Source organism: Hemiscyllium ocellatum, chromosome 19, assembly GCF_020745735.1.
Source record: "Hemiscyllium ocellatum isolate sHemOce1 chromosome 19, sHemOce1.pat.X.cur, whole genome shotgun sequence".
Taxonomy (NCBI): domain Eukaryota; kingdom Metazoa; phylum Chordata; class Chondrichthyes; order Orectolobiformes; family Hemiscylliidae; genus Hemiscyllium; species Hemiscyllium ocellatum.
The window spans coordinates 66,568,818-66,697,863 of NC_083419.1; the positions used below are offsets into that span (position 1 = coordinate 66,568,818).

Below are 129,046 nucleotides of genomic sequence, written 5' to 3' on the forward strand. Positions count from 1 at the left end.
AATGCCATTATTTTGTCATATCCCATTCCCTCGCACATCGTTTCAAAATCCATAATCATCTAATAGCCTTTCCAGGGAAACTAGAACTCAGCATAGACATTTGACCTCAGTGCTAAGTACAAACCAATCCCATTTTGGCTGTTTCATGGAAGTTCAACCACAATGTGTACTTCTAAATTGAAGGGGTGAATGTAAATGTAAATGCCTTAGAAAGCAGATAATGTCTGTAAAATTGTTGTGATGTGAAGTTATTTAAATGGTTACCTCTTTAAGCTTTGAAAAGAAAGCAGACTGCAACTGAAAATTGAACAGAGAACTCCTAATGGACTGTTTTTATTGACAGGCATAGGTTAGAAAGAAAAATACCATCTGGTCTTGAATATAGCTCTTTGTTGCCATTTCCATGAAAATTATTGCCATATCATTATGAATGCTTCGTTTAAGTTTCAAAAGCTACACTACTCAGCAGAGGTTCTGAGTTCACAGGTTGACAATTTAAAGAGTTCATTAACAGATTGGCTATGTTTGATCCGGGGTTCTGAAAGAAGTCCATTTGATTTTAAAAGAGATAGTCCACTTGAGGAGATTTAAAAGCTTTGAATGAATGGAAGTTTACTTTCACTGATGTGTGTAGGAATGAGAACTACAATAGATGATTAAAAATTTATTTTCATTTTATATGACACCTGAGGTCTGCCAATGGTAAATATTGGGTACCGGGTGAGTGGCATTTAAAGTGATATGGAGTATGGAGGCAGTGAACGGAGGCATGAGTTGACATGGAGGGCAACAGAAGCCACAGCAGGTAGATGGAGTCTGGATAGAGGCCGGTCTGGAGGGATAGAGGCCGGTCAACTTCTGAGACAACTGGAACAGTCACAGAATGACAGGGGGGTCTTCTACATTCTGCTTCCAGGGTCAGATAGCTGACTTTATCCCATACTCAACCCCCCAGAATGAAAATCTGAAGTATTTTAAACCAAAAGAGATACGGCAAATCAGGAAATCTCCCAATTTTCAGCTAACTTCCTCTTCCGCAGTGCAAATGTATATGGGAGGTACATATGGGTAAGAAGTTCATAGCAATTCATCAACTGCTTAGGAATTGCACTCTGTGGAGGAATCAACAACACACCCCCTGGAGATGCATAGAATCAATGATAGCAGCTTCTGGATTTCCTCATTATTCTGAACATGTGGACTCCAGAATTTGCTGTCATTTTCAGCAGAGTTAATAACAGTTAATCATCATTAATTAGTTTTGAACATGAAAATGTTCTCGGTAGAATGTTCCCCCAGCCATTTCTTATTCCCAAGATATTTAAACACCATTTTATTTTGACTGATTGCTAAACTGTCACACTATTTATGAAGGTGCCTGCCTGAATAAAGAGACTGAGATTTGACAACAAGGAGAAATCTCAGTGCCTGTTAGTGAATTGTGTCGAAGATAATGAGCAAGTGTTCAAAAGCTTATCCCAAAGACAATTCAATTACTGAGAATTGTTATCAAATTCGTGATTCTATTAACTCACACATTTTATCTTATTAAAAATAATTTCTATTATTATTTTGCTAGTCCAGGACTTGAATATTGCTGAAAAAAAAAGTCATGTTGCTGGAGCTTTTCATCTCATACGCATCAGGGTAAACATAAGAATTCCTAAATTGAAATAATCACAATTTATACTACTAGGCAAAGGGGTTCTGATTGTTCAGTTTTAGCTTGTGATTCTAATTGACTAGTGTATAACCATGGAGAAAGCAACCAGCTATTATAGACTGTCAACCTCCCTAATAATTCAAGAAAGGCACAAGACTCAGCCAGCAGAATCGACTTGCCAACCAATCAGTCACCTTTCCTCCTGCAAATATAAACTTGTACTTGTCAGGACAAATATAAAAGTTTCAATTAAATCACAAGACAAAAAGCTTTTAAAAAGTCTCATTTTTCAGCAATAATTTTTACCAGTCAGTATGTGGTGCTGGAAAAGCATTGCCGGTCAGGCAGCGAGGAGCAGGAGATTCTGCATTTCAAGCATAAACTCTTAATCGATTCTCCTGCATCTCAGATGCTGTCTGACTGGCTGTGCTTTTTCAGCACCACACTTTCTCCCAATAATTTTCACCAGGAGACTCTCCTGAAAATCAGCAGTATGTCAGGAGCACTTCAAAAGGGTTAAACGTGATTTTGTCAGCTGCTTGAGTAATCAGTTGGTGGATAAAGTAGATACCTGTTTCAGAGACGTGATGACACAAGTATAGTTTGTTCTCTGGGACGCACACCGAGACAAACATTAACGGGAGGACTATCAACTCAGTGAAAGACACTCTTTGGTCTGCCCAAAATTTGACAGTCTTCCAGAACAAGGAGTTGACCTCAACTGAGAATGGCACATTCCAAGGTCCAGGACAATGTGTTGTGGGATGCACTAAAGCTTGGGGTAGCTGCCGCCGAGGTGCAGTGGGAAAAGATCATCACCTAAGGTCTTTCTGCCAAAATTAAATGGAGGTCCATTAGTTATCAGTCCCTCCCAGATGCCTATGGTTTGTTTGTTTGATAGAGTCAAACTCCGATGTTTGTTTGTTTTCTTAATTTGCTACTGTACAAAACTGAACTGGTTTAGTGACTATATTTGTATATGCAGATATTTTATGAATCAAGTATATTTTTGAAACAAAAGTTATGACACAGGTAAGGACACTACCACTGCAACTCAAGACCCTGCTTTCCAAAGTTAATGGGTGAGGTAAGCTGCACTGACAGAATGGGGAGCCAGAGGTCTCAACTTCTTCAAAGTTGAGAAAGACCAAATTGAAGGCAAGAATGACTATGGGAGAAGACTGCAAAGATAGAGCAAAGGATGGAGACTGGGGAGAAGACCATAAGAAAATAACTAAGAAAATCAAATTAAAGCAAACTGTTAATCAAAGTGTAGAAAAAAGTTAAACTAAAAGTTTACCCACCTGAGAAAATATATTTCAAATCAAGAATCACAAATCTGGCAATACAAAGTGTAATAGCATCACCTAGTGCTCAGAAGACTGAAAGACAAGTATGCATACTTCAAAATCTGTGTCATTTTACTAACTAAATTTTAACTCAAATATGTTATTGATACAATAAGGTCATTCTGACTTTAATATTGTAGCACAGGAAATACACTTACTGTGTCCAAGACGTGTGATCTATTAACAACCCTTTATATATTTTAGAGAAAGACAAGATGTTCAAGTCTCCCCGATTGATAACATTTTGTGTTTACAAACATAGAATCCTGCACAATCCTTGTCCTTTCTGCATTGCACTGAATTTGAGAGTAGCCACAACAGCACATAATTCAGTTCATTCTTTCCTCGAATACATAATTGTGTTTACATAGCACCTTTGAGTTAATGAACTGCCCTAAGGCTCTTATAAGAGAATGTAAAAAAACACAAATCGGCATTGAGTCAATGAGTAGATAGTAGAACAAATGATGAAAATCTGTGTCAAAGAAGTAGCTTTTAAGCAACAAGTAAAAAAAATGCTGGAGATACTCAACAGATTTTGCAGCATCTCTGGACAGAGAAACAGAGTTAACATTTCGAGTCCAATATGACGCTTCTTCAGAACTGAAGAAATTAAATAATGCAGTGTTCCAAGCACATTAACTTCAAACATTTATTTTCCTTTAAGAAGCTCAACTGAAAAGAAAGTAAGTTGAATCAAAAGCCTGGTCAGTCAATAAACAATCAAGGAAAAGCTCTAGATCAGAATTTTTTAAGTCCAAGCTGCAAGCTGTGACTGTTTAACAAGAAATAGAAGAACTCAGACAAATCAAAGAATCAAAAAGTTCCTACAGTGTAGAAGCAGGCTATTTGGTCCATAGAGTCCACACTGGCCCTTCGAAGAGCATCCCTCTCAGATCCACCCCTAACCTATCCTTGTAACCCTGCATTCCCCATGGCTAACCCACCTAGTCTGCACAACTACGGGGCAACTTAACATGCCAATCCACCTAACCAGCACATCTTTGGGCAAATACTTAAAAATCCCAGATATTTATCTCAGTTCCAATGGGATTGTTTAACATAGACAAATTACTATAGTATTAAGCATAATTAATATTAGTTAGAATGGACATTGTAATGACTATAATTAGTTATTATAATGGATAATTCTTGTCCCTTCTGCACTATCCACAGCTGCATCCCTCCTCTGCTCCATCGTTCCCTCCTCCCTGTTCAAACTCACTCAACTCTCACCATCCCCATTCTGCTCTTTACCCATGCTGCATCAATTGGTTCCCTGACTACTCCCCTTCACTCCAGGTTCCCTCTGCTCTCTCATTACCTACTGCACACTGCTGTCCTCCTTGCTACCCTCTGCAAGGTAACTGCGCTCTTTTCTGCACCACTTCAATTTCTTCCATCCTTAACTCGCCTCTAACCCTTACACTTCCGACTACATCTCCTGCTCTCCTCTTCATCCTTGCTCCATTCTAAGCAATATTGTCTCTACAATTCTCCACTCCCCTCTAATCTCCAGTCTCCTCAAATGCTCCTGCACCTTTCTACATACCTTCTGACAATCTGCTCACCTATATTATCCTGCTCCCCTTAACCTCCCACTTCCCTTTAACCCATTGTTGCCCTCTACCACCTCACACTGCTCTAACCCCCTATGCCTGTGTGGCAGGGTGAAATGTGAGGAGGATGTTATGAGAATACAGGATGACTTGGACAGGCTAGGTGAGTGGATGGGTGGATGGCAAATGCAATTGAATGTGGATAAATGTGTGATTATCCACTTTGGTGGCAAGAACAGGAAGGCGGATTATATCTAAGTGGAGTCAAGTTAGGTAAAGGGGAAGTACAACGAGATCTAGGTGTTCTTGTACATCAGTCAATGAAAGCAAGCATACAGGTACAGCAGGCAATGAAGAAAGCTAATGGCATGCTGGTCTTCATAACAAGAGGAATTGAGTATTGGAGCAAAGAAATCCTTCTGTGGCTGTACAGGGCCCTTGTGAGACTGTATCTGGAGTATTGTGTGCAGTTTTGGTCTCCAAATTTGAGGAAGTGCAGTAGGTTCACGAGGTCAATTCCCGGAATGGCGGGACTGTCATATTTTGAAGATTGGAGCACTAGGCTTGTATACACTTAAGTCTAGAAGGATGAGAGAGGATCTGTTTGAGACATATAAGATTATTGAAGGATTGGACATTCTGAAGGCAGGAAGCATGATTCCGCTGATGGGTGAGTCCAGAACCAGAGGACACAGTTTAAAATTAAGGGGTAGGCCATTTAGAACAGAGTTGAGGAGAAACTTCTTCACCCAGAGAGTGGTGGATCGATGGAATGCTCGGCCCCAGAAGGCAGTGAAGGCTAAGTCTCTGCATACTTTCAAGAAAGAGATGGTAGAACTCTTAAAGATAGTGGAATCAAGGGTTATGGGGATAAGGCAGGAACATGATACTGTTTGTGGATGATCAGTCATGATCATAATGAATGGTGGAGCTGGCTCGAAGGGCCGAATGGCCTACTCCTGCACCCATTCTGCAGCCACTTCCTTCATCCTTCCACTGTCCTTCACATCCCCCTCTCTCTTCTCCACACCATGTGCTCTCTGCTCCCCTCCATATCTCCCACTGCCCTGAACCTCCCACTCTCCTCTGTAACCAAGCTATCTTCCTGAGACCTCTCTACTGGTCTGTATCCCTCGATGATTCCCGCTCCCCTCTCACCCATGCACCTGCTACACCCCAGCACAATTCTTCATTCCCCACTCCAATGTCTTCACTCCCACCTATGCCACAATGGAAGGCTCAATTGTTTTCTGGGAGTGTTAGTTTGTCAGTTCAAATTTCCCATAGGGTTAAGGAGAATCCAAAGGTTTTTTTTTACAAATACTTTAAGAACAAAAGGGAAACTAGGGAGAGAATAGGGCCCCTCAAAGATCAACAAGACAGCCTTTGTGTGGAGCTGCAGAAAATGGGGGAGATACTAAATGAATATTTTGCACCAGTATTAACTGTGGCAAAGGATATGGAAGACACAAAACGTAGGGAAATAGATGGTGACATTTTGAAAAATGTCCGTATTATAGGGAAGGAAGTGCTGGATGTCTTGAAATGCATGAAGGTGGATAAATCCCCAGAACCTGATCAGGTATACCCTAGAACTCTGTAAGAGGCTAGGGAAGTGATTGCTGGGCCTCTTATTGAAATATTTGTATCATCGATAGTCACAGGTGAGGTGCCAGAAAACTGGAGGTTGGAGAAAACTGGAGGTTGGCTAACGTGGTGTCACTGTGGTAAGGACAAGCCAGGGAACTATAGACCAGTGAGCCTGACGGCAGTGGTGGGCAAGTTGTTGGAGGGAATCCTGAGGGACAGAATGTACGTGTATTTAGAAAGGCAAGGACTGGTTAGGGATAGTCAACATAGCTTTGTGCATGGGAAATCATGTCTCACAAACTTGATTGAGTTTTTTGAGGAAGTAACAAAGAGGATTGATGAGGGCAGAGCGGTAGATGTGATCTATTAGGACTTCAGTAAGGCGTTTGACAAGGCTCCCCATGGGAGACTGGTTAGCAAGGTTAGATCACATGGAATACAGGGAGAACTAGCCATTTGAATACAGAACTGGCTCGAAGATAGAAGACAGAAGGTGGTGGTGGAGGATTGCTTTTCAGACTGGAGGCCTGTGACCAGATGAGTGCCACAAGGATTGGTGCTGGATCCTCTACTTTTTGTCATTTACATAAATGATTTGGATGTGAGCATAAGAGGTACAGTTAGTAAGTTTGCAGATGAAACCAAAATTGGAGGTGTGTGGACAGCGAAGAAGGTTAGCTCAGATTACAACAGGATCTTGATCAGATGGACCAATGGGCTGAGAAGTGGCAGATGGAGTTTAATTCAGATAAATGTGAGGTGCTACATTTTGGGAAAGCAAATCTTAGCAGGACTTATACACTTAATGGTCAGGTCCGAGGGAGTGTTGCTGAACAAAGAGAACTTGGAGTGCAAGTTCATAGCTTCTTGAAAGTGGAGTCACAGGTAGATAGGATAGTGAAGAAGGCGTTTGGTATGCTTTCCTTTATTGGTTCGAGTATTGAATTCAGGAGTTGGGAGATCATGTTGCGGCTATACAGGACATTGGTTAGGCTACTGCTGAAATATTGCATGCAATTCTGATCTCCTTCCTATCAGAAAGATGTTGTGAAACTTAAAAGGGTTCAGAAAAGATTTACAAGGATGTTGCCAGGGTAGGAGGATCTGAGCTACCAGGAATACGCTGACCAGGCTGGAGCTGTTTTCCCTGGAGCGTCGGAGGTTTACAAAATCATGAGGAGCATGGATAGGATAAATAGACAAAGTCTTTTTCCTGGGGTGGGGGAGTCCAGAACAAGAGGGCATAGGTTTAGGGTGAGAGGAGAAAGATATAAAAGAGACCTAAGGGGCAACTTTTTCACACAGAGGGTGTACAAGCATGGAATGAGCTGCCAGAGGAAGTGGTGGAGGCTAGTACAATTGTAACATTTAAAAGGCATTTGGATGGGTATTTGAATAGGAAGGGTTTGGAGGGATATGGGCTGGGTGCTGGCAGGGGGGATTAAATTGGGTTGAGATATCTGGTCGGCATGGACGGGTTGGACCGAAGGGTCTGTTTCTGTGCTGTACATCTCCATGACTCTATTTCCTTGCTGAAATGTCATAAATGTTACTATAACTTTTCATGCAGTATGCACAAAAGTTGCCTTCTGCTTGGCTTGCACATATGCATTCCCCTTTCTAATGTGCATTCATGCATATCTGCAAGCCTCATCTTCCGTCTCCAACCACCAAGGTGAGTGGGAAGAGGAGGAAATCATATAAACCAGAAAGGTGAAGTAACTCAACCTGATTGGCTGAAATCGTTACCAATGGGTGAAACACCTTGGGAAATTCCCAGTGTCCGATTGGCTAAGATGGGCATCAATGAAGTGCTTCCAGTCAGAGTCAGGACAATGGAGAGAGACAGATAAGCACAGGAGCCACAAGAAATACTAAGTGATGATAACCAAACAGGGGTAGGGAGACAGACAGTTCTGGAGTTTAATAGAATGATAGGTGATCTCACTGAAACATATAAGGTTCAGAAGGGGCCTGACAGGGGAGACATTGAATGAATGTTTCTACTAGCTAGAAAACCTAGAGCACAGGCCAGAGTCTCAGGATACAACATCAATAATTTAGGAATGGGATAAAGCAATAATGCTTATTCCTCTAAATAACCCCAAAGCACACACTCAAACACTCATGCAAGCACACTTCAGGAGAAAAGATCTTCCTGCAAAGCTTGACCTTCTGAAAAAAGAAACATTGGTTAATGGGTTATTCTGGAAGGTAAAAGGATAAAGCATGGAATATTCTGACAGTCTTTTGTCTTGGTGCTCCAGTGAGTGTGGTCAATGCATTATTGTCTCTTAAGTCTTGAGACACAGCTTACTGAAGCAAAACAATCTGGAAATTCCTCTGTCAAAAAGACAAATATCCTTGAGTTCACCTTGAACTCAAGAAGAGTTCTTTTCAGAAATTGAAGATGTCAGGTGGGCAGCTTGCTCTTTGCAAGCTTTCCTTCAAGTGAACCAAATTAAACAAGTGCATCTCCAAGCAAATCACTGTTCAAAACAATTTCAGCAGTAAAGCACGAATCATGGGTAGCATAGTAGCTCAGTGGTTAGCACTACTCCCTCACAGCACCAGGGGTTCAGGCTCAATTCGGCCCTTGGGCAACTGTCTGTGACCAGTTTGCACATTCTGCCAATTTTTGCGTGGGTTTCCTCCGGGTTCTCCTGTTTCCTCCCACAGCCCAACAATGGGCAGGTTAGGTGGATTAGTTGTGCTAAATTGTCCACAGAATCCAATGATGTGTAGGTTATGTGGATTAGCCATGGAAAATGCAAGGTTACAGGGATAGGGTGGCAGGGGGTGGGTAAAACCATAAGACAAAGGAACAGAAGTTAGGCCATTCAGCCAAACGAGTCTGCTCTGCCATTCAATCATGGCGAATAAGGTTTTCAACCCTATTCTCCCGCTTTCTCCCCATAACCCTTGATCCCCTTGACAAACAAGAACCTATATATCTCAGTCTTAAATACACTCAATGACCTGGCCTCCACAGCCTTCTGTGGCAGTGAATTCCACGATTCCTCACTCTCTGGCTGAAGTAGTTTCTCCTTATCTCCATTCTAAAAGGTCTTCCTTTTACTCTGAGGCTGTGCTCTTGGGTCCTAATCTCTCTTACCAATGGAAACATCTTCCCAACATCTATTCTGTCCAGGCCATTCAGTATTCTGTAGTCTGAGTGGGATACTTTTGGAGGGCCAATGTGGACTCAATGGGCCGAATGGCTGCTTCCACACTATATGGATTGTACGATCTCCGGTAAAGCAAGCATTTATCATTAGCCATTTGATTTATAGGAGGCCTTGTTTGATTCAAAAAAATAGATTTGGCAAGCTTGTCTTCATTGACCACAACATTGAGTATAGAAGTTGGGAGGTCATGTTATGGCTATACAGGCCATCAAACCTACATATTCCTGCACACTATGGGCAATTTAGTAATCCACCTAGTTTGCACATCTTTGGACTGTGGGAGGAAACTAGAGCATCCAGAGGAAACACACGTAAACATGGGGAAAACGTGCAAATGAGAGTGGATTCCAGGTCCTTGGCATTGTGAGACAGCAGTGCTAGCCATTGTGCCACCCAGGATATTTTCTGTCTTGTAACGAATGCTGGGTAACACTATTGCATTGACTGATTGTTGTTTTTAAAAAGTAATTCATGAGAAATGAAGGTGGGGAAATCTAATGTATGTGCCGATGTCAATGTGCATGGGATGTGGTGACATCAGCAATGAATTTGCAGCTGTATCCTCCTTCCTGTTGCAGTCAGTCCCATATGCAGATGTGCTGGCGGCTGTATTAACACTCAGAGTAATCACTCGTATTAGAAAATCTCCAATTTTTGCAAAATGCTTTCAGTTACCTCTTTTAAAGAAAGCTCAGATTCACACTATGCGTGTGGATAATTCTGCACATGTACTCTTTGACAGTAAAAAACATAGCACGGCTGAAATAAGCACAATAAATATGAGCAAACTGAATGGAATAATATTGCTGGTAGTTCAGGCAAGTTTACTGCACACTCACGTTTCATACATGTGTACTCAGAGCGTTTTGGGGTGTTAGATTTAACAAAATCACTCCAAGTTTTTTCCACTATATTTGAAAGAAATCCATTTTCCACACTCCTGTTGTGGAACAGATCACCCCCCACCCCCCCACCTCAAATATATGAAGAACATAGCCTAGACCCTAGCTTTTATCTTATTTAAAGGCAAATGTAAGGCTTTGTGTTCCAGATGTAATTCAATAGGTTATACTACTTGGCTTTAAGCAAAACACACTTCATTCTTACCCTATACAGTTAAAATATAAACAAAAGAAAGAGGAATTAGTATAACTTTCTTTTATTGGAAAATGTAACATAATAATAGATTATTTAACTACTAAACAGCATCTGTTCCAAAAGTAACAGCTCATAAACACACCCTTGACAAAGGCAAATTCAATAAAACAAATTGTCTCACATGTAGTTTTTTTTTCCCCAGTACATGAAGAAAGAACACAAAAGAAAATTCTGGTCGACAGAGAGGTATGGCAGCTTCCACAACCAACTTTCAAAACCCACCAACTACTAAAACTCTGGTTCTGTGGGAGCCTGACTCCACCCATTCATACTGCTTCTATGGTTCTAACTTTTTAAATAAACCCAAGGTTTCACAAGCTGATTGTCTTACTGGCTTGGAACAGACCACTCAACACTTCTGTCTCAACCTCTCTTCATAACAAAAAAGGACAAAATATGCCTCTTAAAGCCAAAATATGATCACACCTCTCCTCTTTGAAAATAATAAACCATCAGTATACAAAGATGGCTTCATTTTTAAAAACCTTTAGTGTTACTCCATTAGTATACTACAATACATATACATTGCATTGACTCTAAACATGCAAGTATTCAATACTGCATTCCATTTCAAATCATTTCTTCCACCACCAAACACTTTAATCTTCCTTCATCAAAGTTTTGACAACACGTTGGCAATTACATTCTCTCGCTCTGCCATGTGTATATTTTTCAAATTAAATGGCTGTAACAATAAACTCCATTTAAACAGACTGGAATTTTATCTTTAGATTGTTCCAAAAACATTAAGGGGTTATGATCAGTATATGCGATTGTTTCAGACACATTACTGGCTCTCTTCCACAAAAGGGGGTCATGCAGGTCAGGACGGATCTTTTCCTGAACCTTCATGGGTTGCCACACAGTCTCCCACCGTGGATCTTGCTGCAAGTTTTCATTCTGGAGGTAGCTTTTGGGTTTTTGTTTTTATCATTCTCTGCTTGGAACTTCCTGAATGTTCTGCAGCCTTTGGCCAATGAGGCCATTAGCAGGGTTCGAAGCATCCAATATCCTTCACTGTTGCCATAACGTGAATGTCCTCAGGCATTGGCTAGAATTCAAGATGCCAGAAAGTTTGATTGACATTTCTCTAATTCATAACCCTTGGGATGGTTGTAACTGGTTGCCCCTGAATGTTTGTGACCTCTCTGGCCTTGGTTTCCACTGTTCTCTGAAGCCAAAAGCAGCTGGCTGCTGTTTAACTTAATTTGGCCAACTTTCTGTCAGGCCCAATTTTTCCAGTTGTGGGTCAATTTAGAATGTCCAACTTTGGGCCCATGGTTACTTGACCATAGTCCTTCCTGTTGATCCCTTGAAGCGTCTACCAACAATGGGATCACAGACTTAGACCACACTCTCATGCAGCCATGTAACAAGTTTCAGATGGATAGTCTAACTGCATGAATAACTGCGTTCCTGTTGTACATGGACAATAATTCCCTGTCCACTAACTCCCACCCTCATGCACATCAGTCAGATGTATACAGTACTTAACAGTACTATATACATAACTTGAGAATTAGCCACTATTTTCATCCACTGGCTAACCCTCAAGCCTCTTTGGTGATTAGCAGCACTTAAGAGAGTAAATTCAAACAACCAACAACAGTCCTTTCACACCATAATCTGGGTTAATTAATTTCTTGGCTCCTACTTTAAGAACATAGAGTCTATAGATAGTTTCTGGTTCAGTTCATGGATCCAGTAGACACATTCAACCGTGATGGCAGTGAGATAGATTAAAGTAAACAGGATGAACAACACAGCCAGGGGTGATAGGAGACAGACCCATGAGTTATTGGCACTTTTGAGGCCCAGTCCCAGAAATCACTCCACAAATGAGTCACTCTGATTGTCCTGATACCCTTTTGATTTTGCTCTGTCTGCTGAATAACAGTGTCAAAGACATGAAGTGCATTTGCCAGTTGCTTCATTTTTCTGGTAGGAGTTCAATGCCAGTGTTGTACTTCTTCCAATAAAGTTTTTCTGAGTTTGTCACTGATGTTGACAAAGATCTCATTTCTCTTGCGGATGTCTGAGAGTTTGATTAGACCAATCTTGCCTGGTATGTGCACCTTAGTACAAAAGACGTTGGATGTTCCATATAAAGATCCCGCACCGATGGTGTTTTAGAGAAGTTGTGATGCAGTATTCTCCTTGCCATTTATATGCTACCTGATATCTGTGTTTAGGCTCTGGATCACTACAGTACAACTTAGAATGGCATTTGTCAGAAAATAACACGTCATATTCAATGTACGGGGTAGGGGGACACAATTACCTCTTTAGTGCAATGACATTTATTCAGAGTGGCACCTACAAACCTTCCCTCTTTCTCAACAGCATACAGAAGGGTGCCATCGGATTTACCTCAGGTACCCCTCTTAGATAATGCTGACATTTTCCACTTGTAACCCATTTTGTTTTGATCAGGATCTGCAGTACCATCCTTCTGGTCTTTTCCGGGGTCCTTAATTGTTGTTAAATCAGACTTTGGTTAGTTGCCATAATTTACAGTTTAAAATATTGGATCATCTCTTCCCATGGAACGAGTGCTCATCGCTAATCCAAGGTTCTCCCTCAACTGTTGAATCATGCACTGGCCATAGGTGCTGCACAGGGTCTATTCTGCTGCCTACTGTCATCATCTATCTTTCCCTAGATAATTCTCCTTATAGTCCTGGCTTGTCCTCCCAGCACTGTTACCAGACTCTTGATTTTTTTTTCATTGCCCTCTGTACATCTTGCCGAATGTCCAGATTAATTTTATCCAAGGTATGTTTAACTTGCTTTGTTAAAAGTCTGTAGTTATTATCCAAACGAGCCAAATTGTGAGTAATGATTGTGGACATTCCTGCTCCGAACGCTGTTTCAAATCATTCAACACATCCTTTTACTACAACCCACTGGAGTGGATCTGGCCTCCCATGTCAATCACTGTTCTCCATTCCAATAGTCAAACAGTTAAATACAACTGTAATTCCTAAATTCTTGTATCCACTTCCCCCATGTCCCCCAGAAGCACCTAAAGTTTTTGGCTGTTGCCTTGGGGTCTATAAACCTTTAACTGATTAGCATGGTACTACATTGAATGGGGACCTGAACACCAGGGGCTAGGATGTTCCCGGTATTCAAATTTGCCACATCATCGCTGCCCTACCTTTACCCAGTTCACCTTCCCATCTGGTTTCTCCTTTTGGCCTTTCTTATGGCCACTGCTTTGTGTGCAGTCTCTACGTTTTCAAATACAATTTTCTCATGCCAGAGGGCTTTGATCTCTGGCTCTGTCAAGTTTAATTCTAATAAGGATCCAGTACATCTCATGGGGTGTCCAGTCATTAGAATGCGAGGGCTAAGTTCTGCTGAATTGGAGGGTAAGTTCCTTATGAGTATGAAGAGTTTGCCAAGATTGTGCACAATGACCGGAGTATACTTATTCGCATTTTTGATTTGATTTGATTTAGTATTGTCACATGAACCCAAGTACAGGGAAAAGTTTTGTTTTGCATGCATTACAGCACATCATAACATACAAAGACACAAAAATCATTGGGTGATTAAACAGAGCGATGAATACAAAGTTATGGCTGCAAATTAGGTGTGCGAAAAACAAAATCAACATTAGATTTGGAATTTGAGAGGTCTGTTCAGAAGTCTAATAATAACAGAGAAGAAGTTGTTCTTGAACCTGTTGGTGTGTGGTTTTAAACTTTTGTATCCTTTGCTGACGGAAGAGGTTGGAAGGTGGGTGGGGTCTTTGATGATGTTGGCTGCCTTTCTGCAGCTACAAGAAGTATAGATGGAGTCAATGGATGGAAGGTTGGTTTGTGCGATGGACTGGGCTGCGTTCACTGTCCTGGGCAGAAAAGTTGCCATATCAAGTCATGATGTATTCAGAGGTGGGATCAAAATTCTTGCAGGCTTTCCTTGCTTCTCAATGGCGTTTGAGACAAGCTGTTCAGCAATGTCAGCGCAGACCCATCTAGTTACCAAAAACCCATGTGAACTGTTTCTACAAGGTGCCTGGCAAAAGTAGTTGGGTGCTCCCCGCTTCGCTGCCCACACTTATTTAATTCCTCCACTTCTGCATTCAGGATTCCATTCCTATGACTTACAACTCCTCTCCTCCCACATTCAGAGGATTGGGAAAAGCAGAATGGAATGCAGGCTCAGGCATATTAACATTACTTTTATCCCCTTGACATTGTTCAGCCAATGGAGAACGCATTGTTGATGGGTGCTGTTGAAAATAAAAGGGGGGCAGCTTTGGCTCAAATATAGGGATCTATTTTGATATCTCCGCCAGTTGTGAGAGTGCAAATGTGGTTGTATAAGTAGTTGGATTTCTGTTCTGGCCATTCTGATGGGTTGTGGTCAGTGGCAGGATAAGGTTCTAGCGGCGCTGAAGGAACTACTCTATCTGGAAAGGGAGTGGCAGTCCCCAGTCTTCAATGTTCTCGGCATATCTTTGGACTTGTTCTTCTATTTCCTCTGTCTATTTCTTAACCATCTAATTCTATTGTCCCAAATACATATATTATTCCCTGGTGCATGGAAAATTGAGACTTTAAGTTTTCATTTTTGAACTGGCATTTCAAATGGTCCACAGAATAGGCTCTGTTTTCTTAGCCTGCCAAGTGCAGGATTCTGAGCACAGCCCATACATTTTCACATTTCTCATTCAGTTTGTACACAGCTTTGGATACATTCTAATCACTGACTGTACATGGATATGAGGTTTAAAGGTGTATTCCTTCAGCGTTCCATGCCACTTCCCAGCATTTCTGTTCCAATATTTGTTCACTGCAAGAGTCAACCCAGCTTGGCCACTTCTTATTTAGGCATTTTCTCAGTACCTCCTCCTACTCTGGGCAGTGCCATTTCTGCTGTTGTTCCCTTATATTGTTTCTCTGTCTTGAGTCCTTGACCTGAAATTAGCTGCTTTTCACTTCCCTGGTTATTTCTTACTTCATTGGTCCCCAACTCTACACATGCTTCTACATATCCTCATGGTCCCTGATGTCAATACTTGGCTTCTCCTAACTTTGTGGTTCTCCAGTGTATTTAGTTTCCTTGCCTCTGTTTTCTGCATGTCCACAATCTTGTACCAGCCAACGCTGTATTTTCTTTTCTGTGGATTCCCAATGCTGTACTAACTGAAGCTCACTCTGCCCTCTCAAAAGAGTTCATCCCAGGGCACAGGAGTTGAATAGGGACAAGGTCTGGCTCTCACTAAATTCCTGCCTGAATACACCTAAAGCCTGAACTATTCTAGCTCTGACTGTTAGTCTTCCCCACATTACAACTATATGGTTAATGGTTAATTCACCCTCTTTCACCCACTTGAATCTGTGGGGTAGCGATCCTATTAATTCAGACTCAGGCTGGATGTCCAAGAGTTCAAGGTTTGGTGGGTTTTAACTTCAGAGGTTATACAAACACTTCTAATCAAAGCCCACCAAAGGGACATCAATATTGTCAAGACTGCTTTGTAGACTTTGACCAGTTACCAAAGCACTCTTGTCATTGAGGCTGACAAAGGGACACAGAATTCAATTGGGGTTTCAATTTAGTTTTATTTACAATTTAAAAACACCATATCGCCAACTCCCAAATTCTCAAAATATTTACTATCTAGCTTTATCCATCCAAGAAAGGATTTTCTCTGCAACAATCCATGTTTTTGAACTGGGCCATTGGAATATCCTTCCTCTCTGATTTAGGGCTGGCTTGCTTCCACATAGGGAGGGGGGGAGCAGATCTTCTCAATTCGCTGTACAGTCTTCCAACACAAGTCTTTGCTGTGCAGGTGGTTTTCAGGTGTTTGTTTTTATCCACCTCAGCCTGGACTTTCCTGAATGTTCTGTGGCCTTTGGCCAATGCATAACCTAGTCAATTTATGTAAGATTCTGTAAAGCTGACTTTATAAATTGAACCAGTCTGACTCAAAATGGGACACAGGCAGACTTTAACCTCACACCTTGTCTAACCCAAGCTGACACATTTTGTTAGAAAACCTGAAGCTATCTTGAGAATGTGACTTAAAAGGAGTTCTGGGATTTACATATTAATAAACCAAAACTAGCAAAGCCATTCTAAAAGAAGAAAGTTAATACTGTTGGCTTACTATATTTCAGTTGCATGACACTGTAACCTTTGGCTATAAATTCTGTGTCTTATGGCCCTGCTCCGCAACCACCTGATGAAGGAGCATCACTCCGAAAGCTAGGGCTTCCAAATAAACCTGTTGGGCTATAACCTGGTGTTGTGTGATTTTTAAACTTCATACTCTAATAAAGCAGAGTCAACATGGCACCATGAAAGGGAAATCACATTTGTCTAATTGATTGAAGCTTTTTAAGCAAGTCACAACCAGGGTAGATAGAGGCGAAAAAACAATGACTGCAGATGCTGGAAACCAGATTCTGGATTAGTGGTGCTGGAAGAGCACGGCAGTTCAGGCAGCATCCAAGGGGAACCAACAGACGGGTGTATTCAGACTTCCAGGAGGCATCCAACAAGGAACCTCATCAAAGGATAACACATAACAGCATACAGTGTTGGAGTTTGTATATTGGTGTGGACAGTGATTAGGCAGGAAACAGTGAATGGGGATAAACCATTCTTTTTCAGGTTGGTGAACTCTAAAGGTTTCACAGCCACAGAAGTTTTATGCTGCAGGACGCCGTTCGGCCCATCATACCTGTTCTATTTCACCATATGAGCACAATAACTTTAGACTTTGATTGCCTTTCTCCAGCGTTTTTCACCACCAGCTTGTTTGTACATCCGAAGTAAAGGCTTCCCCCCTTCAACTCACCGACCAAATTGTTTCGCTTTTATCGGATAAATCGACGAAAATTCCTGACGGGACTTCCCCCACTAAAAAGCGCACCCGCGTCTTCCCACGGTGCGGTTAAAACACCCTCTCCCCCCACTGCGCAAGCGCCAGCTGGACTTCCAGTTTCCAACCGTCGGGGGGGAGAGAAGGGGCGGGGCAGAGGCTGTTAGAGGTGGGACTGCGAGTCATGCGGCGAGGCTAATGGGGGTGGTGCTAAGGTGGAGGAGGCGGAGCTGAGATTGAGGGGGCGCGGCCGAGGTTGAGAGGGCAGGGCTGTGATTGAGAGGGCGGAGCTGAGGCGGCGGGGGAGGTGGTACCATCTCGCGGCAGAAAGGCGAAGTGGCTCAAACTGATTGGTTTAAATCAGTGCCAACAGGAGGCGGCACCTTGCGACGATCCGATCCCCGACAGGCGAAGATCCCTGTCAATCAATGTCCTTGACACAGCCTCTACTTCCGGCTGGCGTTGTGTTGGAGGAGAGAGTGATCAACGACGGTGTTGTCTCGGAGGGGAGTTGTGACAGTGACAGCCTGTTTGTTGTTGGTACCCGAGCGGCGGCGATGGAAGTGTTGGATGCTGATGGTGCCGACCCCCTCGAGTGGGACAGTAAGCTCAGTGAACTCAACCTGTCGGCAGGACTGCAGTGCGAGGCCCTCTACCCGACGGTAGGATCGCTCACCGGAGCCTGGGGCTCTCACAACCTCCATCCCCGCAACCTGTTAATGCGCCCCCAGTTAAAGGCTGCACATCGGGGAATTACCTGACCTCACCCATCCCTCCATTCTCGCCCCCCCCAAGTGTCCTCCTATTCCCCCCCCAAGTGTCCTCCTATTCCCCCCCCAAGTGTCCTCCTATTCCCCCCCCAAGTGTCCTCCTATTCCCCCCCCAAGTGTCCTCCTATTCCCCCCCCCAAGTGTCCTCCTATTCCCCCCCCAAGTGTCCTCCTATTCCCCCCCCAAGTGTCCTCCTATTCCCCCCCCAAGTGTCCTCCTATTCCCCCCCCAAGTGTCCTCCTATTCCCCCCCCAAGTGTCCTCCTATTCCCCCCCCAAGTGTCCTCCTATTCCCCCCCCAAGTGTCCTCCTATTCCCCCCCCAAGTGTCCTCCTATTCCCCCCCCAAGTGTCCTCCTATTCCCCCCCCAAGTGTCCTCCTATTCCCCCCCCAAGTGTCCTCCTATTCCCCCCCCAAGTGTCCTCCTATTCCCCCCCCAAGTGTCCTCCTATTCCCCCCCCAAGTGTCCTCCTATTCCCCCCCCAAGTGTCCTCCTATTCCCCCCCCAAGTGTCCTCCTATTCCCCCCCCAAGTGTCCTCCTATTCCCCCCCCAAGTGTCCTCCTATTCCCCCCCCAAGTGTCCTCCTATTCCCCCCCCAAGTGTCCTCCTATTCCCCCCCCAAGTGTCCTCCTATTCCCCCCCCAAGTGTCCTCCTATTCCCCCCCCAAGTGTCCTCCTATTCCCCCCCCAAGTGTCCTCCTATTCCCCCCCCAAGTGTCCTCCTATTCCCCCCCCAAGTGTCCTCCTATTCCCCCCCCCAAGTGTCCTCCTATTCCCCCCCCAAGTGTCCTCCTATTCCCCCACCCCCAGTCTCCTCCAACCCCAGTCCCCTTGTACTTCCCTCCGCCCCCCAGTCTCCTCCAACCCCAGTCCCCTTGTACTTCCCTCCGCCCCCCAGTCTCCTCCAACCCCAGTCCCCTTGTACTTCCCTCCGCCCCCCAGTCTCCTCTTATGCCCACTCCTTACTCTTCTCCAACCGTTCTGCACTCCCACTGCGGTCTTTCCTGGTCTCCTTTACTCCCTCTTCTAGGAGAAAGTATAGTGCTGGAAAAGTGCAGGTCAGTCAGCATCCGAGGAACAGGAAAATCGACGGTTCGGGCATAAGCTGTTCTTCAAGAAGAAGGGCTTATGCCCGAAATGTCGATTTTCCTGCTCCTTGGATGCTGACTGACCTGCTGTGCTTTTCCAGCACCACACTTTTCAACTCTTTACTCCCTTTTCCACTGCCTCAGTCTCCTCCACATACCTCTGGGTGGCATGGTGGCTCAGTGGTTAGCCTGCTGCCCCACAGCGCCAGGGACCTGGTTTGATTTCACAGTCCGGTGACTGTCTTTGTGGAGTTTGCACATTCTCCCCTTACCTGTGTGGGCTTCTGCCAGGTGCTCTGGTTTCGTCCCACAGGCCAAAAATGTGTAAGTTAGGTGGTTTGGCCATGCTAAATTGCCCAGAAGTGCCCAGGAATGTGTAGGCAAGGTGGATTGGGAAATGCAGGGTTACAGCGATGCAGGTCTGTGTGGGATGCTGTACTGTGTGGACTTGTTGAGCTGAATGGCTGTTTCCACACTGTAGGGATTCTAAAATTCACATTCACGTTCCACCCTCTTTCCCACTCCCCACCCCCCCACCCCCACTCCCACTCTCCCCTCTTTCCTCCCACCACCTTACACCCTCCTCAGAAGAAGTTTGGAGTATGGATTGTACCACGTCCAGAAGTGGCACTGACCTGTGTGGAAGCATTTCTTAGCTCTCTGAAATACATTCCAAAGCTTCCTTGTTTCCTTTCCCCTCCCCTTCCTTGAATTTCTCTGTCAGTTTAAATGTGATCCAGAGGGGCACAGGCTCTCCTATAACATTAAAGCGCTGCCCCTTGGCATCTAGCAGCAGTGTGTCATGCCATTGGCATTGTTCCTGGCAGGCTTTAAGTCAGCTTTCATTGCTGGGATCTCTGCCAAATTCAAATCCGCAATGAGCCAAGATGCTTCCTTCATATCATGCAGGCTTGGTTCATCTCTGAGGTGTCACATCCACATCTCTTGTTGATCTTCACAACTTTCTTCCTGTACCCCATGTTACCAAAAGAAACTGATTAAATGATCGTAATGAACCAAAACACTGCAAATGCTGGAATTCTAAAACAAACAGAATGCCTGAAAAGCTCAGCAGGTCTGACAGCATCTTTGGAGAGAAAAACAGCGTTAATGTTTTGAGTTCAATATGACTTCTGTTCAGAAGTTTGAGAAAGGATCATACTGAACTCAATGTTAACTCTGTTTCCCTTTCCACAAATACTGCCAGACCTTCTGAGAATAACTGGCAGCTTTGTCCACCATTTTGGTTTCTGCATGCATGAGTTAATTGTAGATGGAGTATAGTTGGATTGCTAAGAGGAAGTGACTGCAGATGCTGGAGATCAGAGTAGAGAGTGTGGTGCTGGAAAAGCACAGCAAGTCAGGCAGCATCCGAGGAGCAGGAGAACTGACGTTTTGGGCATGAGCCCTTCATCCTGCTCCTCGGATGCTGCCTGACCTGCTGTGCTTTCCCAGCACCACAATCTTGACTATAGTTGGATTGCTGTTAACTGATGTAAGCTTGTTACAATAGCAGTTGCTCCTTTGGGGTTTGGATCTTCCATACGGGATGATGTTTTCCCATCAATAATACATGTGCAGACTCGACTGTTGGTTATTTTAAGAGTGTGTGAACAAAGTAAACAAATGTTTATTTTGACAGGGTAGTTACAATGAAAAATGTCAAATAATGCAATATAATTCCTTGCATGCATTCTGAAAATTGATGTTTGGAGTTTGAATATTTTTGTTTTTATATGCATGAAGGAGGAATGCTTATCAAGGGAGCGACAATCATCTAGACTATTCAAAATCCTTCTTAACTCAGAGAATGGTTGGAATGTCGAATTCTCTTCCATGTTGAGTTATTGAGACAAATAGCATACTACCTATAAGGGGAAGCTAGATTTTGAAACAGAAGGAACTGCTGATTAGAGGATTTGTTAGAGCATAAACATTGACTACTTGGGCCAAATTGGCTGTTTTCTGCTGTAAATGCAATGCAAGCCCAATTTCCTAATTGTCAGCCTGCTGCTGCATCTAAGTCTGAAGGAAGGCTAGCATAAACTTGTTCTCCATCATAAGTCAATGAGTAGTTATGATTTGGTTGTTTGCTGTGGTTTTATATTTTGACTCTTTGTGGTGATAGATGTCTGGATTATAATCTTGCTGAAATAGTTTCTGGATCCATCCTAGCCGAGTTATCGTCATAGAGATGTACAGCATGGAAACAGACCTTTCGGTCAAACCCGTCCATGCCAACCAGATATCCCAACCCAATCTAGACCCACCTGCCAGCATCTGGCCCATATACCCATCCAAATGCCTCTTTAATGTTGCGATTGTACCAGCCTCCACTACTTCCTCTGGCAGCTCATTCCATACACGTACCACCCTCTGTGTGAAAAAGTTGCCCCTTAGGTCTCTTTTATATCTTTCCCCTCTCATCCTAAACCTATGCTCTCTAGTTCTGGGCTCCCTGACCCCAGGGAAAAGACTTTGCCTATACCCTATCCATGCCCCTCATAATTTTATAAACCTCTATGAGGTCACCCCTCAGCCTCCGACACTCCAAGGAAAACAGCCACAGCCTGTTCAGCCTCTCCCTATAGCTCAATTCCTCCAACTCTGGCAACATCCTTGTAAATCTTTTCTGAACCCTTTCAAGTTTCACAACATTATTCCAATAGGAATGAGACCAGAATTGCACGCAATATTCTGAACCAATGTCCGTATAGCCATGCTAACCAATGTCCTGTATTCAATACTCTGACCAATAAAGAAAAGCATACCAAATGCCTTCTTCACTATCAACTGTGACTCCACCTTCAAAGAGGTATGAACCTGCACTCCAAGGTCTCTTGAGTTACCAGGAATCTGTATGTATTGGGGCTGCTTTTGTTGCTTGCATGATTTGAGAACCTCCATTTAAGTTTGGAGGAAATCTACTTGCAATTAATTCAACCACTCAAGCTGTAAGGAAGTAATGTTCACAAATGTAATGGGCATAGAAAGGAATAAGGAATTAGTACAATAAATGTATAACTTTTTTTTAAATGGCTAAAGATAAATGATTGGTGATTGCAGTGAATCAATGAATAATTAAATGGACAAAAAAAACAATGTAGGTTTGAAAAGTATGGAATTGGTGAGGCCTAGAATTCCATGATTCTATAGAAGCAAATGTATTTGCTTTGCTCAAGTGGACAAACATGACAACCATTAAGCCCACAAACAGCAATGAGATATTCAAGAAATTAATCTGGTTTTTCCAAAATGGGATAGTACAGTGGCTTGGTAGTTACTGTGCCAGGGACTGAGTTCGATTCCAACCTCGAGCGACTGTCTACGTGCAGATTGCATGTTCTCCCTGCGTCTGTGAGAGTTTTCTCTGGGTGCTCTTTTTCCTCCCACAATCCAAATATGTGCAGGTTTATGTGGATTAGCCATGCTAAAATGCCCATAAGTGTCCAGGTTAGGTGGATTAGTCATTGGAAGTGCAGTGTTACAGTGAGGTGGATTTGGATGGGACGCTGTTTGGAAGGTCGGTGCGGACTCAATGGGTCAAATGGCCTGCTTCCACGTGATAGTAGTGTGCTTCACCCTCGTACTCTATGCAGTCTCAGTGGGACCCAACCTCTGGAGTTTTGCCTGTAGTTGTGGTGGTCCTAATCCACGGAAGGCTATCTGTACCTGAAAGAGATGCAATGCAAGGTTCTCTCAAACCTAATTCTCTGCATATGTGGATTACTTTAAGGAGAAAGACTGAGCAGGTTCAAACCCGCCTTCCCTGGAGTTTAAAAGAATGAAAAGGAATCTTATTAAGACACAAAGTTCTTAAGAGGTCAATGTTGAGAAAATGTTTCCTTTGGCTACAGAATTTGGTACACTGGTCATAGTCTTTGGATTAGAGAGTGGAGAATGCTTGGCATTCAAATGCATTCAGAACGGTTATTTTGGATGCTAAAACTTCTGTTGTTATGAGAATTGTCTGTAGGTGGAATTGAAGTAGAAAATGAGCTGAAATAAATGACTGAGAACAATGGATGGCTGCTATTTTTATGTATTCTGTTGACATTCCTGAAGAAGGACTTACGCCCGAAAAGTCGATTCTCCTGTTCCCTTGATGCTGCCTGACCTGCTGCACTTTTCCAGCAACACGTTTTTAAGCTCTGATGTCCGTCAGCACCGAGAAAGGCTGATTTTTTTTTAAGCCCAAGAAAAAGCTAGAGTGATTTTAGACTTGCCAGCCCACACCGTTCTACTATTCACTTCCGCCACTTGACACCATGAGCTATGTTGTAATCGACATTCCAAAGATGAGGATTAGAGTGGAATACTTGAACCAGTTTTACTGTGCACTTTGTTCCTTTGGTTAAAATCGTGAAGCACCGTGGGTGTACCTGCTCATCACCTGGAGGGCAATTAGCGATGGGTGATAAATACTGGCCTAGCAAGGGACACCCACATCCCGTGAAAGAATTTTAAAAAGTTCTTAATTGTGCAAAGTTCCACGTTGGTTAGTACCAGCAAATTGGCCAAACATGAATCCTTTATTGGTGTCAATTGAATTGTTTGCATTGATTTGTTAAAGGTGATTCTTTGGTAGGTACTTCTCAAATCTGGCAATCTCACTGCCATCCTCTTCTGTAACATGGTGTTGGGAATGGGATGGATGATGATTTTATTTGGGAACCATTTTGTCTTGAGATGTCAGCTCAGGCCCGTGGTTCTCTCAGAAGAAAAGCAAGGGTGCATCTTTATGGTGACCACCAGATTTTCTTGAGGTGGGAAGGATGGACAAGAAGAGAATCAGAGTCTTGGAACCTCCACTGTTTGCTATTGCTTCAATTTCCTTCTCCATGACCCAGATCCCCTCGGACAAAATGGCTATGTTGATTAGAGACTTGGTGGTGGTTGTTGTTAGACATAAGGAAAAGGCTGTTCAACCCTTTGAGCATGCTCCACTATTTAATACAATCATGGCTGATTCATGTTATCCACTTTCCTTCCCTTTCCCCATAACCTTTCATTCCCCTACTGATCAAGGATCTATCTCTGCCTTCAATATATACAAGTCTCTTCCACCACAGGTCTGTGACAAGGAGTTTCAAAGACTCTCAACCTCTGAGAGAAGAATTCCTTCTCATCTCAGTCTTAAATTGGCACCTGTTTATTTTGAGACTGTGCCTTCTGGTTGTAGAATCTCAAATAAGGGAAAACATTCAGCATTTACCCTGTCAAGCCCCTTAAGAATCTTTTATGTTTCAATGGCATCACCTGTCATGCTTCTGACCTCCAGTGAGCAGACTTCCAACCAGTTTAACCTTTGCTCCTAAGACGGTCCCAGGGATCATTCTTGTAAATATTCTCTGAACTGTTTCCAATGAAATATGTTTCTTAAAATAAGGGAACCAAAACTGCTCACGGTACTACAGATGTGGTCTTATCAGCATTTATACAGTTACAGTAAGATTTCCCTATTCTTATACTCCAAGGATAAGAATCAGCATTCCATTAGGCCTTGCTGGTTGCCTGCTATGACTGTGTGCTACCTTTGTGTTTCATGCACAAGTACCTCCAAGTCCCCTTATGTTGCAGCTTGCTTCCGTTTTTCTCCATTTAAGTAATATTCTGTTCTTTTGTTTCACGATTCCAAAATGAAGAACTTTTACTCTGTTTTCCAACTTTTTGCCCACTTAATTAAGGTATCAATATTTCTGTGTAAACTGATTTGGAGGTGCCGGTGTTGGACCAGGGTGTACAAAGTTAAAAATCACACAACACCAGGTTATAGTCCAACAGGTTTATTTGTAAGCACTAGCTTTCGGAGCACTGCTCCTTCATCAGGTGGTTGTATGATGAAGGAGCAGCGCTCTGAAAGCTAGTACTTACAGATATACCTGTTGGACTATAACCTGGTTTTGTGTGATTTTTAACTCTCTGTAAACTGTTTGTATTCTGGTTGCATGTGTCGTTCATTTAGGTTAGATTGGATTAGATTAGATTACTTACAGTGTGGAAACAGGCCCTTCGGCCCAACAAGTCCACACCGACCCGCCAAAGCGCAACCCACCCATACCCCTACATTTACTCCGTCACCTAACACTACGGGCAACTTTAGCATAGCCAATTCACCTGACCTGCACATCTTTGGACTGTGGGAGGAAACTGGAGCACCTGGAGGAAACCCACTCAGACACTGGGAGAATGTGCAAACTTCACACAGTCAGTCGCCTTAGGTGGGAACTGAACCTCGGTATCTGGTGCTGTGAGGCAGCAGTGCTAACCACCATGCCACCCACCGTGTCATATCTGTGGTGGTGGGTAACTACTTCCCCCAGTGAAACATTGTTATTCACATGACCAAGGAGCTCCTCCAACACTGCTGTTAGTGGGTTAATGGATTGGAATTTGATTTTGTTTCTCAGGTCTTTTATTTGTGATGAGTAACTTAGCTTTCGTATCACTCTAGATAAACACAGCGATTTTATGAAAACGCTGGCTGCAGTTCTGCCACCAGTGTGAACAAGGTGCAAAGTGTTGAAATGATGTTCAGTGCCTCCCATTTAAGGGATATCAGAGACTGTGTACAGGGCAGAAGTCAAAAGTATTAGTAGCAATCACCATGAGCTCAAGGTGACTAAGCCGGGTACGGTTTTAATTCCCTGGTACTCTGCAAGTTTCAACATATATTGGATATCAAATTCTCTCATTACTATTTTTATTGCTTACTTTTTATTGTTGCATTTGTCTAAACAATAAATCGATGACCTGTTTTATTTCCCTTTAAGTAATCGATGTTAAATAAGGCAAGCTGCCCAATTGCTTGTTTACAGGATTACAATGACTGTCTTTACTCTTAGGAATTGAATTTCAAAGATTCTGATGCTTGTATGGAGAAGTTGACAGCTGTTGTTCTAGTCAGTGAAAATCAGTTATCTTATTCCGTGTCTTTGGCGTTTTTAAGAAAGGAACAGCAAATCCTGGACCTAATACCAGTTTAACTGCTATAAGGCATTAGTTTTCTGACTTTGATAGGTTAGTCCTTGACCCTCAGTGGTATTACATTATTTTCTATATGGGAGATCCAGAAAAATCAGTTGAATGATGAGTTTGAGGTAACACATTCTGTCTGCTTCAGTATTCCAGTCTCTGTGTAAGCATGGGGCTGTTTGCCCTGGAGCGTCAGAGGCTGAGGGGTGACCTTATAGAGATTTACAAAATTATGAGGGACATGGATAGGATAAATAGGCAAAGTCTTTTCCTTGGGGTCGGGGAGTCCAGAACTAGAGGGCATAAGTTTAGGGTGAGAGGGGAAAGATATAAAAGAGACCTAAGGGACAACTTTTTCACACAGGGTGGTGTGTGTATGGAATGAGCTGCTAGAGGATGTGGTGGAGGCTGGTACAATTGCAACATATAAGAGGCATTTGGATGGGTATATGAATAGGAAGGGTTTGGGGGGATATGGGCTGGGTACTGGCAGGTGGGACTAGATTGAGATGGGAAAGCTGATTGGCATGGACAGGTTGGACAGAAGGGTCTGTTTCCATGCTGTATATCGCTATGACTCTATAACTGTAGATGATGTAAGACAGAAACAAAAACAGAAATTCCTGGAAAAACTCAGCAGGTTTGGCAGAAAAACAGGTTCTAAAGTTGCTGCTAGACCTGCTATGGAGAGAAAGCAGAATTAATGTCCTGAAGAAGGGTCGCTAGACCTGGAACATTAACTCTGCTTTTTCTCCACAGATGCTGCCAGACCTGCTGGTCTTTCCCAGCAATTTCTGTCTCTGTATAAGCATGTTGGCTTCTCTGACATGTTGTGTACCCTTAACTCTTCAATATTTATTTTCATTGCTCCCTAATCTCAGGAATTCTAACTGAATCTTGGTTGTTTGTACTGTGTGCTACAATATTTCAAAGTGTAATTGCCTTTGCAGAAGGCATACAGGGAAGCGTCTTTATTGAGATAAGCCTGAACTGAAAATGAACCAAGTAGTTTATAACATCTTATGTCCGCTTTCAATCGAACTGCCCCAAGTTTATTTCTGAGATTTTGTTGCGGCTGCTTGAATACATTGTGTCCAAGAAAATTAGATTTTTAACTTTGGTTTTGGAGGTTGCAGCTGTGCCCTATGGATCGCCTATTGGATGCCCCACCTGTTTGTGAATGGAATAGAGAATCAGGTTGTATCACTAACAGCAGTTGAGAAATTGCTCATTCACCACCTTACTGAAACATTAAATAAAGTATCCGAGTATATTTATTACTGAAAGTTTGACTGATGAAATTGGCCTGCAGTGATCTCAATCACTTTGCTTTGCAAGTTTGAATTATGTGGGAGTGTTGCCAGTGTCAATGAGTCAGATTGACTGCTTCACAACATTTGAATTAGGAATTGCCAGTGGGAATTTGGGGCTTAACGTTTGAACTCACCACCCTTGGCATTTTTCTATTGTTTTAATAAGTACTGAAATGATGATGAACGAACTATCTTGATACTGGAATTTTTGGTGTTATGTAAGGGCCATCCATTTCAATAGTATGAAGCCAAGAATGGAGGCCTTGTGGTGCAGTGTTCACACCTCTATCTCTGAGCCAGAAACCCTAACTTCAAACCTCACCAGGGGCCATTATTTTAATCAAAAACCTGTTCGACCATGTTATGACACACTTCTGGGACAGGTGGGATGTGAACCTGTACCTTCCAGCCCAGCGGTAGGGGCACTACCACCACTCCACAAGACCTTTAATTATTCTTAATCATCCTGTTCAGGCATCATATGACATACCTCTAGGACAGGGAGCACGGGTTTTTCTCATTAGAGCAAAGATGGATGAGAGGTGACTTGATAGAGGTGTACAAGATGTTGAGAGGCATAGACAGAGTGGATAGCCAGAGAGTTTTTCACAGAGCGGAAATGTCTATCACCAATAGGCATCATTGTAAGACGATTGGAGGAAGGTTTGGGGAGATGTCAGAGGTAGGTTTTTCATGTGAAAAGTGGTGGGTGTGTGGAATGTACTGCCAGCAGTGGTAGTAGAATCAGATACATAAGGTACTCTTAGAAAGGCACATGGAAGATAACACAATGAGGGTCTGATCTTAGAGTAGGATAAAAGATCAGCACAACATTGAGGACCAAAGGGCCTGTACTGTGCTGTACTATTTTGTGTGACAGGTGGGACTTGAATCTAAACACTCAGGCCTAGATGTAGGGATAGTGCCAGTAGAGCTGACAATGAAGATGGTGATATGAGCATGGCCAATTATCAATCTGTACATTTTTCTGCTATTCCCAAGGCAGGCTGGAGGTGTGGGAGAGTTTCCTGATCAGCCAGAACAGTGTGGTTTTTGCAGCACAATAGCCACCCACATTAAAAGATTCCATGTGCAGTTTCTTGCTGTGAGCGAGTGGTCTTCAGTCTGAGAGTGTAATGCCTAATGACACCTCCCCCCAATCCAGCTGCTTCTTAGTCATAAAGCCATAAGGAGGTTTATGTAATTGATTTTAATTGCTGATTACAGGTTTTTATTTGAAGCTGAATTTGATTTCTAAAATGAACTGCCATAAATTTTGAGCCCTGTGTTGGTTCCAATACTTGGAACTGAGAATGGATTCAAGGAATTCTGATGCAATTCCTTGTCACAAATTACTGCAGCTACAATCCATGCTGTGCCAGATGTCCCTTGTGCTGACTAATGGAAAACCCAGCACAATTTAATCATGTCAATCTGATTCTCCTCTGGATTTCTTCAGAATATGTTCCGTTTCTGATGAGAGCTGGATCTTCTTTGTTTAGTTGGGTTTTGTTTTGTTTTGTTGCGTTAACACTGCTGGCTTCCGAAGTGTAGAGCCTAATGCAGTCTGCAGCTGCTGTGAACTCGTTTGATTTGCTGCAGCTGGGAATTAGTTATTTTCCAAAAAAACCCTCAGAATTTTACTGGCTTCTGGCCTTGAACAACTGGCACATTTATATTGGCATTGATGTTGGGTGCTTAAGACTTGTGTGTAGAAGCTAGGGGCACACACTAGTTCATTTATTAAAAATAACATTTTTCTTTGTTTCCTTTCACAGTAGGAGTTTGTACTCATACGAGGGCATGAAACCATAGTAATAATGAGCAATTCAGTAGTCGCTCTACTTAAGGAATATCGCCAAATTACCATTAATATTCACCCTGATTTGAAAATAGTGTTATGTTATATCACTCGAATCTATGCCCATCTGCAGTAGCAGAACTATACCATAAGAATAAACTATAGCATTTTTCATATTATTTTTGTGTTCAAAGCCCAGAAGTACAATTGCCATCACATGCAAGTTACCTGCACCATTTAGTTCAGTATTCATGCTTTGAGAATTGATGTCACATTGTAGCATCAGCACAAAAATGCCTGTATGCATACATTTGTTAGAACAACATATCTGCTAACTCTAGTTACACCAAAAAGACCCAGTTACATTTATATTTTCCTTGCCACCAGTCTTAACATAACAGTTGGAATAGTTTTGCTGTTGGCTGTGGTTTGCTGTCTAAATTCTTTTATAATTGCGCATCCAATGTTTTTTTTTGAGTTAACATCTGTCCCTTTAAATCTGATTTGATTTTGGAATCTCAGTTTCTGGCTCATGGAGGAAAGTGGTGTTTGACCTTCAACTTTTGTACTACCACATGCATAATTCTGAAGATTGTCTTCTGTGTCAGCTTGTACTTTACAGAAAATGGTGACGTTGATCAGGAAGCTAGCTACTTATTGTCTTAATCTTTTGAAAACATGTTGGACTGGATTAGGGCAACTTTTTCTGCACCTTCAGCTCAGTTCTTTTGTCGCAATAAGTTTCTGGAAATGTGGGTCTGACTGTAACGTAACATTTCGAGAGCTACAGCACAGCTAGGGCCTGAGTGTACTTTGGGACCAGCAGTGTATACATTTAACAGACACAAGGAAGCATCAGCAGAAGCGTGAGGGTGGGGAGGTGGAAAAAGTGGGTGAATTGGAATCATGTTGAGTACAGAATGAGAATTCAAGTGAGGAAAAGTCATTGAAATAAAGAAGAAAAGCAAAAATAACGATTTAAGTGATTCTGATTTTTTTTTAAAAATCTGACAGCACTTAAATTTTGCTTTTTCCTGTCAGTTGGGGTTGTTTGCAATTGCGTTAGTAACTATGTGTCACTCTTGGCAAGTTTCATTGGCAAGTAATCCAGCAATTTCTGAAGCAGGGAAAGAGGTGGAACAAAGTGAATTGGGCAGCAAGTTCTAGAGATTTGCATTGCAGTGATGGTGCTACTCGTTAACACAGCGTTATTTACCAGCAAGATCTGACTACTTATTTACAAGCGGTTTAATTTTTTAAGCTCCATGCTTGATAATGTCCATGAAATATCGGCAAATGAAGCCCTTAAAAGTTTGACTTGGTTAGGGATCATTCATAAATATCTAATGTTACTTATTTTGTATGTGTAAGATGTATGGTGAAACTTTTTATATTATAAATGCAGATCTTTGACGTTCTCATCCTTGTATCCCTTCTATTCCCCTGATATCAGTTGATGCAGGGCCATAACCACCTTCTGGAGTTAAGTATGCAAATCTGCTGCTAGTTAAATTGATGCTTGTTCAGCTAGGTTTTCAAACTTTTTTTTAAGAATTAGAATCCATACAGTATGGAAACCATTTGGCCCAACAAGTCCACACCGACTCTCCAAAGAGCCACCCACCCAGACCCCTACCATACATCTCCCATGACTAATTTACTTAGCCTCTACATCCCTGAACACAATGGGCAATTTAGCACAGCCAATTCACCTGACCTGCACATTTTTGGGCTGAGAGGAAACTGGAGCACTTGGGGGAAACCCACACAGACACTGGGAGAACATGTAGACTTCACACAGACAGTGGCCAGAGTTTGGAATCGAACCTGGATCCCTGGTGCTGTGAGACAGCAGAGTTAGCCACTGAGCCACCGTGCCACCATAGCAGTTTGCTGGTAATCTTGCGCTTCGGGTTGAAGGGTTATGAAGTGAACAATATAAAGACCGAGAAGGATGTGTAAATTAGAGCTAGTCAACTCAATGTAAAAATCAGTGAAGAAAGAGAGGGAGAGAAAAAAGAAACTTTAAAGAAGAAACAAAGTCTTTTAATAAAATATGCAAGGAGGGATGAGACTTCTCACTTGTTTCAGTGTAATAGATGTTGATTGGCAGTAATTGTCACTTGCCACCTTGTTTAAAGGTTACTTGGATTGAAATGGATAAAATTAACTTTGTGGTGAATTTACTTTGCATTTAGTATCTCAGTATGCTGTAATCTCTGCAGTTCAGAAGCTATTATTTGACAGCACTGGTTATCAAAAAAAAAGCAAACCCTCATTGACATTATTTTTGTACAGTATTTTGGGAGCACCAACATAAAGAATGCATTTATATCAATAAAGCAAATTTTATTACTGTTTTGTGTTTCAAATAAATATTTGTCAGCAGTGTTTTCCAGTTCACAAATTTGCATTCAGGCAATATAATGTCATTTCATAATCCTTAAAATTCCAAAATCCAAAAAGGACTTGCTTCCGAGTATGCCAGACTAAAGAGGTTATATGTATAGCAAATTTGTGCAATTCAGCGATGAAGCAGAAAGTGAGATACTGTTTCTGTAAAACTACCTCAGTTATGTATTTCAATTGGTAGTTCTTTAGTATTTTCTTGCTTAAGGGTGCATCTGTCCTCTGCCGAAGTTGTTGTAGCATTTATGTGTGTATAATGGGAAGTACTGTAAATTTTCCCATTATTTTGCCAGTAAATTGTGGACTTTTGCCTCCTTATACCTTGCCTTCCCTCCCCTCACTACTACTATTAGCTTTTCCAGCTGTTACACATCTTTCCACCATATGTTTTTTTTCCTCCTTCCATTCTAAAGCTTTCTATATCTGCTATTCTTCAGCACTCCGAACGCCTTAATGTACACTCAGGACTGTTAACAATATCGCTATATAATTGCCTTGGCTACATCTTTTTGATGTAGCTTTGAATTAAACCTCTTGAATTCTCGGAAGCAAGTGAGACCTCTTTTAGCCTCTTTCATTAGTCAAAGACAGCATTCTGATTAGTGCTTCTGAAGGAAGAGGATTTGCATTGCATGGTGACTTTGGACATTGTTGTCAAATAGGATCATAGCGTTGTAAAGAAATAGACTCTGCAGTCCAACTTATCCATGCCAACTGGATATCCTAACCTACTCTAGTCCAATTTGACAATATTTGGCCCATATCCCTTTAAACCTTCCTATTCATGTACCCATCCAGATGCCTTTTAAATCTTGTAAGTGTACTCCCCTCCAGCATTTCCTCAGGTCGGTCATTCCATTAATGCACCACTCTCTGCGTGAAAAAGTTGCCTTTTGAATCTTTCCCCTCTCACCTTAAGCCTAGACCCTCTAGTCTTGGTCACCCCCTCAGCTGCAACGCTCCAGGTAAAATAGCCCCAACCTATTCAGCCTCTCTTTATAACTTAACCTCTCCAAGCCCAGCAACATCCTTCCAAGTCATTTATGAACCCTTTCAAGTCTAGCATCTTTTCGATAGCAGGGAGGCCAGAATTAAACAGTGTTCCAAAAGTGACCTCACCAATGTCCTGTACAGCCGCAACATCTCGTACTTTCACAATCGCTCAACTGTGAACTATCACTGCTTGGTTTATAAAAACTTTTCTGTTGCATTCTAGAGCCACTCTCCGATCTCCGACATTGTCTCTCCCTTTCTTTCTCCCCATTTAAAGTATTGTTGTTTTTGATTTTTTTTCAAGTTCTAAAAACAAAGCAAGGACTTTAAAAATAGTAATTACTGATCCAAAAAAAAAATCAAGCAGATCAGCTCAACACTGAAAGAAACCTCAAAAAATGCAGCAGCTTTTCTGTTATGATTCTCTCTCATCCACCATTTTTAAAATATGCAAATTAAAAGAAAAGTAGTTTCAAGCACTACATTCCGCAAAGTTCTTTTTGTAATGATTGTTATGTTTGAAAGGAGGAAGCCATTTGGTACCAGCAATAACCAACAAACTGCAATGAGATGAATGGCATTGATTTGTTTGTGTTGGTTGTACAGTATTGAGGAAAGTACATTGCCTGGATTTTGGTTAAAAGTCCCTGCTGTTTGAATAATTTAATGCTGTACTTGAGCATCCACCAAAAAAAAGGAGAAAGTGAGGACTGCAGATGCTGGAGATCAGAATCAATCGAGGAGCAGGAGAATTGACGTTTCAACCAAGACCCTTGATCAGAAATGATGAAGAGCTCTTGCCTGAAACGTGGGATCCACCATAAAAGCAGACTAGGCCTCATTTTAAATGCACCCCAATGCTACAATACTCCTAAAGTAAATTTAGCATGTGCCTTTTCTCACCCTAGTTTAGGTGAGCTGGTTTAGATCAGAAATTGATTATTTTTTTCTCTCCCTTCCTTCCACTTATGCTGTCTTATAATGGTGAATGCTGCACTGTTTTCGTACATATTTCAGAATGTAGCACAGAGCATGTAAATCACTTCTGGGCTGTAAATGTAATGTAAGTTCTCTACTGCAAATTCAACTTAGAATTTGGACACTGTGTAATTGTGGGGGAGGAATAGTGACTGGCTGTTTGCTGAGTTTAACAGGTAAATGAAAGGCTTGCCTATGCACATAAGGGTGTGAGTAAGCTCAGAATTTTGTTAATAAAGGCCCTTTGAGGCAAAAAAAAACACTGTATGCACAGATGGCATCCAGATGTGTGACTATCCTTTTTATTCAAGTCAATACCCAGGAGACACATAGGCAGACTGATGTCTCAAATGAATGAATATGAATTAGTTTTAAGCATGCTAGACTGTACAATTCCCATTAGTGTGTTTCACCGTCATTAAGTGAAAGTTAGATTATTGAATTGTGAACAGATCGTAAAGCTCCATTGCAACATTTTCTCATTGGGATTCTGAAACAGTAACATCAGTAATTCTTCACCTTTTTGTTAATTTAATGAAGATACTTCAATGCAAAATCCTGTGAGCATATTGTTTGTTCTTATTGCAGTTAATTACCTGACTGTTCATTGAAGTGAGCAACCTTTCTTTCACACACATGAAAATGGACTGTGTCAGTAGGGGAACTCCCATTCACAATCTATGCTTTAGTGGTAGAGGCTGATGAACTGTTGCTAACAACACTTGCTAGGTAAAGTAAGGTTATTGTACATCAAGAAATGCACCTAAGTGTCTAACCTCTAGAAATGGTGGAGAACTGCACTGAATGGCAATTCTCTGGCAGGTTTTCATTTGATCCGACCTTGAACATGAATGTGAGATAATGTCTGTCTCCCATTGATACTTATGCCCAAAACATTGATTTTCCTGCTCCTCTGATGCTGCCTGACCTACTGTGCTTTTCCAGCACCACACTCTGAACTCTGAAGGTTGTACAGTAGTGGTATGAGCCACCCCGCTATATTTCACTTGCCCTCTTTTCTCGTTTCCCTCGCCCCCTTCATTTTCGAAATGCTGCCAAAGGAGGCAACATGCAAACACTGTTGCCACAGTATCATTGTTAAAACTGGTGGGTATTATAATGATTAATTGAACTGTTTTGCCTGAAGGAGGATGATGATGAAGAAGAACTTTGAGTGTTCTTGGATCTTTGTTTGTCCAGGCAAATGTAAAGTATTCTATCACACTCATGAACTTGTGCCTTGTGAAGACTTTGGGGAGTCAGTAGGCAGTATCCCTAGCCTCTGACCTTCTCTTGTAGCCACAAGGTTAATATTGCGAGTTCAGTTCTATTTCCGGTCAATAGTAACTCTCAGGATGCTGGTGGGAGCGATAATGCCATTGAATATCTGAAGATATTAAATTGGAGATGGTAATTACATGGCCATTATTTAGTGCGAATGTTACTTGCCAATATTAGATTAGATTAGATTACTTACAGTGTGGAAACAGGCCCTTCGGCCCAACAAGTCCACACCGACCCGCCGAAGCGCAACCCACCCAGACCCATTCCCTTACATTTACCCCTTCACCTACGGGAAATTTAGCACGGCCAATTCACCTGACCTGCACGTTTTTGGACTGTGGGAGGAAACTGGAGCACCAGAGGAAACCCACGCAGATACGGGGAGAATGTGTAAACTCCACATGGTCAGTTGCCTGAGGCGGGAATTGAACCCGGATCTCTGGCGCTGTGAGGCAGCAGCGCTAATCACTGTGCCGCCCCAAATTTCAGGTGTTGCTTCACATTGACATGGACTTCTTTGTTAGCTGGGTAGCCGCAGTTGACACTGATAATTATCAGCCAACATCCCCGCTTTTGACCTAATACAGGAAGAAAGGTGATTTAAAGATGGTTAGGAACTAATGCCCTTAACAGGCTTTGCATGTAAGTTGATTAATTGGAAGCATGGGTGATTTTAATGATGTTTCATCAGAGATGAGAAGTACTATGGGTGATTTGATGGTGGGAAGAAAGCCGTTCGGTTACCTATAATAACCCTTGCTGATTTTCTTTTTAAAAACCTGAGGAACTAAGGGGCTCTTGTGGCACAGTGTACGTGCCTCTGAACCAGGAGGCCTGGGTTCAAGTCCTGTCTACTTCTGAAGATGTAATGACACGGAGGTGAACCCCTCTGTTAATTAAACCAAACACCAAGAAAAGCTCATCTCGTAATCTGTTAAAATATGACTGACTGACAACTCTCAAATTTCACTAAAGAAAATAACTTTTTTTTGTTAACAAAAAAAAGTGAACATTAACAACTATTCACAATTCTAAGCCCCCTTTCTCTTAATTTGTTTATTATCTGCCTCCAACTCTATAAAAATACGCTGTTCAAATAAGTCACATTAAAATTACATCAACTTAGTTTCAAAACCACACAACTGCTGTCATCATCTGTGACTTCGTTCTTCTGGCTACTGAATTCCCTGAGCCGACTTCTTTCTTTTTACTGCAAGTGTGTTTCATGTGAAAAGGTACCTTAGATTGAGCGTTTCCTAATTTCTTGGAGAGCAAGCTGTTAGATCTTCAGGAGTTTCTGTCTCAGTGGCAGTTGCTGTCTCTCCAATTTTCAAAATTTCAGCTTTTTTATACCCCAAACATCAAATTGTCTCATTGAACCAATGTTGGCAAAACAATAAATTCAAACATTGGCATCCTGGGGCATAATTTAAACTGGTTAAATTTGAATTGTTGTCAAAACAGCAACCGAAACTCAGGTATCCCTTTCACAGCCAAATGTTGCATATTTTCAATTTTCCAGTTCACTCTGGGGCTGCTGTCTAGCCATATATACAGGTGCTTCAAAGCTCTCAGTTAGAACAGCATGCTCTCTAAGGTACAGTACATGCCTTCAATTTCATAACACATCTCTGAATTGGTTAATTGAGAAATACCTCCTTGTTTATCCTTTATAAGAGGGCTCTTGTGGTGCATTGGATCTGGGTTCAAGTGCTATCTGCTGAAGATGTGCTTCATAACATCCCTTTATTTTTCATACTTGTACCAAAATCATTTAAGAGTCAGTTCTGCAGAAGGATCACTGGACTAGAAAGGTTGACTCTATCTTTCTTCACAGATGCTGTCCAAGTTTTCCCAGTAATTTGTTTTTGATTTAGAATCGTTTTAGATTGCAGGGCAACACCAGCAAATTGCAAAATGGAATGACAATTGATACATTCTTTATACATCAGAGAGGCAAATATGCTTCTATGAAGAATTTAGGAAACCATTGTATACTAAGTTTTGAACAAAACTTTCCTCAGGATTGTCCTGATCAATCAGCACAAATTTGGCAGGAAATTTACAGACTTATTGCTGAACTTCAATCAACACTGATCAAAAGACCCTCTGGAAATCCTTGATTATAACTTTGAAAACATGCTGTTCATTTTCCAATCCTCCACATATCTAGCAGCCTGATATGATGGGTATATAATGATACTCTTCCAAAAGGATTAGGCCCTCAGTGGAAAATGAATTTGAGCTAATGACTGATGTGCTATTGCCCATGCTGTGCTCCTGGCCAGGTTGAATTTGATTTTGTCTTTGACAGTCTTGTTTGTTTTGTTTTTGAGGGCCCTGCCCGATTGAACTTCACCTAATCATTAATATTTGGAAGTCTCTCCTTTTTAGCACGTAGTTTTGAGGGAATTAGTGATTGTAGGATCTTTAGTATCTTTGAATCAGAAAACAATGTATTGTCTGCTGGAGTTTTTTTTATTGTTGCAATTAACAATCTGAACAACTCAATAATGTGACAGTGATTATTCTACCAGATGTTTGTTTGCTTGAGAGAACTCTTGCCATTTTCCAGTACTGTAAATTTGGGTAACACTACAATATTGGAGCGAGAGCGAAGACCTGCTTATGGATTCGTCTTGATGTCGAACGCAAAAGTTTCGAGTGACACTCGAGCATAACAGACATTACGTGTTCTGAGACAGATGTTTCAAATTCCTACAACAGTGCTAATCGTATGGAATTGTTTAGGCGAGTAGGCCTGTTTAGAACTTGTCTGCAGAGTGGTAATGAATATTCTTAATTTGAACCATGGCCAAGTTAGATTGTTGGCCAGTCAAACTGACTGGTTGTTGGTCTCAGTGAAACTGTAAGTGGAAATGAATGTGTCATTGCGTGAATGAATTGGTGATTTGGATGCGTTTCATTACAATCTCAAAGTTTCTAGCCAGGGAACCATTTGCTTTGATTTAGAATATTAAAGATGAGAAAAAGTGTTTTATCAAATTTAACATAATAGATTAAATACCTCTGTATTTTTGCTACTGTATTTTCTATTTTAGCATGATTTTAAATAGGAATAGGTGTGCTGCACTTCCCAGTAACATTCATGATTGTTGCCACTTTGTCATGAACTAGAAAAAATGAACTCCCTTTAAAACCAAAGCATTTTCTCAAGCCAATGAAGGCTGAGGTATTTCCAGCTGAAATCAGGTTGTATTTTTGAAACAGCTATTTAGGCTAACAGCTAATGGAGATATCCATTTTAGATAAAGCCATGCATATGAATCAAATGTAAGCCTATTTTGGTATCTGTTGGATTAAAATCTAATTCTAATTTAGTAGTATCTGCCTGCATGGTTTTGAGAATATTTCCACTGTTTGCGGATTGGCCAATAATTCAGAAACTTTTAGGATACTTTTCCCCACGGTTCAGTTCAGCTTTCCATCAAATCTAAAGGTTCTTATTTTATTGAGCTGAATATTTCGTAAACTTGGAGTTTAGTTTGTGAAGTTGTAGGGTGATAGATATTAATGAGGGAATGGGTCTGTGGCATGTTGGAATTGTTCCTCTTGTTTCTTTTTGGGAACGTCAGGTTAATTATGTAAACAAAATTCCATAAGTGACTAACGGAAGGAGAGTGCTGAAAGGCTACCTGCTATCATGCTGCCAGTGTTCCCAGATTAATCATTGGAGTTTGGACAGTGATCTGCTCGAGTTTCTACCACACTGCTTGCATTTTCTTCCTTTTGTTGAGCCATTGTTAGATTCACTCAGTTGGCAGATTTTGTTTCAGTGCTGATTTTGTTGAGGGTAGGAGGTGGTGAGCATACTTGCTGCTTTTACTTCATTGAGAATTTGTGACTACCTAGCCCAGATCATGGCCTAAACCTCAAATTTAAAAAAAAACTCTTTCCCATGTGATTAAAAATTGAACCAAAAATGCAAATTATTTTCTGTATAAAAGTTAGCTAAATTAATATGAAAAAATTACATTGCTTGTCCTTACATGATATCTCCGTGCTTGGAAATTAAATTTTCTGAAATTTAGATTTCAAATGTTTATTGCATTATACTGTATCGCAATAGCACATAAAAGTGAGGTACATTCTAGCGCAAATAAAGCTGAATTTTAAGTAATCCTTAATAGTTCCTTTTATTTTTTAAAGTTAACTTTGTAAGAACCATCTCCAAGCAGTTCACCTAGGGGTCTATAGCACAGCAAGCAGTTATCATCAGTCTCATGATTTCAAGGAAGCTTCTTCGAAGAAAAATTCAAGTCCAGTGAACTTTCAATGACGTCTCTTTTAAAGTAACCACTACAGGTGTTTTCACAAAACTTGCAATAAAATACATTTTGTTTTTCCAACTCCGCAAGACACAAGTCCTCTAGGCAGTATTAAATATAGGGGGTTTTTTTTAGCACAAGTTAAAACTAAGCTAATGTAGAATGCAGTTTTTTTTCCACATGATAGGTCTTTCCTCGAGATTAATGATGCCAGGTGTTTGAGGTTTTTAAGTAATGTAGGCTTGTGCTGTTGGAACTTGCAGTTTTAGTCTTGGCCGGCTTTGTAGTACTGCTCCATAATTAAAGTATAGAAATGGATCTCATTTGTCAACTGAGAAACTGCCATCAAACTGGCCCATCAATGTGCTGCAATGATTAAAATAAAGGCAATGACAATATTAGGTTAACTGGTTAATGCACTTCAATTACTTGACCATAACTAAACTAAAACTAATTATTAAACATACGTTTCCTGATAATTTAGCTATAAGGAACACGTGATGGCCATGATGGAATGTTTGTACTTGCCCAGATGAGTGCTGCTTCAATGGTAATTAGGTTTGACTTCATCCAAGGCAGAGTCGTTCCCAACTACCACCTTAGTCATTTGCTCATCAACAATGTACCCTGGCTGAAATGTCTACCATCTACAAGATGCACTGCAACCACTACCAAGGTTACTTGAATAGCACTTTCTAAACCGTCAATATTTATGTCAAGAGCAGCAGATGCTTAAGAATGCTAATATCTATGCACTTCCTTTTAAATGATGCACTTTCCTACTGAGAAGTCTGTTTAGATTCCTTGTTGTTGGATTGAAATCCTGCAATTCCTTTCCTAACAGCACCATGGATATGTATTTACAACATGTGAACACAGTGGTTGAAGAAATCTATATGTTATCACCTTTACAAGGGCAGTTAAGGTTGGGCATAGTGTTTGATTGGATGGGAAAAGTGAAGTTATATTGTCACAGAAAATATAACCTCTGAGTTGCCCTTTTAGGTCTTATGTTTCTTGTCAATGACGAACACTAGATTGTTTGCAGTGATGGTACTGTCATTAATCTGAATGCACTTGGTCTCTCCAGAGCTGGTCATTGCCTTCGAATTGCGTGATTCAAATGCTATATTGTATGTTGCCTCTCTTTTACATATTTCTATACAGTGGGGTGAACTCCTAGCAATGCTCAAGCACCTGAAAGTTATCTGCAGTACCAACTCGAACATTTCATACTACTGATATTGAGATTTTTCATGGAACCTGTACAATGTCTAGCTTGCAAATGAGCAAACTTTTCCTAAGTGTTTGATACGTGGGATTTTTGGTTCATTTCTTCTCACCAGTGTTGACCTGCTTCCCCCTTTGTGTGGCATTGCTATAAATATTCTGTTGAGATTATACATATTGGAAACTATTAAAGTGCAAACATATTCTCCCACGCAGCAACACCTCTGCTGGAGGAATTTGTAGAGCACGAAGAACCATGCTATTGTGCTATTGTACTATTGTATTTTAGCTAGTTCAGGTTTAACAAACAAATACAAACTGCCTGCTGCTTCTGTTTCATTGCTATCTATTGGATCCATTGAAAGAGTATCAAACTTAATCAGTACCTTTTAAGCAGTATCAAACAAACACAGAATACTGGAGAAACTGAGGTCTGGTAGCATCTGTGGAGAGAGAAACAAAGTTAATGCTTTGAGTCCAGTATGATTTCTTTTGCTCCCAGACTTTCTCTGTTTGTTTGTTTGTTTGTTTCAGACTTCCAACCTTAGGCTCCATGTGTTACTTATTCCTTGTTTTCCTTGTGAAGATGTTTCTTTTCTTTTGTATGAGGGGGTGAAGTAAATTGAGTAGCATATTTATAATTCCAAATCATTAAGGATTTCTTCATTCCAACCACATTGAGTGCTTCTGAGTGTCACTGACTGCTGCATAGCAGCCCATCAGCTCTGGTAACGCTACTGGCAGATTCAATGCTCACCAAGATTGTCAATCACTTTGTTTCATGCAAACCAAAGCCATGCAGCTATTCCTTCCATTTTAACTCATGCCTTCACCAGTGTGTCAATAAAACAACTGACATTTTTCTTAGCAAGCAACACACTCCCCCTTGTCCCATAGCTTCTTTATAATGTTTGTTCAGGAAAGCTGAAACAGTGGTATGTTGCCATTGCATGCAATTATCTATCAGAAAAAAGCAGTGCACTTGAATGCATTTCCCATTACAACCACTAATGTTAGAAAGAACAATTGTCCCTAATCTGGTTTCTACAAATTTCCATGACTTTTCACTAATTTTCCATGGCTATTTTATTCTTGAAAATGTTACCAATGCCAAGTTCTAGCCTGAGTTATCGTGCATAATTATTCTTCTCTTGCATGTTTCAGCACTTCACTGAAATGTTGGATGAGCTTTCCAAGGATATGCTGCATCACCTTTTCAATGATCCTTTCCTTTCGGACAAAAGTGAGCTGATGGATGCAGAACTGTCGCCTGCTCCACACATTCAAGCTGAGCACAGCTACTCCCTGGCAGGCGACTCCCGCCCGCAATCCCCACTCACACAGATCTCGACTGAAGAGGATTTCAGTGAAGGTATTAATGTGACATCTTCGTTCAAAGTTTGTAGCTCGGGTTGTTGTTGTTGTCGTCGTCATCTTCGTCTTCACCGAGCTGGGAATTTGTGTTGCAGACTTTTCGTCCCCTGTCTAGGTGACATTCTCAGTGCTTGGGAGCCTCCGTGAAGCGCTTCTGTGATCTTCCCTCCGGCATTTGTAGTGGTTTGAATCTGCCGCTTCCGGTTGTCAGTTCCAGCTGTCCGCTGCAGTGGTCGGTATATTGGGTCCAGGTCGATGTGCTTATTGATTGAATCTGTGGATGAGTGCCATGCCTCTAGGAATTCCCTGGCTGTTCTCTGTTTGGCTTGTCCTATAATAGTAGCGTTGTCCCAGTCGAATTCATGTTGCTTGTCATCTGTGTGCGTGACAACACTACTATTATAGGACAAGCCAAACACAGAACAGCCAGGGAATTCCTAAGAGGCATGGCACTCACCCACAGATTCAATCAATAAGCACATTGACCTGGACCCAATATACCGACCACTGCAACGGACAGTTGGAACTGACAACCAGAAGCGGCAGATTCAAACCACTACAAATGCCGGAGGAAAGATCACAGGAGGCTCCCAAGCACTGAGGATGTCACCTCGACAGGGGACGAAACGTCTGCAATACAAATTCCCAGCTCGGCAAACAGAACCACAACAGTGACATCTTCGATTCCGAGTTCGGTTTCAACTTCAAAGTCTAAATCCATTTTTTGGGGAAAAAAACAGCTTTTGTCATGCCTCACAACCCTGATTGAATTCTTTGAGGAAGTGATGGTGAAGGTAGAGCAGTGGATTGTGTACATGGATTTTAGCAAGACATTTGATAAGGTTCCCCATGGTAGGCTCCTTCAGAAAGTAAAGAGGCATGGGATACAGGGAAATCTGTCTGTCTGGATTTAGATGACAGAGTGGTGGTAGATGGAAAGTATTCAGCCTGGACCCTGACCAGTGGTGTTCTGCAGGGACTTCTAGGAGGTCCTGGGATCTCTGTTCTTGGTGATTTTTAAAATGACTTGGGATAAGAAGTGGAAGGGTGGGTTAGTAAGTTTGCCAATGACATGAAGGTTGGTGGAGTCGTGGATAGTGTGGAGGGCCGTTGTAGGTTACAATGGGACATTGATAGGATGCAGAACTGGGCTGATAAATGGCAGATGGAGTTAAACCTGGAAAAGTCTGAAGTCATTCACTTTGGAAGGTTGAATTTGAATGCAGAGTACAGGGTTAAAGTCAGGACTCATGGCAAGGTGGAGAAACAGAGATTGTGGGGTCTATGTCTTAGATCCCTTGAAGTTGCCACCCATATTAATAGGATTATTAAGAAGGCGTATGGTGTGTTGACTTTCATTAGGAGGAGAATTGAGTTTAAGAATAGTGAAGTTATGTTGCAGCTCTCCTGGTTAGACCACATTTGGAATATTGTGTTCAGTTCAGGTCGCCTCAGTGTAGGAAGAATGTGGATACTTTAGAGGGGGTGCAGAGGAGATTTACCAAGTGCTGCCTGGACTGGAGGGTATGTCTTGTGAAGAAAGATGGAGGAAGCAAGGGTTTTCTCATTGGAGCGAAGAAGGGGGAGAGGTGACTTGGTAGAGGTGGACACGATATTGATAGGCAGAGATAGAGTGGATCGCCAGAGACTTTTTCCCAGGGCGGAAATGTCTATCATGAGGGGGCATAATTTTAAGGTGATTGGAGAAAGGTTTAGGGGAGGTGTCAAACGTAGATTCTTTACTCAGAGTGGTGGAAAGCACTGCCAGTAGTGGTAGTCGAGTCAGATACATTTAGGGATATTTAAGTGACCTTTGGATAGGCACATTGGAACTTAGTACAATGAAGGGTATGCAGGTTAGTTTGATCTTTAGAGTAGGATAGAAGGCCAGCACAACATTGAGCCAAAGGGCCTATATTATATTGTACTGTTCCATGTTCCATTTTCCATGTTTTAATTTGTGCTGGAAGTTGCTTTGTTTACAAATTGGAACTATTTTGAATAATCTAATTCTGCAGTATAAAACATTGTGTGGGAGCTGTACTGGTAGAATTGGGATCTATTCAAAATAAGCCTGGGGTCTCCAATAGTAGAGTCCTGCATCTGCATGAGAGTGCTTAGTTGGTATTTTGATGTTACCCTAGATTCTATTTTAGAGAAAGTCAAATACATTTACTTGTCGAATGCTAAGTGTCCATCCAGGAGGCCTACAGAATGAGCTACAACAGGTATGACCTTGGGGCTTTGCCAAGTTTTCTGAGCTCAGTTGACCTCCAGGTAAGGGTGATGTTTTGACCTCCAGGGTCTGGTTTAACAAGTAAAAAATTGAGCAGTTCCTTTTTCTGATACTGCCCAGTGACCCGTGCTTCCAAGGACAGAGCTGAGCTATAACGGTCCATTTGCTTGAATAACCAGATAACTTATTGTCTAGGCTTAAACTTGGAGATGGTGTTATTCCATTTTGGCCTTATACAGAGAATAGATGGGGAAGATTTTGTCAGCAGTCTGATATTTTACAGTTGTAGATCTTTTCCAGTTTGGGAGAGAAAAATCACAAGACAGATCTTGTTTCATCGGTCACCAGCATAACCACATAAGGAAATTAATTTAATTTTCTTTTTTATTCCCATACTCCTCTACAGCAAGAGGTAAAGCAATATATCTAGTGTGCTTGAGGTTGAGGTCTTATCCAACTTTAACAAGTTGTTGGCTGGTGTGTATTACCAACTGTTTTGTTGAATGTAGTACTTGCACTCTATCATAACCAGGAATGAATATTTCTGTTCTGTGGCTTAGCAGAAGAATGTTGAGCTGCAGAACATCTGATTGGAACAATTACATGTTACGAGTCAATGAGTATTCCTGGAATTCTGGGATAATCACTTACCTGTGGCGAGCTCCCAATGGACTGCTGTTGGGAACTTCCAAACCGAGCTTGGAGTTTTGAAGCATTGAAATAGTCATTTAAAAGGCTCCAATTTGAAATAAACAGAAGGACAGGAATTAAGTATGTACAGTATGGGGACAATGTGATGGTTGGCAGCCATTATGCTGAAGGTGTTTGGGTGATAGATTATCCTGGATTCCGTTTGATCCCTAATTGCCCCAGAGAAAGTGGTAGTGGAGCTCCCGCCTTGAGCCATTGCAGGCTATTTAGTGCAGGTACATCCACCGAATTGTTAGGAAGGGGTTTCCAGGATTTTGTCCCACCAACATTGAACTAATGGTGATATATCTCCAGGTCAGGATGGTGAGTGCCTTTGGTGGGTAGTATTCCCCTGAATCTGCTGCCTTTGTCCTTCTAGATGGTTTTGGTCAAGGGCTTGAACGTGCTCCCAAGAAGCCTGAATTAACTTCAGCCATGTATCTTGCACCTGGTGCTAGTGAGTATCAGTGGTGAAGGAATGAATGTTTGTGGATGTGGTGGCAGTCAAGCAGGATGCTTTATCCTGGATGGTGACAAGCCTAGCATGTTGGGATTGCACTTATCCAAGCAAATGGAGACTGTTCCATCACACTCTTGATCAGCGTTCCCTCTAAGCTGCTATGATATTCTACACACAGTAATCAGTGTGTCAACATTAATTTCTAATTCTGGAAATCACAGCTGTACACTGACCTCAGGATTGTGCAGAAGGAAAAACAGGAATGCTGCTCTTGTGCTTTATAGATGGTGGACAGATGTCAGGAGGAAGTTATGGAGACAGGAAGATGTGTAGGAGCTGGAGCAGCTTACAAAAATAGGGAGGTGTGTCGAGTCTGGAGGAATGAACATCGCTAGCGAGGTGTGTAGCAGATAGAGGAGGTTGGAGATAGGGAAGGTTGTAGGGGCTGGAGGCAGTTGCAGAGATTGGGAGGAGTGTAGTGGCTGGTGGAGGTGACTGATGGGGAGAAGTATAGAGGCTGAAGGAGGTTACAGAGATAGGGAGGTATACAGTGGCTGGAGAAGTTTACACAGTTGGGAGGTTTCTAGGGGCTGCAGGAGGTTACAAAAAAAAGGAAGGGTGTACAGTTGTAGGGTGAGATAACAGTGATAGGATATCAAGTGGGGACTGGGACAGGTTACAAAAATAAGGATAATTCCATGATTCCCAACCTCTGGCCTGCTTTTGTAACCACTGTATTTATATGGCTAGGCTAGTCCAGTTCAGTTTCTGCGCAATGGCAATCCCCAGGTTGTTAGTATCGGATTGAATCGAAGTGATGGTTAGATTGTCTGCAGTTGAAAATGGTCATTGTCTGTCATTTGTGTGGTGCAAATGTTAGTTGTTGTTTATCTGCCTAATTTTGGATTTTTGTCCAGTTCTTATTGCAAATGGATACAGACAACTTCTGTATCTGAAGTGGTGTGAGTAATGGTGAATGCTGTGCAATCATCAACTAATGTTCCCAGTTTTGACCTTATAATGGAGGTCATTGAAACCACTGAAAATTGTTGAGCCTAGGATACTGTCCTGAGGAACTCTTGGGGCCGAGGTGACTGACCGCCAACGACCACAAACTTGTTTTGTGTCAGATTTGACTTCAACCAATGGAGAATTTTCTCTTTGATTCCCATAGATCCCAGTTTAGTCAGAGTTCTTTGATCCACATCTCTCAGATGCTGCCTTGATGTTGAAGGCAGTCACTGACTCTTCACTTCTGGAGTTCAGCCCTTTTCTCATCCTTGAACTTTGGCTATAGTTAGGTCAGGAACTGTGTGGGCCTGGCAGAACCCAAATGAAGGCCAGTGAGCTGTGTCTTTTTTTTTGAGTAAATTTGCTTGACGGCTTCCATCAATTTGCTGGTGATCGAAGTGGTAAAAAATATAAATCAGTTTCATATTTGAAAGGACTTTATTTATAGCATTGGGAACAATTTCCATGTAATCATTCAGACAGTGTGTAAAACCTTCTATGCTATTTACTTCGGTTCATCAAGTCATAACGCAAATTCTTCAGATTTACTGTCTACATCTGGAACAGATCTATCAGCACAAGAGTATACATCCAAGAAGCACTGTGAACCCTCAGGAGAACTTATTCAACTACAATCTGTAATTTCAGATTGGTATTTGTGGCTGGAATGGATTTGTCCTGCTTTTTGTGTACAGAACATACCCAGGAAATTTTTCACATCGTTGGCTTGATCCCAATGTTGTATCTGAACTGGAACAGGTCGGCTTGGGATGCAGCTAGTTCTGGAGCATAAGTCTTCATTGTTGTTACTGGAATATTGTCGGGTGCCATTTACAATATCCAGTGGCTTCAGCTATTTCTTGATTTATCATTTGGCTGAAGGCAGGCATCTATGATACTGGAACCCTCAGAAGGAGACTGATGTAAGTCATCCAATCAACAACACCACTGGCTGAAGATAGCTGCAAATTCTTCAGCGTTGTCTTTTGAACAGTTGGGCTGGGCTCTCCCGTTATTGATGATGGCAATATTTGTTCCAGTGAGTTTAAATGCCAACTATCATTCACAATTTGCTGTGGCATGACTGCAGAACTTGCAGATCCAATTGGCTGGTTCTAACATTGTTTAGCTCTACATAATCATATGCTGCTTCTGCTGTTTGGCATACACACAGTCCTCTATTATCAGATTAACTCCACATATTTAGGTATACCTGGTGCTGCTTCTAGAATGCATTCATCATTGAAACAAGGGCTTGAAGGTAATTGTAGAGTGAGGAACATGTTGGACAGTGAAATTACAGATTGTAGTTGAATAAGTTCTCCTGAGGGTTCACAGTGCTTCTTGGATGTATACTCTTGTGCTGATAGATCTGTTCCAGATGTAGACAGTAAATCTGAAGAATTTGTGTTATGACTTGATGAACCGAAGTAAATAGCATAGAAGGTTTTACACACTGTCTGAATGATTACATGGAAATTGTTCCCAATGCTATAAATAAAGTCCTTTCAAATATGATACTGATTTATATTTTTTAACAGCTGTCAAACTTTGTAAAATCTGTGAAATTTTTTTTCATATTTTTCTCTGCAGATATGGAGTGTGAATCCTGGTCAGTGGGCTCTGATCTAAAGCCAATCACATTGAAGCATGAAGCTCTCCTTTGTGATAGTAACTGTCTTGCTCCTTCTGTTACCTTAACAACCGCAACCACTTCTGTGGGTGATGTCGTACTTGAGACATACAAGATGGACACAGCCTCTGTGACTGAATCAGGTCTTGATGCAATCCCAGATGGTGAGGTGAGAGCTACCATTTGTGTTTCAGTTTGTATTTCTGGGGTTGTCTCTGAATCTTAGGCTACCCTGAGTTTGCTGATTATAAGTGGACAATTGATTGTGCTGGAATGCTAATGCTATTTCAGCGAAATGATTCCTACTGGTAATGGTAGAATTTGCTTAGGTGTGATGCTTTCCCTTTTTACTCCTTATTATCCTTGCTAACTGTCCTGAGCCATGGTAATTGGCTTATGAGATTTGGTAACACAAGTATTAGATTTCATAGTTCCCAGTAAAGAGTCTGGATTGTGGGATGGTGTCAGGTAACTTTTATTGCAACTTTACTTTTTAGTACAGCTTCGTTTCTCAAAGCAGTAAGGCACACAAAAAGCTTCCAAATGTCTTAACTTATACAGTTTAAACTTAGAGCACGCACATCTCCCCTTTGATTATGATTGGTCAGTAGCAATAAGTTATCCCTTTGAAATTTGCTGTCTGGTACAGCATTTTATACAGTTCAAGCTTGTCTCAGCAATTTTAATGTATTTCTAATTAAGCTAATTATATCACTGAATGATAAGGAGATGGACAGGCTTGTGGTCCACCACTTGTCCTCCATGATGTTTCCCAAATTCTCTTATCTCTCTTCTTGAGGCTTTTCACAATGGATACTCTATTCAAGTAACATTGGCCAGCTACACCATGTTCACTGCCAATTAATTGGATAATCACCTATTACTTCAGGACCTTTTAAATTCTTCATCACAGGAAATACAAAAGAATATTGATTTTAAATCAGTTTCAACAAAGTTGTGTGGTTACACCTAATGTTTTTAATGTATTCATTCAATCCACATTTCAATGTCTGCTAATTTGTGTACCTACGATTCATTTCTCCCTGTAATGATATGGGGGGCTACTTTTACTGTCTGAAATTGGTTGAACCTTTTCCTCTAATACTTTTGGTGACTTTTCTTGTATATAAATGATTCTATAACTTCTTCAAACCTGTATCTATGATTATCTGAAGAGTCTTAATTAAAACCTACTCTTAATATTGATTAAATAATTCAAGAGCACTAATGTGTGTGAAATATTCTTATCTATGTCTTATGCATAAGCAACTGCAGCTGCACATTCTATCTCAGTCCAGTAACCTTGGGTCAACAGAGCTATTCTACTTGTGTGGACTACATTAAGCAAATATTTTCCCAAGCCCTGTAACTACAGTCAGCCATGTTCTGCTGCATTAGTAAAAGGCAGCCGTCAGCCATTTTGTGTTGCTCAGTCATGGGCATCCCAACACAAATTAACCTTCTGGAATATAAGGACAATGGCCTACTCCAGCTCTTTTGTTTTTGCGTTGTTCTTTCATGGGATGTGGGCATTCCTGGCTAGGCCAACCTTTATTGCTCTTTTGTAATTGTTTGGAATAAATGACATTGCTATGGGTCTAAAGTCACACATAGGCCAGATCAGTTAAGGCAGGGAGGTATCTTTTCCTAAAGGTCACTCATGAACCAGATGGGTTTTATGAAAATAGATAGCAGTTACATGGTTTGCCTCTTTATTCCAGATTTTTATTGAATTAAGATCCCACTACCTACCATGATGGAATTCAAACCCATATACCCATTACATTAGCCTGGAGTTCTGACTTAGTAGTCCAGACTAGTCTTAGTCTGGTTTAAATTAATACTACATTAGAATGATCACTCTTGAAGAATAACCAGCTAAATCCCATTGAGGAGTAAAGCATGAATAAGGTCCACTAATATCATTGAGCTGGAATAATGCAAATCAACTGCAAATTGCTTTGATATTTCAAAGCTTCTATACAAAATTAAAAAGAATTATCAAGCTCTCTGTGTTTGTGCCCTGACCATTACAGCTGCTATGCATCAATCCGAAAGTAGGCATGTTTGCTGCATTCTTAACACAAAAAAGGATATGCACACAAACTAAGTACACTTGAAAAATACAAACCTATCCTGCTTTTCCCCCACAGTATATCTCAAATCTTTCTATTGCCAGAAATGCATCCAATGTTTCCTGAACTGGCAGGGACTGTCTGCTTCCAACTCCTCTCTGCTATCGCAAGGTTTGTAGCTCAGGTTGAGGTTTAGGTTGTAGGTTTGCTCGCTGATTTGTAGGTTTGATATCCAGACGTTTCATTACCTGGCTAGGTAACATCATCAGTGGCGACCTCCAAGTGAAGTAGGAGACAACAGCTTCGCTTCACTTGGAGGTCGCCACTGATGATGTTACCTAGCCAGGTAATGAGACGTCTGGATATCAAACCTACAGCTCAGCGAGCAAACCTACACCCTAAATCCTCTCTGCTAATCTACTGCACAGCTCTTCAGTGCTTTAATCAAACATGTTCTACTTGAGCTTTCCTAATTTGAAACTACTGTTTTAGTATTTGAACCCATTGCTATATCTGATTTGCCTGGTTCAAGCTTGTCAGTTCCCTTCAATATTTTGGGAACATCGGTTATATGATCTTGATGCCTGCTCCAAGGAAATTATCTTTTCTAAAAATAAGAATCCTCTTAAATTCTTGATTCTGAACATTGGAAATTTTGTGGCAAATTTAGATGCTAGAAACCTGAGGTATATGGGAAAACCTACTGGAAATACTCAGGTCAGGAAACATCCGAGGTAAGAGAAACAGTTAACGTTTTGTCAGAATGCTCCTCAATCTGCAATTCCTATTTTACTAATGTATTGGGTTGAAATCTTTTTTTAATCAGAAATGTGCGATTAGAAGAATGATTGATTTAGGAAAAATGATCCTGTCTCAGCCCTGAAAAGATGAATAAGGACATTGAGGTTCTATTTAAGAACAAAAACAAATCCTATACAGAGGAACGTTAATTATCCACAGGACACGGGCAGGCAGTATTTCATTTGGTTAATTGAGTTCCAGATAGTCAAATGCCGGATAACATAGTTTAGCCGAGCATTGGGACCTTGTGATCTTGCTAGACAATCCAATATTCGGATAATCGAATGCCGGATAATCGAAGTTCCTCTGTATTAGATATAAATAACTGGGTTCAAATGAATCTGTTGAACAGTGTAAGGAATGCAGGGGTATTCTTAAGGTGGAGATCAGGAAAGCAAAGAGGGGATAGTTTGATAAGAAACAGTCAACATGGGGCAGGTCATACCTCATAAGCCTTATTGAAATCTTTGAGGATTTGACAAAACACCAGTGTTGAAGGTAGAGCAGTGGATGTGGTGTACGTGGATTTTAGTAAGGCATTTGAGAAGGTTCCCCATGGTAGGTTCATTCAGAAAGTAAGGAGGCATGGGATACAGGGAAATATGGCTTTCTAGATACAGAATTGGCTGGCCCATAGTAGACAGAGGGTGGTGGTACATAGAAAGTATTCATTCTGGAGTTCGGTAACCAGTGGTGTTCCACAGGGATTGGTTCTAGGACCACTGCTTTTTCTGATTTTTATAAATGATTTAGATGATGAAGTGGAAGGGTGGGTTAGTAAGTTTGTCGATGATCCACGAAGGTTGGTGGAGTTATGAATAGTGTAGAGGGCTGTTGCAGGTTGCAACAGGACATTGACAAGATGCAAAACTAGGCTGATAAGTGGCAGATGGAGTTCAACCTGGAAATGTGTGAAGTAATTTGGAAGGTCAAATTTTAATGCAGATTAGAGTTAAAGACAGGATTCTTGGCAGTGTCGCAGGACAGAGGGATCTTGACTCTATGTCCATGGATCCCTCAAAGTTGCCACCCAGGTTGATAGGGTTGTTGAGACGGCATATGGTGCGTTGGCTTTCATTAGCAGGGGGATTGAGTTTAAAAGCCACAAGGTTATGCTGCAGCTCTGTCGAGCCCTGGTTAGACTACACTTGGAATATAGTGTTCTGTTCTGGTCACCTCATGATCGGAAGACATGCCAGTTGTAGAGAGGGTGCAGAGAAGATTTTCCAGGATGCTGCCTGGACTGGAGGGCATGTCTTATGAAGTAAGGTGGAGGGAGCTAGGGCTTTTCTCATTGGAGCGAAGGAGGATGAGCGGTGACTTGATAGAGGTGTACAAGATGATATGAGGCATAGATAGAGTGGATAATTAGAGACATCTTCGCAGGGCGGAAACGGCTTTCTCAAGGGAGCGTAGTATTAAGGTGATTGGAGGAAGGTTTAGGGGAGATGTCAGAGGTAGGTTCTTTACTCCGAGAGTGGTGGGTGCGTGGAATGCACAGCCAGCAGTGATGGTAGTGTCAGATATATTAGTGATGTTTAAGTGACGTTTGGATGGGCACGTTGATGATAATGTAATATATGGTATGTAGGTTAGTTTGATCTTAGAGTAGGATAAAAGGTCAGCAAACACCGATGGCCAAATGGCCTGTACTGTGCTGTACCATTTTTTAAAAAAAATTTATTTTTATTGAAAAATAGATTTTTTAATATTGATTAGATTACATACAGTATGGAAACAGGCCCTTCGGCCCAACAAGTCCACACTGACCCTCCGAAGAGCAACCCACCCAGACCCATTCCCCTACATTTACCCCTTCACCTAACATTATGGGCAATTTAGCATGGCTAGTATTAATAATACAACTCAGCAAAACAAAACACTAACTCTTGAATATTGAGAGCATTAATTTTCACGTATTCATGCATTCGCAATTCCCCCTCTCTGGATATTGGACTCATAAAACACAATCGTTATGGCTATATAAAAGTCCTTATTAGTGTGGCGGACAAATCTGTGTCCAGGCATTCCAAAAAGGGCCACCTTTTTTTATAGAAATTCTCAGTTTTGTGGTGTACCATACTTGTAAGAAAATTCAAGGGGATATGCTCTATAATAATGTTTTCGCCAACCCAACAGGCCTGGGAGATTTTCAGACACCTAACCAAACAAGATATTCTTGGATAGAAAGTGAGGATGTTGAAAAGTTTTTTTTCTTATGTGCATCTACAGGGAACACACTGGGCAGGCCAAGAAGGAGAGAGATAAGACCATAAGACACAGGAGTGGAAGTGAGGCCATTCGGCCCATCGAGTCCACTCCGCCATTCAATCATGGCTGATTGGCATTTCAACTCCACTTACCCACATTCTCCCCGTGGCCCTTAGATTCTTGTTGTCTCGAGGAATTATCAATCTCGGCCTTGAAGACATTTAGCGTCCCGGCCTCCACTGCACTCCGTGGCAATGAATTCCACAGGCCCACCACCCTCTGGCTGAAGAAATGTCTCTGCGTTTCTGTTCTGAATTGACCCCCTCTAATTCTAAGGCTGTGTCCACGGGTCCTAGTCTCCTCACCTAACGGAAACAATTTCCTAGCGTCCACCTTTTCCAAGCCATGTATTATCTTGTACGTCTCTATTAAGTCTCCCCTCAATCTTCTAAACTCCAACGAATACAATCCCAGTATCCTCAGCCGTTCCTCATATGTTAGACCTGCCATTCCAGGGATCATCCGCGTGAATCTCCGCTGGACACGTTCCAGTGCCAGTATGTCCTTCCTGAGGTGTGGGGACCAAAACTGGACACAGTACTCCAAATGGGGCCTAACCAGAGCTTTATAGAGTCTCAGTAGCACATCTCTGCTTTTATATTCCAACCCTCTTGAGATACGAGACAACATTGCATTTGCTTTTTTAATCACGGACTCAACTTGCATGTTTACCTTTAGAGAATCCTCGACTAGCACTCCCAGATCCCTTTGTGCTTTGGCTTTACTAATTTTCTCACCGTTTAGAAAGTAGTCTATGCTTGTATTCTTTTTCCAAAGTGCAAGACCTCGCACTTGCTCACGTTAAATTCCATCAGCCATTTCCCAGACCACTCTCCCAACCTGTCTAGATCCTTCTGGAGCCTCCCCACTTCCTCAGTACTACCTGCCTGTCCACCTAACTTCGTATCATCGGCAAACTTCGCTAGAATGCCCCCAGTCCCCTCATCCAAATCATTAATATATAATGCGAATAGCTGTGGCCCCAACACCGAACCCTGTGGGACACCGCTCGTCACCGGCTGCCATTCTGAAAAAGAACCTTTTATTCCAACTCTCTGCCTTCTGTTAGACAGCCAATCCTCAATCCATCCCAGCAGCTCACCTCGAACACCATGGGCCCTCATCTTGCTCAGCAGCCTCCCGTGTGGCACCTTATCAAAGGCCTTTTGAAAGTCTAGATAGACCACATCCACTGGGTTTCCCTGGTCTAACCTACTTGTTACCTCTTCAAAAAATTCCAACAGGTTTGTCAGGCATGACCTCCCCTTACTAAATCCATGTTGACTTGTTCTAATCAGACTCTGCTCTTCCAAGAATTTAGAAACCTCATCCTTAATGATGGATTCTAGAATTTTACCAACAACCGAGGTTAAACTGATTGGCCTATAATTTTCCATCTTTTGCCTTGATCCTTTCTTGAACAAGGGGGTTACAACAGCCATCTTCCAATCATCCGGGACCTTTCCTGACTCCAGTGACTTTTGAAAGATCTCAACCAATGCCTCTGCTATTTCCTCAGCCATCTCTCTCAGAACTCTAGGGTGTATCCCATCGGGGCCAGGAGATTTATCAATTTTAAGACTTTTTAACTTTTCTAGCACTATCTCTTTCGTAATGGCAACCATACTCAACTCATCCCCGTGACTCCCTTTAATTTTTGGGATATTACGCATGTCTTCCACTGTAAAAACTGACGCAAAGTACTTGTTGAGTTCTCCTGCTATTTCCTTATCTCCCATCACTAGGCTTCCTGCATCAGTTTGAAGTGGCCCAATGTCTACTTTTGCCTGTCGTTTGTTTCTTATGTACTGAAAGAAACTTTTACTATCATTTCTAATATTACTGGCTAGCCTACCTTCATATTTGATCCTCTCATTTCTTATTACACTCTTTGTTATCCTCTGTTTGCTTTTGTATCTTCCCAATCTTCCGATTTCCCACTGTTCTTAGCCACTTTATAGGATCTCTCTTTTTCTTTAATACATTTCCTGATCAGGTCCTTCTCCACCCTTACACCCTAAATCCCCTCCATTGCACCTGCCACAGCATTCCAGTATGTTCGAAGCCTGCCACAGGACCAGAGACAATGGGTAAGAGTGCCCATACTAACTTTACACTTGGGTCATGTTGAAGATACCCCTGGTTTAAATTTTGACAAACGATCCAGAGCCAAGTGTACCCTGTGGAGAATCTTCCAATGTAAACCATGGGTCCCATTGCAAGTTGATATCTAGCTTGCATTTTCCCAAATATCTTCCCATGCCTCTGAGGAGGCCTCAACGCCTAGCTCTCTCTCTCCCAAACAATGCAAAGCCAATCAAACTCATCTGAGGGGGCACTCCCCAATTGATGATATAAAGTTCTGACAGAAAGCGTACTCTCAGCACTGAGCACCCTCCTCTCTATCAGATTTGTAGGGATCAGTCAAAAGTGTCGTTTTTTTTTTAATAAAATCCCTAACTTGAAAAAAAACGAAAGAAGTCCCTGTTAGATAGCCCATATTTCTGTGCTAACTGATCAAAGGACATCATTGTACCTCCCTCAAACAAATCACCCCTAGCTGCCCAATGTTTGAATCATGAATCATCATCCCTGGTTGAAAACCCGGCATACCCAGCACAGGTATAAGAAAAGATGTTATGCCAATATTGCCTTCCCCCTGCTGAATTGCCCTCCATGCTTTAACAGGATTGATAACTATTGGGTTATGACAATATTCCTTTTAACTGTCCTCATTTTGTCCAAAAATAGCAAGCTAGTAAGGGGGCACATTGCCTGAGAGATTTCGATATCTAGATAAAAACAAGGACTGCAGATGCTGGAAACCAGAGTCTAGATTAGAATGGTGCTGGAAAAGCACAGCAGGTCAGGCAGCATCCAAGGAGCAGGAAAATCGATGTTTCTGGCTAGACTCTGGCTTCCAGCATCTGCAGTCCTTGTTTTTACCTCATTGATTTTAACCCTACTGTGAGTCGCTCTCTCGCTCTCTCTCCAACCCCAAGGTCATCTCCACTGCCCTGAAACTACTCTTTGCTAACACACCCCCCCCCCATCCTCCTCTCTGACCTATAACCTCCGTCCCCACCCCAATTCACCTGTTGTACTTTATACTACTTTCTCCCCACTCCCACCCCCTCTCATTTATCTCCCCACTTCGCAGGCACTCTGCCTCTATTACTGATGAAGGGCTTTTGCCGAAATGTCGATTTTCCTGTCCTTGGATGCTGCCTGACCTGCTGTGCTTTTCCAGCACCACTCTAATCTAGGTTTCAATATCTAACCATATTGAAAGAGAGTCCCCACAAGCCCAGTCACTCACTCGAGATAAAAGTGAGCTTAGTTGATAGTTTTTACTGTCTGGAAGATCCACTCCCACCAGTCTGAGGCAGTTGCAGTTCAGCCAGTTTAATAAGGGGCCATGTATGATGCCAAATAAGAGATGAATCAGCCGTTCAGTCTCCTGAACATTCACTTATAAAAAATCAAGGGGAGCATCTGTGTAGGGTACAATAAACAGGGGAGAACATTCATCTTAATAAGCGCTTTCCAACCTAACCATGAGACTGGAAACACCTCTCATCTTTTGTTTCATTTTGTCAAATAATTGAACAAAATTAGCTTTAAACAACCGATCAAGAACTGTAGTGACGAATGTGCCCTAATACTCCCCCGTGACTACTTAAATGGGAATCGAGATTCGCCCTCAAGACCTAGCCCCTTCTTAAGATCACCCAAAGGTATAGCCGCTGATTTAGCAAAATTAATCTTGTACCCCGAAAAGGTGCCAAACGCACTGATGCATTGTATCAGGCGAGGCACCAAAACTGCTGGATTTGACAAAAAAAATGAGGACATCATCCATGTACAATGAAATCTTATGTAATTTTGACCCCACTTCGGGAGCCGATATATTGGGATCCCTATGAATCGTCTCCGCCAATACTTCAATCACCAATATAAAAAAACAATGGCGAAAGGGGCTGCCCCTAAAATTGCTTGATCATACCCCATTGGTGATGACCGCAGTGAGAGGGTCACTGTAGAGAACCTTTACCCATCTTATAAAGGCTTTGCCCAAGCCAAACTGCTCTCGAGTATAAAAAAGGTATGGCCACTCAACTCCGTCAAATGCCTTCTCTGCATCTAGAGGTATCACCAATCCCTGTACTGACTGGTGTTGACACGCTTGAATTACATTAAGCAGCTTCCTAACATTATTGTAGGATCTGCAGCCCTTAATGAATCTCGTCTGATCCTCTTTAACAATAGAAGGTGACACAGTTTCCAGCCTTAACACAAGAATCTTAGAGAGGATTTTAAAGTCAACATTTAAGAGGGAAATGAGCCTGTAATAAGGTCCGGGACCTTCCTTTTTTAACAGTAAGCAAATTATTGGCCTCTCTTAGATGACTGTACGAGTCTTTGAACATGTTGAGCATCGGGCCTGACAATATGCTTGTAAATTCCTCATAGAATTCGCTGGGAAGCCCATCAGGAGCGGGCGCATTCCCACTCTAATGTCGCTTCATAGCCTCCTGCACCTCTTGTTACTGTGGAGAAAGAAATAGAGGCTAGAGGACTCGAGGAAATAAATATTGATGTTTGAAAACAGTTCAGATTGAGGTCTTCGAAAATGTAGACGTAGATAAATCTCCGGGACTTGATCGCAGGAGTTTGTGGGAAGTTAGGGAGGAAATTGCACGGCTCCTTGCAGAAATATTTAGTTCTGCTATAACAAGATTCTTCAACATGAATTGGCGTTAACACAGTTGAAAAATTTAGGTCGTTATTTGGAGAAAGCAAACTTTCCTTACCTGTATTGGCTATAACAATTCCGACCTCATCAGTTTAAATAGCACAGCTATTGCGTAGTTTTTTTCTAATGTGAGATTGCACGAGAACAGATTTAATGCGCTATGTCAGAACTGACTGTATTTATATCATCTATAAATATGGGGGAAGGTGCCAAATGACTGGAAAGCATTGTGCCTTTGCTTAAGGAGGGATGTAAGGAGAAACCTGGGAACTATAGACCTGAGAGTCTGACATCAGTAGTGGATAAGTTGTTGGAAGTGATTCAGAAAGATAGGATTTATATGCATTTGGAGAGGCAAGGAATGATTAGAGATAGTCAGCATGGTTTTGTGTGAGGGAAATAGTGCCTCATAAATTTGATTGAACGGAAGTAACCAATAAGATTGAAGAGCAGTAAACATTGCTTACTTGGACCACTTCAGTGGAGCCTTTGACAGAGTTTTGCTATTAGACTGATTAATCAATTAAGATCACATGGGATTCAAGGTAAGCTTGCCAATTGGTTACAAAATTGGCTTAATGAAAGGGAGACAGAGTGATAGTAAACGGTTGTTTTTCAAACTGGAGGCTGATGACCAGTGGGTTCCATGGGGATTGGTGCCGGGTCCACTTTTGTCATTTGTATTAATGATTTAGATGGGAATATAGAAAGCATGGTTAGTAGGTTTGTGGATGACACCAGGATTGTTGGTATCGTGGATAGTGAAAAAGGTTATCTAAGATTACGAAGAGGTCTTAGTCAATTCAGTCAATGGACTGATGAGTGACAGATGGAGTTTAATTTTGATAAGTGAGAGGTATTGCATTTCGGTAAAAATAGTGCCTTTGGTAGTGTTTTAGAACCAGGAGACCTGGGGGTTCAGGTACATAATTCTTTAAAGTTTGCAATACACATGGGGTGGTTAAGAAGGTGTTAAGCATGCTTGTCTTCATTGCTCAGACCTTTAGGTATTAGAGTTGGGACATTATGTTGAGGTTGCACAGAACATTGGTAAGGCCTGTTCTTGAGTATTGTGTCCAGTTGTGGTCTCGTTTTTGTAAGAATGAAATTATTAAGCTAGAGAGGTTTCAGAAGTGATTTACTATGATGTTAAATAAAAACCGAAAGAACTTGCTTGCTGTAAATCAGAGACAAAAAGAGAAGTTGGGGAAAGGCAGAGCAGGTCTGGCAGCATGTATAAAGAGAAATCAGAGTTATAGTTCCCAGAGCTGTTCTGAGGAAGGGCCACCGGACGCAAAAAGTTAACTCTGATTTCTCAGGTGGTGCCAGACCTGCTGAGCTTTTCCAGCAACTTCTGTTTTTGTTTACCAGAATGTTGCTGGTAATGGAGAGTTTGAGTTATAAGGAGAGGCTGGATTGACTGGGACTTTTTTCACTGGTGTGTAGGAGGTTAAGAGATAACCTTAGAGAGGTTTGTAAAATCATGAAGGGTATAGATAATGTGAATAGGGTGGGGGATATCAAGACTAGGGGCCATATTTTAAGGCAGGAGAAAAAATACATATGGGGCAATTGTTTTACTTTAATAGTGATTCATGTGTGGAATGAACTTCCAGAGGAAGTGGTGGATGTGGGTATAGTTAAAACATTTAAAAGACATTTGGATAAGTTCGTGAATAAGAGCTGTTTGGAGGGATATGGGCCAGGAGCAGGTAGGTGGGGCTAGTTTAGTTTGGGATTATGATTGGCACAGACCGGTTGGATCTGTTTCAGTGCTACATGATGATACCCTTAGTTAAATAGGTGACCAGAATTTAGGGAAGGTTAGAATGTTGAAAACATAAGTATTTAGCATGATTAAAATAAATGGATAAAAGCAAATTACTGCGGCTACTGGAATCTGAAACCAAAGAGAAAATGCTGGAAAATCTCAGCAAGTCTGGCAGCATCTGTAAGGAGAGAAAAGAGCTGACGTTTCAAGTCTAACTGACCCTTTGTCAAAGCTGGTCAGCTGAGCTTTGACAAAGGGTCAGTTAGACTCAAAGTCAGCTGTTTTCTCTCCTTACAGATGCTGCCAGACTTGCTGAGATTTTCCAGCATTTTCTCTTTTTTTGGTTTAAAATAAATGGATATGTTTGAAGGCAGCTTTCCCAAAGACATGTAAGATAAAGATACCTCATTTAAGGCACAGGAGCTTGTGACCATAATGATGTTAATAGATCAAGAAAACTAAATAAAAAAAGCATCAAGAACGAGGCAATCATTATCGGTTCAGGTCATTTCCATTATTTGAATATGAAGTATGCTTCTAATCTGAGGCTTCATGGGAGTGTGTGTGGAGGGGGGAATGTATTAATATTTAATCAAGTTTGATGATTAATTCGCACAGTGAAATAAATTTAACCTGTAATAAATATGCAAGGCTTTAGAAGGTGGGTCTTTGAATAATAATTCAGTGAATGACATCTTAGATTGACCCATACTAAGGTTGAAAACAACATATTATCCATCACATTACCTATTCAGTCCATCACATTTTGCCAGTGTGTGAAGAATGTTCCATATAGGTAAGTCTTATTTATCTTGTTTTGTTCTTGGTACTCAGGATGTACTGCTAGGAAACTATAGGCAATGAGGATATGTGGTTTGAAAGAAGTGTTGAATCGTCAGCCACTGAAAGTATGGATCAGGGTATTGTTCTGAGACAACAAAGTTATTTTCAACATACAGGTATTTGAAGACAAAGATGAGTTGAGGGCTTAAATGAACTCAGATTTATTGAAGACTGTAACATTCCTGTTCAATTCTAGCAGCCCAAATCTAGATTCACTAAAAATGCTGCAGTTTAATTAGCTATTCAGCCAACAAGGAACAATAACAATTTTAGTTCATATGTCTGCCAAAATGCCTGACCATTGTTCAAACATTGAGTGAAGTAATTAAACACTCCTCAACAGTGTTTTAGCTTTCCAAGTGGGAAGTTTCCACTGCAGATAAAAACACGTGTGGAAATGAAAAACAGAGGCTCTACCAGACCTTATGAAGTAATTATTTCTTTTACATTTGTCAATTGATGGGCTTCAGTTGATGTTTTAAGAATATATGGAGTTTTAAATACTACATCTAATGAAGCATGAATGAAAGTAAAACCATAAAAGCAGCTTTATAGCTGCTGATGGTTTACCCTGGAGGTGGGTGCAGGGTAATATTGCTGAGATTTCATCCTATGTTGGGTAGTTGCAATGCTTTTGAAGTGCAAATCCATCACTTAGAGCAAGAGACAGCTTTTAAAACTTCTATGTGTTTTACCCAGTTAAAAGTAAAGAGCCTCTTGTTGATGATAAGCCTAAAAAAAGTACAAAAATATATGTCCTGGTTAAAGGTGAATGTCAGCTCATACTGCTAGGGTACCTCTAAGCTCTCAGAACTCTACCATTTCTAATTTATGTTCGTGTCTTTGGTTCAGAAGACATCTGCCCCAGAACTAATCACATGCCTAGCCAAGCTATTCTTGTACGGTTACAACATTAGCATCTACATAACCCAAGCAGTTTTCTATTTGTCATGTCCTTTGCACAAAAGTAGGACAAATCCAACCTGGCCAATTAATTCCCCCTCGGTCCACTCTTATCCATCAGCAGATGAAGGGCTCATCAACAGTGCAGTCAGGCAAAATGTGCAAAGGAATAATGTGCTTTCTGATAGTCAGTTTGGATTCTACTGCAACATTACAGCTTTGTTCAAACATGGGCAAAGGAGCTAAACGCCAGTTGACAGGATAAATGCTGGGAGGAGCCATACCTAACAAAGAATAAGATGTTTGTGTTTGTTGGATGTCAGTTATCTCATGCTCAGCACAAGTTTGCAGCAGAACCTCAAGGTCAATGTCCAACCATCTTTTTGGTGAAATAAACAATGATTAGATTACTTACAGTGTGGAAACAGGCCCTTTGGCCCAACAAGTCCACACCGACCCGCTGAAGCGCAACCCACCCAGACCCATTCCCCTACATTTACCCCTTCACCTAACACTACAGGCAATTTAGCATGGCCAATTCACCTAACCTGCACATCTTTGGACTGTGGGAGGGAACCAGAGCACCCGGAGGAAACCCACACAGACACGGGGAGAATGTGCAAACTCCACACAGACAGTCGCCTGAGGTGGGAATTGAACCCATGTCTCTGGCACTGTGAGGCAACAGTGCCACAGTGCCGCCCACCTACCTTTTGATTACACAATGTTCAGTTTCAAGTGCGGTTTCTCAGATACTGAAAGAGCTTGTGTTTGTATGCAGCAAGACCAAGATGACAACAAGGTTTAGATTGATGTGTGGCATAAATGTCGCTTATCACTTTAGTGCCAGCCAATGCCCATCTCCAACAAGGAAGAATCTGACCATCACCGATGTTCAAATTACATTACCATCAATGAATCTCCATAAATCAGGAGTGTGATGGAATACTCATAATAGGGTCAAGTTGACAAATTGATGAGGATTTTAGGAAGACAGGACTGTAGCCATTAATTTCTTATACACAATGGAGAAAAAAATTAAGTGTAACAGCCGCTCTAATGAGTTACAAAATACTTTCAAACTTTGTACAGATTACAGCATGCAGATTGCAATTCCCATATCGTCATATTATTTTTGTTTCCTACAGTCTTTCATAGGCATTGTCTGTTCTTCACCCAAGGCCTCAGATAGTGTGGCCTTTTACACAAGTAGCCTTGATTGTCTGAATGTCTTGTTTGTTCTTCATTTCTCTGTACATCTGTGGTTCCCATATGCTTTTCATATTACTGTCTAGACAGCTAACGCTTAATCCTTACCTCCTTTAACTCCCCACTTGCCTGGATGAATGCAGTTCCATCAGCACTGAAGAGGCTTGACATCAGCCAGGACAAAGCAGCCCCCTTCAGAATGGATAAATTGTGATAGGCTGAATGGGCTTTCTAACCTGTATGGTTTCATGTTCTCGGGAGTAGATTCCTTTTGCCATTTTAATTTCAGTCTCTGACCACTAGGTGGTGATGCATCATATTTTCCCTCCAAGTTCACTTTAAAATGCAGCTGAAAGATGTAACATTAACACAACATTACCATCTTCCTGCTTGAACACTCTTGGATCATGAGAATTGAAGCATTAAAGTAACATAAAAAAATTAAAACAAAATACACTGCAACAATGCATCAAGGCTCCTTCCAAATCTGTGACTTCTCCCAACTAGATGGAAAAGGGCAGCGCACACATGGGAACATAACCACCTACAAATTCCCCTCCAAGTCTCAACCTCTTGACTTGGAAATGTATCACTCTTCCTTTACTATCGCTGGGTTAAAGTCATGGGACTCTTCCTGACAGGACTGTAGGCATTCCTACAGCCCAAGGACTATGATGGCTTAAAAAGTAATCACACCACTATCATCTCTAGGGTAACTAGGGATGCACAATAAATTATGCCCCACGTGCCAGGAACAATGTTTTGTTTATAAATTGTATACATTTGCCAAACTCTGGCACTAGATTTAATAATAGGAGCTTACAAATTACAAATGAAACTAAGTACAATATGTAAGTGAGCCAAAGAATAAAAGAGAACTTTTATTGCGGGTACTTTGAACTAAGAATGAAGAAAAGGAGGAAAATGTTATATGGAATAAGGGTGCTGTCACTGATCCTCTTTTGCCTATACTTTGTCTTGAGCCTGACATTATTAAAGGTAAAGAATACACTATTTTCAAGAAGTGCTTGTCTTGCTTAACAAGGTGGTTTATTGCATGGTACTGATATGTATGAATACATTACTAGTCTAACATGGTTACTAGGACACTCAGAATTTGTGTAGAATATGTCACAGGGGCAGGATGATGGCTCAGTGGTTAGCACTGCTACAGGGACCCCGGTTCGATTCCACTGTCGGCTGACTTCTATGTGGAATTTGCACGTTCTCCCTGTGTCTACATGAGTTTCCTTTGGGTGGTCTAGTTTCCTCCCATGGTCCAAACGATGCATTGGTTAGATGGATTGGCCATGCTAAATTGCCTATTGTGTACTGGGATGTGCAGGCTAGGTGGATTAACCATGGGAAATGCAGGGTTACAGGGATAGTTTGTGGAGGAGGGGCGGGGTTTTTTGGAAGATACTCTTCGGAAGATTAACTCCTTCAGAACCATTACCTTATGTGAAACATGAAAGGCTGTACAGAGAAAGATTAAATTTAGTGACAGGGATCTGAATTATGGACAAAACTGGGACTAGACTTTTCCCCCCGAGCAGAATGCATCTCATAGTAGCCTCAGTGTGCAGTACAGATTGTGGGAGGCAGAGAATGTTATGAAATGTTACCTTAGACCATTCCATAACATTATGTAGTCAATAGAATAAAGACAGACCAATTCAAAAAGTAAATAACCTTGGGACCGACATGAAGAACTTCCTGCAGACAATGATCAGCAAATGGACATCCAGACAGATGCCAAAAGAGTTTTATGTTGTTACTGGGAACTATTCAGAATGGATAAATTGTGCTAAGCTAAATGGGCGTTCTAACTGAAATAACTCCACAGCGGCCGGTATCCTGTGACGAAGTCACCCTTTATTTACATGTGGAGAGTCCTTGACACTGACCCAGCTCCCAATAGGGGAGCTCATCTTCTATGAAGTCCACCTACCTGACCTCATTACAGCCACTACACTAATCTGTCAGGATTTTGTGGTCAAGGGAGTAGACTGCTTTTGCCATTTAATTTCAGTTGCTGACCACTAGGTGGTGATGCATCATATTTTCCCTGCATGATAATTTGAAATGCTTTCTAAAAATATGTTTGTCTCTGTAAATTTCTAATATTTAAAAGGAAGATATCAACATTTTTTTAAAATTTGAAAATCATACACAATCATAGATGTATCTAACACATTTTTAGTACCTTTGTTTAACTTTTAATTGAAGGTTTTGGTATGAACTAGAGGCTTTTTTTGTCCAAGGCTATGACAGTTTGGGCATATGTTCATTCTCCCAAGGTGCCTCAATACGATTTAAGTTCACCAGTTTTATTTTCAGACTAACAAATTATTTTTGATTTTCAAAACACTTTAAGTAAATATTTTTAAAAAAATCATTGTTTTGCTTCAGAGTCATAGAGATGTACAGCATGGAAACAGACCCTTCGGTCCAACCCATCCATGCTGACCAGATATCCCAACCCAATCTAGTCCCACCTGCCAACACCCGGCCCATGTCCCTCCAAACCCTTCCTATTTATATACCCATCCAAATGACTATTAAATGTTGCAATTGTACCAGCCTCCACCACATCCTCTGGCAGCTCATTCCATACACGTACCAAGCTCTGCGTGAAAAAGTTGCCCCTTAGGTCTCTTTTATATTTTTCCCTTCTCATCCTATACCTATGCCCTCGAGTTCTGGACTCCCCGAACCCAGAGAAAAGACTTTGTCTATTTATCCTATCTATGCCCCTCATAATTTTGTAAACCTCTATAAGGTCATCCCTTAGCCTCCGATGCTCCAGGGAAAACAGCCCCAGCCTGTTCAGCCTCTCCCTGTAGCTCAGATCCTCCAACCCTGGCAACATCCTTGTAAATCTTTTCCGAACCCTTTCAAGTTTCACAACATCTTTCCGACAGGAAGGAGACCAGAATTGCACGCAATATTCCAACAGTGGCCTAAGCAATATCCTGTACAGTCGCAACATAACCTCCCAACTCCTGTACTCAATACTCTGACCAATAAAGGAAAGCATACCAAACGCCGCCTTCACTATCCTATCTACCTGCGACTCCACTTTCAAGGAGCTATGAACCTGCACTCCAAGGTCTCTTTGTTCAGCAACACTCCCTTGGACCTTACCATTAAGTATATAAGTCCTGCTAAGATTTGCTTTCCCAACATGCAGCACCTCGCATTTATAAACTCCATCTGCCACTTCTCAGCCCATTGGCCCATCTGGTCCAGATCCTGTTATAATCTGAGATAACCCTCTTTGCTATCCACTACACCTCCAATTTTGGTGTCATCTGCAAACTTACTAACTGTATCTCTTATGCTCGCATCTAAATCATTTATGTAAATGACAAAAAGTAGAGGCCCCAGCACCGATCCTTGTGACATTCCACTGGTCACAGGCCTCCAGTCTGAAAACAACCCTCCACCACCACCATCTGTCTTCTACCTTTGAGCCAGTTCTGTATCCAAATGGCTAGTTCTCCCTGTATTCCATGAGATGTAGCCTTGCTAACCAGTCTCCCATGGGGAACCTTGTCGAACACCTTACTGAAGTCCATATAGATCACATCTACTGCTCTGCTCTCATCAATCTTCTTTGTTACTTCTTCAAAAAACTCAATCAAGTTTGTGAGACATGATTTCCCACACACAAAGCCATGTTGACTATCCTGAATCAGTCCTTGCCTTTCCAAATACATGTACATCCTGTCCTTCAGGATTCCCTCCGACAACATGCCCACCACCGAGGTCAGGCTCACTGGTCTATAGTTCCTTGGCTCGTCTTTACCAGCCTTCTTAAACAGTGGCACCACGTTTGCCAATCTCCAGTCTTCCAGCACCTCACCTGTTAGTATCGATGATACAAATATCTCAACAAGAGGCCCAGCAACCACTCCTCTAGCTTCCTGCAGAGTTCTCGGGTACACCTGATCAGGTCCTGGGGATTTATCCACCTTTAACCATTTCAAGGCATCCAGCACTTCGTCCTCTGTAATCTGGACATTTTGCAAGATGTCACCATCTATTTCCCTACAGTCTATATCTTCTATATCCTTTTCCACAGTAAATACTGATGTAAAATATTCATTTAGTATCTCCCCCATGAGCATCACTTTCTGGGACAGTATTTATTGTCCGTCCCTAGTTGCCCTTCAGAAGCTGGTGGTGAGCTGCTTTGTTGAACTCTAAGTGCTATTGGTTGACAACGGTGTCCTGTAGGAAAAAATTCCAGGATTTTGAGTCAATGGCATCAGGATGATGAGTGGCTTGGAAGGGAACTTGAAGTAGTGATGTTCCCATGAATTTTTCTGGATGGAGTGGTCACAGGTTTGGAAGGTGCTCTCTGAGGATGTTTCAGATTTTTCAGCTGGCAGTGCATAAAATTGATTAACAGAATATTTACACTGTTTAATTATTTAAAGATTCTGTGAGACCATCACATTTAATTTTACCAAGGCTCTCTGCATGAGAGATGCAGCTAGAATAGTAACTGTTGATTGCTCATCTATTATCAGTTGTGTTTTGACCAGAAGACGTAGAAGCAGCAGTAGGCTATTCACCCCACTGAGTCTGTTTTGCCATTCAATGAGATCATCAATGATTTGACAACCCCTTGCTCTATTTGCTTGCCTTTTCGCTGTAACCCTTGATTTCAATTACTGATTAAAGATCTGTTTGTCTCAGTCTTGAATATACTTAGCAATTAACCTTCTATAACCCTCTGAATTTCACAGGTTTCTGTGCGAGAAGAAATTTCTCATATGTCTTAACTGAGCAACCCTTACTTGGAGTTTAAGTTGTCTGGTCTGAGAAACTCCCACAAGGGGAAACAGTTTATGTGCATCTTCAGTATCAAATCCTCTTAGAATCTTGTATGTATCGGTAACCTCTCCTCACTCTTCTAAACTTCAGTGAATACAAATTCAACGTCTCGTCATAAGATTGTTCCTCTTCCCTCCCCCCCACTGTCTCGCAGACGTTCACGCACATACACTTTGTTGCACTCTCTCTCGTGCTGTCACTCTCTCTCATAATTTTAGATGAACTGCACTTGAGGGTTGAAATCTTTGTAACAAATGTTATGTTCTTTAGGAGATACTCCCTCACATGTAGTGTAGTTGGTGACTCCTGGTTGTCGTATTTCCGCCCCCCACCACCACCAAAGACTGGAGAGCACATTACTGTTCAGTACCCATTTATAATATGGTTCTGGAATCATTAAAAAATTTTTCTCAATGTTGTCAAAATTTGAGACCAGGCACAAGACATTTTTAAAGTTACGATATTTTTTGACCAAACACTAATGTTTATCATTGAGCACAGCCGTGAAAGGGTAACCGAACTTGGTGTAAGCAAGGGCATAAACAGCTCTGTTTAAGGTGTTGATGAGTTTAAACCGAATAGAATGTGAAAGATCAACCAGGAATGTGTTGGACTAGTCAAACCAAGAGAAATAAATGGGGAAGCAGGAGACAACAGCTTTGCTGCACTTTGAGATCGCCACTGATGATGTTACCTAGCCAGGTAATGAAACCTCTGGATATTAAACCTACACCCTAGACATAAATGAGGCTTCAACAGTGAAATTGGCTGGTGTGCTGGATGTTGGGTTTCTTACCTAGCTGAAAATAAGCAGTTACAGAGATGGCATATAAAGAAGGAACCTTTATATTGTTCTAGAAACAGTTATTCCTTTCTTGCCTTTCCTATTTTATCAGGTAGGATATAAATAGTTGAAATCCCTGTCATTTCAAGGTCTTTTTCGGGGCTTTCTTGTCTACAGAAATATCTTTATGTCCTCTCCAGCTGTCTAGTAAATCTATTAAAATCAATAATTATCCTCTTTTCATTTAACTAGCCTTGACCTCAAGGTACAATCTATGCTGCAAAGCACTTATATTAATTTCTATTAGTGTAATGCTCTCTCTTACATTGCTGCTCCAACTAGTTTCCTGTGTTTTTTTTCCCTTCTATAAGTAAATTCTGATGGTTTGATCTGTCAAAGTCCTGATTTAGCCATCTATTTTCCATTCCTGTTGTATTACGTTTATCCTTCAGGATTATATTTCCCATTCTACACACTTGCTTTATATATAACTATAGATTTATATCTTATCCTCTATCTTATTGGTCGATCGGTCACCACATTTTAACTCTATACTCCAACAAAGGGATCATCCACCCAAAATATTCTCCTCTGAAGCTACTTCACTTTGTCAAAGGCTTGAAATCAGGGAGGAGCTGTGATAGAATTGAACAAATTGGCAGAGAGAGAAAGGAGATATTAGTAGTTTTAGAAGGTTTAAAAGTGGATAAATTCCAAGGCCCAAAAGAGGTCTATCCCAGGCTGCTCTTGGAGTCAAGGGTGGAGATTGTAGGGCTCTGACATTAATTTTAAAATCCTGTTCGGCCAGAGAAGGGGTGTCACAGAACTGGAAGATATCTAATATGCCATTTATTACTCAAGAAGTGTGGTCGGGATAAATTAGAAAACTGTAGGCCAATGAATCCAACATGGGGAAAAAAATTCCGAAGGACAGAATATCTCTAATTGGAGAGGCAAAGACTAACCACGAATAGTCAGCATGGCTTTCTAAAGAGGAGATCATTTCTAACAAATTCGATTGTTCTTTTTTGAGGAGGTGCCTAGTGTACATATGAGGGTGATACAGTTGATGTCGTCTATGTGAACTTCGGTCAAGCTTTCTTCCAAGTTTCGAATGGCAAACTTGTTAACAAGCTCAGACCCCATGGAATCCAGGGCAGTTTGGTAAATTTGAATCCACACTCGGCGTTGTGGCAGGAAGCAGAGGGTGGTGGCCAAAGGCTACTTTTTTTTGACTGTAGGCCTGTGACCGGTGACCTACCACAGGGTTCAGTGCTGGGTCCCTTTGTTCTTTTTTGTGTACATAAGTGAGCTAGACATGAACATAGGACATATAATTAGTACATTTGCAGATGACACAAATATTGTGTGGTCATTTGCAGGAGAAAAGAATTTATGCTACAAGATAGAATTTGGTTGGTCAGATGGGCTGAACAGCGACAAATGGAATTTAATCCTGAAAAGTGAGATGTTACATGTTATGGACATTGACAGGGCAACGACATGCACATTGTATTTTGTACGGTTCTCCATTCAGAGGATCAAAGGGGCCTTGTTCTGCTTGTCCATAGATCCTTGAAATATGGGTGTCACTGGCTAGTCCAGCATTTATTGCCCGTCCCTAATTGCCCAGAAAGTAGTTAAGCATCAACCGTGTTGTTGCAGGCCTGGAGTCACTTTAATGCCAGACTGGGTAAGGATGATAGATTTTCTTCGCTAGATAACATTAGTGAATCAGATTTTGTTTTGCAATAATTGATAATTTACAGTGCTTCTTTTTAAGCTTAGCCTTTTTATTGATTTGGAAGATTTCCAATAAAGGAAGATGGAGAATGTGGGGAAATAAATAGCGACATCTTGAAAAAATGACCATGTTATAAAGGAGCTGTTGCTGGACATCTTAAAATGCATGAAGTTGAATAAACTCCCAGGACCTGAATCAGGTGTATCCTAGCTCTGTGGGAAGCTAGTGAAGTGATTGCTGGGCCCCTTGCTGAGATATTTATATCATCGATAGCCACAGATGAAGTGTCGGAAGACTGGAGGCTGCCTAGCATGCTGCCACTATCTAAGAAAGTTGGTAAGGAAAAGCCAGGGAACTATAGACCGGTGAGCCTGACATTAGTGGTAGGCAAATTGTTGGAAGGAATCCTGAGGAACAGGATTTACATGTATTTGGAAAGGCAAGGACTGAGTAAAGGATAGTCAACATGGCTTGGTGCGTGGGGAATCATGTCTTCCTAACTTGATTGAGTTTTTTGAAGAAGTAACAAAGGATTGATGAGGTTAGAGTGGTGGACATGATCTATACACACATCGGTAAGATGTTTGACAAGGTTCCGCATGGAAGACTGGTTAGCAAGGTTAGATCATATGGAAGACAGGGAGAACTAACCATTTGGATACAGAACTGGCTCAAAGCTGGAAGACAGAGGGTGGTGGTGGAGGTTTGCTTTTCAGACTGGAGGCCTGTGACCAGTGGAGTGCCCCAAGGATCGGTGCTACATCCACTGCTTTTCATCATTTATATAAATGACTTGGATCTGAACATCGGAGGTATAGTTTGCAGATTACACCAAAATTGGAGATGTAGTGTACAGCAAAGAGGGTTACCTCAGAGTACAGCAGGATCTTGATCAGGAGACAGTAAGGACAACGTTTCCTGGAAGGCAGTCAATTGATGTGAAGCTGGAAAAGTACACAATTCAGGCATCATTCGAGGAGCAGAAAAGTCAACACTTAAGGCCAAAACCCTTCTTCAGGACTAGGGAGGGAAGTCCAGACATAAATAGAGGGGGGGGGGGTGCTGGGGATAGAGTAGTTGGGATGGTGATAGGTAGATGCAGGTGGGGGGGTTATTGTGATTGGTCAGTGGGGAAGGTTGAAGCAGATAGGTGAGTAGGAAGATGGACAGGACAGGGAGACAAGGAACGAGGGTGGGGCTAGACATGAGATAAGGCTAGGGATGGAGGGATTTTGAAGCTGGTTAAGTCAATATTGGGGCCATTGGGTTGTGAGCTCCTGAAGTTAAACATCAGGTGGTGTTCCTCCAGTTTACGTTTGGCCTCACTCTGGCAGTGGGAGGGGCCAAGGATGGGTATGTCATCAAGGAGTGGGAGGTGGAGTGGATGGCAACCAGAAGATCATGCAGAGCACAGATGCTGTGCAAACTGTTCCCTGAGTCTCTCCGATATAGAGGGGATCACATCAGGAGCAATGGATACAGTAGGTCAGTTTGGACAAAGTGCAGGTGAATCTCTACTGGATCTGGAAGGATTGCGTGGGGCCTTGGAGGGAGGTGTCAGGGCAGGTGTTGCATGTCTAGTGGTTGCAGGGAAAGATACTGGGTGTGGTGGAGACATTAGCGGGGAGCATAGAGTTGGCAAGGGAGTCGTGGAGTGAACGGTCCCTGCGGAAAGCGGACGAGTTAGGGAAGGAAATAAAGTTTTGGTGGTGGGGTCTGATTATAGGCAGTGTAAATGTCAGAGAATGATGTGTTGGTTTCAAAGGTTGGTGGGGTGGTACGTGATGACTAAGAGGACTCTGTCCTTATTGTTGTTGGGGGGAGGGGGTTTGAGGGTAGAAGTGCGGGAAATGGGGCAGATGCGGTTGAGGGCATCCTTAATTACTGAGGAGAAGAAACTATAAAATAGGAGGATATCTGGGATGTCCTGGAGTAGAATGCCTCATCCTGGAAGCAGATGTGGCAGAGGCGGAGTAATTGAGAGTATGGGATAGCATCTTTGCAGGAAGATGAGTGAGAGCAGGTGTAATCGAGGTAGTTGTGCGAGTCAGTGGGTTTGAAATAGATGTGACTGGTGAATCGGTTTCCAGAGATTGAGACGGAGAGATAAGTGTTGAAAATGGTCCAGGCGAGTAGGCCACTTTTGATCAGATGGGCCAATGGGCCAGGAGTGGCAGACAGAGTTTAATTTGGATAAATGTGGGGTGCTGCATTTTGGAAAGACAAATCAGGGCAGGACTTATACACTTATTGGTCAGGTCCTGGGGAATATTGCAGAGCAAGGTTCACAGTTACTTAAAAGTGGAGTCTCTGGTAGGATAGTGAAGAAGATGAGTGCATTGAACCCATGTCCCCAAGACATTAGCCTCTGGTTCAGGATTGATCCAGTGACTTTACAACTGGGGCAATACTCCATCTCGGGATAAGAAGGCATGTGGGATACATGTCTTTGTTAGGCAAGGCACTGAGGTTGCAATGGAACTGTATATAAGAGTAGTTAGGTCACAGCTGGAGTAGTGTGTACAGTTCTGTTTGGTTCCAGAGGAAGGATGTCATGTACTAGAAAACATTCACCAGAATGTGGCCTGGACTGGAGTGATTTGACTATGAAATAGATAGTCTGTGGTTGTTTTCCTTTGCACATCTTGATCAGATCCACCCCTCAGCCTTTTCTACTCAAAGTTCTGAGGGGCATAGATAGGCTAAATGGGGATAACTTTTCTCCACATGGTAGAGAAGTCAGTAACCACGTATAGTTTGAAGGTAAGGAGCGGGACTTTTGATGTGGGAACCCTCAAAGCATTTAAGAAGTACAACACTAATGAACACATGAAATGCTATAGACATAAGGACATGGACATTAGACTGGATGGAAGTTTGATGACTGCTGCAGACACAGTGGGATCAGAGCTCCTTTCCCTGCTGTAAAGAAAACTCATGTTTGATCTTCTAATGTTATCAACATTCAGAGTACCTGAAATTTTCTCCAGTTAAGCTGATTACCACTCTCAGCTTTCTCTTGGAATTGAAATGCAACTTTAAATCCCCTGCTAGGCTACACTTCTACAAATAACATGTTTCCCCTATTTTGAGAGTCACTGAACCATGGTTAATACTGTGATTTTACTACTGACTAGAGTGAGGAGGCAGGTATGGAACCCGTACTGTCTGTTATTCTGAACCACACATAGTCATCTAGCCAACCAAGCTAACTGCCTATTTACTCTCTCCATACTATTCGGAGTTTTGAACACCTCGATTATATCGACCTTAACCTTCTCTACTTTTCAGTATGACAAGCCCAGCTTCTCCCCTCTCTCCACAGAATTGAAACCCTTCTCTCAGGTACTATTCTAGTAAATCTTCTCCTTATCGGTGCCAGCATTTATGTGCAAGTACTGCTTGGTTTCTAAGTTCTAACTTCCTTAAATGTTTGTGTGAAAACGGAGTACTTTTCAGGCCAAATGTCAGGGAGCTGACTTTTCCATGGGTCATATTTTTGAAGCATTGACAGTCTGATTTGGGCCTAAAAAATTACTCAATTCAATAAAATAAAAGCAAAATCACAAAAAAATACACCTGATAAATATATTATGGTAATATGACTGAAATGTACATACGGTTTCAGGGAGAGACGTGTGGGTCCAAGACTACTATTTTGATGAGTTTTGAGGAAGATTGTACCTCAGGTTCTGAATGTAGGTTTGTTCACTGAGCTGGAAGGTTCATTTTCAAACATTTTGTCACCATACTAGTTAGCATCTTTGGTGAGCCTCTGGACAAAGCACTGCTGATGATTCCTGCTTTCTATTTGTATGTTTGGGTTTCCTTGGGTTGGTGATGTCATTTCCTATGGTGATGGCATTTCCTGTTCTTTTTCTCAGGGAGTGTTAGATGGGGTTTAACTCAATGTGTTTGTTGATAGAGTTCCGGTTGGAATGCCATGCTTTAGGAATTCTTTTGCGCGTCTCTGTTTGGCTTATCTTAGGATGGATGTGTTGTCCCAGTCGAAGTGGTATCCTTCCTCATCTGTATGTAAGGATACTAGTGAGAGAGGGTACTGTTGTTTTGTGGCTAGTTGATGTTGATGTTCATGTATCCTGGTGGCTAGTTTTCTGCCTGTTTGTCCAATGACTGTCAGACTACTCAGACCCCTTGGCATCATGGTAGCCCACAAACCCACTAAAACAGCAGTTAATGAACATGAAAGATCCTATATAGAAAACGAGCAAAATTGAAGTCATTTACAAAATATCATTCAAGGACTGTAACAAATACTACTATAACATCAGTGCTTCACTGGAAGCTCACTGATGATGTTACCGACTATGGTGATGAAACATCTGAAAACTAATCTTCCAGCTCAGCGAGCTAACTTGCATCCAGCATTCAAAGCAGTTCGGTGAGGGTTTATTTGGTTTATCTGGAATGAGTGGATTGCTTTCTGCAGAAAGGCTAGACCAGTATCCTGTGAAGTTTAGAGTCTGAGGTGACTTCATTGAAACATGTAAGATCCTGAGGGTACTTGACTGGGTAGATATAAAAAGGAGATTTCCTGTGGTGGGAGAATAAAGAACTACAGGTCAGATTTAAAAATAGGGAGATGCTCATTTAAAACAAATGATTTTTTTTCTTTCAGACAGTTCAGTGCCTTTGGAATTTGCTTCCTCCAAAAAAGGAAGTGGCTACAGATTCTTGATTACCAAAGGGATGAAAAATTATCAGAGATATGCAGAAAAATAGAATTAAGGTTAAAATGCAATTAGCTATGATCTTGTTGAATGGCAGAGGCTTGAAGGGCCGAGTGGCCTATACTTGTTCCTTGTTCGTGTGTTCCCAATAAAATATAAATATCATAACTTAGGCATCACCATTCTACACCATCCTTAATTCTAACAAACACATATTTGATATTTCACGTTATAACAGCGATCCTTTAACAATATTGGGATCTAGTTCAATCCATGTACCTGTGGCCTTGGTGATGTCATTTCCTATGGTGATGGCATTTCCTGTTCTTTTTCTCAGGGAGTGTTAGATGGGGTTTAACTCAATGTGTTTGTTGATAGAGTTCCGGTTGGAATGCCATGCTTTAGGAATTCTTTTGCGCGTCTCTGTTTGGCTTATCTTAGGATGGATGTGTTGTCCCAGTCGAAGTGGTATCCTTCCTCATCTGTATGTAAGGATACTAGTGAGAGAGGGTACTGTTGTTTTGTGGCTAGTTGATGTTGATGTTCATGTATCCTGGTGGCTAGTTTTCTAGACAATCAATCCAGAGGCCCGGGGAATTTGCTGGGAACCCCGATTCCAACCCTGCCATTATCAAATTTGAATTCAATAGAAATGGGGGGTGTAGTGTCTAATGATGACAATTGTTGTTTTTGAATCTAGGTTGTTAATGTCCTTTGGGAAGGAAACTGCCAGCCTTACCTGGTCTGACTTATATGGGACTCCAAGTCCACAACAATGTGGTTGACTCTTAATTGCATTCTGGGGCAATTAAGGATGGGCAGTGATGCCCATGACCAATGAATGAATCTCTTTTCTTAAAAAAAAGACACTTGATGTTAGTGACGGTGCTCTCCCATTTCCATCTTTAGTGAATGTTTTCTTGCCTTCCAATATCCAGTGTTTCCACATCCTTTTAGATACTGCCTTTTATACACCTTTTATATACACAGAGTCAATGAAGGGTGCTGCCGGAAAAAGCACAGCAGGTCACACAGCATCAGAGGAGCAGGGGAGTCGACATTTCAAGTTGGAACCTTTCACCCGACCTGAAACATTGACTCCCCTACTCCTCTGACACTGCTTGACCTGCTGTGCTTTTTCCAGCTCCACATGTTATCGACTCTGAGTTTCCAGCATTGTAGTCCTAACTATCTCCTATTTATATATACTGTCAAGAGGCTGAATAATATTTGAGACTGCCAGGGATTACTGTCACTTTGTTTGTTGACCTTGCACCACAGACTGCACAATTGACAAGGTGGGATTTGTACATACCCCATATGAGCAAACCTTTTTCTTCATTCGTGGTCTTTAGTCCATTTCTCATGATCATCTTCATCCATTCATCTTTCACAGGATCATGACTGGCAGCACCTTTTCTGACATTTTCTTCGGGATCTTTTCTGTTTGACTATCACTGACAGGTTTAGTTTTGTACCAACTGTCATACAAGAAGGAATGATTGTGAACTGTTTTCTCATAGACTATCATGTTTGCACCAGCATTGGTAACAGCCTTGTTTGCTGAGTCATTGATGTTTCATCCTTCAGCCAATCAATTCACATTGTTTTCTAAGCTTTGTATGACTGAACAGTGGAATTTATCAATGAGATCAGGTCGCAGATGCTGTGACTTTCAGTCTTCTGATTACATCTTTTTGAGTATCTTTTGCTGGTTCTGACCTGAAGCTGAGCTAGAATTCCGAAAGACCATCTTTATTCCCACTTCTCTGAGGACACAGTCTGATGCGTATGACACTCGTTAAGCAATTCTGCCAATTAATTCTCCAATTTAAGTTGTGCTGCATACAAGTTCTTTCTCAAAGGCATTTGGTACCTATAGTCTTGTTGATTGACTGGGAGATTGTCACTGGAATTGGCAGGGGGAAATCTAAAGGTTCCTGCAAGTTGCGTTAAAATTAATGAACAATGTTAATTACCAGTGTTTTGGACCAGACCAGACTCCCTCAAAATATTTTAAGAAGGTAGCCTAGACCCTAAACCTTTGTTTATTTTAAAGGAAACTGTCAAGTGTTATGTTCCAAATACAGTTTGATTGTTCAAAACTACTTGACGTTAAGCAAAATATAGTTTATTCAAACACTATAGTTAAAACACAACAAAAGAGAGCGGAACTGGAATAACTTAACTCTATGGAAAAACTTAACACAGCAATAGCTACAGTAGCTATTATTAATCAACTGTTCCAACATACTAACATCCCATAAACACACATTTGGCAAAAGGCAAATTCAGAACCGATTGTCACCCATACAACTCCTGTAGAAGTCAGAGAACCCTAAGCTTGTGGCTGTACCCGATAGAGGGAAAGAATTGCTTCAACCTCTTCAAGACTCCAACAGCAAATGCTGAAAGGTATACTAAAGATCCTGGTTCTATGGGCTGGAGCTTGACCACACTCATTCAGGCTGCTTATATTGTTCTAAATTGTTTGAAAAAACACCCTAGGCGACACAAGTTATTTATCTTATAGATTGTTTGGCATCCATCCCCCAATCTCTCTCTGAAAGAAATAGGCATAAAACACACCTCTTAAAGCTACAGTGTAGTCACACCAGTAAGTAATTAATAATTACAATGCAGATTGATCCCTGAAAATCTAAGGTTGACTTTTACATGAGCAACACAAAAAAAATGTATATTTCTGTACGCTAAAAACTGATTTTCTTGTCCCTGAATCTATAGCATTATATGGTATTTGCAGGTTTCTCAACTGAGATCACCTCTTCACTCTGTCAGAGAGTCATTAAGTCATAGTGATGTACAGCATGGAAACAGACCCTTCGGTCCCTCCCGTCCATGCTGACCAGATATCCCAATCCAATCTAGACCCACCTGCCAGTACCCGGCCCATATCCCTCCAAACCCTTCCTATTCATAAACCATCCAGGTGCATTTTAAATGTTGCAATTGCACGAGCCTCCACCACTTCCTCTGGCAGCTCATTCCATACACCCACTACCCTCTGAGTGAAAAAATTGCCCTTGGGTCTCTTTTTTATATCTTTCCCCTCTCTCCTAAACCTATGCCCTCTTGTTCTGGATTCTCCCACCCCAAGGAAAAGATTTTGTCTATTTATTCTATCCATGCCCCTCATGAGTTTATAAACCTCTATAAGGTCATCCCTCAGCCTCCGAAACTCCAGGGAAAACAGCTCTAGCCTATTCAAATCCTCCTCCCCTGGCAACATCCTTGTAAATCATTTCTTAATCCTTTCAAGTTTCACAACATCTTTCCGATAGGAAAGAGACCAGAATGGCACGCAATGTTCCAACAGTGGCTTAACCCATGTCCTGTACAGCCGCAACATGACCTCCCAACTCCTGTACTCAATACTCTGACCAATGAAAGAAACCATACTAAATCATGCCTTCTTCACGATTTCATGCATATTTTCCAGTAGCTTTAACAATGTCTGAATTTCTGTTCACTGGAGACTGAAAGTTTCTTTTATACTGTGCTTTTTGTGATCAATATTTCACGCTGTTCTTTCAGACTAAAACGTGCACATCGAAGGTTGTTCCAAAGATCAAACTGGAACCTCATGAGGTGGATCAATTCCTCAATCTGGCTCCAAAAGAAGGTGAGATGCATAATTAATAAACTGAGGCATTGTTCCATGCCTTTTGAACTGTAGCAAATACTCAAGTTGTGCTGAGTGGTTAGTCAATTAATTCTTCATGGGAAATCATTCGGACAGTGGAATTTAAAGTTAAATTTGATCAAGTGTAATCTGAAATACTGCACATTGACTGAAGAAAGTACAATACAAAGAATCTTAATGCTACATATTCAAGGTGTATTATAATGATGTGCAGGGACACGAAGCTGTTGCACCAGGGTTTTGCAAAATAAAAATTGGAGGAATGCAAGCCAATCAATTTAGTTTCCCCCATTCACAATGTGTAAAATGTGTCTTAGTCTCTGTGGATGTCATTTTTCTCCAAATGAAGATAACTTCAGCAAACCAAGAAGAATAAAGTCTGTTAAACAAATCCCTGACAAGTGAGATAATCTCAGAATCTAAATATAAATTTGCAGATTTGGATCAGTTGCATTGCAAGCTACTGCTCTCTGTGGACATCACAGAGTCATACAGTTACGCAACATGGAAACAGACCCTCCCGTCGAACTCGTCCATTTTGACCAGATATCCTAACCTAATCTAGTCCCATTTGTCAGCACTTTGACCATATCCCTCTAACCCCTTCCTATTCATATGCCCATCCAGATGCCTTTTAAATGTTTTAATTTTACCAGCCTCCACCACTTCCTCGGGCAGCTCATTCCATACAGCCACTGCCCTTAGTGTGAGAAAGTTGCCCCTTAGGTCCCTTGTAAATTTTTCCCCTCTCACCCAAAAACTATTGCCTCTAATTCTGAGCTCCCCTGCCCAGGGAAAAGGCTTTGTCTATTTACCCTATCCATGCTCCTCATCATTTTATAAACCTGTATAAGGTCACCCCTCAGCCTCCGACGTCCAGTGAAATAGCCACAGACTATTCAACCTCTCCCTATAGCTCAAATCCTCCAATCCTGGCAGCATCCTTGTAAATCTTTTCTAAACCCTTTCAAGTTTCGCAACCTCCTTCCAATGGGAGGGAGACTAGAATTACAGACAATATTCCAAAAGTGGCCTAACTAGTATCCTGTACAACTGCAACATGACCTCCAAATTCCTATACTCGATGCTCTGTCGAATAAAGGAAAGCGTACCAAATGTCGCCTTCATTATCCTACCTAATTGCAACTCCACTTTCAAGGAACTGTGAACCTGCACTCCACCTTACCATTAAGCGTATAAGTCCTGCTCTGATTTGCCTTTCCAAAATGCAGCGCCTCACATTTACCTAAATTAAACTCCACCCACCTTTCCTCAGTCCGTTGAGCCATCTGATCACATGAAGACAAATTCAGGCTTGTTTGTGATAGCTACATGTGAAAGCAGTCGGGCCACATTCATGGATAAGGATCACAAATGCATGATGATCAATCAGCCAAGGTGTAAGAGAGTGATGGATGCTTACTGACTTAGACTATAGTTGCTTGAGCCTTGAGGAAGGGAACAGAACAAAAAATAGATATTTAAACAAGATCAGGAAACCAAAATGAACAGAGATCTCCTGTGCTCATTGTATATTAACTATCTTTATTTGTAGTTGGTGGGGTTTTGGAAAAGTTGACTCCCCAGAGCCTGTCCACCATGTTAAGTCAATGAGTGTGGTGGAATCCTTTCCACTTGCTTAGATGAGTGCAGCTTTAATGACGGTCAGTAAGTTCAATACTGTCCAGAACATTGCAGCCTAATTGATTGGCACTCGATCCATCACCTTAAACATTCACTCCCTCCACCGTGAATGCAGTGGTAGCATTGCAACAACTCACTCAGGTTCCTTCATACCACGTAGAAAAACCAGACCAGCAGATGAGTGGAAAGACCACAATCTACATGTTTTCCTCAAAGCCAGGTGCAATTCTGACTTGGAGATATATCACTGTTCCCTCACTGACACTGGGTCAAAATCCTGGATGTCCCTTCCTCACAGCACTGTGGGTGGACCAATATCTGGCTGAAACTGTTCAAGAACACAGCTCAATGCTACTACCTCAGTGACAATGATGGAGGGACAGTAATTATTAGTCTAGCCACCGACACCCACATTCCATTTTTTTAATATTAGTTCATACGACAGTCTCCATGAATGTTTGCTGGAAATCTTCAAGGTAATATACATTTTAAGTACAGGTTATCTGACATTCCTAACTCCCCCTCACATTACTATTGGGCATGTGGTGGATTATTTTAGGTGTGTACCTAAAATATTATGCAAAAAATTCACTCAGTTGACTTACGACATTTTGATGACCTCTCTGCATTTATTGGGAATGGAAAACTTGTTTCTTTTAGTTTTTTACAAGCCACGTTTCCAGTTTTATATGACGGTTGGCCATGATGGCTGCACTTTCAGTTCTCCTTCATGACTTTATATCCTTCATTTCATCATCAACCATGTTTTCCAGCAGAGTACATGCATCTTATAATGTTCTGTGCAAGAATTATTTTACTCCGTCGTGAAACTCTGTACCTGTGCTCTTATATTTGTAAGGTTTGTTGTTCACTTCTCCTGCACATCTGAAGAGCGTACGAGAGAGAACTTGATTTTTTTAAAACTTGGGATTGCATGACTGTGTGAATTTTTGATTCTGCCCCTCACTGTTTCTAATATCTTCGATAGGACTTTATACTGTGGGGTTCTGCTTTTCACTAAGGCATCTCAATAAATAGGAAAAGCAAGACCTTCCAATCATTTTCTTGTTCATCCCTCTCTCTCTCGCCCCCCCACCCTCTCTCTCGCCCCCCCACCCTCTCTCTCGCCCCCCCACCCTCTCTCTCGCCCCCCCACCCTCTCTCTCTCGCCCCCCCACCCTCTCTCTCGCCCCCCCACCCTCTCTCTCGCCCCCCCACCGCCCCTCTCTTCCCCCCCACCCCCTCTCTTCCCCCCCCACCCTCTCTCTCTCCCTCTCTCTCTCACCCCCACCCCCTCTCTCTCTCACCCCCACCCCCTCTCTCTCGCACCCCCACCCTCCCTCTCTGTCTCCCTCTCTGTCTCCCCCTCTCCCTCTCCCTCTCTCCCTCTCCCTCCCTCTCTCCCCCCACCCCCTCTCTCTCTCTGTCTCTCTCTCTCTCCCCCCCCCACCCTCCCTCCTCTCTCTCTCTCTCCCCCCCCACCCTCCCTCCCCTCTCTCTCTCTCTCCCCCCCACCCTCCCTCCCCCCTCTCTCTCCCCCCCACCCTCCCTCCCCCTCTCTCTCTCTCCCCCCCACCCTCCCTCCTCTCTCTCTCTCTCTCTCTCTCTTCCTCTCTCTCTCTCTCTCTCTCTCTTCCTCTCTCTCTCTCTCTTCCTCTCTCTCTCTCTCTTCCTCTCTCTCTCTCTCTCTCTCTCTCTCTCTCTTCCCCTCTCTCTCTCTCTCTCTCTCTCTCACCCCCACCCCCTCTCTCTCTCACCCCCACCCCCTCTCTCTCTCACCCCCACCCCCTCTCTCTCTCTCTCTCTCTCTCTCTCTCTCTCACCCCCACCCCCTCTCTCTCTCTCTGTCTCTCTCTCTCCCCCCCCACCCTCCCTCCCCTCTCTCTCTCTCCCCCACCCTCCCTCCTCTCTCTCTCTCTCTCTCTCTCTCTCTCTCTCTCTCTCTTCCTCTCTCTCTCTCTCTCTCTCTCTCTCACCCCCACCCCCTCTCTCTCTCTCTGTCTCTCTCTCTCCCCCCCCACCCTCCCTCCCCTCTCTCCCTCTCTCTCTCTCTCTCCCCCCCCACCCTCCCTCCCCTCTCTCCCTCTCTCTCTCTCTCTCTCTCTCTCTCACCCCCACCCCCTCTCTCTCTCACCCCCACCCCCTCTCTCTCTCACCCCCACCCCCTCTCTCTCTCACCCCCACCCCCTCTCTCTCTCTCTCTCTCTCTCTCTCTCTCTCTCTCTCTCTCACCCCCACCCCCTCTCTCTCTCTCTGTCTCTCTCTCTCCCCCCCACCCTCCCTCCCCTCTCTCTCTCTCCCCCCCACCCTCCCTCCCCTCTCTCTCTCTCTCTCCCCCACCCTCCCTCCTCTCTCTCTCTCTCTCTCTCTCTCTCTCTCTCTCTCTCTCTCTCTCTCTCTTCCTCTCTTTCTTTCTCTCTCTCTCTCTCTCTCTCTCTCTCTCTCTCTCTTCCCCCCACCCCCTCTCTCTCTCCCCCCACCCTTCTCTCTCTCTCTCTCTCTCTCTCTCTCTCTCTCTCTCTCTCTCTTCCCCCCCCACTCTCGTTCTTTCTCTCTCTCTCTCCCTCCCTCCCCCCCGCACACACACTCTTCCCTCTTCCACCCCCCCCACACACACGCTCTCCCCTCTGTCCCCCCCAAACTCTCTCTCCCTCTTCTCCCCCCCCCACTGTCTCTCTTCCCCACCCAACTTACACCCTCTCCTCCCCCCCACTCTCTCTTCACTTCACCCCCATTCCCCTCTCTCTCCTTCCCCCCCCCGCCCCTCTCCTTCCTCCCCTCTAACCCTCCCTCTCATGATATTGTATGTGAATTGTGTCGCTGTTGAAATACTGTAAATAGAGTTCAACTCTCTTGCACCTGTCAGGTGGCTCCCTCTGTCCTGGAAACAGCTTATAGTGACTGTGATTTTTTTTTTTCCCTTTGCAGCAGAAACCGAGATTCTCCAGTTGCCACCAACGCCACCGAGCAGCCATGGCAGTGATTGTGAGGGTGGACAAAGCCCAACACGTTCTGTCCAATCACCGGATCCTGTCCAACCACAGCCCACGGCAAAATGCATAGCTCGTGCACCATCCGCTCTGTCCAGCTCTCCTCTTCTCACTGCACCACATGTAAGATACGCACTAAGTAATACACACACCCACATCCCTATCGTTTTTGCCACTGTGAGAAGAAAGCTAGGTGCTGTCAGTCTTACCTGTAACTTGAATATAAAACTGAATCATGGATAACTTTTGAAATGAGTCAGCCTCAAGCCTACCCCGCTTTAATACCAGAAATTCTCATGTTTGTTTTTAAATGAAGCTGTAAAGAGTTGGAATGTTTTTTTTTCTGTCTTCACAAGATGACTATGATCCATTTCTGGCCTGGTCCTTTGCTTTCAGCCTCACCTTCACGCCTCAGAATCTAATTTTACGTGTGTTCAAATATGAAATAACTCAATCATGTGATTCCTGATATTCCACAAGAATAATTGGGATTGAGTGAAAGCCCTTAAATGAGATAACTGAACTGTTCTCCAATGCAGAAGCTACAAGGCTCGTCAGGACCTCTCATACTGACAGAGGAAGAGAAACGGACTCTGATTGCTGAAGGGTACCCGGTCCCTGTCAAACTACCACTGACAAAGGCAGAAGAGAAGGCACTCAAGAAGATACGCAGAAAAATTAAGAACAAGGTAACAGGAGATAAATGTCTTTTGCTGAAAAGAAGATGCATTATGTCAAAGTTTTTGCATCTTGCACTTAAGAAATACTGCAAGAAATGTCTTGTAAATTGCAAGTAAAATGCTATATAAGAAGAGATTAATCAGAATCCCCCTGCCTGGTTTAAAATCGAAAAAGCTGAGCAGTTCACTGTTAATCATCCTTCATTGGCGCACATAACAGCATCTTTAGCAGAGTCCACTTGCCAAACTATCAGCACTCTCCCCTCAAGCTGGATAAATGTTTTCTCTTTGCTTTAGTATTCATTATGAATTGTCCTAATGGGTGCAAGACAAAAGATTTCAATAAACTGTTTCTTTATTTCAACTGTACTCAATTTCTGTACTAACAAACACCTATTCAAAAATAAACATTTTGAAATACTGCTTGTGTTCTCATGGCCCCATGTAGTGTTTTGCTGAAAATGCAAGAGCATGTGTTTTGCAAGCGGAAAACATCTAATTACAATTATCTCTCTAGGTGACCGAGTATCACCTAGAAATGTGTTGAACATGACACAGTACTAAAATGTTGCTGAAATCCATGTGTCTTAACCAGAATGGATCAATAACTGCAATTGGTGAAGAATTTAAAAGCTGAAAATGCAGCCCATGGAAGTTAACTTAAAAATGTGTTTGGATCAAGGAATTAGTTGCTGGTTTCTGAACATAAAAGCTCATACCTAAATTTTTAGCTTGTGCTTAACATGGTACATATAAGTGAGTATGAGAGTCATACAGATGTACAGCACGGAAACAGACCCTTCAGTCCAACTCGTCCATGCCGACCAGATATCCCAACCCAATCTAGTCCCACCTGCCAGCACCCGGCCCATATCCCTCCAAACCCTTCCTATTCATATACCCATCCAGATGCCTCTTAAATGTTGCAATTGTACCAGCCTCCTCCACTTCCTCTGGCAGCTCATTCCATACACATACAACCCTCTGTTGAAAAGGTTGGCCCATAGATCTCCTTTATATCTTTCCCCTCTCATCCTAAGCCCTCTAGTTCTGGGCTCCTCGACCCCAGGGAAAAGACTTTGCCTATTTACCCTATCCATGTCCCTCATAATTTTGTAAACCTCTATAAGGTTACCCCTCGGCCTCCGACGCTCCAGGGAAAATCAACCTCTGTCTATTATGCCTCCCCCTATAGCTCAAATCCTCCAATCCTGGCAACATCCTTGTGGGCAGCACGGCAGCACAGTGGGCGGCACGGTGGCACAGTGGTTAGCACTGCTGCCTCACAGCGCCAGAGACCTGGGTTCAATTCCCGTCTTAGGCGACTGTCTATGTGGAGTTTGCACATTCTCCCCGTGTCTGCGTTTGTTTTCTCCGGGTGCTCCAGTTTCCTCCCACAATCCAAAAATGAGCAGGTTAGGTGAATTAGCCATGCTAAACTGCCTGTAGTGTTAGGTAAAGGGATAAATGTAAGGGAATGGGACTGGGACTGGGTGGGTTGCACTTCAGCAGGTCGGTGTGGACCTGTCGGGCCGAAGGGCCTGTTTCCACCCTAAATAAGTAAGTAAGTTAAAAAACGTAATCTAAATCTTCTCTGAACCCTTTCAAGTTTCACAACATCTTTCTGATAGGAAGAAGACCAGAATTGCATGCAATATTCCAACAGTGGCCTAACCAATGTCCTGTACAGCTGCAACATGACCTCCCAACTCCTGCACTCAATACTCTGACCAGTAAAGGAAAGCATACCAAACACCACCTTCACTATCCTATCTACCTGCGACTCCACTTTCAAGGAGCTATGAACCTGCACTCCAAGGTCTCTTTGTTCAGCAACACTCCCTGGGACCTGACCATTAAGCGGATAAGTCTTGCTAAGATTTGCTTTCCCAAAATGCAGCACCTCGCATTTATCTGAATTAAACTCCATCTGCCACTTCTCAGCCGATTGGCCCATCTGATCAAGATCCCATTGTAATCTGAGGTAACCTTCTTTGCTGTCCACTACACCTCCAATTTTGGTGTCATCTGCAAACTTACTAACTGTACCTCTTATGCTCACATTGAAACCATTTATAAAAATGACAAAAGGTAGTGGACCCAGCACCAATCCTTGTGGCACTCCACTGGTCACAGGCCTCCAGTCTGAATTACAACTCTCCACCACTACCCTCTGTCTTCTACCTTTGAGCCAGTTCTGTATCCAAATGGCTAGTTCTCCCTGTATTCCATGAGATCTAACCTTGCTAACCAGTCTCCCATCGGGAACCTTGTCGAATGCTTTACTGAAATCCATACAGATCTCATCTACCCATCTGCCCTCATCAATTCTCTTTGTTACTCTTTCAAAAAGCTCAATCAAGTTTGTGAGACATGATTTCGTATGCACAAAGCCATGTTGACTATCCCTAATCAGTTCTTGCTTTTCCAAATAATGTATATCCTGTCCCTCAGGATTCCCTTCAACAACTTGCCCACCACCGAGGTCAGGCTCACTGGTCTATAGTTCCCTGGCTTGTCCTTACCGCCCTTCTTAAACAGTGGCACCACATTAGACAACCTCCAGTCTTCCGGCACATCGCCTGTGACTAACAATGATACAAATATCTCAGTAAGAGGCCCAGCTATCACTTCTCTAACTTCCCACAAAGTTCTAGGGTATACCTGATCAGGTCCTGGGGATTTATCCACTTTTATGCGTTTGAAGACATCTAGCACTTCCTCCCCTGTAATATGGACATTTTGCAAGATGTCACCATCTATTTCCTTACAATCTATATCTTCCATATCCTTTTCCATAGTAAATACTGATGCAAAATATTCATTTAGTATCTCTCCCATTTTCTGCAGTTCCCCACAAAGGCAGCCTTGCTGATCTTTGAGGGGCCTTATTCCCTCCCTAGTTACCCTTTTGTCCTTAATGTATTTGTAAAATGATTATAAATCATGAATGTCTATTATCAGTTCTCATGATCATATTTTCTCAGATCGCAAACCAGCTGTGATAATTTTGTTTTGTAGATCTCTGCCCAAGAAAGCAGGCGAAAGAAAAAAGAATACATGGACACGCTGGAAAAGAAGTAAGCCTGTAATTATGCAAAGTCCATGGTATTGCTGGTAACGTTGCTGCTAATGAACTCTTCTATAGTTTTGTATTGAATAATTTTTCAACTCGACTCAGCTACATGTAAATTGCCTGTACATTTTTCTAAATATCAAAGAAAGTGGTTTATTGGCCAGTTTGGATGTCACAATGATGAAGAGGATTCTATCTGTCACCTGTGTTGAGGTGGCATTGTAAATGATTATCCATGATAGTGAGATTGATTAATAAGTGGGTTTAAAGATGGTGCCACTTCTCACTGAACTAATTGTGTACACATTTCATCTTCCCATTTTAACTGAATTGCCTGGCTAAGCATGGTAGCTGTAAGGAGGCACAAAGCCAAGGCAATGTAGAATTGGAAGGTTGCTTGGAGTAGAACTGAAACTATTCCAAGAGCAATATTGGTTAGTTGTCTGGGAAGAAGAACAATTCATTTGAGAAAGATAAATTGTGAAGTACGTCAATCCCTCTTTAACAGCAGATTTGACGGACTGCATCCATTTTCTCTTGAAATACTCAACTGATAAATTATTATCTACCCATTTCCCCCCTCAATAGCAGGCTAAGTTCAATAAAACAGTTGATCCCTTTCCTAAATATTAACATTGATAACATTATTGTTTTTTGATATCCCATCTTTCTCCTTCCCAGGGTAGAATCTTGTTCAAATGAAAATAGCGAACTCCGTAGAAAGGTGGAAAATTTGGAAAAAGCAAACAGGTGAGAATGCCTCCGTGTATTTAAACATTACTATAAAAGGACACAGTCAAAGATTCTCATCAGGACTCGAATGCAAGAAGCCAAACTTTGAAGGAGAACACCAATTTATACAACATGAAAAGTGGGTATTGATCAGTTGGTTGGGCCAGTGTAGTTGATTAACTCTCAGACCTAATAAGTGAGTTAAAATCAACAGTTAAAGGCAGTTGCTACATCTCCATGCCAGCCATGATTTAACGAACCAAGCCTATGTATAAATTGGTGTTCCATTACAAAGGCTTCCGTCCCAGTCCTGATGACTGTAAGATGAAAGGTTTCAACTTTGAGTCCCCTTTTTAACAGTTTTTAAGTTATGCAGTACCAAGCAATTACTTCTATGTATTTGTGTGTTGCTTGACATCTGTTTGCTCCCTTATTGCAGTCCAACTATAGTATGAACCAGTGCTGGATGACATCTCTAAACATAGTCCTAGTATAAGCTGTTTGTGTTTTGTTGGAGCAGCACTCATCTCGGCAGGTGACAAACCTTGTAAATTGTGAACAGAATTCCCAGCCTCTGAACTGCCTCTTGCAGCCACAGTAGTTATATGTTTTTATTAATTCATTAATGTAGTTGTCATTGGCTGAGCCATCAGTTATTACCCATCCCTAGTTGCCCTAAGGTGATGGTGATCTACTTCCTTGAACTGCTGCAATCCATGAGTTGTAGGTAGATCCACAATGCAATTAGGGAGGGAGTTCCAGGATTTGACCCAGCAACACCAAAGGAATGGTGACATATTTCCATAATATGGAGATTCTGCTGTTGGACTGGGATGGACAAAGTCAGAAGTCACATGACACCAGGTTATAGTTCAACAGGTTTATTTAAAACCACAAGCTTTTGAAGCGCTGTTCCTTCAGCAACGCTCTGAAAGCTTGTGATTTTAAATAAATCAATTAGACTATAACCTGGTGACTTCTGATATATTAACAATTCAGAATGGTGAGTGGCTTGGAGGAGAACTTGCAGATGGTGGTGTTCCCATTATATCTTTGCCCTTATCCTTCTAAAGGAAAGTAATCATTAGTTTGGAAGGTGCTGTGTGAGGAGCCCTGTTGAATTTCTGCTGTGCATGTTTGTAGATGGTACATATTGCTGCTACTTCGCTTTCGTTTGATTTGATTTATTATTGTCACATGCATCTAAATACAGTGACTTGTTTTGCATGCAGTACAGGCAGATCATAGCATACAAATGTCATTCATTGGGTGATTGAACACAGCGAAGATAGCAAAGAAGGTATGCAAAAAACAAGATCAACATTAGATTTAAAATTTGAAAGGTCTGTTCAGAAGTCAAACAATAGCTAATGGTATGGAGAGAGTGAATTGCACCACATCCACAAATACTCAAGAGGGCTGCTTGTTTTCCTGGTTGGTGTCAAATTTCTTTCATGTTATTGGAGCTGCTTCAATCCAGGCCAGTGGGGAGTATGCCATTGCAACATTTAAAAGGCATCTAGATGGTTATACGAATAGGAAGGGTTTAGAGTGATATGGGTCAAGGGCTGGCATGGATATCTGGTCGGCATGGACGAGTTGGACCGAAGGGTCTGTTTCCATGCTGTGCATCTCTCTCTATGACTCTATGACACACTCCTGATTTGTGCCTTGTAGATGGTGGACAGGCTTTGGGGAATCAGGAAGACACATACTGCAGGATTCCTGTATTTATATGGTTATTCTAATTCAGTTTCAGGTGAATGGTAACTCCTAGATGGCTGGCATAGTGATAAAGTGATAGATGTCAGTATTGCAGCTGATTGCACCTCTAAGCCAAGCTAACCCAGTTAGTTTTAGAGCACAAGTCTTCAGCACTATAATCTGGATGTTATTGGGCTCAGGGCCTTTGCTGTGTCCATACCTTTAGCTGTTTCTTAATATCATGTGAATTGAATCCCATTAACACAAAAACAGAAATTGCTGGTGAAACTCCGGTCTGGCAGCATCTGAGGGTGGGGTAGGATGGCAGGCAGGCAGGGTTAACATTTCAAGTCCAGTGACTCTTCATCAGAAGATAGCGCTCGGATGAAGAGTCACCAAATTCGAAATGTTAACTCTGCTTTCTCCCCACAGATGCTGCCAGACCTGATGAGTATTTCCAGCAATTTTTGTCTTCGTTTCAGATCTCAAGCATCCGCGGTTCTTTGTTTTATTTTACATTTTAAATTGACATCTGTGATGCTGAGATGAATTTAGATTACTGACTTGGCAGTTCTGCCAGAGGATTCTTACAAACACTTCAGCTTTGTCCTTTGCACTGGTATGGTGGGAATGTTGTGGAGCCACCTTCACTCATTTAGTTATTTATTTGTCCCCCACCCCCACTCCATCGATCTTGTGTCTTGTTTAGCTCTGACCTTATTGAGGCTTATAATATCATGAGGGGTATGGATTGGGTGAATAGCCATGGTCTCCTTCGCAGAGTAGCAGAGTCCAAAACTATACGGCTTAGGTTTCAGGTGAGACAAGAAAGATTGAAAACTGACCTAAAAGGCAAGTTTTTCTTTTACAGAGGGTGGTGCATGTGTGGAATGAGCTGCCAGAGGAAGTGGTGGAGAGGGTACAATTGTAACATTTAAAAGGCATCTGGATAGGTACATGACAAGGAAGGGATCAGAGGGACATGGGCCAAATGCTGGCAAATGGGACGAAATTAATTTAGGATATCTGGTCAGTGCAGACGAGATGGACCAATCGGTCTGTTTTTGTGCTGTATAACTGTGACTCTACGCTTATCATTCGATGATGTAGCCTCATCAGGTTGGCACCTCCATTTTTGAAGTATCTACAATGACTCAAGGTTGGTCCCTCAGCTTGTGATGGTGGTAGTAGCTTTTTATTTGTCATTTCTACCATATACAACAGATACAGTAAAAACCAGACTGTTCCTCCAGACCGAGGGTGCTATATGGACAGCACCGACTACACACTCTTACACGGCATAAAGTGCATGAGGAGTGCAAAACATGCAAGTTTCAGTGTAATAGAAGAATGATAAACAATAGACATTTTCCTAGCAGCAATTCGAAGTCATGCAAAGAATTTCAGATGGGAAAGAGTCCGATCATACTGTGCTAAGGAGCCTGATGGCTTGGGAGAAGAAACTGTTGCACAGAGTGAGGGATATCCAGCTTACATGTTGTGGTGGAACACTATTCTTGTGCTGTTGACTATCCTTGGTGACTCATTGATACCAGTTTTAAATGCTATTTCTGATCTGAATTAATCCCATTTAACATCGTGGTAATTACCACATGTTTGTTCCCTATTTTTATGTTATAATCTGGACAAGTAGCATTTTTGTTTTTAAAGCAGACCAAGTGTGAGATCCAGAAAACTTATTAAGCTAACAATAAAGCCACAAGATCCTCTGGGTTTAAGCAACTGCAATAACATTTACTGTACAACATTAAATCAGTAATACAATCTACAGTACGTGCATAACTTGTTTCTATCACTCAAAATTAACAGTAGTCAATATGGTTGATTGACTGTGACCACATACCCCTCAAAGCCCCACATCAAACAGAAAAAAGGATCAAGAAAGATATTGCAGATTACTCACCAATCTCTCCCCCACCCCCAAAAGAAAACATTCATGATGTGCTGGGTCATTCGCAAGGGATCCCAATTCTTCACTTCTGCCAATCCAGCATTGAAACACCCTTACGGTCTGCTCCAGCTCTGATTGAGTCACATCTCCCCTAGACTCTGAAATCATTCTCCCTGTCAGGCACAACTCCAGCATTTCATGAACAGCCAGTTACACTAAGCCAGTACCTCTCTTGTGGTTTTTCCATGCTCTAATCTTGCACAGTTACGTCCAGGAAACGTTGCTTGAGGGCTTTTACAATCGCAACTCTTGCTATACTAAATAATGCACGTGGCTTGCCATGAGCTCTTGGGGGTCACTGACTCTTTGCTACATAGTTTTTCAGCTTCTGCAGGTTTTCCCTCATTCCTCGCTCTACAAAACCCATGCAGCTGAATTGCCTTCTCAGCAACCCAGCTAAAAGCATTGCTCCTAATGTGTCTAATCTGTCCACCCCTCACCACTCACTGCTTGTAACTCATAAACTCCTCTTCAGCAGCCCCCAAATATCCTGAATGACCAACAGAAAACCTTGCAACAACTCGCTTCCCTAATGATGGGCAAAATTCAGTGTGTCATAGAATCCCTAGAGTGTGGAAATAGGCCATTGGCCCAACAAGTCCACACCGACCCTCTGAAGAATAACCTACCCAGACCCATTCCCTTATCCTATTACTCTGCATTTCCTATGATTAATACACTAACCTATACACCCCTGAACACTATGGGCAATTTAGCATGGCCAATTCACCTAACCAGTACAACTTTGGACTGCGGGAAGAAATCCATGCAGAAACAGGGAGAATGTGCAAATTCCACATAAACAGTTGCCTGAGGCTGGAATTGAACCCAGGTCCCTGGCACTGTGAGGCAACAGCACTAACCACTGGGCCATTATGGCACACAAAGTATCCTTCATATGAAGAGGAGACTGTGTCCACAGACTGATTTGGCCCATGCTACTAATATTGTCAAGGATCAGTGCATCGACAGCAGGTAGATTGGTGAGGACAAGGTCCTTTTTGTTAGTTCTCTCACTTCTTGGCAGATTTGACTTCACTGTGGTAAATAATGGTATTATCCATCCATTCATAATGATCCATAATGTACAGTGGGTGGGAACTTTTTTTAAAAAATCATTCATGGGATGTAGACATCATTGGCTAGGCCAGCATTTATTGCCTATTCCTAATAGGCCAGAGGGGAGTTAAGAGTCAGCTACATTGCTGTGGGTCTGGAGTTGCAAGTCAGCCAGACCAGGTAAGGATGGCAGGTCAGCATGGACGGGTTGGACTGAAGGGTCTATTTCCATGCTGTACATCTCTATGACTCTATGACATGAGTGAACATATTTGCGACAATTGACAATGGTTTCATGGACATAATTAGACTCTTAATTCCGCAGTTTTTTTAGCTCAAATTTCACCATCTGCAGTGTTGGGATTCAAATCAGGTCACCAGGATGCTACCTGGGTCTCAGTATTATCGCTAGATTATTAATTAATTTAGTGCCTCCCCATAGTTTGTTTGATAAATAATCTACCTGTCAAAATATTCGTCCATTCTTCTAATACATGCTGAGATCTATTTCTGGCTTTCAATTTTGGATCATTGCCATTGGAGAGTCCTAATGCACTTGTGTTTCTTGACTTGGTATCTAGATAATAGGCAATGTTACTTTTGCATATTTGAAGGCAATTTCAACCTGTAAAAAAACACAGTATTTGAACTTCAAAGTCACCAGCAGTTGTCTTTCCTGTGAGTAATAGAATCAATGAAACTTGCAGCATAAAAGTCTGTTTGAATGACACTGGTACTGCAGTGATGGTGACCCCCATCTCCAGGCAAGATTCAAGTCCATTTGGTACTGAGGAGTATCATAACATGTCAGAGCAAGTTGATTCAGAAAAACTTTAAAAGGCTATTTCCCACTGCAACTCCCAGGTCATTTCCTCTGCCCTGAAGCTCTTACTTGTCCTACCTGCCTATCTTCTTTTCCACCTATCCACTCCACCCTCCTCCCTGAGCTATCACCTTCATCCCCTCCCCCACTCACCTATTGTACTCTATGCTACTTTCTCCCCACCTCCACCCGCCTCTCATTTATCTCTCCACCCTTCAGGCACTCTGCCTGTATTCCTGATGAAGGGCTTTTGCCCGAAACGTCAATTTTCCTGCTCCTCAGATGCTGGCTGAACTGCTGTGCTTTTCCAGCACCACTAATCCAGAATCTGATTTCCAGCATCTGCAGTCATTGTTTTTACCCAATCCATTTAAAAAGAGTTTTTTTTTTACTCTATATGCTTTGTCTCTCCCATAAGCCGGCAAATAAATCTCCCCTTAAATTCCCTCAATTTGCCCTTCTCTGAGAGCAATCCTAGCCTTCTAGTCTGTCCACATAACTGAAATCCCTCATCCGCTATATAAATTCAATCCTTTTTTCTTAAAACTTGCGCATTCTTAATCTGACACAGTTGCTCTTATCCTATAGTATCGTCATCTGCCAGCTTTTAACAATAAAACGGTGTCGATCAGTGTTGTCTAGCATGAAACTGACACAGTTTCCCGAAGAGAGCACTATCTATCTGGTATTGACTTCTCTCATGTGGATGTTTTTCTGTGTTCTCAGAAAATTAACCTTGAAGGCGGAATCTGATTTGGGAAAATATCTATTTAGCCATAAAACCCTTCACTGTCATTGACTAATAGTGTGATAAACATTTTGTTTCTCAGATCCTTGCTCCAGCAGCTACAAGGACTCCAGGTCCTAGTGGCAGGAAAGGTGCCCAGACCTTGCAAGATGGCCAGCACACAAACCAGCACATGCTTAATGGTAAAAGCAAGCATTACTCTGCTATTAATATATTGAAATGAAACAAAATGTTGGAAATTCTTCTTGGTTCTGACCCTCCACAGGAGAGCAAGCCTCGGTCACCAGAGGGAATGCACCTTTTTAAGAGATTTCAAGCATTAAAATGTCAGCAACGCCTTCTGTCTCTGTTTAAAATAAATGTGAGACCTGAGAATTACTGGAATTCTTTTGATCCCACCTGCTGGCTGAGAATCTGATCTTTTCTGTGTGGGATTTCTGCAAATGATCTCCCTTTCATTTTATGTTTAAAATGGGAAACAAGATGTTATCTAGTTCTCTGCCAATTGATAAGTGTCAGGGAGCTTTCTCTGTCCTTGATGCGCAGTGCTGGCATCTGTCCTGGCTGTTTCAGAAGCACGAAATGGCTACCCATGCCATTTAACATTTTCTGCACTTAATGTTTGTGGAGTCATTCCCTAAAGTAAGAATCCACGCTGAAACAACATTTTATCACTCAAGATAGTTCTAAGGGTTCAGTATTTAATTTTGCATCCTCCTATATTGCAGTGCTATTTTCTGTAATATTAGAAATCTGACTCTTCCAGCTCTTTAAGTCAGCACAGTCTTGAGTAGGAGACCCTTTGCTGAGCATTCTTCGCACAAGATTATTTTGACTTCTTTCAGGACTACTTGGTCAGTCTTGCTGCACTTTTTAACAACTTTGTCTTTACAGTGGCTCTTTTATATTTGCGAATACAAGCTTGAGATATCTGGTCAGTTTTGGTGAATAATTTGAAAATTAAATGAACTTGAATGATTGCCAGTAAAGACAGCAATGTGGTACTCTGAATAGATTTTGAGCCATGCTTTGTACAATACATTCTTTCTAACTTTGAACAGTATCTGTGTTAACGTAACTTAATTTATATGCCCATTTTGGATAAGTACAGCTTTCAGAATCGTAGAGTACAGAAGGAAGTGGTGTGTCAAGCTAATGCCAGCTTTTTGAAAGAGCCGCACAATTCCACTATTGCTTTCTGTCCTCAGCAAGTTATTACTTTTCAAGTACAGAGGAACCTTGGTTATCCGAATGAAATGGGCGGGCACTATTTGGTTCCGATAACTAATTATTCGGTTAATTGATTCAATGCCTCTCCTTTGGGGCTCGGAGTTTTAAAGCTTTCTTTCTCCTCGCTCTGCCTGCCTTGCTCCCTCTCTCTGTCTCAGGGTTTGTTTCTGAGCAGAGACACAATTGTGTGTAAGAGAGCTATGCCCCAATCAGTTCAAAGGGATTGACACAGCTAAAGTCTCCTCACCGCTCAGGAGACTTGGCAACAGCATACCACCCCCGTCCACCCACAACCCTATTCAACCCCCCCCCAACCCCGTCCACCCGCAACCCCATCCAACACCATCCTCGACTGCCTGATGCCGTCCAATCCCACCCACCGACCGCGCCCCCAACCCCCATCTAATTCGGCCACCCCACAACCCCATCCCCTCTCCGGGGCAACTAGACTGGACAACAACAGTAAGACTGCTGCTGCTTTTGTGGGCGGGGAGGGGGATAGTGGGGGGTAGGAGATTCCAAATCGCTTGCACATGCGCACGCACGCACGCAGACACACACATACATACATACATATATATATAATATATAGGTTCAGGGTAAATCCTTTGTACTGAATTCCAGGGAAACTGTGGTACGCTTCCATCAATGTTCTCGGCAGCATTTCAGTGAGTTGGGTTCACTTTTAATCACTGTAAACAAAAGACGCAAACAGTGTTGAAACACCTTTTTGATGTAATGTTTCTATCGGGACCTTGAGATCTTCAGATAATCCAATATTCAGATAATCCAGGTTTCTCTGTATTTACAGAGAATTTACTTAACTTCCTCTTGAGATTGAAGGGGCTATTTTTTAAGACGTTGCCCGTGTACCCCTTGGGGTTTAGAAGAATCAGAAGTGATCCAATCTTACAACCCCTGCCACCTAGACACCATAATGCATTGGAACATTGCAACCTGCAGTTTGTCTCCCAAGCTATATACCATCCTGACTGAGGCTGGTTATAATCCTGAAACTCCATTCCCACTAGCAAAGTGTTTACACACCAGATCCTACCATCATATCTAATCGTGTGGAAAACCTGAAGGGCCGTATGGCCTGCTCTGCTCCTAAGTCCTGTTTTAATTTCATTTTGAAAGATCCTACTCAATCTGCTTTTGTCATTCCCTACATTTAGTGTTTTCCAGAACAATTTCCAACATAAAGTTCTCAACTCTTAAGGACAACAATCCCAGTTTCTCAAGCCTTTCCACTTATTTGAAATCCTTCATACCTGGTGCCATTTTAGCAGAATATTGAACATTTCCATCATTGGAGAAAGCAGTCCATGCTCGATTATATCTGAGTTTTTTTTTGTCAATATTTCTAATGAGAACATGCTATGTTAACATGGCCAATCATGCTGTAGGTGTCAGACTAGTAAGCAGTGCTGCACCATGTTAGCTAGGCCCACCCATCATTTTGCTTTTTGCTTATATTTTTAAAATCCTATGCAGTTTTGATAAATAAACCAGACCCCCCCCCCCCCCATGCTTGCCAATAACCTTGTTAATCATCAGCTGTATTTCAGCATTTAATAATGTAATTACAGACTTACCTTAATAAGGGGCAGCATGGTGGCTCAGTGGTTAGCACTGCTGCCTGACAGTGCCAGGGACCCAGACTCGGGTGACTGACTGTGTGAAGTTTGTACATTCTCCCCCTTGTCTGTGTGGGTTTCCTCTGGGTGTTCCAATTTCCTCCCACAGTCCAAAGATGTGCAGGTCAGGTGAATTGCCCATAGTGTTAGGTGCATTAGTCAGAGGGAAATGGGCCTGGGTAGATTACTCTTCAGAGGGTCGGTCTGGACTTGTTGGACTGAAGGGCTTGTTTCCACACTGTAGGGAATCTAATCTAATTTTAAAAAAATTCTTTGAAGCCATTTTTATGCTGAGGTATCTAGCAGGTTGAATCAACCAATATTAACCTCAATGTAAACTCAATTACCAAGAAGTGTTGAATCATGTAGTTTGAGTGACTTTGAGTTAAGAATATATAGAATGCAAAGTACCATATCTAAGACAGCAATTTAAACCTTTTCTAGATTTTTATTAAACATATAAATTCGCTGTTACACGATCAAGAGTAATACATCTTTTCCCTGATTATTCTAATCCTCTCATTTGTTTATTGTTGCAGATTGTGGTGCTGTGTTTTGCCATTGCACTGGGGAGTTTCAGTAACAGATTTGATCCATTCTCCTCTTCAGTGACAAAATCAGTGCTCCCTGTCCAGGATTCGACACAAGAGTCATATGCAGCCACTGGTAAGCTGGAGCCAGCCTCTGACATTTGCGGTTTTATTTTTGGTAGAGTTCAATTTTCTTAATCTCCAAAGTAGAATTTGGTAATGGCCTCTCAGCAGCTTTCCTTTTAAAGGTTAAAGGTTGGTATTTATGAGCTGATTGGTGCTTCTAGTTCCTAGCTGCTACAGACTTGAAACTGATCAGGGATCAGTGCTAACTTGCTCAACTCTCTTAGTTTAAATAAACTATCAGGGAATTGTTTTTTCCCTGGGGTGGGGAAGCCCAGAACTAGAGGGCATAGGTTTAGGGTGAGAGGGGAAAGATATAAAAGAGACCTAAGGGGCAATTTTTCACGCAGAGGGTGGTACGTGTATGGAATGAGCTGCCAGAGGAAGTGGCAAAGGCTGGTACAATTGCAACATTTAAAAGGCATTTGGATGGGAATATGAATAGGAAGGGTTTAGAGGGCTAAGGGCCAGGTGCTGGCAGGTGGGACTAGATTGGGTTGGGATATCTGGTCGGCATGGATGAGTTCGAGCGAAGGGTCTGTTTCTATGCTGTACATCTCTATGACTCTAATACTCACTTAATATGTACCATGTTAAGCACAAGCTAAAAATTTAGGTATGAGCTTTTATATTCAGAAACCAGCAACTAATTCCTTGGTCCAAACACATTTTTAAGTTAACTTCCATGGGCTGCATTCTGACTTAGGTATAGGCTGAGCAGGCCCAACACTTGCTGATCAGACCTCCCTTTCAGAACTTCCTCTGAATTGTTTCTCATTAAATCCTTAAGAAAGGAGACCGAGATGTACCTTCTGCTCCAGATATAATGTAATCCTGCTGCAATTTGTGATTGCACATTTGTTGATATGGTCAGGTGGTGATATAAATAAACAGCATTTAGGGTGAGGACAAGGATGTTGCCAGGACTCAAGGGTCTGAGTTATAGGGAGATGTTGGACAAACTAGAACTTCTTTCTTTAGAGCATAGTAGACTGAGGGGGGAACATTATAGAGGTGTGTAAGAATATGAGAGAGATGGATAGGGTGAATGCACTCAGTCTTTTTCCAGCATTGGGGAATCGAGGATTGGAGGGCATCAGTTTAAGGTGAGAGGGTTAAGAATTAAAAGGAACCTGAGGGGCAACTGTTTTCCACAGATGGTGGTATGCATGTGGAATGAGCTGCCAGCAGAAGTGATTGAGGTAGGTACATGAACAACATTTAAAAGGCATTTGGACAAATATATAGATGGATCGGAAAGGTTTAGAAAAATTTGGGCTAGGTGCTGGGAAATGGGGTTAGAGTGGTTGTACATTTTGGTTAGCTTGGACCAGTTTGGGCCAAAGGGCCTATCTCCATGCTGTAGGACTCTATGACTGAATACACCAGAGAATTACTTAATATAATGTGATAATCCAAAGTAGTGAGGAAACAGTAAATGTACATTTTGAGCTGTTGCATCAACAAAGGTAGAAAAGGGAAAGATTGGAGATAACGCTAGATTTTTGTTTGCTGGAAATTTCCCCAGTGTATAGCTCCATAAACTTTGTTGCACCTCAAGGGCATTTGATTGTATGTTGAAGACAATAAGGTGGTCAAATACTCTGAAGCGTTTTAATGACCTTTGGAATACAGGCAGCTTTTGCCAATGATCTGTATGATTCAATCAGCCAAAATCTGATTCCAATTGTAATGATCCTCATTCTGGTCTCAAATGAGATTTTCTTTCAGTTCTGTGATTAGCTAGCTGGAAGAGAATGCAATAATGCAATGCATTGTAATAGAAATTTGTGCTTGGTCAGTTTGAATGTACTATCAGAAGTAGCAATCCTGCACAATTGCAGATTGGATTCTGCTTTACAGTTGCTGAGGAATTGATGGTATATTTGTGATTGATGTTGAAATCAATATTTCTATAAGCAGAAAATTGTTCTAACTTCTAACTTGTATAATTCTTGTGAAAGTTAATGGTGATCATCAGTTCCTGTATCTGAGTTGCATGCTATAGAACAATACAATGTGGCAGCAGTCCACATAGTGCAACTCACTTCTAACAATATTTGAATCAGATTCAATAACACGGGAATTTAGATGATTAAAAGTGACTTCAGCATCCACCCATTGTAGTAGCTGATGCAAGTTAAATTCACCAAGCAGTTTTACATTAAAGAGTTATCAAGTATATTCATTAAGTGATTGTACTTTGTACTTTGTACAGTGCATTCCTCTGCAACCTTGCACAATAGAAAACAGCACTATGAAAAACCGCTGTGGAAAATCATACTATTGAAGATCACTATAGAAAATTACAATACCCCTTTAGTAGAAAGTTTGCGTTATGAGGATGGTGCCTGGTATGGAGGCCATGTCTTATGAGGAAAGGCTGAGGGACTTGAAGCTGTTTTCGTTAGAGAGAAGATTGTTGACGGGTGACTTAATTGAGATATATAAGATAATTAGAGGGTTAGATCATGTGGACAGAGAGCCATTTTCTTAGGATGGTGATGGCTAGCATGGGGGGACGTAGCTTTAAATTGAGGCGTGATAGACATAGAACAGATGTCAGAGGTAGTTTCTTTATGCACTACCTGCGACAGTAGTAGACTCACCAACTTTAAGGACAGTTAAATGGTCATTAGATAGGCATATGGACAAAAATAGAAAAGTGTAGGTGAGCTGGGCTTCAGATTGGTTCCATGTGTTCGGTGCAACCTCGAGGGCCGAAGGGGCTGGACGGCACTGTAATGTTCTATGTCATCCAAACAGCATCCACAATTCATCAGTCGCGTGTAGCCAATACGCATTGATGAAACACGTTCTAGCAGAATGGCCTGTACTTTATATTTTAATTGTATCTGGTTCTTCATCCTGTCTAAGAAATCCAAGCCTTTCCATGATTATCATTAACACGTTCTTTTATTTCTATCATCTCCCTGAATTGGTTCTACAATCACATCCTCTTCTACTAAATTTACTGTTCTGACAACTGTTGCCCACTAGAGCTGCTATGCCCCAAGGACAAGAACAACATTGTTTCTAAGAACATTTGAGTTATAGAAAGTATTAATTATGTTTTCAGCTTCTTCCTCTTTGTCACCTTCGCCTTACATCCCAGCCCCGTGAATTCTTTGTCATCTGCCACCCTCCATAAACTTCTATCCAGCCTCCTCTATTGCACCAAGCCCCACTCATTGTGCTCATATTTCTGATCCCCCAATGTTTTCAATTTAAAATTCTCCACATCATTTTTGAGCCCCACCAGCCTACAACCCCACAGCTCTGTTTTTCTGACTTTGAACTATGTGCATTCCCAACTTTTTGACTCACTGTTAACTAGCCATATCTTCACCAGCAAGTTTGCACATTCTGGAATTTTCTCCTAAACTCCAATGGATCTCCACCTCTCTTGCTACCTTTAAGGTTCTCCTTTACAATCTGCCTGGAAACAGACCCTTTGGACCAAATAGTGCATGCCAAGCATAATCCCAAACTAAACTAATCCCACTTGCTGGCACTTGGCCTATATCCCTCCAGACATTTCTTATTTATATACTTACCTAAATGTTTTTAAATGTTGTAACTGTACCCACATCCACCATTTCCTCTGGAAGTTCATTCCACACACGAACTGCTTGTCTTCTTTAAACCTTTCTTCACTCACCTTAAAAATATGCCCCCAGCCATTCAGCTTATCTGTATCCCTCATGATTTTATAAACCTCTAAAGTCACCCCTCAACCCCCTAATCTCCAGTGAAGAAAGTACCAGCCTACTCGGTCTCTCCTTATAACCCAAACCCTCCGTTCCTGGCAACATCCTCGTAAGTCTCTTCTGAACTCTCTCCAGCTTAATAATATCCTTCCTGTAACAGGGAGACCAGAACTGGACACAGAAGAGGCCTCGCTAACGTCCTGTACAACCTCCACACAACGTCCCAACTCCTTTCCTCAGAGATCTGAGCAATGAAGGCAAGTGTGCTAAACACTGCCTTAACCACCCTATCTATATGTGATGTTAACTTCAAAGAATTATGTACCCGAGTTCCTAGGTTTCTGTTCTATCCAGTGCTTAACATTTAATTGGAGAAGTCTGCCTTTGTTTGTTTTATCAAAATGCAATATCTTTCATTTACTCAGATTAAACTCCACCTGCCACTCTTCAGCCTGTTGATCCAACTGAATTGTAAACTTTGATATGTGTCTTCACTGTACACTATATCACCAATTTGATGTCATCCACAAACTTACTAACCATGTCTTCTATATTCTCCTCTAAATCAACAAAACTGGACCCAGCACTGATCCCTGTGAATGAATTTGGTTCAATCTGTTTTTGCCTTGTATTGCAGAAATTGCATAATGTCCCTACCACATGAAGGAACACTCCAACATCATGACCCTGAGGAAGTCCTGACATGCCCAAGTCCACAGTACATATGCAGGAAGTTTAAACCATGGAGACATGTGCCATATACTCGATATTTAACCCAGCTTTTAACGCAGATTTATTTGGAGTTAATTCATAGCATGTATAAAACCCGCTGAACAGTGTAACTCCTAAGTCAGCTAGAATGTTAAAGCACTGCAGCTCTTGGTAATGGGGGTGGGAAGGTTGAGCATTTTTGAGAGGTGTGAATACCTTGGGGATAGAGGAAGGTAGGTGAATTCCATTGGTGAATGAAGAAAGACTGTCGCTGCTGTCATGGGGGAGTGAATGTTATTAGGGGGTAAGAGGAGATTAAATGTATTTGGAGAGTGAAAGGGATGAATTCTGTCAGGTTGAAAGGAAGGGGGTCAGACCTGGGGTTTGGGGGCGGTTGTGGTGGTGAGTGCTGTTGGTGGAGGGGAGGGGGAGGAGGAGTGAGGTTGAGGCGGGGAGTGAGTTGAGGGGGTTGTGGAGGTGAGTGCTGTTGGTGGGGGGAGTAGAAGTGAGGTTGGGGGTTCGTAGTGACGAGTGCAGTTGGTGGGGGCCGGGGGATGAGGAGGTTGTGGAGGTGTGTGCTGTTGGTGGAGGTGAGGAATGAGGTTAAAGGTGCTGAATCTAACCAGGGTGAGGGAAAGGTAGTGGAGTTTGATGCAATCAGTGAGTGGAGGTTGTGCAGTGCTGCGGTTGTCAGCTCTATTTATTAATATTAATATTCAAATAAATACTGCAGTGGAAGACGACGACCATGCATGTCTTCAGTTTAAGACATGACAAAGAGGCATGGCTGCACTGGAATCAATCTCTCTACTTGACTACAGTCTGTGTTTGTTTCTTCATCGCTGCTGGGGTCAGCACTGGAAGGTGGAAAGGATAAAATATCAGTGGGAAGATTCTATCGCAAAGTTAGACATATCCTCTGCGATACTGACCACACAATCTGGGCTGATGTTTCCATTGTCCATTTTATACTGAACATAATTTCCTCCTTTTTATAGTTCCTTGACATTAATATTAAACAGTATTTATTTGTCTGTATCTTAATTCTAATCTTGACACAAGTACCAAATCTGATTTCCATAACAAAGAGAATTTGCATTTCTAGATTAACATTTTCTTGTTCTGAACCAACACGTATTTATCGTCGGGTGTTAGCATGCAAATATTTTCTTCCTTTACCAGTTCCACCTGCGACAAAAATTCTAGTTAAGAAAAATAACTTCCTCCTTTGAACATCGTTTTGTTCATCATTTATTTCAAGGCAGTTATTTTTATTCTTGAAGGAGAATGAGGGAAAAATTGAGAAAAGAGAGCAAGCAAATCAACAAACACCTGATACACCATCATCTTTGCATCTTTCATTTCAGACATACTTGTATTATGGCCATGTCCAGCATGTATCAGTACATACATCTTAACAATGTCTCAGGCATTGCTGTGTCAATGGTGTTTACAAGTAATTGTCTAGTAAGTCTTCATCATCTAATCAATGAGCAGTAAATTTGTGATTCACTTGGGCTTTTTTTTTTGAATTGGCAATTTATCTTTGTCAGAGCTGAGATTTTTATCTCAGCAGAAGGTCACAGTTTACAAGAAAACACCATCATCACAGAGTATTGTTTTTTTTCAGTGTATAGGACTCCCTGCAAATAATGGATGAATCCCAGGGGTGACCTGCAAATATTAACAAGCTTCTGTTTCTCAACATCCAATAGTTCATGTCAACTACTAAAAGAAAAATTTTTTTTTCACAAATCAGGAATGGTTTTGATGTGCAAAAGCGTGTATAGTAAACCTACATGCAGCAAAAATCTAGATGTTGCAATTTGGAATGTCACTTAGCATGCTTGAGCCCACATAAACTGAAATCTGATTGTTTTACTGTCTCCTGTGTGAAAACCTTTGATTTCTTGTTTGCTGTACTCCACATCTGGAATTTTACTAGTGTGTAGAAAGCTGTCCTATTTGACAATCTGAGTTATTTGATAAGAAAATGTGTTGGCAGGCTTAGTGGTGAAGGACATATTTGTAGCTTTAAATTGTCACCATTTTTCTTCCCACAGTTCGTTCAAGGCATTTATTATTTTATGAAGAACATCCAGGTTTCGAGGACGAAATCAGTTCTGTCATGTCAACAGATGCCTGGGAAAAATTAGCAGAGTCTGTTCGGGAGCGAGCACGACTGGCACAGTTTCTCACTGCCAGGGGTTCAGCACAGAAGCAGCAAGTACAGGAAGCAGTCACACACTCAGAGGAGCCAGCAGAGGAATATATAATATCAAATGAAACAAGAACAGAGAATTCAGTCCTGATAGAGCTCCAGTCACAACGGTATGACTTGTGTTCCTGATTTTACTTTTTTTAAATCATCCAATTCCTTTCAATATAATAAATGTTGGGAGAGGAGGAGTAAAGAAATCAGTCATGTATTTTTTTAAATGAAAGGTTTATTATGCAAGGCAGTGAAACCTGAAGCACTGATGGGTAGGTCTGACACCTACAGAAATAGCAAAAATCTGGAGACATCCATTATGTAATTTGCTGCATGCAGTATTTCACTGTTCTTCCCCTGCTAGTAGTGTATATCTTGACTGGGTAGGAAACTAAAATTATTTATTTGGCAATTTACCACATTTCTCAGGCACCTCCATTTTCTACAAGATGCTTTCCTTGAAGTGGAGTGACTGTCATGTCAGCAAATGTATAGCCATTTTGTATGCAGTAATATCCGAATGCTGCCAAGAGGTGATCTACATGCTAATCTTGTTGCTACTCCAGGTGAAGAGTTTAGATAACTCTCTGCTCTTCAAATAGTCCCATTGGATTTACACTTAAATGAGCAGAACAGTGTAACATTTCATTTGATGGTTGGCACTTCTGAAAATACAATCCTCACTACTGCAGTGGAGTGTGAACCTAAATCATGTGCTCAAGTCCTACAAATGCACTCAAAGCTCTAACTTCCTGATTCTGGCAATGGTGCCTCCTGAAGCAAGCTAATATTCTACTGACTATAGCTGTAAGCTGGTTTTCTCAAATCTGTCCAGTGGAATCCCAACTTGTCAAAGTGTATTATCTGCACTACATGTTCAGTTCTCGTGAATTGAATTGCATTGTGTTGTGCATGCTGCTACTTCCCTATTTCATTGTTCAAAACACTATTTTTGTTTCCCACTTATCTGAAGGAGGCTCAGTTTATTACTTACAATTTGCATTCATACCAGTTTCCTGAACAGCGCAATCCCAGTTCTAGTTGATCCCAGCAGCAGACTGGCACAATGGTGTCACCAAGTTGTTTTTCTATTGTAGTGAATTTTCTGAGCGCTTTCTGCCTGTCCATCTGTTCCCAACTGCACTTCTGTGCTACTTACTCATTGGCAACATGGTAACTATTTATTTATTCCAGTTAAAGTTTTGGGTTTTTTAAAACATGCAAATGTATGTGTTAATTTCTATCTTTTGCATCTTGCTTTCCCTTCAGGAGCCTCCCAAGCGTAGGGATGAATGGAACCACTGTGGAAATTGACAGAAGAGTCAACACAACATCCTAAAGAACCATAAAGTGGTGTTTATGCAATGAATGCAGTCCCTTTGTATACAATCCCACCCGGTCTGATCATCAACAGCCAGCTTAGAAGGAGATCAGATAACTTTGTGTTTTTCCCTGTACTACTTTATTACAAACCTGCTTACTGAATATTAATTTATATAAATTAATAAGTATAAATGTGTTGAGAACTTGAGTTATATAACACAAGTCTTCATTCCTGCATTGATTCCTTGTTTAAAATTAAAATAGCTAGATAGCCAGACAGTTTAAGTATATGTAAGGGATGAATCTCAGTCTGGGCTCAAGTTCTAGGTTTCAGAACCAGCAGAAAAGATTAACCTGAACTTCATGTTGTTGGTCAAAATAGGGTGTCAATTCAACTCATTTGTTCTACTCATTCTTAAAAGGTTGTAAAACAACTGAGCAGAATCGCTGGTCGTTGGTCCTTTAACAGATTCACACCAAGGGAGGATGGTTCACCCTCCTTTTCCTCTTCATAACCTCAGTCCCTCAGATGCCTTCCTTTCTCAAATACTGGGTAGTAGGGGTAACCAGCTGTCTTCTACAGCTGACTGTTTTGAGGAGGTTTCAGTTTTGTTACGAGTAGATTTAGTGTCTTAGTTCTTGGGTCATAGTAAATAATTTTTTATCAAGTTTTTGCATTTGTCTTTTAGTAAAAATACAAAATAAATCTGCACTGCATTCAAATATAGTTGTTTCCAATTTTAACCTTCTGCTGACAGATCCAACCAGAATTTTATCGTAAATGTTTACTGTGGCTTTAATGTTTGGATGCCTTGTTGGTTCTTTAAAGATTAGTCTTGCTTCTACTGGGCAAAGATTTAAATTTTGTTTCAGCAAAGCAAAAGGAGGTTAATGGCACCCATGAACAGCTTTTTTTTTATTGAAGGATCAGTGTTTTTCAGATAACATTCCCCCCCCCCACACCCCCCATTGGATGACCACAGTGTGTATTTTATCATTAATTTGATGAAGAGCCAGAACTTGTCACAATGAGTTACATGTGCTCTAAAGTTCTTTGTTGCCATAGTGCTATTAGATGGTACTAGTGTTTACACACTGTTCAAGCAAGATCAGTTGTGTTTTTCATGTCTGCACTACAACAGAAATAAACTCTAAAATGTGCCAGCTAATCATTACTGAAACCAGGTTAACTCTGTTTCCTCGTGTTATGCAAGTCTGCAACTTTGTTGTTGAGTGAGTCAGTGAATTTATTAACAAAAAATGGTGACCAGAGATTGAGAAACAGAATTTAGTGTTACAGCCTCAAGATGTCCAATTAAAGAGAAATGGCTATAAAATAGGGTCAGTTGCTATACTACTAGAATTACATTAGGCCATGGGAGCAGGCTGGTAGATGAAGAGGGTCCATAAAATTCTTGGAGAAGTAAGGTGACCAGTACAGAAACCCAACATACGATGGCCCTAAGAGACCCTTGACCCATCTGCTGCTGTACATAGGCACACGCTTATGTGATAATAAAGCTAATGCGAAGATTGTTATTGCTGGCACTTGTCAATAGACAATAGGTGCAGAAGTAGGCCAATCTGCTCTTCGAGCCTTTCAATATGATCATGGCTGATCAGCCTTAATCAGTATCCTGTTCCTGCCTTATCTCCATAACCCTTGATTCCACAATCCTTGAGAGCTCTATCCAACTCTTTCTTAAATGAATCCAGAGACTGGGCCTCCACTGCCCTCTGGGGCAGAGCATTCCACACAGCCACCACTCTCTGGGTGAAGAAGTTTCTCCTTATCTCTGTCCTAAATGGTCTACCCTGTATTTTTAAGCTGTGTCCTCTGGTTGTCAACCTGGAAATGATCTTCAATGACCAATATTGGTATGAATCAGTGAATCTACTAGGAGCAGTTTGACAGCACCATCATAGAATGCAGGACTGGCCCAATAGGATCTTTTTGTTGTGGATACAGTTTCCCGACTTGGAAATTGAGGGAGTGAACTAACCCTGATAGGATGACCCATTGCTGCTGCCCATCCCTTCTGACTTGGCACAATTCATTATTGTACATCATTCCTTAGTTGGTGAGTGCCACAGAATGAACAGGCCTCTCCTCCCTGACCTGCATGCTGTTGCACACCTGGGAAGCAGTAGCCACAGCAAGGGACCTTTTGAAGTACAGGGACAAAAGGTCATCTTGTGTTGGAACAGTTCAGACTCTGGTACAAAAGCAGACCTCTGAGCAATTGCATTGGCTGTAAAGCGTTCAGAGACACCTGATTGTCATGACTAGTGCCATGTAAATGTGAGTCTGTTTACCTCCGTCTATGGAGAGACTAGAGATGCAGATCAAAGACAAATTGGAGACAAATTAAAGAGGACTATTAAAGGGCTTCATTCCACCGAGACTGACATTCCACAAGTAGGATGGGGTGAGAGGTAGCTGAATAGAAGCTGGTAGTCTCCTTGGGAGGACTAGGCTTCCTGATTAGGGCTAAAGGAGGCACCTCCCAGCAGCAAGTGCCACCCACTCATGCTTTAAACTCCTCCCCCACCTCAAACCCTTTCCCGTTAATTAGTTGATAGATATAGACTCAGGTTTGGTTCACTGCTTTTTGGTAGGCACAGTCACGATACATCTTCTAAATGTCTGAAGGGGAAACTGCAAGAATGATAGGAGAGTGGTTGTGTATGAGTGGCTCCTTAATTGGGTCAGCACAGCCATGATGGGTTGAGCAGCCTTTTTCTGTGCTGCAGTGATTCTGTGAATCAAGTTCGGGCTCTCAGAAGTGGTTGTTATAGGGCTGCACCTGGGTTTTGGGCCTCTGCCCACTGCCTATGTAATGATCCTCAGGACCCTTCAGTCGAAATTACCTTAGTCTAGAAATGGGAACTTAAGCGAGGCAATTTCAATTGTTCAAATCGCCATTTGCATTAATGTCTAGCTGATGTTATCAAGACAAAAATTGCTGGTGACCTGACTTTTATTTCCAATCTAATTCACTGGTTTCATGCCTGATCTATTCTCCATCTCCCACCATTGAATACTGAGCCTCCTGCAAACATAGAAAATACTTGACCTGAAGAAATATATTTCCACAATAGTCTAATAAGAGATACATGAAAAACCCACATGCTTAGAGATACTTGAATTATAACAGCCAATGCTGGAAATACTCAGTAGATCTGGCCACCTCCGTGGAGAGAGAAGCTGAATTAACCTTTCTAATGAGTCACTGAACTGAAACATTGGATCCGATTTCAATAATTAAGTGAATGACTTTTGAATATATTTATTTAAAATCAGGCCTATTAACTCAAGTTTCCTCTCCACAGATGCTGTCAGACCGACTGTGTATTTCCAGATGTTCTGTTTTTTTCTTCAGACTCCCAGGAACTACTGTACTTTGCTCTTGCCTTACTTAAGGCTCCTGTCAGTCTGATATGGAGTGACGGTCCACCCCCTTAAAGTCTAGTAACCTGAGTTGTATCTTAGCAAGAATTGAGGCTTACGCTATTTTTGGGGAGCCTACGTGCAAAGAAAGTTGGTAGTCTTCACTCTCTGAGCTTGTAATGTTGCTAGGATTTAGGATTCTCCAAAGTTAAGTATGAAGAAATTTAATTCTTAGAGAGAACTGTACTCTAGAATCTATTTGTAAATCAGGGTAGCTAGTTGTTCAGAAGTGTTTTGAAGTGCTGCAGACCTACTCAGCCAATATGTTACAGATGGGTGACTTAATTTTGACCTTCTGTTGTTGATATTGTCACCTTGCTAACACCTGCTTAATAGTGGTGCATAGTTATTAACAGTTATTGGATGAAATTTCAGTTGATGCACTTGACATTTTTAGCAATGTATCTGACCTGAAGGGTCAGGGAAATCTTGGTTTGATTATTGAGACTGTCAGTATTTGATATTTTAATAAGACAGTGCTTGGATTTATTTACTGAGTTCTATGGACAGATTCAGGAGATAGTGAAAAATCTATATCAGAGCTGGCTCTTAAAGCACCTTACTCATGCTCTGACAGCATACAAGAGAAAAACATAGTCTTGTTTCTAGTTGTATTTTTTTGTTTCTTATTTTCCTGTTTTACTAGTGTGTGTGGTCCTTACTGCTATGAAATTTTCTTTTGTTCCTTATAAGCTGCAACTACAACAGTCCCTTTCCCCACCTTTTAGCTTTACTGTGTAGAATTTATTGGTGCTGAACTCTCACTCCTAATGTTTAAAATAGCCAATGCCTGTGTGACTTTTCCTTCTGCCCCTTAATGTTGTTGTTTACAATTGGCACATATTTGTAAAATGGAACCACTTAATTCTCATCCAAGGAATTACATAGTAAAATAATTTTGAATTAAGCTTCACATTTGTGGTGATAGTGTCCAAAAACAAGTTGGTTAACACTTGACCTCCATTAAATTTATAGTGGAAAGTTAATTCAAACTGTTTGAAATGATTAATGGAACAAATGTTAACAGTAAAAGTTTAGAGCAATATTTCTTTTAAATGTGTAAGGGAAGTTATAGTTGGATAAAGAGCTCATTCAAATACGTTATTAGGACTGAACAGAGATTGATGCCACAGTATATTGTAATTTACTTAAAAATGTTTGAATTATACAATTTGTATCTAAACTGTAAGCTACTGTTAGTATGTGTATTTAGAACTTAAAAGTGTACTGCTTTACAAAATAATTTTAAAAATTATTCTAAATGCAATGATGAAATGTTAAAATAATGAGGCTTTGAAGCAGACCTCCAAGGAAGGTAAGGTTTCAGGGAATATAAGAACCTAAAAGGCTAAACGAGCCTGCATTAACACTTCATGGTTGATATTCGGCCTCAACTCCAATTACCTACAACTCCCCATAAGTCTTGTTTACCCAAGAAACCGAAAAATCAAAACCCTTTCGGTGAAGCAGTCTTTCTGTATCTCAGTCCTAAAGTGATCATTGCTTTATTTTGAAACTACTCCCTCATGGTCAAGGCTCTCCAGCCAGTGGGAACAACAACTCAGTATGTATCCTGTTCAACTCCTATAGAAACTTGAATGTTTCAAGGAGATCACCTTTCATTTTACCAAGCTCCAGAGAATGTCAACCCAGTTTACTTGAGACAGCCCCTGTGTCACAGGACAATCATTCCAGAAACCAGTCCTGAAGGATCTTCAGAGGGTAGATGTGCAGAGGATGTTTCCTCTTATGGAAAATCTGGTACTAGGGGTAACACACTTAATACTGAAATTAGGCAATTTTTGTTTTATTGGGTTGAGTACCTTTGGAACAGTCCCTGAAAAGTATTGGAAGCAGACTCCTTGAATATGTTTAAGACAGAGGTAGATTTGTTTGTTAAGCAAAGGAGTGAAGGGTTTCTCTGGTCTGTAGGAATATAGATTTGACATTACAGTCAAGTTAGCCTTGATCAGTACATCAGTCTAGAGGAGCTGTATAGTCTATTGCTGCTCCTAAATCCTATGTTTGTAATCTAATGACTACTGCCTCCAAAGTAAGTATATGTTTATCTCCTGCCCGTACCCCCACCTGAGTCTATAATGAATTATTTTAAAAACTGACTAAAAGTGTCAATAGCATACGAGCTCTGGTTGCTATGCTTAGCCACATTGTAAAGATGTTTGTGTAGATTTGCTGTTTCCAGTGCCTTAATCTTTGAGAACAGTTATGAATTTACTCAAACAATGAGCTCAGAAAACCTTCAGAAACTCACTTGCAATGTCTCTGTCTTGATAACTTTATCCCCAAATGCATTAGTGAGCAACAAGTACCAGGCATATATTTTATAGATTAGTCAGCAAATGAATGACTGGCTTATTGTATTATTTCATTATTTTCTGTTTTTGTTTCCCAGCATTTTTAAACACTTTTATCTCATCAGTAATTGTGCTGCATGCTGCAGTCATGATCATATGATGCCCTCTTTCTCCCAAGAACCATTTGATTTATTTTGCAGTAAATGAAGGCCATAAAATGTTTAAACATTGTCATGTACCAAAGTTATAAGCAATGTTTTTTTTAAATAAGGAGCTTGTTATGAGCATGCAAAATCGTTCAATCCAAAGAAGTGAGTGCACTACAATGTACAAAATTACATTGAGTGAGTTAAAATGAGAATGATTGGTTTGTTTACTTCAATCATCTCACTATATCCAGTACAGACTGCTGGCCTGTTTACACCTTGACCCTTTTTGTGCATTTTCCAGGTGTCCTGAGAGATGTAATACTAAAAGATTTTGAAGTACTTGTCAATACGTTTCAAAGAGTGCAATTTGATCACAGCTGATTGTAAATAAATTTTCAAGTTACTTACATGCAACAACATTTCAACATCAGATATCCGCCTCCAAAGTTCTCATTGTCATTCCCATTCATTTTTGTTCCATGCAAAAATTTTGTCAACTATGATCCTGATCCAAGTACTAGCTCATATTTAAACTGCTATTCCTCTCTTTATTTGAATTAGTCCTTAGTAAATCAGATCACTTGTATTTTCATTCTGGTTCTGATGATTGAAAACATCAGAGCAATATTTGTGGCCGTCTTAACAGTGGACCAATGTTGTATTTCCCCACACTGTCTAACTGGCTGAAGAAGTGCGCGATTTTACTAGCTGAAAATGTGTTGCTGGAAAAGCGCAGCAGGTCAGGCAGCATCCAAGGAGCAGGAGAGTCGACGTTTCGGGCATGAGTCCTTCTTCAGGAAGGGCTCATGCCCGAAATCCCTCTACCGCGATTTCACTAGCCCGTTTTTGTATGTCACAACATGATATATGTGGAATGGTTAACTGAATGCATCAGCATTAATCTTGTCTTTCTGGAGTAGAAAAGTTTATATTTTATTCTATATGGAAACATTTTTCTTTTATAATAACTGTCTTTATACATATAAATTGTATGTTATGCTTCTTTCCATCACAAATAAATATTTTCCTTAGTAAAATACATTGAGACAATGCTTAGATTCATTTGTTCAACTTTTGTTGTTGCACATCAGGAAAGCATTCACCACTGGGAGGGGAAGAATTGAGCTCAGCACTGTCACCTTGGCAGAAAGAGAAGGCAAAGGGAGAAACAAAACAATTGAGAGCAAAAAGTAAATGCATGGAGAAAACAGACAATAAAAGGCAAAAGTGAAAGCAGCATATGAGGCAAACATTAGGACATGAGGAAGGAAACAGCCATGGTAGCACACTGGGAAATAAATGGAAAAAATGGCATTACGTCATAGCAAATGGAAAATACTAGGTTAATAGCAGACTTAACCTTAAGACATTTTACACCAGAGTCTTAAACTCTAGTCTTTACTGTACGGCTGTGCCTTCGAATCTCCTACCAATGTAAATATTTTCCCAACGTTTACTCTGTCCAGGCCATTCAGTATTCTGTATGTTTCAATTAGATCACCCCCCCCCCCCCCCCAAACTCCATGGAGTATATACCCAGAGTCCTCATATGTTAAGCTTTTTATTCCTGCGACCATTCCTGTGAACTTCCACTGAACACGCTCCAGGGCCAGTACAACCTTCCTAAAATATAGGGCATAAAACTGCACAATACTCCAAATGTAGTCTGACCTGAGCCTTAGAACTACATCCCTGCTTTTATATTCAAGTCCTCAAAATAAATGCCATCATTGTATTTGCCTTCCTAACTACTGACTCAACCTGCAAGTTTACCTTGAGAGAATCCTGGACTAGAACTCCCAAGTCTCCTTGTACTACAGAATTCTGAATTTTCTACCCATTTAGAAAATAGTCTATGCCTCTATTCTTCCTACCAAAGTGCATGATCTCACACTTGCCCACGTTGTACTCTATCTGCCACTTCTTTGCTCACTCTCCTAACCTGTCCAAATCTCTCCGCAGCTTCCCCGCCTCTTCAATGCTGCCTGTCCCTCTACCATCTGCAAACTTAAAGGATCTGTGGAGAGAAAGTAGTCAATGTTTCAAGTTTAGTGCCCCTTCTTCAGAACTAAAAAACTCAGTTTTGAAGAAGGGCCTCTGGACTCAAAACATTGGCTTTGCTTCCTCTCCACAAATGCTGCCAGATCTGCTGAGTTCTGATTTTGTTTCAGACTTTCAGCATCCACAGTTTATTGTTTGGGAGTTAAAGGATGATTGATTTTAAAAATAGCTTTAAAAGGGCACTGTATAAATAGACTTGAGAAATAAATTAATTCATGTCTGAAGAGAGCAGGGATTAAGAGTTGTCATAATGGGTATGTTGGTTTTAATGGCTCTGCCTGCTACTAAAAATTGTCATGTCCTCCTAAATCTCCAGGAACTAAGCATGCTAGTTAGGCCCAAAGGAAGCTTGAACTATTTCCATAAAAATAGATAGGATTCAATTTATTTCAATAAAATTAGGCCAAAAGAAAATTGCCAGTGAATTGATTTAATTAATCAGACTGTGTGGTAAGATCTAAATTTCTCAAATTTAAAGTGTCTTCTACTTCTGAGATCTACCTGACTATCTATTCTTTATCCTTGGCATTTCGGTGAATGCTGCCAAATTGGATAACCTTTCACAGTCAAATTACAATGATAGTTTTTTTTATATGAAGTGCTGTTATATGGCTGCTGTACAATACACACTGACCTTGTGAAAATGACTGTCAAGTAGGCTGAAAGTGTTTCTACCCGCCAACCAATAACAAAGAAAGATGCCTCCTATCTTTCATGACTTAAGCAGCTGGAAAAGCAGACTTAGTCTAGGTGAGATCTATTGAGAAAATAAATGTTTTGTATAACAGCACTGTTCAATATCAGGAGAGTAAAACTGCAGGTGAAAAGATGCATTCATTTTTTCTGCAAATGAAGTTGAGAAATACCTTGCCACATTTAGCATCCACTACAATCACCTGGACCTGGCTGACAGCTGGTCCTTGTTTCCATAACACTCCGGCTGCCTGTGTAAAGGCCTCTCCAATGTGTATCAGCTGGAAAGTGACTGCTTATTTCAAAAGTCCCTAAGATATTTTTGCAAAACTTCATAGGGATCCCATTCGGGGTTGTGAACTCTGAAGCAACAATAGCTGCTGGGTACTCAATGCAGGAGTGCAACTATTATACCTCTGACAAAAAGGTCTCTACTCTCAGCACGCACCCACCCCCTTACCCTCCAATCTCACTGAGGAGTCATGACAACGTTCAAGCCTGAAAATGGAATCACAACAGGGAAAAATATTTGGGAAGCGCTGCCCCAAGATGCCAAACAATGTGTGTGCAAACCCATAGTGCTGTATTGGATATGGTGCTGGGGTCTGCTTTTTGCTGTTGGCACTCTTATCTACTTCTTGTTAATGGAGTTGGTGATCACTTTTGTTCAGAGACTGCTGGCTTAGGTCTCATTTGGTCAAATCACTGAAGGTCTCCAAGAAATCTTAATTTTTTTTTACATTTTTACCTATATGCTGTTCACAGGGAGTTTCCTACTTTCACCTGCATATCCAAGAACAGTTGTTGGTTGCTGACCCTACACAGGAGGTTGACTCTGCATCTCTCCATGATGTAAAAATTGCATTCTAAACACTGAAACACAAAGTGTGGATTGAGATTTAAGAAAACACTAAACTTGGCCCTAACCACCTGCTCCTTGCATAGAGCTATGCATTCTATTTTAAAACATGAATAATACATAGTTCAGATATTTCTTCCTAATCCCTGAAAGGTAATGCAGCAAGACCATAGATCATTACAGAGCAATACTGGCTCTTTGGTTCTCGATGTTGCGCTGACCTTTAAATCAATCTGAAGCCTATCTATCCTACACAATTCCATTATCATCCACACGTCTATCTAATGACCGTTTAAATGCCCTGAAAGTTGGCAAATCTACTATTGTTGCAGACGGGGCATTCCACGCCCCTAATCTGACTACCTCTGACATCTGTCCCATATCTATCACCCCTCAATTTAACTATATGTCCTCTTAAGCTGGTCATCACCATCTGAGGAAAAAGGCTCTCACTGTCCATCCTATCTAACCCTCTGTTTATCTTGTATGTCTCAAGTCACCTTTCAACCTTCTTCTCGCTAACAAAAACAGCCTTAAGTCCCTCAGCCTTTCCTCGTAAGACCTTCCCTCCATATCAGGCAACATCCTAGTAAATCTCCTCTGAACACTTCCCAAAGCTTTCACATTCTTCATATAATGCAGTGACCAGAACTGTACGCCATATTCCAAGTGCGGCCACACCAGAGCTTTGTACAGCTGTAACATGACCTCATGGCTCCGAAATTCAATCCCTCTACTAATAAAAGCTAATACATTGTATGCCTTCTTAACAGCCCTATAAACTTGGGTCACACTTTCAGGGATCTATGTACATGGACATTGAGATCTTGATGCTCATCAACATGACCAAGAATCTTACCATTAGTCCAGTAGTCCTTATTCCTGTTGCTTCTTCCAAAGTGAATCACCTCACACCTTTCCACATTAAACTCCATTTTCCACCTCTCATCCCAGCTCTGCAGCTTATCTATGTCCCTATGAAACCTGCAACATCCTTCAGCACTATTGACAACTCCACCGACCTTAGTGTCATCTACAAATTTATTCAACCATCTTTCTACAACCTCATCTAGTCATTATAAAAGAATGACAAACAGCAATGGCCCCAAAACAGATCCTTGTAGTGCACAATTAATAATGGAACTCTAGGATGAACATTTCCCACCAACCACCACTCTCTGTATCTTTCAGCTAGTCAATTTCTGATCCAAACCACTAAGTCAACCTCAATCCTGTGCATCCGTATTTTCTGCAGTAGCCTACTATGGGGAATCTTATCAAGTGCTTTACTGAAATCCATATACACCACATCAACCCCTTTACCTTCATCCACCTGTTTGGTCAGCTTCTCAAAGAACTCAATAAGGTACATGAGGCATGACCTATCCTTTAAGTCTTAAATTATGTCTTCACTCTTATATTGTTTCAGGTGTTGTTACTGTTCTGCTTGCACAAGCATTACAGTTCTAAAAGAACTGTAGCTCTCAAGGAACAGAAAAAGACTTGTATTCATATAGCACCATTGAGGACATCTGAAAATGTTTCACAGTTTTGATGTAAAACCACATCTAGATGCTGTAAGACAGGATTTGAGGAGCATTAGTTGGGAGCATAGGCTGTCAGGGAAGGATGTGGTGGAAATGTGGAACTTTTTCAAGGAGCAGATACGACGTGTCCTTGATATGTATGTACCTATCAGGCAGGAAAGAAATGGTCATGTGAGGGAGCCTTGGTTGACGAGGGAGGTTGAATGTCTAGCAAAGAGGAAGAAGGAGGCTTACATAAGGTTGAGGAAACAGGGTTCGGACAGGGCAGTGGAGGGATACAGGATAGCCAGAAGGGACCTGAAGAAAGGGATTAGGAGAGCTGAGAGAGGGCATGAAAAATCCTTGGCGGATAGGATCAAGGATAACCCCAAGGCATTTTATGCGTATGTGAGAAATATGAGAATGACGAGAACGAGGGTAGGTCCGATCAAGGACAGTAGTGGGAGATTGTGTATTGAGTCGGAAGAGATAGGAGAGGTCTTGAATGAGTACTTTTCTTCAGTATTTACGAACGAGAGGGACCATATTGTTGAAGAGGAGAGTGTGAAATGGACTGGTAAGCTAGAAGAGATACTTGTTAGGAAGGAAGATGTGTTGGACATTTTGAGCAACTTGAGGATAGACAAGTCCCCCGGGCCTGACGGGATATATCCTAGGATTATGTGGGAAGCAAGAGAGGAAATTGCAGTACCGTTGGCAATGATCTTTTCGTCTTCACTGTCAACGGGGGTGGTACCAGGGGACTGGAGAGTAGCGAATGTTGTGCCCCTGTTCAAAAAAGGGAATAGGGATAACCCCGGGAATTACAGGCCAGTTAGTCTTACTTCTGTGGTAGGCAAAGTAATGGAAAGGGTACTGAGGGATAGGATTTATGAGTATCTGGAAAGACACTGCTTGATTAGGGACAGCCAGCATAGATTTGTGAAGGGTAGGTCTTGCCTTACAAGTCTTATTGAATTCTTTGAGGAGGTGACCAAGCATGTGGATGAGGGTAGAGCAGTTGGATGTAGTGTACATGGATTTTAGTAAGGCATTTGATAAGGTTCCCCATGGTAGGCTTATGCGGAAAGTCAGGAGGCATGGGATAGAGGGAAATTTGCCCAATTGGATAGAAAACTGGCTAACCGGTCGAAGTCAGAGAATGGTGGTAGATGGTAAATATTCAGCCTGGAGCCCAGTTACAAGTGGAGTTCCGCAGGGATCAGTTCTGGGTCCTCTGCTGTTTGTAATTTTTATTAATGACTTGGATGAGGGAGTCGAAGGGTGGGTCAGTAAATTTGCAGATGATACGAAGATTGGTGGAGTTGTGGACAGTGAGGAGGGCTGTTGTCGGCTGCAAAGGGACTTAGATATGATGCAGAGCTGGGCTGAGGAGTGGCAGATGGAGTTCAACCCTGCCAAGTGTGAGGTTGTCCATTTGGGAAGAACAAATAAGAATGTGGAATACAGGGTTAACGGTAGGGTTCTTAGTCAGGCAGAGGAACAGAGGGATCTTGGGGTCTATGTACATAGATCTTTGAAAGTTGCCACTCAGGTGGATAGAGCTTGTAAGAAGGCCTATGGTGTATTAGCGTTCATTAGCAGAGGGATTGAATTCAAGAGTCGTGAGGTGATGTTGCAGCTGTACAGGACTTTGGTTAGGCCACATTTGGAGTACTGTGTGCAGTTCTGGTCGCCTCACTTTAGGAAAGATGTGGAAGCTTTGGAGAGGGTGCAGAGAAGATTTACCAGGATGTTGCCTGGAATGGAGAATAGGTCGTACGAGGATAGGTTGAGAGTTCTCAGCCTTTTCTCGTTGGAACGGCGAAGGATGAGGGGTGACTTGATAGAGGTTTATAAGATGATCAGAGGAATAGATAGAGTAGACAGTCAGAAACTTTTTCCCCGGGTACAACAGAGTGTTACAAGGGGACATAAATTTAAGGTGAAGGGTGGAAGGTATAGGGGAGATGTCAGGGTTGGGTTCTTTACCCAGAGAGTGGTGGGGGCATGGAATGCGCTGCCCGTGGGAGTGGTAGAGTCAGAATCATTGGCGACCTTTAAGCGGCAATTGGATAGGTACATGGATGGGTGCTTAATCTAGGATTGATGTTCGGCACAACATCGTGGGCCGAAGGGCCTGTTCTGTGCTGTATTGTTCTATGTTCTATGTAGTCTGTTTACACACTGTTAGCTTGCTCAGGTCTCCCTCCTGTTATCCCAGACACTGGTTCAGCAGAGACCAGACTCAGCTAGTTCTGATCTGTCCTGTGAACATGTTGATACTTATATTTTTATAACAGACTTGTACTACAGTAGGTGCAGTGGTGCCTCCAGACATTGCTATTGCTAGAGGCGGGGGATGTCCCACCTATTGCATAACATCAGTGGTTCTGGACACTGTTAGCATTGGATGTGGTGCTGGGATCTACGTTTTGCAGCTGGCACCCTTAATATCTACTATTGGATAATAACAACTGAGCTTACTGTTGCTGGGGTGTTGCTATTCCTGTTGGGATGCTGGCTGTTGTTGCTGAGTGCAAGGCTTATGTAGCCTGCTGATGATTGCAGTGGATGTTGCTATGGTTCCTATTGCTCGATTGTGTGGGATTCTTGCTGGGTGCTGGGCAAGCTCATTGCTATTAATAACAAAGTGTCTATGGTTCTAGCATTTCTTTTCCCTGAAGCTGGTGGGATGGTCCTGATGGAAAGCACCTTGTAACTTCATCTTCACCTTAGTCCAGACACTGCCTCTGTTCTTTGCTACCTGTCCCTGTCTCTGCCTCCTGGCTCCCTGACTGTCTTCCTGTCCCCCTGTCTTTGCTCCCTGTTCCCATTCTCTGCCCGATTTCTCTCTCTCTCTCTGTTCCTATCTACCTGATTCTGCCCTATCTCCCTGTCTCTACCCCCTATTTCTCTCTCTGTCCCATCTTCCTTTCTCTAGCCCCATCTCCTTGTCTCTACCCCATCTCTCTTTCTCTCTCAACCCTCTATTCCCTTTCTCTAACCCCTATCTCACTGTCCCTGCCCCCATCTCTCTCTCTCTCTACCTCACTATCTCTGCCGCCTATCTCTTTCTCTCTACTGCCTATCTCCCTCTCTCTGACCCCATCTCCCTTTCTCTACCCTCAGTCTCCCGGTCTGTGCCCCCCCCCCCCCCCCATCTCCCTATATCTGCTCCTATCTCTGCCCCCTGTCTCACTGCCTGTGGTCCGTGTTGCCGGAGGAGGAGCAGGGATTCTCCCACAATCCTGTGCCATTAGCTGATGGAAGCTGCGCTTGCAGCGGCCGCTCTGCCCGTTGCCTCGACTCAGTCTCTTGCCGTGGAGCCAGGGCAGTGGCCGGCCGGGATGGAGCGGGGCAGCGGGGCGACTTCACCGGCGGCCAGCGGGCTGGGGCTGGGGGCCAGCCAGCGGGAGCAAGCTGCAGCGGCCGCCGGCTGGGAGACACCGGAGCCCGGCCACAGCCCTCTCCAGCAGTCGCTGAGCGGGTCCCAGAGTCTGGAGCAGCGGCTGAGTGAAATGGGAATTAGGAAGCAGACATCGTACAGGTGGGTCCGGGGGATGAGAGCTGCTGTCTGAGCTCGGAGTGTTGGAGACTCGGGCTATAACCTTGGCTGGAAAATTAACCAAAACCTGGGCTGAATGCAGCGTTGCAAACCGAGGGCTTGTGGATCCTATCATTGTTTTGTTTTGCAATGAAACAGAATAGTCTATTCATGCAGCAAAAATAAAAGCTGGATATTTGTGACAGCTTGAGGAACAACATTATGCAGGCAATGTTATAGGGTTAGGGAGTTCGCCTTTTAAAACATCCATGTCCTGACTCAGGTTCTCTCTGGCCAATTTTTTAAAAATTTAAATTGCATGTTTGTGTGGTGGGTAACACTATAAACTTTACTATCCATCCATATCTTCAGCTAAATAACAAATAATTGCCAAAGAGATGATCGTGCTGTTGCACCACCACAGGGTGCTATGCTGCAAGGGCCCTGAAAGAATGAGCTTGGCATTTTGTCTTATTATTTGCCATACATGTCAATTCACCTCAACCTCCAAGCTGTTTGACAACAATTGAGCATTAAATAGGAGCTCACAGTTGAAGGTCCTCTATCAAGTCTCACCATTGCTGTTTACGTGGCAATGCAGTTCAGGGTACATCTACAGGGTACACCCTGAGATTTTAATGTATTCCACTACCAGTTAGAGGGTACCTGTACATCCTGTAGCAGGATCAGGCTGTGATTGCATTTTGACATTAAGTTGGATCCAATGGGAAGGTATTATGCAGTGGCACCTTGACATCTGTAAACCAAACTAAGTGCAGACTGGTTGATTAAAAATGTCAAAAAATGCTTCCTCTGTGTGTTGTCTAGTTGGATACTGAAATGTGTACATTAGAAAGCTTCCAAGTTCAGATCAGATTATAATCCATTCAGTGTGAATCTATGGCAACAGAGGGGCATGGGTGCAATAAATCTCTATTTCACTGGAAATGGGTGTGTGTGTCTGTGTGTGTTTGGGGAGGGGGGAGGTAGTGCAACAAGCAATTAGCCAGGGGTTCTGGTTTCAGTAATTGTTTAACTATTCCAAGTCGAAAGTGCCCTGGATAAGTACATGATCAGCATCATTCGTAACTCCCCTGCAGTTGAATAGGTTGTTAAGGGTCTTGGTTGATGCACATATAGTGGCTGTTGGACCAAAGGATGCAAGGTGACCCAGCAATTGTGTGAAATAAGTTTAGGGGAGACAATTTCAAGGGGGGTAGGGCTTGAACAGAAGAGAAATATCTTTAAAATGAAGATGAAGTGAGTGAGAAAGGCTTATTCCAGTGAAAGCTAGCCTGCTAACAGTAAGACATCACAAAAGAGCTGATATCCTCTCAAAGTAGCCAAAACATCATACAGCCTGATGGTTTAATTATTGTTATTGAATGAGTCAGAACACGAACCATCAGTTAAAGCGTTTCAGCTCCCAGCAAGATATAAAATAATGCATGTAATAAGAAGATCTATCCTTCCATTTTTGAGGACTCTAACATCCAAGCATTGCATGCTTCACATATTTATAAATATTCATTTCAAGATTTTTTTTTCTAATCCAATTATTTGTCGATAGCGCTGCTTGTCTCTCCATGACAGAGTCCTCCTACTAAAGCTATTAACAGTCATAGTCACACATGGCTTGGAAATTGTTCAGTGAAGTCATATCTTGCACAAATACTGCCCTTACAGAAAAGGGGATTGCAGACTACAGAGGGTACAGACTGCCACCATTGCTAGGTCTCAGATACACCTAAGCCAGGTTGATAGGATATCAACATTTTCAGAGTTGATAGGGTGGCTAGAATGGAACAGTTCAGAACAAGGAGGCATAACTTTAAAACTGGATCAAGGCTGTTAGGGATGAAGTTAGGAAACACTCCTCAAAAGGAGTGATAAAAATCTAAAATTTCTTCTCCAAAAAGCTGTGGATTCTCATTGGGCGTTGTGACTGATAGACATTTGCTAGGGAAAGGTACAGAGTTCCTCAGCTTGTAATTTATATGAGTACATAAGGAATAGGTGCAGGGTTAGGCCTTATGGCCTTGAGTCTATCCATCATGCAGTATAACCACGGCTAATCTGCCTGATCTAGAGCTGACCACACTAACTGCACATCCCTCCATTCTTTTAATATCCAAAAGCTCTATCTTGAATATGTTCAATGACTGAGTATCCACAGCTTTCTCAGGTACAGAATTCCAAAGGCTCAAAGCTTTTTGAGAAAATACCTCCTCACCCTCAGTTCCAAATGGATGCACCAATCTTCAAAGACTTTGATCTCCAATTATGAATTTCTTAGCCAGAGGAAACGTCCTTCCAATAGCCGCCCTGTCAAATCCCATTAGTATTTTATAGGTTTCATCGAGGTCATCTCTGCAAAAAATAAGTTTCGTTAGCACAATCTCTCTTCATAAAACAATTCCCTTATTCCAGGAATATGTCTAGTAAATTTATGCCTTGCACCCTCAAGAGCAAGTATATCCTTCTTTTGGTCAGGAGCCTAAAATTGTACACGGTGCTAAGGCCCAGAATGATTGGAGTAAACTTCATTCCTAGTAGCCTTTAATACAAAGAGATCAGTGTATATTCCCCCAATTGTTTACAGTATTTGCATGTTAACTTATTGTGATTCATGTAGAAGTACATCCAGGTCTCTGTGAATGCCAACACTCTTTTGTCTATTATTTAAAAAGTTATTATACTTTTCTATTTTTCTTATCAAAGTGGATAGTGTCACATATCTCGACTGTATATTCCGTCTTCAACAATCTTTCTCAGCCACCTTGTCAGCTATTAACAGCTGAGATCCAATACTGATCCTTATGCTACCCCCCTAGTTATGGTCTCCCAGAGTGAAACAGCTTCTTTATTCCGATTCTGTTTTCTTTCTGTCAACCACTCGTCCATCCATGCTAATGGAGTATCTCCAATCCATGAACGTTAACCAGTAATGTAGTACCTTATTGACTATTTGGAAATCTAAATGCACTGCATCCACCAGTCCTCCTTTATAAAGCTGGTTCATTACAACATCAAAGAATTTTAGCAAAGATGAATTCTCTTTCATAGACTGCACCAAATTCTCACAATCCTATCATGATTTCCTAAATGCCTTTTTATCTCATCCCTAACAATGATAGAGTCTATTATTTGTCTTCCTACTGATGTCAGGCTAACTGATCTATAATTCTCTGTTTCCTCTCTTTCTGGAAAAGTGGTTTTGCTCTAAACCACAGGTACCATTCTAGAGAATTTGAGAAGTTTAAAACCAGCACATCCATTACTTCTACAGCCATCTGTTTTTAAAATTCTTGAATGTGGACCATCATGTCTGAACCATTTGTTGACTTTTAGTCCTGTTGGTATCCAGTATTAGTTCCTTATGAATACTCAATACTTTAATCTCCTTGTCCTCTCTACTTTGTTCTCCACTACTTCCAGATTTTTGTCTTCCACAAAGTATTTACTTAACATTTCTGCTATTTCCTTATTTCTCATATAATTCCCACTGTCTCTGCCTTTACTTTCCTTAGTTCTCTTCATTTTATATACTTATAGAAAATGGTAAAATCTCTTCTTTTTGGTCTCCTGCTACATTCTATTTTCTCTTCAACAGGTTCTTGGTCATCTTTTGCTGAATTATATAATCTGCACAATCCTTAGGATTATTACCCATGACAATATTATCAGTCACTTTCTTTAGTCTGATGCTATCTTTATGTTCTTTTAATTAGCTATGTTTAGATTCTTTAAAAGATGAACTATCTTGAATCAAGTTATGATACCTTCTGTATTTTCAGATATGCAGAAACAAGCCATGAGAGCAATAAATATTATGTTGCAGAGAGAAGTAAAATAAGACTACCCAGAGCTGATGTAACTTTTGCAGAGGTCACCAGTCACATGTCTGAAAGCTATTTGTTGATACTCCTTGACAGACCAGCTTCTACCCCAATATAATCCTTAATAATATGAGAATAAAGGTGTTGAAAATAGTGGTAATAATGTGGAAGTAGGGTTGTCAGCTTAGTTGGCTAGATGGCTAAAAGTATGGTGCAGAATAATGCCAACAGCATGGGTTTGATCTCTGTGCTGAAAATGGGTCACTGGATTCAAAATGTAAACAGGTTTCTCTTCACAGATGCTGCAAGACTTGCTGAGTTTCTCCAGCAATTGATTTGTTGGGTTAAATCCCCATACTGCCTGAGGTAGTCCTTGAGGCCTACTTGTCCCGTAATGGTATTATGGCATGATACATGATTGGACAATAGTACATAGATAGAGAAAGAGAGGGAGAGAGAGAATGGTGAGAAATCAGTGAGTGGAGCAAAAATACATTTTTTGATAAGTGTTTGACCTGTTGTAGCATTGGCTTTAATTTCTCAATTGAGGATTCTGATATTCGGCTGTTCTTTACAGAATTGTTTTTGTCCAAATATGCTCATTGGGCACACCGAGACCCAGTTGAAGACTGGGTTCTGCAAATTGAGGCTTTGAGTTACTGAGCTGTTACCAGAGGGGACAAGATTAGATATTTCAATCAATTTCAACCCTAGTGGCAATCCATTGCATGCATTTAAATTCTGGATCCAATATGTTAACAGTTGATAAACGCAGAATTTCATGCAGGCATAGGTCTCAAAAGCAGATACTGGCAAGTGGGAGGAAGAGGGGAAATTGGCTGTGTTGTTTTACTGAGTGGAATGAATTACTATAACAATAACAAAGAAACAAACTGCAGCCTAGAAGAAACTATGATTAAGGCGGGACTTCATTGATGCATGTCAAATATTGAATTTTACAGATCTTTGTAAAGGGTGTCAGAAAAGAAATTTGTGAAACATAATTCTGGGACTGGTACTGGAAATGGTTCTTTATTCAAATGTTTACTAACCTTTGTGCAAACAAGGAATGATAGACATGAACACTGGAGTACAATGATAGATGAATTAACAGGCTGAAGGGGTGGACTTTGCTACAATTCAAATTCTGTGCTGACAGATTAAGACAGTCATGATGGACTTGGCTGAAATGGACGGGTTTATCCCATTTTGATTTGTCTTACAATGTTTGACTATAAGTCACAGGCACACTGCCTGTAGCGCAGCTTTTTTTGGTATCCCCCTTGTTCAGTGGGAGGACCATCTGGATTTGAAGAGTGACTCAGTAGAACTTCCTGCTCAGACTCCTCATGTCAGCAGCTTGGCACAAGGTTGCGGAAACATTAACACTTCATTCACACGTTGGCCGTTGGGTGCTCAGTGCTCAGCTGTTTCATCAGTTTCTTCCAGCTCATAGTACAAAGCTAAATTCCCAGAGCTTGGTTCAAAAAGCATCCTCTCAGTTGATTATTGTATATATTACACTGGCCCAAATATTTAACATCAAAAAATTTTCTGTAACTGTTTGACGTCAAAATGAGGAACATTAGCAAGAATAGTTGACTTTTCAAATGCAAACAGAAGGATAATGACCAAGATGCTTGGTCAACATTTAGCCAGGATGTTCTGTTATGAAGAGAGCTATGCAAATGCAAATATTTCTTTCAATGTGTGATCCCTCGCTGCATCCAATAACTACTGTCAGCATATTTTTGTTCAAATCAATCATTGACAATTTTACTGTCACTTTTTGCATAGAGACACAACACCAAAGGGACTCTGAAACTTGCAGTTCCCTGAAAGGTAGAAAATAGAAACCCTGTGACGGGAGAGTAGAATGGAACAATGAGATGGGAGGAAGGCAACTAGCAAAGCTGTAAGAAGGTGCTCATAGCTCGGTCAAGGGTCTTGAGTGGAAGTTCCTGTTAAAATCGGAAAGGTTTCTGCATCAGGGACAAATAGCGTCTAAAGTCAGAAGGCACAGTACTGACATACTGACTCCGCGGCATGGTGGCCTGAGTCAGTAGTTTCTCATGATAAAGTGGCCTCAGCACATACAAGACTTTCCAGTTCTGTACATTTGAATGATCATTGGTAGTTGTTAACTAATCTGAGGAACGCTACAAATTGTTTAAAAAAAAATACAACTTTCCAGCTATGTTTTTTCTGATTATTACGCAAATGTTACAAATCTAAATATTCCTTCCCTGCAGGAATAGAATGAAAATAGTAATGTAGGATTTACAATGTCTTTGCGCAGCTCAGAAGTAATCTTTTCTATTGATGCCATGAAAATTTCCTGAAATTATGCAGGAATATTTCCTCAAAGATACATATCTCACCTGGAGTACTTTCACTGGGCATGAAATGGACTGATATCTCAATTCTTCAGGCTACTCTGTGCAATTATTTACGGAGAATAACATTTCAAAGTTTTAATGATAAAATATATACTGTGCAGAGGGAGGCTATTTGACCCATCATGTTGCTGCAAGCTCTTTGTAAGAGCAACTCATAATTCCACTCCAATCCCTTCATGTAGCTCTATTTTTTTTTCAAATCTCTTCAGGTGCTTATGCAGTCTCCTTTTGAACTCCAAAGTTAAATACTTTAAGACAATGCATTAGAGCATAATCACTTGCTGTTTATGGAAGGTTTATTCTTGACTCCCTGTTGTTTATTTTAAAAATCACTTAACATGGCTCCTCTGGTTCTAGAACCTTACACCCATTAGTTTCTACCAATTTATGCTGACTTAATGCCTTGTGGTTTTGAACACTTTTCAAAATGCCTCTTACCTTACTCTTCTCACAGATGAAGCCAACAAGCTTCTTCAACCTATTCAGGTAGCTGAAATCCCTCATCCCTAGAACTATTCTAAAAAAAAATCTATTTTGGTAAAGCTTTCAAGTGTGGTGCCAAGAACTGGCCACATTGCACCATCTGAGGCTGTACCAATGTTTTGAAAGGTTTATAGCTTCCTTGCTCTTGCATCCAAATGGACAGAACTTTATCAGCGATACCCTGCAGTCAGAGATTGGCCAACAGCTCATTATTACACCAGCACCACTGGAATGGTAGTAACTGCTAGAAACACAAGCAGTCCCAATGGGTCACAAAGTGCCAGAGCCCCAGGACACAGGGATGTTCAGGGCCTTTCAACAAGGTGAAGGGAGGCAGAGGTGCTTGGGGGAGGGTTTGTGTGTACATCTGATTTGAAGGGTAATGAGGAGACCTAGACATTTTTTGGGAGGGAGATGTTTGGTGCGGTGCACCCAATTTCAATGAGGATCATTATTTCAAGTTAGCTACTAACCACACCCTTAAGTCATCATATGATCTATAATATTATGGGCTAAATGCTGGGAAATGGGCCTAGTTCAGATTGAGACATCTGGTCGGCATGGATGAGGTGGACAGAAGAGTCTGTTTCTGTGCTGTATAAATCTGTGACGCTATTATGTAGACTTGGATATCACAAAGGGGCAGAATAGTTGTTGGATGTTTAGATGTTTCAAAAGGAATGGGGAGAGAGGTCAAAGAGGTGGGAGACTGGCATTGCTAATCAAGGATAGTTTCACAGCTACAGAAAGTAGGGGTTGTCAAGGAGGGTTTGTCTACTGAGTCAGTATGGGTGAAAATCAGAAACAAGAAAGGAGCAGTCACTTTATTGGGAGTTTTCTATAGACCAACCCCCCCCCAATAGCAACAGAGACATGAAGGAGCAGATTGGAAGGCAAATTTTGGAAAGGTGCAGAAGTTACAGGGTTATTGTCATGGGTGACTTCAACTTCCCTGATATTGATTGGAACCTGAGTGGAAATAGTTTGGATGGAGCAGATTTTGTCAGGTGTGTCCAGGAAGAATTCCTGACTCAATATGTATATAGGTTGACTAGAGGGGAGGCCATATTGGATTGGTTGCTTGGTAACAAACCAGGTCAGGTCTCAGATCTCTCGATGGGAGAGCATTTTGATAATAGTGATCACAACTCCCTGACCTTTACTCACTGTCCACTTGTGTAGTGCTAGATGATTGGAATGTGACAAATGTTATCCCCTTGTTCAAGAAAGGGAGTAGGGATATTTTACACACTAGTCAGTCTTATATTGATGGTGGGCAAATTATTAGAGAGGGTTCTGCAAGACAGGATTTATGATAATTTGGAAAAGCATGTTTGATTAGAGATAGTCAGCATGGCTTTGTGAGGGGAGGGTCATGCCTCACAAACCATACTAAATTCTTTGAAGATGTGACAAAACACATCAATGAAGGTAGAGCAGTGGATGTGGTGTACATAGATTTTGGCAAGGTGTTTCATAAGGTTCCCCATGGTAGGCTTATTCAGAAAGTAAGGAGGCATGGGATATAGGGAAATACCTGGATACAGAATTGGCTGGCCCATAGAAGACAGAGGGTGGTAGTAGATGGAAAGTATTCAGCTTGGAACTCGGTGACCAGTGTTGTTCCACAGGGATCGGTTCTGGGACCTCTGCTCTTTGTGATATTTATAAATGACTTGGATGAGGAAGTGGAAGGGTGGGTTAGTAAGTTTGCCAATGACACAAAATTTGGTGGAGTTATGGATAGTGTGGAGGGCTGTTGTAGGTTGCAATGAGACATTGACAGAATGCAAAGCTGGGCTGAGAAGTGGCAGATGGAGTTCAACTTGGAAAAGCGTGAAGTGATTAATTTTGGAAGGTATAATTTGAATGCAGACTACAGGGTTAAAGATCGGATTCTTGTCAGTGTGGAGGAACAGAGGGATCTTGGGGTCCACGTCCATAGATCGCTCAAAGTTGCCACCCAAGTTGATAAGATTGTTAAGAAGGTGCATAATGTGTTGGCCTTAATTAGCCGGGGGATTGAGTTTAAGAATTGCAAGGTTATGCTGCAGCTCTATAAAGCCCTGATAGACCACACTTGGAATACTGTGTTCAGTTCTGGTTGCCTCATTATAGGAACGATGTGGAAGCTTTAGACGGGGTGCAGAGGAGATTAACCAGGATGCTGGCCAGAGTAGAGGGCATGTCTTATGAAGAAAGGTTGAGGGAGCTAGGGCTTTTCTCATTGGATAGAGCTGTACAAGAGATTGAGAGGTATAGACAGAGTGGATAGCCAGAGACTTTTTCCCAGGCAGAAATAGCTATCATGAGGGCCATAATTTTCATAGAATCCCTACACAATGGAAACAAGTCCACACCGAATCTCCAAAGAGTAACCCACCCAGACCCATTCCCCTACCCTATTAATCTACATTTACCCCTGAATGTTCTATGTTCTCTTATCACTGGCAGTTTCCTATTTAGTCAAATGTTAAACCTTTTTTTTAAAGCCACAAGCGCAAGGTTTTATTTGGGAAAGTTGCGGAAAAGAACCGGCATTATTCATGAGGTAACAAAAGTGGGGAAATCATC

At 41.8% G+C, this 129,046-nt stretch overlaps 1 protein-coding gene across 1 annotated transcript; it reads left to right on the top strand.

Annotated features, from left to right (window-relative positions):
- Positions 1 to 17,811: 17,811 nt before the first annotated feature.
- Positions 17,812 to 112,070, top strand: creb3l2 (cAMP responsive element binding protein 3-like 2). The gene is made up of 12 exons (XM_060840014.1): positions 17,812 to 18,013; positions 41,647 to 41,854; positions 47,847 to 48,055; positions 78,135 to 78,222; positions 82,816 to 83,000; positions 83,417 to 83,566; positions 86,579 to 86,637; positions 87,315 to 87,383; positions 93,754 to 93,853; positions 97,081 to 97,207; positions 103,679 to 103,946; positions 105,097 to 112,070. Exons 1-12 carry the CDS (start codon positions 17,909 to 17,911, stop codon positions 105,164 to 105,166), a joined length of 1,638 nt encoding a protein of 545 aa, XP_060695997.1. The 5' UTR covers positions 17,812 to 17,908; the 3' UTR covers positions 105,167 to 112,070.
- Positions 112,071 to 129,046: the final 16,976 nt, after the last annotated feature.

Excerpts from the sequence above, each read along its gene's own strand:
- creb3l2 (XM_060840014.1), top strand. The coding sequence starts at position 17,909 with ATGGAAGTGTTGGATGCTGATGGTGCCGACCCCCTCGAGTGGGACAGT. Across the intron at positions 48,056-78,134 it reads ATGCAATCCCAGATGGTGAG|ACTAAAACGTGCACATCGAA; the intron begins GTGAGAGCTACC and ends CTGTTCTTTCAG. Across the intron at positions 86,638-87,314 it reads ATGGACACGCTGGAAAAGAA|GGTAGAATCTTGTTCAAATG; the intron begins GTAAGCCTGTAA and ends TCTCCTTCCCAG.